This window comes from Mercurialis annua, linkage group LG5 (genome assembly GCF_937616625.2).
Source record: "Mercurialis annua linkage group LG5, ddMerAnnu1.2, whole genome shotgun sequence".
Lineage (NCBI taxonomy): Eukaryota > Viridiplantae > Streptophyta > Magnoliopsida > Malpighiales > Euphorbiaceae > Mercurialis > Mercurialis annua.
The window spans coordinates 50649683-50790919 of NC_065574.1; the positions used below are offsets into that span (position 1 = coordinate 50649683).

The 141237-nt window shown below is 31.6% G+C and overlaps 18 protein-coding genes and 2 long non-coding RNA genes across 23 annotated transcripts; 9 read left to right on the plus strand and 11 right to left on the minus strand.

The window, feature by feature from the left end:
- The first annotated feature begins 99 nt into the window (after positions 1–99).
- Positions 100–3818, plus strand: LOC126681040 (alpha,alpha-trehalose-phosphate synthase [UDP-forming] 6). The gene is made up of 3 exons (XM_050376407.2): positions 100–2630; positions 2716–2989; positions 3306–3818. Exons 1-3 carry the CDS (start codon positions 622–624, stop codon positions 3591–3593), a joined length of 2571 nt encoding a protein of 856 aa, XP_050232364.1. The 5' UTR covers positions 100–621; the 3' UTR covers positions 3594–3818.
- Positions 3819–15913: 12095 nt separating this feature from the next.
- Positions 15914–21882, plus strand: LOC126682927 (MACPF domain-containing protein At1g14780). Its single transcript, XM_050378706.2, has 8 exons — positions 15914–16350; positions 16485–16726; positions 19246–19438; positions 19720–19794; positions 19968–20151; positions 20241–20410; positions 20508–20572; positions 21058–21882. Exons 1-8 carry the CDS (start codon positions 16114–16116, stop codon positions 21680–21682), a joined length of 1791 nt encoding a protein of 596 aa, XP_050234663.1. The 5' UTR covers positions 15914–16113; the 3' UTR covers positions 21683–21882.
- Positions 21883–24210: 2328 nt separating this feature from the next.
- LOC126683308 (uncharacterized) lies at positions 24211–26448 on the plus strand. Its single transcript, XR_007641697.2, has 4 exons — positions 24211–24398; positions 24478–24554; positions 25686–25759; positions 26245–26448. It is a non-coding gene; the product is annotated as an uncharacterized LOC126683308 (long non-coding RNA).
- Positions 26449–26631: 183 nt separating this feature from the next.
- LOC126683309 (uncharacterized) lies at positions 26632–29903 on the plus strand. Its single transcript, XR_007641698.1, has 2 exons — positions 26632–27821; positions 29072–29903. It is a non-coding gene; the product is annotated as an uncharacterized LOC126683309 (long non-coding RNA).
- LOC126683307 (MACPF domain-containing protein At1g14780-like) lies at positions 29162–37628 on the minus strand. Of its 2 annotated transcripts, none has more exons than XM_050379159.2 (8): positions 37139–37628; positions 36833–37071; positions 32549–32735; positions 31830–31907; positions 31074–31257; positions 30693–30862; positions 30410–30474; positions 29162–29988 (listed from the first exon to the last, which is right to left on the minus strand). In XM_050379159.2, the coding sequence occupies exons 1-8, from the start codon at positions 37430–37432 to the stop codon at positions 29364–29366; spliced, it is 1842 nt and encodes a 613-aa protein (XP_050235116.1). In that variant the 5' UTR covers positions 37433–37628; the 3' UTR covers positions 29162–29363. The 2 variants fall into 2 exon arrangements, with proteins under 2 accessions (XP_050235116.1, XP_055962008.1); XM_056106033.1 differs by having other exon boundaries at positions 36833–37076; positions 37139–37226.
- Positions 37629–38197: 569 nt separating this feature from the next.
- LOC126682021 (uncharacterized) lies at positions 38198–38726 on the plus strand. The gene is made up of 2 exons (XM_050377576.2): positions 38198–38273; positions 38387–38726. The coding sequence occupies exons 1-2, from the start codon at positions 38217–38219 to the stop codon at positions 38687–38689; spliced, it is 360 nt and encodes a 119-aa protein (XP_050233533.2). The 5' UTR covers positions 38198–38216; the 3' UTR covers positions 38690–38726.
- A 229-nt stretch (positions 38727–38955) lies between these two features.
- On the minus strand, positions 38956–41053 carry LOC126682022 (uncharacterized). Its single transcript, XM_050377577.1, has 3 exons — positions 39859–41053; positions 39629–39781; positions 38956–39475 (listed from the first exon to the last, which is right to left on the minus strand). The coding sequence occupies exons 1-2, from the start codon at positions 41051–41053 to the stop codon at positions 39717–39719; spliced, it is 1260 nt and encodes a 419-aa protein (XP_050233534.1). The 3' UTR covers positions 38956–39475; positions 39629–39716.
- A 172-nt stretch (positions 41054–41225) lies between these two features.
- On the minus strand, positions 41226–42914 carry LOC126682023 (uncharacterized). The gene is made up of 2 exons (XM_050377578.2): positions 42796–42914; positions 41226–42426 (listed from the first exon to the last, which is right to left on the minus strand). The coding sequence occupies exon 2, from the start codon at positions 42423–42425 to the stop codon at positions 41226–41228; it is 1200 nt and encodes a 399-aa protein (XP_050233535.1). The 5' UTR covers position 42426; positions 42796–42914.
- A 6469-nt stretch (positions 42915–49383) lies between these two features.
- On the minus strand, positions 49384–55192 carry LOC126681056 (RNA-dependent RNA polymerase 1). 2 transcript variants are annotated; one of them, XM_056105740.1, is made up of 5 exons: positions 55170–55192; positions 54255–54780; positions 51553–53399; positions 50980–51130; positions 49384–50440 (listed from the first exon to the last, which is right to left on the minus strand). In XM_056105740.1, exons 2-5 carry the CDS (start codon positions 54768–54770, stop codon positions 49607–49609), a joined length of 3348 nt encoding a protein of 1115 aa, XP_055961715.1. In that variant the 5' UTR covers positions 54771–54780; positions 55170–55192; the 3' UTR covers positions 49384–49606. The 2 variants fall into 2 exon arrangements, with proteins under 2 accessions (XP_055961715.1, XP_050232388.1); XM_050376431.1 differs by lacking the exon at positions 55170–55192 and adding an exon at positions 55037–55162.
- A 3789-nt stretch (positions 55193–58981) lies between these two features.
- Positions 58982–62196, minus strand: LOC126683114 (uncharacterized). The gene is made up of 7 exons (XM_050378946.2): positions 61538–62196; positions 60974–61060; positions 60813–60857; positions 60609–60704; positions 60371–60472; positions 59349–59503; positions 58982–59249 (listed from the first exon to the last, which is right to left on the minus strand). Exons 1-7 carry the CDS (start codon positions 62102–62104, stop codon positions 59168–59170), a joined length of 1134 nt encoding a protein of 377 aa, XP_050234903.1. The 5' UTR covers positions 62105–62196; the 3' UTR covers positions 58982–59167.
- Positions 62197–64260: 2064 nt separating this feature from the next.
- On the minus strand, positions 64261–66899 carry LOC126683228 (sec14 cytosolic factor-like). Its single transcript, XM_050379077.2, has 6 exons — positions 66705–66899; positions 66119–66374; positions 65528–65564; positions 65249–65366; positions 64706–64816; positions 64261–64503 (listed from the first exon to the last, which is right to left on the minus strand). The coding sequence occupies exons 1-6, from the start codon at positions 66774–66776 to the stop codon at positions 64366–64368; spliced, it is 732 nt and encodes a 243-aa protein (XP_050235034.1). The 5' UTR covers positions 66777–66899; the 3' UTR covers positions 64261–64365.
- Positions 66900–68440: 1541 nt separating this feature from the next.
- Positions 68441–69521, plus strand: LOC126682024 (uncharacterized). The gene is made up of 2 exons (XM_050377580.1): positions 68441–69320; positions 69406–69521. The coding sequence occupies exons 1-2, from the start codon at positions 68441–68443 to the stop codon at positions 69519–69521; spliced, it is 996 nt and encodes a 331-aa protein (XP_050233537.1).
- Positions 69522–76251: 6730 nt separating this feature from the next.
- Positions 76252–78637, minus strand: LOC126682026 (uncharacterized). Its single transcript, XM_050377582.1, has 5 exons — positions 78619–78637; positions 78174–78420; positions 76678–76826; positions 76403–76407; positions 76252–76311 (listed from the first exon to the last, which is right to left on the minus strand). The coding sequence occupies exons 1-5, from the start codon at positions 78635–78637 to the stop codon at positions 76252–76254; spliced, it is 480 nt and encodes a 159-aa protein (XP_050233539.1).
- Positions 78638–81121: 2484 nt separating this feature from the next.
- LOC126679939 (CRAL-TRIO domain-containing protein YKL091C-like) lies at positions 81122–84054 on the minus strand. The gene is made up of 6 exons (XM_050374961.2): positions 83676–84054; positions 83223–83478; positions 82668–82704; positions 82463–82580; positions 81938–82048; positions 81122–81393 (listed from the first exon to the last, which is right to left on the minus strand). Exons 1-6 carry the CDS (start codon positions 83748–83750, stop codon positions 81232–81234), a joined length of 759 nt encoding a protein of 252 aa, XP_050230918.1. The 5' UTR covers positions 83751–84054; the 3' UTR covers positions 81122–81231.
- A 3537-nt stretch (positions 84055–87591) lies between these two features.
- LOC126681166 (two-component response regulator ORR21) lies at positions 87592–93020 on the minus strand. 2 transcript variants are annotated; one of them, XM_050376597.2, is made up of 6 exons: positions 92481–93020; positions 91797–91949; positions 91320–91715; positions 91089–91165; positions 89440–90612; positions 87592–87992 (listed from the first exon to the last, which is right to left on the minus strand). In XM_050376597.2, exons 1-5 carry the CDS (start codon positions 92689–92691, stop codon positions 89440–89442), a joined length of 2010 nt encoding a protein of 669 aa, XP_050232554.1. In that variant the 5' UTR covers positions 92692–93020; the 3' UTR covers positions 87592–87992. The 2 variants fall into 2 exon arrangements, with proteins under 2 accessions (XP_050232554.1, XP_050232553.1); XM_050376596.2 differs by having other exon boundaries at positions 87592–87995.
- A 3514-nt stretch (positions 93021–96534) lies between these two features.
- On the plus strand, positions 96535–98755 carry LOC126680237 (uncharacterized). Its single transcript, XM_050375319.2, has 2 exons — positions 96535–96967; positions 98453–98755. Exons 1-2 carry the CDS (start codon positions 96629–96631, stop codon positions 98630–98632), a joined length of 519 nt encoding a protein of 172 aa, XP_050231276.1. The 5' UTR covers positions 96535–96628; the 3' UTR covers positions 98633–98755.
- A 7791-nt stretch (positions 98756–106546) lies between these two features.
- Positions 106547–109209, plus strand: LOC126679980 (adagio protein 3). The gene is made up of 2 exons (XM_050375007.2): positions 106547–106955; positions 107177–109209. The coding sequence occupies exons 1-2, from the start codon at positions 106633–106635 to the stop codon at positions 108771–108773; spliced, it is 1920 nt and encodes a 639-aa protein (XP_050230964.1). The 5' UTR covers positions 106547–106632; the 3' UTR covers positions 108774–109209.
- A 184-nt stretch (positions 109210–109393) lies between these two features.
- Positions 109394–116299, minus strand: LOC126679981 (phragmoplastin DRP1C). The gene is made up of 16 exons (XM_050375008.2): positions 115967–116299; positions 115804–115867; positions 115488–115595; positions 114631–114732; positions 114048–114098; positions 113890–113951; positions 113224–113314; positions 113042–113106; positions 112753–112947; positions 112512–112631; positions 112340–112410; positions 111607–111832; positions 111052–111102; positions 110448–110718; positions 110202–110341; positions 109394–109769 (listed from the first exon to the last, which is right to left on the minus strand). Exons 1-16 carry the CDS (start codon positions 116096–116098, stop codon positions 109644–109646), a joined length of 1875 nt encoding a protein of 624 aa, XP_050230965.1. The 5' UTR covers positions 116099–116299; the 3' UTR covers positions 109394–109643.
- Positions 116300–129352: 13053 nt separating this feature from the next.
- On the plus strand, positions 129353–131322 carry LOC126683035 (40S ribosomal protein S11-like). Its single transcript, XM_050378854.2, has 6 exons — positions 129353–129469; positions 129699–129739; positions 129815–129915; positions 130541–130685; positions 130816–130905; positions 131002–131322. Exons 1-6 carry the CDS (start codon positions 129458–129460, stop codon positions 131090–131092), a joined length of 480 nt encoding a protein of 159 aa, XP_050234811.1. The 5' UTR covers positions 129353–129457; the 3' UTR covers positions 131093–131322.
- A 2199-nt stretch (positions 131323–133521) lies between these two features.
- LOC126680956 (microtubule-associated protein 70-2) lies at positions 133522–138234 on the minus strand. Its single transcript, XM_050376276.2, has 11 exons — positions 137738–138234; positions 137563–137648; positions 136618–136683; positions 136365–136535; positions 136090–136260; positions 135816–135971; positions 135572–135718; positions 135394–135465; positions 134754–135281; positions 134475–134662; positions 133522–134077 (listed from the first exon to the last, which is right to left on the minus strand). Exons 1-11 carry the CDS (start codon positions 138009–138011, stop codon positions 134038–134040), a joined length of 1899 nt encoding a protein of 632 aa, XP_050232233.1. The 5' UTR covers positions 138012–138234; the 3' UTR covers positions 133522–134037.
- Between the last annotated feature and the right edge of the window lie 3003 nt (positions 138235–141237).

Genomic DNA, 141237 nt, shown 5'->3' on the forward strand with positions numbered 1-141237 from the left:
GTAAGGGTGCAAACGAATTGGGGGCAAAAGGTGGGGGATTTTAAGGAGATAAGCCTTTTATTTTTGTCTCTCTCTCACTTAAGCAAATGGCGTGTTTATAATAAGTATAGACACTATACATGAACTGCTAGAAACCTCTACCTAATTTATTTTTTGCTGTCTGATTTTTTTCTGTGGATAATTTAGAAAATTGCTGCCCCCACTTTAAAAAAAAAATGGTAATTTCTCGAACTAAACTTAATTTCCTTTCATATTCTTATTAATTTGGATGGTCTCTGTTTAAATTTAACTCACTTTTTTTTAGTTCAAGAATAGTATGCTTAAGTGTTGTAACAATCTCTAGTGGAATATCTAATTGTTTGCAGCAGTATATTTTCTTTAATCTTGAATCTATTCCACTCTTTTTTTTGTTTTTATATTTTCAAATCTTGATTTTTTTAGCCGTAGACTTTTTTTTGGTTCGATCACATCCTTAATATTAGAAGCTAGCTACTTTTTCTTGATTTTAAAGAGCAAGTTTAGCAAAAATTTTAGTTGGGTTTTAGTTTCTTGATTTGTTTGTTTAACAAGAAAGGGTTTAATGGGTAATGTTTTAGTTTCTTGATTTTACTGTTAAAAAAAATGGTTTCGAGGTCTTATTCAAATCTTTTGGAGCTGGCTTCCGGTGACTCACCATCTTTTGGCCGGATGAGCCGGCGGATTCCGCGGATTATGACGGTGGCCGGAATCATTTCTGACTTAGATGATGACGGGGAGAGTGTATGTTCTGACCCTTCATCTTCTTGTGCTCAGAAAGATAGGATAATTATAGTAGCTAACCAGTTGCCAATTAGAGCTCAAAGAAAAATAGATGGTAGTAATAATAGTAAATCTTGGATTTTTACTTGGGATGAAAATTCACTTTATTTACAGTTAAAAGATGGGTTAGGTGATGATGATATTGAGGTAATTTATGTTGGTTGTTTGAAGGAAGAGATTCATCCTAGTGAACAAGATGAAGTTTCACAGATTTTGTTGGAGAGTTTTAAATGTGTGCCTACTTTTATTCCTCCTGATCTTTATACTAGGTATTATCATGGCTTTTGTAAGCAACAATTGTGGCCTTTGTTTCATTATATGTTGCCTTTGTCGCCGGATCTCGGTGGTAGGTTTAATAGATCACTTTGGCAAGCTTATGTTTCTGCAAATAAGATTTTCGCTGATCGAATTATGGAGGTGATTAACCCGGAAGACGATTTTGTCTGGATTCATGATTATCATCTTATGGTGCTTCCTACTTTTCTCAGGAAGAGGTTTAATAGGGTTAAACTAGGGTTTTTCCTTCATAGTCCGTTCCCTTCGTCGGAGATTTATAAGACATTGCCGATTAGGGATGAGCTTCTTCGTGCGTTGTTGAATTCGGATTTGATCGGGTTTCATACTTTTGATTATGCGAGGCATTTTCTTTCTTGTTGTAGTAGGATGCTTGGTCTTACTTATGAGTCTAAGAGAGGGTACATAGGGCTCGAGTATTGTGGTAGGACTGTAAGCATTAAGATTCTTCCGGTTGGTATACATATGGGTCAGCTTCAGTCGGTGTTGAGGCTTCCGGAGACTGAAGCGAAGGTTAAGGAGCTGATTAAACAGTTCTGTGATAAGGGTAAGAAAATGTTGCTTGGAGTGGACGACATGGATATATTTAAGGGTATAAGTTTGAAGCTGCTGGCTATGGAACAGTTGCTTCTGCAGCATCCGGAGTGGCGAGAAAAAGTTGTGTTGGTACAGATAGCAAATCCTGCGAGGGGTAGAGGAAAAGATGTAAAAGAAGTCCAGACTGAGACTTACTCCACTGTGAAACGGATTAATGAGACATTTGGAGTGCCTGGGTATGATCCTGTAGTCTTGATTGATGCACCGCTGAAGTTTTATGAAAAAGTGGCGTATTATGTTGTTGCCGAGTGCTGTTTGGTGACTGCTGTAAGAGATGGAATGAATCTTATACCTTATGAGTACGTAATTAGTCGTCAAGGAAATGAGCAGTTGGATAAGGTGCTGGGATTAGAACCCTCGGCACTGAAGAAGAGTATGTTGGTTATCTCTGAGTTTATTGGTTGCTCTCCCTCATTGAGTGGAGCAATTCGAGTAAACCCATGGAATATTGACGCTGTAGCTGACGCAATGGATTATGCATTGGAGATGGCTGAGCCGGAGAAACAACTCCGACATGACAAGCATTATAAATATGTCAGTACTCATGATGTTGGATATTGGGCACGTAGTTTTCTACAGGATTTGGAGAGGACATGCCGTGATCATTCGAGGAGAAGATGCTGGGGTATCGGATTTGGTTTAAGCTTCCGAGTAATAGCACTTGATCCAAACTTTAGGAAGCTCTCAATGGACCACATTGTGTCGGCATACAAGAGGACCACAACTAGGGCAATTCTTCTGGACTATGACGGTACTCTAATGCCTCAGGCTTCAATTGATAAGAGCCCGACTCCTAAGTCAGTTGGCATCATAAATAGTTTGTGCAGAGATGAGAACAACATGGTTTTCATTGTTAGTGCCAGAAGCCGCAAGACACTCACGGAATGGTTTTCGCAATGCGAGAAGCTAGGATTAGCTGCAGAGCACGGGTGCTTCATGAGGTAAATTAATTTGAGTTTGAAAGTGTTCATACTTTTTGGATTTGCAAAATGGTTTAACTTGTAACTGTTGATCTTATGGTTTCAGGCTAACACGAGATGAGGAATGGGAAACATGTGTTCCTGCAACAAACACTGCGTGGAAGCAGATAGCAGAGCCGGTGATGCAGCTTTATACTGAAACAACTGATGGGTCGACTATCGAGGATAAAGAAACTTCACTGGTGTGGAGTTACGAGGATGCAGATCCAGACTTTGGTTCATGCCAAGCTAAAGAACTTCTTGACCATCTTGAAAGTGTCTTGGCAAATGAACCTGTTACGGTCAAGAGTGGACAAAACATAGTCGAGGTTAAACCTCAGGTTTGCATCAAAACTTTCTTTGTTATGATGTATTGCTTGTTTCCCTTTTTTGCCTACTCTCCACCATTTATCATTTGGTTGAGAACAATTTATAAATTTAAGTTTACTTCCGTAGAATATATCGATAGGTTGGTAGATAATGTTGATACATTGTATCATTCACCTTTGACGATAAAAAGTTGCATAGTGATCATCCTCATAAATTATTGGAAAAGAGAGTGCACAAAAAGTATTCCACACGCAATTATAACTCATCGAGTATCAAACTTATGTCTGAAACTATCTGATGTGACTTGCGATATATATATTGATGCAGGGGGTAAGCAAGGGACTCGTGGCCAAACGTCTACTTTCGACCATGCAAGAAAGGGGTATGTTACCAGATTTTGTTTTGTGCATTGGAGATGACCGGTCTGACGAAGATATGTTTGAGGTAATTACCAGTTCAGTGGCAAGCTCATCAATTTCTCCCAACGCAGAAGTATTTGCATGTACTGTTGGTAAGAAACCCAGCAAGGCTAAATATTATCTGGATGATACAGCAGAAATAGTTAGGTTGATGCATGGTTTGGCTTCGGTTTCAGATCAAGCCATTACCGCTTAAGTTTATGAGTTAAACACGTACTTGTTTTTTTTTTTGGGCAAATGTAAGCATGTAGGTTGAGAGGTGTAATCCGCATAGCTTCTCTTTATTTTGCTGCTTTTCTTTCATGTGTAAATTAACAATGGTACTTAAGAGAAGCGGCAAAAGTAGAAACTCTTTTGTGTTCGATCTCTTCCTAGTGAAGTTGTAAATAGACGTTTTTGCAATGAATCCGAGCTTGATGAACTGCAGTTTCACTCTTCATTATCATTATTTGAAAAGCTGTCACTGCAGTTTATGTTACACGGAAAAAACTTATAATCTAACTTTATGTTTCAGCTTTCAAAATATTTTTTAAACTCCAAACTTCATATATGTAATATGTTGTAAGAAATTATGTTCTGCCATTTCTCGTTTGAGCATTTTTTCGTCTCCGTGCAACATAAGCTGCAGTCATGTACCGGACTGCGAACAAGTACTTGTTTGATTTTTTTTGTTTGCCAATAGTTGTTTGATTGTTCTCTGGTGAAGTTGATATATGACAGTGTTTTGTATGTTTGTTTGTGATGCTGTTATGTGTTTGGTTTTTCATTTTGGTTTCAGTAGCTTTGTCCAAAACTTATTGGCACTTGTGTGTGTGATCCTTGTTTTGTAATCAATAAGTTTAAGAATGTAATATTGTCTTTTCAATATTTGTCTCCATTATTGAAAGTTGTTGCTGTCTCTGGTCAAAGAACCTTTCGGATTAGCATGGATGAGGCTTATTTATGATTATGATGCATGGATAATGGCAGAATAAAGAATAATAATGCAACTGGAAAGAGCAAGCATATTACACAAATACGAATTACATTCCTCATGATGGATTTGGACTAGCGTTTACAATATTTTTTTAATCATCAAGAGATACCGTGCTAATTCTCAATAGCCGAGGCGATACTCGAGTAACATAGAGCCAACTATGATTAGGAACATCCTCCTTAGTCGTAGCTTCTCGAACAACTTATTGAGTAAGAGCATGGGCCGATTTATTATTGTCTGCACGAGTAAAAACTAAAGCGGAAACATCATAATAATGGATCCTTGATGCGAAATAGTCGATGAACCACTTGGAAGCATCCGAATGATAGACGGGCTGTTACTTTCAACAGTTAGCTTCGGAATGAGCAATCAAAAGCAATGCACATACCGTAATAGATGGATGGCGAGACTTTCTCCAATAGCTACAGACTGGGCGGCCTGAATCTCCTTAGCAGCTGCCACCATAAATTGACCAATTTAGTTTTGAATACTATTTCCAACCCTGTCGTATTACCATCCGCTGGTGTAAAGAGATCGACGTTTAACTTAAAGTTTGTGTGTACCATAAATATGTGGTTTACCATTCATATATAGCATATTTTTTTTTTATAAATTCGTTTTAGAAATATTTTCACTTGTGTGATTCTTGTATTAGAAATGTCTTCAAAAATATTTTTAGAAATTGTTGAAACTGTTTAGCACTGCTTTTAGAAACTGGCAAAATATTTTTTTAAAGAAAATTTTGAAACCGTTTAACAATTATTCTAAAAAGTGTTGGAATACATTTTTAGAAACCTTTTGAAACTGTTTTTATAAAATGCTGGAAAACATTTTTAAAACCCTTAAAATATATTTTCAAAAGCCGTTTGAAGCCGTTTTAAATATTACTTTTCCAAAATAGTTTTAGAAACGGTTGCAAAATATTTTTGATGATATAGGATACTGATTTAAAACTGCGGGAAAATATTTTTAAAACCCGTTTGAAATTATTTTTAGAAAGTGTTGGAAATTGTTTTACGAACATTAAAGTATACTTCAAATTTTGTAAAATATATGTTTTAGAAATTGTTGCAAAATATCTTTTAAACGATTGGAAACTCTTTTAAATATGTTTCTTTAATGCTTAAAAATGTGTTATAAATCACTGTAAATTAATTTTGAAAAACTGTTTAAAACCTTTTAGAAACTGCTTTAGAAACAGTTTCAATCTGTGTTCCTAAAAACCGTTTGGTTTTTAATCTTTTTTATATGTTGTTGAGAAAAATGTGTGCAAACTATGTTTTTTGCAAATCGATTGAAACTGTTTTACAAAATAACACACCGTAGCGAGATTTGAAGTAGGAAACCAAAACGCAAGAGTAGAAGTTTTAATTTTGACGCGTGGTGAGATGATATTTTCAAGTGATAAGATGATGGTTGTTACAATTTTTTTTTTTAGATATTTATTTATTTATTTATTTTTAATGTGTTTTAAATAGAATTATATAAATTTAATTTAGATCCGCTTACCTGGTGATCTGGTTCAAATGGATTGTTTAGTAAATTATCACCATTAAATTTGAACTTAGAGTCTCCATCCAGATGATGAAGGTTAGTCTCGTTAGGCCAAATTACAAGGCTGCCAAGGTTTCATGGGCTTAGTCTAAGTATGGCTATCATTTGGTATGATTACAAATACCTATAAAACATCTATTCTATCTGTTTCAATAGTGTTGTTCACTTTGAGAAATTTTTTTTGTCCCAAAACTCTTATCCACTTTCAAAAAGTAACTAAATTTTACACTCAATTTTTCTATATTACTCCTATTTAAAATTCACTAATGAGTAAATTGAAAGTAAATTACAAGTGGATCCTATATTAAATAAGGGTACGACAAGAAAAATAAGGAAAATTTTACTAAATTCATAAACAATAATTGCTTTTCTTAAACTGTGTGATAAAGGCAAAAGGATAACTTTATTGGGACGGAGTGAGTATTTTTTTTAAATATCTAAATATTTTTAAAAATACTCATTGACTAAAATTATTCCAAAAACCGAACTACCCAAAAATTATTGTAAAAATATGGGTTTTATTTACAAAAATATGGTTTATCAAAATTTAAGTTTACTAACTGTTTACTAATATAAGTTTACTAATGATTTACTATCAGTTTATTTAAAGAATAAATTTACTACTATCTCTTTTTTTAATTATAAAACGTTTAAGTAAATTATTACTTAATTTACTATCGGTTTACAATCGTGTTACTATCGGTTTATTTAAAGATAGTTTATTATTAGTTTACAGTCAGATTACTATCAATATTAAATGTACGATTTATTTGTTTACTCTTAATTTACTAAAAAAACAAACAAGTTTACTATTAGTTTATATCGGTTCATTTAAGAATAAATTTACTAACAGTTTACTTAAATCTATTATTATTAATGATAAATTATTATATATATAATTATAGTATTAATGACTTTAATAGTTAGCTATTTATATCCATATGATATATTTAAGAATATGTTATGAGATTAATTCACAATAAAATATACAAAAGATTAATTTTTAAAATTTATTATAAATATAAATATGTATAATCTGTTTTAGTTTTATAGTTTGTACTCTTTTATTTCAAATGCTAAAAATTTATTTGTAAATGAATATTATGTTTACAAATAATCTAATGTGGAATTGACGAAACTTTTTAATATTTTTTAATTTATTTTACAAATTATAAAAACATTAATTAATCAGATAAACCAAGATAAATAGAAGTGGCAACACCGAGCGCATAAGCACTAATCGCCGCCCCAAACAAACTCACACCAGACCGAGTAAGAGCACCCATCCCAACAATTCCCTCCGCTCCAATCGGCACCCTCGCTATAATCACATTCCCAACATTACCCACCACGGTCTCATTGTGCAACACATATGCCCACTCTTTAAACACTTCCTCCCCAAAAAGCAACTTTCTTGCCCTCTTCTCCGTCTTTAAATAACCTGCTAATCTTTTGCTGACGAGCCATGATGATTCGAATAGCGGAATTAATTTGAGACCTAGTTGGTGGAGACGAGATTCATTTGAATTTTGAGAATTGGAGTGGAGGAGATTATGCAGGAATATTATGGAAGAAACTAAAATCATATTAATGAAAATATTAAGGTAAAAAGAAAAGAAAAGGATGAAATGTAGAAGACGGACAACCGTATATTTGCAAGGAAAGGCCCGGACCATAAAAGCAAGAATATTTTGCACTTTTTGGTGCTAGGCCTAATTTCTTTTATATATTAAGCAAATTATTTTAGTCCTTCTATTAATAACAAAGAACGGTTTTACTCCTTTTAATCAAGAAAAAGTTGACTTTGTCCACATAACATAACTATTAAATCAAATAGCATTTATGTTATATGTAGACATGTTCATGGGCTAGATTGGGGGTCGGACCGAAGCCTTTTGAATTTTACAAATTTTTATGTAAGTTTAAGGCTGACATGAACCCATTTTGGACTCGTATTTTCTACTCAAATCTGGCCCTAATATTTTATATATGTGCACTCGGGCAGGATTTTTTCAAGCTCATATGGAAAAATATATTTAAAATGAAAGTTCAAATTCTCTATAAAATAGCGGATTTTTTTAGCTTTGACCCGGACTTAAAATAAAAACTATTGTCCAAGTTTGGTTTTAAATAGCGGGTCTGGACGAGCCGGAGGAACATATGGGCCCATAACCACGTCTAATTATACTAGAAGCATTCAAGAAAGTAACGACCCACGACCCAGCATCTTGACAATATGATCTTCACACCATTGTCATTTCTTAACAATGCCACATTATGATGAGTGTCCAATCACTTCAATTCGCTAGCCCTTCAAATTATTGACACCGTCCTCATGTATTAATTAAAGTTGGGCTAGATTTATTTTAGACAAAAGGCACATATTGAACTCTACAGTCGGAGTCCGAAAACTCTCGATAGATTGCATCTCATTTAGGTCCTTTATAGTCATAAAATTGTATAATAACCTTATCGTTAATTACATTAAAAGTTTTGTTTCTTTAAAATAAAAAACACATATAAAATTTTATGGTTAAAGATCATAACATTTAACCCCTTATTTAAAACAAATACAACTCATTCATTGGTGGTGGATGTCATTTTTAACCAATAAATGAATACCACGTCAACACCGTGTATGAATTTGAAAAAAATTGATGTATTTTTAGGGTCTCTAGATTTCATCATTTCAGGTCGCACCGTCATCTATGCTGTTTTTTGACCCGTCGTATTGACAGACGACATATACGATTCCCCTGGCTTACGGTCGCAATTCTGCCAGACTACACCATCGCCACCTCAACATGATCAGCCGTTTGCTTCCTCCGATCATTATTACCGTCCCTCGCCACCTCAGCATGATCAGCCGTTCGCTTCCTCCGATCAGTATTAACGTCCCTCGCCACCTAAGCATGATCAACCGTCGACGTCATATTCACGACCCCCTTCTTCCCGCCAGACACAGGATCTGTCACAGCTTTATTTATCGCCAATAGAGTCTTCGTTGTACAATCCAAACCTCAATAGGGAGGCATTTCGCGTGCTTGAGTCACGAGCTACCGATATTACAGCTCCGTCCTTTGTGCACCTCCCGGACACACAGGAGGATCCCGGTACTACTACACCAGGTACAGATGTTGACCAGCCAGCCTAAGATGAGGAGGACGACAGCAAGGGCCCTCTAGATGACAGACAGTATTACACAGTTACTAAGAGAATGCGGCACCGATGACAGGACCTGGGTTATGGTATGAGCCTTCAAATGCGAAGGAACATTCGATATCATGATTAGTTTTAATATTGTTGGTTATTTATTTATACTGTAAAATTTGTTTTCAAATTTCAATATATTTATGATTTTCATATTATTTATAATAATATCCAAAACAGATCAAATATATTTTTAATTTTTAAATATATTAATTGCTTTCATAATTTTTGAATAAACTAGTAAAACCAACAATTATCTTAACATAAAGGCTCACCAGATGCTATTATTTTTATTTCTGTACAATGATTGGATAATTATTACTCAACCAGTGAAATTTTATTTGACTAATGATTGGGGAGACAAAAGTACTCCCCAATTATTGGGGAGCACCAATCCGCAATGCAGTATTGTGTTGATTAAATATTAATCCATATAATTAACTAATCTGCAATGCTACGTACGTTGTGGATCGGTATTGAATCCGCAATGTTGCATTGCAGATTCCATAAACCCAAACACTAAATTTGGAATTAAATTTCCAACAGGCACAAAATAGATTTTCCTAAGCCTAATAGGCAGTTTCACGTCAAAACCCCTTTATTCATTGATGCTCCATCAATTTTGTACTCCTTTTAATAATTAGTGGATGACTCGATTATTTCGCCAATGGATGTACGCTTTAATACTGAACCATGTAAATCTCTTGTTTTATTTATTTTTTTGCTATATTATTGGTTGTTGATCAAATACATAATTAAATAGCTACTGAATGGTTTTAATTCCGCTGCACACACCAATCTGATCTCAAACCGGATACAATAATTGATACCATAAATTTTACATCTGACATCAATGTCACAACGCTTGTGATAAAGAAATCAAACTAATTATTTTTACATTAATAGAGTTTGATTAATTGATATTGTATATGAGATATTATGAATACAGCAGCATTAACAACACGCCAAAAGACTCAAACTCAATGTCAGTTTCACCCCAGCAACACGCTACGCTTTATGTTCTTCATTTTCTATGTTTCACACTTTTAATTTTATTATCTATAACTAAAGGTGTAAACAAGTCTAAAAATGTCTTGGCTAAGTCTTGTCTTTTTTTGTGTGATGCACTCAGCATAAAAGAATTTCGTTTGAATGGAGTCAGAAACTAGAAAGAAAAAAAATAGAATCTGACAAATAGAAAATATTGTTCAAGCAGCTAATTCTATTTTGGAATAATTACACATTACATTACGAAATTTAGAGTGTTTTGTAATTACAATACAATTTTTAAAAAATAATAATATAAGTAATCAATTTTTATTTTTTGGCAAATTGATACCCCGACCAATCATATAATAACACGTGGCTGTATATTATAATGTCCACCTTAGTGATTTTTTTAGCCCGGTACACTATATTTGCCAAAAAATAAAAGTTGATTACTGATGTTGACAAGTTTTAAAGTTCGTATTTTAATTGCAAGTCAGGATAAAGTTTGTAATTTGATTACAATTAACCCTTTTATTTTATATACAACATAATTTTATGGATTTTTTCATATGAAATTTTAATTTTTTTCATTTGTAGTGGTTTAAATACTACGTGTAAAATTTAGTGTAAAGAAGCCCAATCTTTCATTTTTTGACATTTCTTCGTTGTCATTTTTTTTTGAAAATTCTTCGTTGTCATTTGAGTTATTAAAAATCGTAGAAAAATATATTATTTGGTGAAGAAAAAATGGCTCAGTAGTAGAAAATGCCAAAAGGTTGAGCGTTTTCTACTAAATTCTAAAAGCTGTATTTTAATCGCTACAAATGTGAAAAATTGAGATTTTATATATAAATAACTCTAGTGTGTCTTTAAACCGAGTCTTTCGTAGGCTTTTCTTTTCTTCTATAAAAATAACTATTTTAAATTATAGAGGTCACTCAAGTAATTATGTAAGTATGATCTATTATAATTTGAGTTTAGACAATAACAATACAAGACATTTTAGAATTAATTAACTTGTTTATTATTTCTATAGTTATAGTAATCATTTTAATAAATATTTGGCTAATATTTTGACAGTAATAATCTACCCACCGGTGATATACATTTTAATTAAATCATAGAATCATATAATAAAACCATTCAAAGGTCTTATGCTCAACGTGTATATACGACTGACAATTGGAAGCTTACCTCACTGAAAAATAATTAGGACTGTACGTATATGTATATAGGTAATTTTAAAAATTAACTTTTTGCATTTTCGGGTAAAATGCTCTTGCAATTTACGTTAGCCTTCAAATGTAATTAAGAATTTAATTACAATTTATCAGTAAAAATATGATGTTTAATATCTTCATTTGATCTCTATATTGTCGACGTCGTTTTGATTAATTATTGGAAACTCAAAGCACACGGAAAGCTTATAATAATGTTAATTTCATATTCAACACGTTTACCTGATTAAAGAATTATTGAACATTAAAATTATAGGATTTTCCAACTAATAAGTCACAATATATGCTGGAAAAAATCACTTGAGATGTTACAAATTCTATGGGACCAATAATTTGTTAATACAATACAAAAATGACCCAATTATTTGCCATTGCTTATGTCATGTGAGAATTATAGGTATTCATTAATCCAAAGAAGGCATTAGGTATATTTGGATCCCTATACTTATCCATTTTTAACACCCAATAAAGAGTGTAACCGAGTCGAGCTAACTCGCGAGCTACTCGAGATTGACTCGAAAAATACTCGAAATAGACTCGATTCATATCGAGTTCGAGCTCGAGCTACTTGAGTTAATTATCGAGTCGAGTTCGAACTCCAAAATACTTGACTGATGAGCTCGCGAACCTAATCGAGCTTCAGTTTATTTACCTTTTTACCATTTTTATTTATATATATTTATAATAATACCTTTATTTTAATATTTTAATATTATTTTTAAATATTTATATAGATAATCGAGTCGAGTCTCAATTATTCTATCGAATTCGAGCTCCCAAAATGAAACTCGGTCGAGTTTGAGTCGAGTTCCGAACTTCATATTTTAGAGTCGAGTCGAACTCAAGTTTGGCAGTGTTTCGACTCTACTCGACTCGGTTACACCCCTGCGTCCAATCTTTATACTTTTATTTATTAATATAAAGTCCATCCTTATTCTTTTATTTTATAGACATTAGATTCCTCTGTCACGAAGATAGAATGCATATATTTGACGCGCTGTTAGTGTGATCAAGATAAGTTTTTTTATAAGTTTTATATTTTAATTTTATTAAAATTTAAGCCATATATTTTTTGCTGTTGATATTAAATCCATCTAATAAATTTTTTGGTCGAGATTGATACCGCTAAAATTTTGTGCGGCCGAGAATTCCAATATTTATAGAAGTACAATTGTAAGAACTCGATATTGATAAGTGAAAATTACACAATACAATATACATTAGTAAAATATTTTAAATAATATTAAATAAATGAAATATTTACATCAAATACAATATGTGGCTATTTTTTTACGAAAATAACTTTTACCTTTACAAATAACCAGCTATATTTTGAAACATACAGTATCCATATTTATCACATCGTTCTTTTCAAGAGCAAATTACTCTAAGAACCCTCACGTTTGTCATAATTTACACTTTGATACTTCTTATTTAAAAATCAAACGATTTGTTTTTTAAACTATAAAGCCTTTATGTTAGTTCCGTTAATAATTTGATATTTACTTTTAAACAATTTGGTACCTCAATTTCAATTATGTAAACGATTTGATACCTCACTTTCAATTATGTAAACGATTTGCTACCTCATTTTCAAATGATTTGTAAACGATTTGATACCTCACGTTTTATTCCGTTAACGATTTGGTATCTATATTTCCAAAAGGGCCTTATAGTTTACAAAATTAAAACTGAAGTACCAAATTATTTGATTTTCAAATAAGGGATACCAAACTGTAAATTATGACAAACGTGAGGGAACTTAAAGTAATTTGTTTTTTTTCTAATCCATTTCTATTAGTAATCGAATCTGCTCATTTTTTGGGTTCTAAATTTTTTACGATTCACTATTTTAACCATCTTTAATAACCTTCCTTACGTGATTATATTTCATTCATCCGATTTTTTTTATCAAAGTGGATATCTCAAAAACCAACTTTTAAGATATTCACTTTTTTAATGTTACGTTAGGCATATAGAAGGGTTATATAGTATTGTCCGATTAAAATTAAATCTATTGATAAATAGAAATATATGTGAATTCAAAGCCAAAATTTGAATGGATAATGCTATTTAATCCATCTATTTTAACCCATCTTGTTGTACTATCTGACGTGACAATAAACGAGTGGATCAATGTAAAGAGGAAAATTGAAGCATATATTTCTGGATATAAATTAAGTAAATAAAAGCATTATTACATATGGCGGTACAACAAGATGATTTAAAATAGACGGATTAAATAGGGTTTTTCAATTTGAATAAGTATATAAATCAAAAAAGGCAATAAACCTTAAAAGAAATATTAAAAAAGATTTACGTTACACTATATATGTTCAGTTTACATTCATCATTAAATATAATAGAAAATAGATAATTATGGTTATATGAAATTTTTAAAGTTCAATGGTGTCAGTTTTTTTTTCGATATTTAATAAATTTATTTAAAGTTTTTAAATCTATTCTGATAATTTAATTGTAATTTTATTCAATTTTTTAATTAATCTTTCACCTTAACATAATATCTATTTATCTTATTTATTTTTCGGATCATTTTTTATTTCAAACTTGATTTTGTTTCTTCAGCTTTAACGACCGAAAGTTAGAGAATTTTATATTAAATTTTGACATCGTTTCTGGTTATTTTTTAATTAGAAGTTAAATTTCAGAGTCTTAATAATGAGTTTTGCCTAAAAAGTCAGTACATAAATTCAACTAAAATTAGGACAATTAAATTAATTAGAAAAAAATAAATAGAATCACAACAAAATTATCGAATTGGAATAAATTCATAAAATTAAAAGCTTTGAATTATTGAAAACAATATAAGAATTTGACTTTTTTTACATCATTAAACTAAATATAAATTCGAAAGCTATTTTTAATAAAATGAGCTCAATTGTTTGTTTTAATTGATTTATGCATATCATGTGCTTACCCTATTGGCCATAAGAGGTTTTCATACTTCTTGTGTTTGTTAATTATATGATTATTATTTTTGGAAATTTGGATGATTAATTGAGGCTAAATCATCATAAAGTCTCTATATTATCAACGTTTATTTTACTTAATTTTTGAAAATTCTTTATATTTAACTATTTATTTTATATACTTATGGTTTTTTTATAAATGAGAATAAAAAAAATGTCATCGTTATAGTTGCATGAAACGACGTTTTATTCCTAAAAAGATAAAAATAACAACATTTTATTCTTAAAAGGACAAAATATGTAAAACAATAGTTAAAAAATTATTTAAATGTAAGAAATTTATCAAAGAAAATTGTACAATGACATCAGAATGGGTTTAGCCATTAATTAAAGAATACTTTTTATCTTCTGTGTATGAGACGTTTATCCATCATTACGGCCATAAATTTTTTGTTTACGGATGTTGTTATAATTTGCTAGTTGCTTATATAAAATTTGACTAGGTAAAATCTTAATCCTGTCATTAAAGTCAATGGTCATGAACCAAATTCTGTTGTCATTTCTAAGAAATACTTTTGAAAACTTAACAAATATTGACCTAAGTAGCATGCAAATATAAACGAAGCTCTTGATATAGTACGATATATTACAAAAAAAATATATTACTGCTGGTATTTAGGGTATCCAAATTTTAATATACTAACATAGGGTATCTGAATTTTAACTAAATATTCATGTTAAAAACATACTAGCATGATGGTTTAATGTTTGAAATTAATATGAGACTCTTTACATGTGCCATAATTTATATTTTGATCTATCCTATTTAAAAATTAAACGATATAGTTTCTCATTTTTGTTTCTATTATGATTTAGCCATTCCGTCTATTTTTAGTGTTAGACAACTGAGTCAAAAGATCTAATTGAAAAAAATTATTTCAGTTTATTTCTTAAACTTATATTTTTAATATGTCTATATAAAAATTATATCATTATGAGATTTAGTGAGTTAACAACTTTAAACTAAAACCAAAAATAGATCTAAAAAGATAAAAAATTAAAAGTGAGAGAAGTAAAATTGAATAAATTAAATTTGTTAAGACATTAAATTTCATAAGTTTATAAATTTTATTTATATTTGCATTAAAAATAAATTTAAGAACTCAATTGGAGTTTAAGTTCTTTTTATTAAGTCTTTTAACTCAGTTGACTAATATCAAAAATAGACGGATGAATCAAACTGTTGGCAAAAATAAATGTAGAGGACCATATCGTTTGATTTTCAAACAAGATAGATTAAAGTGTGAATTACGACATATGTAGGAGCTACTTCATAATAATTTTCTTTTAATACTATTTGATATATACTTATAATAATATGATTATAATATATTTATAAAATTACAATTTAAAAATTATTATAACAACTTTTAAAGTAAATAAATATATAAAAAAACCAGCAATCTTTTGATTTTTAGTTTTAAAATTTATAAAAATATTTTACAATAAAATATTTAGCTTTAAAAAACTATTAAAATATAACACATATTTTCAAAAAAAATAAAAATATAATAGTACATGATGGTCAAAGTCTGTTTCAGCTCAAAACCAAAAAATAGAAATACTGCAACTTCATACAGAGACTTGAGAAGATCTTTACCATTTCAATTCATACTTAGCATTAAATACTTATTTTCATTTTCAACCAATGAGAACACAATTTTATTCCTTCTCTTAACACTATAAATACATATCCCACTCCAAATATTCACCTCTAGTTCTTCATCATCATCATCACCAACTGATCAGTTCAAAATTATGAACGAAAAAATAGTAAAAAAGGCTCTGAGTAGCCTCGGCAAAGGATTTGATCTAACATCAGATTTTCGGCTTAAGTATTGCAAAGGCGAAAAACGGTTAGTTTTGCTCAATGAAGCTGAAAAAAAAGAGCTTATGATTCCGGGTTTTGGATCTGTTAAAGATGTTTCCGTTGATATTAAGTGCGATAAAGGCGAACTTGTTCGGTATCAATCTGATATTCTTGAATTTCAACAGGTAACATTGATTGATGTTTCGGATTTTTTTTTTTATAATTGAAAGAGCGTTTGTGGAAGGAATAGAACTTACGAATTTGGCAGAATGCTACAGAACGTTTATATTATTTGTGATATGAATTGTGATTAGTGCAGATGTCGGAGTTTTTCAATCAAAATTCATCGGTCCCAGGGAAGATTCCCTCTGGATTTTTTAATACGATGTTTGGATTTGACGGAGGAAGCTGGGCGGCGGATGCGGCGGAGACGAAGTATATGGGTCTTGATGGCTATTTTATTTCGGTTTTTGATGTTCATATTGATCGGTATCCGCTTATTCTTTCCGATGAAGTTCGGAATGCAGTTCCGGCCACTTGGGATCCTTCTGCACTCGCCAGGTACTTGATTTAATTAACTAAGTATTTATTTGGATATTAAATCTTTGAATTTGCTATATTTTTTTGTTTGGGAATTGAATGGACTTCACGTCTATTCTAAGAAATTAGAAATTTTCCACTTGAATTGGTCACCGAGGGAAGACAAATTTGCTTTAAGTTGGTTTGAATTCTATTTTAATTTAGTTGAAATGTGATCAGAATGGAAGCCAAATGAAACACTATCTACTACTGTATAAGTACCACCACCCATGTCATTTTTAATATATCAGTATTTAATATTTATTCAATAAAAAAATACAATGAAACGTATTTGAGTATTAAAAATATATATTAAGTTCTATGATTATTATAAAAAACTGTCTTAATTTGTATGGAAGTAGAGCATATGATGATGGCTACTAAATGTGTAGTGCCAAAGATGTCAAAGTCTAGTTTAGAGAAAAGATAAACTTTTAATTAAAAAAGATTTTATATTTTTCTATATTTACCAAGAAATTAATCAAACTTACTAAAGATGGATGAACTATCCTAAATTAACAATTATACTGTCTATTTGTTTTACATTTGTTTTAATGTTTTAAATATATATCGAACAAGTGTTATATAGTAGCCAATTTCGGGTTATCAATGTACTAAAAGAAATAAAAATAAACCAGATATTTTCTTTCTATATCATAGGACATGAGTATTTGAAAAAAAATAAAAAATAAATAAATTGTTGTTACTGGCGAAATTCAAATTTTTTGTCCAAATTTATTCACCTATAATTTTTCAGTTGTCCATGTTTAACCTCTATTTAGTCCTAAATTTACTCTTATTATTAAATAATTTATTTATATTTTTTAAAAAAATTGGTCCCAAACCTACCCTAGCTTTCAGCCCCACTCTTTTGGAAACCCAAATATATTTCTTCCAAAAGGTTACTGCGTTCATATTGTCACTTAAGTTTGTAGTAAGTTGAATTAATTACCGGAGTCAGACATTTAACTCTCGAGTCTTGATCTAATAGCTGCCTTTCTGAAGCCGCGTCTAAAATATTTTAATTTCCAATTCTTATTCTTGTATTTGACTAAAAATATATTCATATTCTTGTAAAATTAAAATTAAAACTTATCTTATCTAATTAAATTCTAATTAACTTACTAAAACATGATGTAGTAGTGCAGTGATAGATTATCTGCTAAATAAATAAAATATCAGATTCTAGATTCAAAGCAAACCAATTTTTTTTATTTTATTCATTCAATTATTGACAAAACTTGTGTGGAAGAGACATTCAGCTACCAAATAAATATAACATTATTTGATTTGAATGACACAAGAATGTTATATTTTAATTTGTTAAAAAAAATCTTATTTTTTTATTTGTAGAAAGCACTCCACTTATGATCCTGGTGGCAATTTTAAAAATTATTTCACTCCCTTCACAATCTTAGTTGACTTTCACATGATTTAAAATATAAAGACGCAAGAAATGAACATAATTAAAAAATAAATACTGAATAATTCTACTCTTTGTATGAGCTAACATATAATTAAATAACTTTAATTGGACTATGTACTTTTTTTAAGAGATTCTTTAGTGGAAATGAACAAAATAAGCTTTCTAGATTTTGATTTTTTGACTTGAAAAATAAAATGTGGAAAAAAGTGTTAGCTAAGACGTACCACCTGTACAAGACCATGTCAAATAATTATAGTTAATCAAAGTTATAAAAGCAGATTAAGTGTAATTTCGTGGTCAAATTATATTTGTAAAATGTCTGCTATATATTACTAATTAATTTCCATTATTATTGGAGTGTTCATTTTTGAAATTGAAAAAATAATTTGACCATATAGAGGTTCATCAGTATACAGATAGATTGCTTAATCCATGTGCTGGTTTAGCTTGAGGTCAATAATATCAGCTGCATTACCTAGTCTACATTCATGAAATCGAATTCGAGTTTCAATCCGAGATAATTATATATAAAAAAAAATTAAACTTCGAACCTGAGATATGAAATGTAGTTAGATTCCTACTATAATGCATGCGAAGACATAAATAAAAGGAGTAATTGTAAAATAAATCATAAAATTTAGCGCCTTTTCTAAGTTTCAATATGAATTTTAATATTATAATTCAAAATATGAACTAACAACTTTTCCACAATTAGAAACGACGATCGATCTTTCAATTAACAATGACGATGTCCACTGCTTTGGCGTTCATTGTTTCGGAATTCACACCATTAATTTGTTTATTTTTTATTGAAAAATTGATCGATTTTTTGAATTATTAAAAATTATTAATTCGCATTTAATATTATTAGAGTTAAAAGTTTGTGTTAAATTCTATACGCTAAAGTTTATGATATTTTTTTACAAGCTAACAATAATGATAAAAAAATTCAAAATTCTAGTTAGAAACTTGTTTGATTGAAATGTAAAAGGGTAGGTGTAAATTTGGTAAACTGAATTGAAGAAGAAAATTAAAAGCAAAAGTTGAAGTCATTGAATTTGATATTTTGTGACAGATTCATTGAAACATATGGAACTCATATCATTGTGGGGCTAAGTGTTGGAGGTTCAGACATAGTCCTTTTCAGGCAAGATACAACTTCCAATTTAGACCCATCTGATCTCAAGAAACATCTGCAAAATCTTGGAGACCAATTATTCACAGGGACTTGTAATTTTTCCCATAGATCAAGAGATCACAAACACAAGGTTCTTAACTAATTGATCTCTCTTAATAAATTATGCATATTTAACGCGTTTTACGGTTTTAATACAAACTTTCATTTTTGACAATTTAAAATATAAACTATCAATCGCTTTCGAATGACAAAAATTTAGTTGTTTGTGTTTAAAATTGTCAACATGTAAAGTTTGTAATAAAATTGAAAAACACGCTAAAGTTCACAGTTTATTTTACGATTAACCGACTATGTAATATTTATTATGTATATACAAATTGTAGTAAAATCATTTTATGTTATAAATTGCAGGCACCTCAGGCTTTCAATGTCTTTGATCAACAACCTGTTACCATCAATCCCTACTCATCTGTCAGTGCAAAAGATGTAGGTTCCAATTCTCCTGCTCATTATTTTAAATTTTTATAATTGCAACCGTGTCCCAGTTTAATTCGTTGAAGTATATTTTCCGTTTCAGCATTTCCGTTTCCGTGCTATATAATTAATAAATTTCGGAAAATCGCATTTTCTGAAAGAGAGTGACAGTGGTGATTTTGCAGGGAATCACAGTAATATGTAGAAAAAAAGGAGGAGATGCATCAATTAGCAGCCACTGTGAGTGGCTTCCGACAGTTGCATCAAATCCAGATGCAACTCATTATAAATTCATCCCTATCACTTCTCTCCTTAAACATGTTCCTGGAAAAGGTTTCTTGTCCCATGCCATCAATCTTTATCTTCGATGTAAGTTAATAAATCAAAGTAATCACTTTAATACTAAAATTTTCATGGTTAAATATCTTTTCAATCCCTATATTTTTGTGTTATCGCAGACAAGCCGCCTATATCAGATTTACGATACTTTCTTGATTTTCAATCTCACAAGAATTGGGCTCCTGTACATAATGATCTTCCATTAGGTCCTACAACAAATATGACAAACATTTCACCAGCTCTTCATTTTAGTCTCATGGGTCCTAAACTTTATGTAAATACTACTCAGGTATGTGATGGTATCGAAAAATTCTGATATTTGACAATGTTTTGATTATTCCTTGCCAAAGAATCTGACTATAAGCATGTGTATTATGGTTAATCAGGTTATTGTACGAAACCGGCCTGTAACAGGAATGAGATTCTATCTTGAAGGCATGAAGGGTAACAGGTAACGACTAAAAGCCGAATTAGACTAAATCAAATCAAAATATTGATTTCTTTCAAACCCGAGTCAGACAAATAGCCTTGCATATTTCAAATGCAACCAGTTAGTTTCGATTGATTCTTTTCGTTTAGTTTGAATTTACCGTTCGCTGTATATCAAAAAGTGAATTGTACTTTTTTTACTTCTAAAATCGAAACAGAACTGAAAAACCGGAATTTTTATAGTTTCAAACTGAAACCGGCAGAGTTTTTCAGTTTAGTTTGTACATTCTTATACAGGATGTACCATTTTTGTTAAACATCGTCGGGAGTTGAACTTCTGCCTTTGCAAATAACTATTGATTTGCTTAACAATTCACTATTTTGCGGAAATTTGCTAAATTTGGAAAGATTCGGCAGAAAACTACAATATCAGGACTAAATAGTACACAACTTGAATCTTGTATGTTTGATATGTAAAACTAAAATAGAATTGGGTTTGATGTTCAGGTTAGCAATGCATCTCCAACACCTATCAAACACGCCAACAATACTCGAAAACAGGATCGATGAAACATCATTATGGCGAGGATCAGAAGAAAGTAACGACATTGGATTCATCGAGGCAATTTCCCGAAAAAAGTTTTCCCATATCTGTACGGCCCCTGTAAAATACAATCCGAAATGGACAATGGCAAAGGATGGAGCTTACATTGTTACAGGAGCTCAGCTTCACATCAAGAAACACGACTCAAAAAATGTCCTCCATCTTCGATTATTATACTCGAGAGTTTTAAATTCTTTCATCGCTCAGTCTCGGTGGGATCACAGCTCCTCAGGATATTCTCAGAAGTCGTCAGGATTGCTCTCTGCCATAAGCACGTCGATATCAGGAGCAAACCCTGTGAACGATAGACCGCTACAGGCCATTGTAATAGATTCCGGTGTGTTTCCATCAGGACCGCCCGCACAATCGCAGAAGTTTTTGAAGTTTGTCGACATTTCGCAGCTGTGTCGAGGACCGCAGGATAGTCCCGGACATTGGCTAGTGACAGGGGCTAAGTTGGACTTGGAAAGAGGGAAAATATGCCTTCAGGTTAAGTTCTCCTTATTGAATATATGTTCTTCATTATAAGAGTGATTAAGAATTCTTTTATTAGTTGTGAATTTTGTTTTTGGGTCGAAACTTTTATTTAATTTGTTTATGTAGGCAAGACTTTCAATGCCACCTTGTAAAAGTTGTGTACATACATAGGCTTTTTCTTTTTGTTCATACTTTAACGTAAGTTTTTTGGGCAGTAAATTAATAAATATATATTATATGGATTTCATTCATACTTCGTAAATTTCGTAGTATATAAATATAATTATAAATGCGTCTTACTCATTAATGTAGCGGGAACTTATAAATAAATAAAAGGATGAATATATTATCAATTGATTGTCATAATCATTGACATGCAAGTTCATTGATTCAATACCAAAATTGAAAAAACTAAAAGCAAAGTCGAGACTTTTAATTTATTATTTCATCAAAAACTGTCTCGTTTCGGAAAAAAATTGACATTTTACACTAAAATCTTAAATATATTCCAAAGGTCTAAACAATGGAATTCACCAAAAAAAAAAAAGAATAGACATCACTAGCATAGCACGCATGCTCTGTTTCTTGATCTGTTTTTTCATTAAACTCGACTCTTACAATGTCAAATATTTCTCAGCTCGAGATTCACCGTAATCATTAATATGCCGCTACTAGTTTTCGTTTTTTTTTTAGAGAAGCACATGATATACCATTCATATCAATCATGTTCCATACTTTTATAACTAATAGAACTCCACATAAGTAAACTATAAAAATCCAAATTAAAATATAGAACATAGACTCCACCAGGCTGATCGAACTTCTATATATGATATACTAACTAAAAAAAACACAATGTGAGTCTTTTTTTGATAAAATATACGAGTCTTTGTCATCACAATGTGAGTCATCTTGATTAAATGCTAATGGTTTGTTGTCGGGGTCGTACGTGTTTCGTTTTAGAGGGTCATCACAATATGAGGCTTCTGCATTTGAGGAGGTGGAGGTTAGTAGTGCCGTGAATGTTCAGTTTTATAAATTCTAACTCTATATGTTTATAATCTTGAATTTTGTCTTTGAAAAATCAATTGACGGACTCCGTATACTTGCAATTTTATAGCCCGGGTCTTCAAGAACTATGGTTGAACTAATATCAAAGATGCATAAGGTGCAAATTATAATGAGACTTAACTGCTGTCTTGTAATTGCTACTTGGAGTCTAGTTTCTAAAGATATCATTTTCTGTCTATGATCATGGATTATTATCCAATTAGACTTGGTTTCATATGCTCATTTTAGGATATAATCTTTTGATGATAAACTTAGATATGACAATTTCATAAATTCATGCTGCTGTTTTGTAATTACTGCCTGGAGTCTGAACTTGATTTCATATGCTTATTTTAAGATATAACTTTTGATGATTAACTTAGATCTGACAATTTCATAAATCCATGCTACTGTTTTGTAATTGTTGCTTAGAGCTTGGTTTCTAAAGATATCATCTTCTGCTTATGATTAGGGGCAGAACTAGAAATTTTAAGATGGGGTGGTTGATTGGTACCAAAAGAATTTGTGGGGGCGAATTGTACAGAAATTAAAGTATAATAACCATATCTTTTAAAAATATTCAAAATTCGAAGGACTAAATTTTCCTTATAAAAAAATTTGAGGGGGCGGACGCCACCTCAGCCTATAAGGTTAGGTCCACCTCTGTTTATGATTATAGATATATGCTCATTTTAGAATATAATCTTTTGATGATAAACTTAAATATGAAATTTTTTTCATAATTACTATGGCATTGCTCTACTACCTAGTTAATCATCTTTGAAAAATTAATTGATTTTGTGACATGAGTCTTTAAAGCTTAGTTGTTGTTCTGCTTATGATCATCTAATAAGAATCGATTTCAAAGGCTATAATCTGATAAACACGAACATAACAACTTCAATTTCATTACAAAAAAAAAACTTCAATTTCATTACAAAAAAACAAAACAGGACTATAACTCTGCACTAAAACTAAGGCATCCAAATCTTTTACCCTACCAGTTGCTCCACATATTTGTCGATTCCTTCAATATTATTGCAGTGGTATTGGGATTGACTCGGAAGGTGCCAATGTTCTGAGTGGCGGAAGAGATGTCGACGATCATAGTGGAGTAGGTATTGATCAGTGCATTCAACATAGGTTTTGCATCAATCACTGAGTCCAATGTTGGAAAGATTGGAAGTGAATAAATCATTTTACAGATGAAATAATTGCTGAAGAAGCATGACAATGGCATGTTGAACCACATGATCTTTACCATTTTTCTTAATGTGCTCTTGATGTAATACCCCGTAAATTGTCTTAAAATTTCCGATGAGTTTTCGGTAGTAATTTAGAGTCGTTTGCGTTTTCATAGTTTGATTCGCGGTTTGAATAAATAATAATTATTTATTTTAGCCCATGCATTTTATTTGGCCATGCATGGCCCACGTTAAATTTTTGTGCAGCCCAAGTAAATTATCACGTTGATAATTTGCATGGGCCACGCCTCTTTTTTTCTTTTTAATAGGTCTCTTAAGAGACCATCTCTTCTTCTTCTACTGCAGCCTTGGCTGCGTGAGAAAAAGGCTTTCCCTAGCTTATAAATGTGACTCCAATCTTTTTTTTTATGCTTTGATCGTTCTAAAATAAACCCTAGCCGCCCTATCTCAACATACAATCTAAATACCCTAGAATCATACGCTCTCTTCTCCCTTCAGTTGCTTCGAATTCAGTAAGTGTTCTTCGTCACTTTTCTTCTTTGTTTATTCGTATTGACTTGCCGTTCGTAACTTATCGTGTTGTTATTTTAGCATCAATCTGAGATTGGTTTCATCAAAATCCTTGTTCTGATCATCCTCGATAGCCTTAAAGATTAGAATTGAATTCGGTATGTTAATTTATTCTTTATTCATACCGTGGTATTACCGTTTTGATTGTTCTTGATTTCTATTTGTGTGTTGGTTTTTGCCGATGGTTTGGGTTCTTAGACTATCATTTCTGTCGTTTTGTTGTTCGGGATTGTTTGATTATACATATTCTTTAAGATAGGATTTTAGGAGTTTCGTAATGAAAGTGTAAGATTGAAATTGAATTACTTGTTGGCCATAGTGGTTACTGTTAAACATTGAAGGTTATTTCTTTTGGTTTGGCCACTGTGTATGTTCATATTCTTGGGGATGATTATTTGGTTGTTTTGGGCAGCAATTTCTTATCTTAAAATGATTGGGCTTTGAGTGGCTATTATTAGTAATGGGTTTTTCATGATTTTTATTTAAGATTTGTTTTATCAATTACCGATTTCATTATTGTTTTTATTTATCGTTTTGATTTCTATTTTAGTAATTAGTTAACGTTATTTTATAAATAAAAATAATATTATTGATTCGATTATAATTTGATTATTATATTTGAAATGATATTTATTTTAATTTTTTAAAATTGAATAGTTACTTACTTGGGTAATTATCGTTTTCGAGAATTATGGCTTGTTGTGCCAATTTGGTTAAAGTTACGTTTGGACTTTAAACGTTTTCTAAACTTAATTTAATTAAGTTTTGACGGTAACTTGGGTTACTTGATTTTCTAAAGTTATTGAGTCCCGTTTTAAATATTGGTTATAATTTTATCAAAGTTGTTTTTTTTAAATTATATACTATGGTTTATAATTGGATATTATATTTTTATTTAATCAAGGTTATTTTTTTTAAACTATGGTTTATATTTGATAAAATATTTGTGTCAGGCTAGACTTGGATCGTCCGACATGTGAGGTTAGCTTGGTAGTTATCGGTAACTCGGCTAACCCACTATTTGGAATTTAAATTGATTTATTATTTAAATTTTTATTTAAATAATATCTTCTAAATGGAATTTTAAGCGAGAACTCAATAGACTTGTAATAATTGTGCATTGTTACCTTTTGATATTTTTGTGCTGTTCTGGATTATTTAATTCCGACGTGATATCTAGTACTCTCTAGAGTTAGGGTCTGTTTTTAATAATTATTTTATTTGTCTAGACCTGTCTACTGTTCGTGCTTCAGAGGCGAACCAGGATTAGTTGCTTGCCGGTTATCACGTGGATTAGCAAGCAGTGAGTTCGTACTTACTATTTACCGCTTTATTAAGTAAATTGTTATTTTAATATTAAATATATATATTGTACGTATTTTTCGAACCGTTTTTATATTATGGCTTCTAGTTGGAACATGCTACCTAATGGGCATCATTAGGACTGCGTGCGCACCGGTAATGATCTGGGAAAGGTAATTATGGTAATGTGGTAACTCGGTGTGAGCATAGCTCTCGGGACCAAGTAGAGTAACTCGGTGTAGCTCAGCTCTCGGGACTCTGGTATAAGAGTGGTCCGTGGTAACTCGGTGTAGCTCAGCTCTCGGGACCAGACCTGTTGGATTATGTTTGTTATTTAGAATTGTGGATTAGGGTTCCAACTATTATTCGTAATATCGTTATTAAATGTTTTAAACGGTTTTAAAGGTTTTTCACTTAATAAATGTAGATAGTGGTATAAACTCATCTCAGTATATCTGACCCCGTTGTTTTCCCAATTTTTCCCAGGGTTATGATCTGAGAGAGTCTGGTGATCTCCGCATTTACTTTTCCTCGGAGGTTCCATTTATTTTTGATAAGCTGTAAAACTGTTTTATTCTTAGACCGCAGTAGTAAATAGACGTCTTTATTATTATTATATATTTTGTCGGATTGGTTCGAATGGTTTTATTGCTTTGGCATGTTATATCATTTACTTTAGTTTATGATAAATCTATTTTGACTCGGAATTGAATAAGCATGTTATATTAACTGTTGAATATTATAACTGCTAGATTTAGGCTGAAGTCTCGGTTGCCTCCGAGCATTGGTTTTCTGCAGGTTCATGTGTTTATGTGTTAAATGAAAGGCTAGCTACGGGTTTTGGTACTACATTACCCATACCCTAGCGCCGGTCGCGATTCATGAAAATGGGTCGTGATACTTGAGCCAACAAGTACTTATCAAATTCTTTGTGATCATCCCCTAATTCCATCTCCATAAAAAAAAACCTCATTTCACAGTCATATTCCTTAGCAACATCTCATACCAAATGGATAGAGAATCTCCACATCCACACTGACGTCTTCCACCTCCACTTCAACAATTATTGCTTTCGAACTCTCCACCTCCACTGGTTTAAATCAAAGTCTTAAAATCTTCAGGATATGAGTTTATGTGTGCTTGAATTGCTGCCTCGAGTCCCAAAGAATTTGCAAAAGCACTTAGGGAGAATGGAATCAAGCAGTTGCCACTTGCTCCACTGTAAACGAAAATCAGTACAAGCAATTTCCAACGAGAAATTGAGGCAGGCGTCAATTTTCATACACAGTCCATGCTTTAAATGGTTCCCGAAGATACTGAGACAAAAAACGATCGTATTTCAGCAAGGTGATGTCTCCAAACCCCTAAATTTTCCTACAGATAAAAAACAACAATTAATAACCATAACTCCCAATCTAACTTTCATAGTATTTCAAACATTAAAACTTAAACCATCTATGAATCCTGAAGAATAAACTGTAGTATCCCGTGTTTTTTTGTTTGTTATCGGCATTGTTCCGTCACCGTGTTAATCGTTTTCGTGTTCATTTGACTCGTTTAGGTCCATGTTCGGGCTTAGGTCCAGGTTCGTCGTCGCCGTTGGGCCATGTGCAAGCTAGCATGTAGGTTTAGGGCACGACGGAGGGCGCGACGAGGCCATTGCGCCTCGCGTCACGCCCTAGGGTAAGTTGTAGGGCGCAATGGGTCCATCGCGCCTCTCAACGCGTCCACCATCGTGCCTTGCTGTCAGTTTTTATTTCGGGGTCTATAAATAGATCCCTTATCTGATCTAAACCCTCCCCTTTCATTTTCGCTAACCCTAGTTGACCATAATACATAAAATTCTCTAAGTTTGATCAATTGTTCACCAATTCTTGTGATTCTTAGACTCCGGTAAGTGATTCGCTCATCTTATTTCTTATGTATTTGTTTGGTCTTGATTTATTTTGTTTTGTGGCTTATGAATCATTGTTTTCCAGCAACCTTGTGAGGTTTTGGACATACAATTCTGATTGGTTTCGTTCTTGTCATGGTGTGGCGTTTTTATCCGCTTATCTTCATTGGTAAGTATCGAATCATGTGCTATAGCTTTTAACCCATATACTTTGGGTGTTGTGATGTTAGTTACTGTTTTGGCATGTTTAGATCCTTTTTTAGATAATTTATTCTTTTTATTTTCACTAAACTCTAGAATATTCTTAGACTATATATTTTTTGAGAAAATGATGAAAATTTTATATTTTATAAAATATTTGGAATTTTTATCTCAACAAGCAAAAACAAAATGGAGAAAATATCTCACTTTTGGCATTTTTATTGTTTTATTATAAGATATGTTTTTATTGAAATACTACTTACTTTTTATTATTTTTTACTCTAAACATATTTTTATTTTATCATCTGTTTTTTTCTTTCTTTTTTTCCACTCCATTTTTTTTTCTTAGTTTCTTCTTTATCGTCGCTCTGCATCGTTTGGTAATCGCTCAGTTGTTCTTTCATATTTAATTTTAACGATTTAATTTAACTCGTTATGATTATTATAATTTATTTTAACTCGCAGATTTAAAAACAATACTCTTGAAGTTTTTCAGTTTCAGATCTAAAAATTTATATAAAACCGATTTTATGATTAAAAAAAACGATTTTCTGCAGAAAATAACGTCTGGTTATCATATCGGTATTACTGACATTATTATAACACTGCAGAAAAAAACAATTTTCTGTCAGAAAAAAGGGCTTGATTATCATATCGGGTCGGTTTCATAATATTATTATATCAGTATCATAACATTATACGGTTATGATAATAGTATAATAAGATTTATGATAATATTATGATGATTATGATAATATTATATATGATAAGATTATGATAAGATTATTAATAACATTATGATAAGGTTATGATATAATTATAATAAAGTATATCATGATAATGTTATGATAATATTTTGTGGTAATGTTCATTATGATAATGTTATAATAAAGTATATTATGATAATGCTATGATAATTTTATAAAAATATGTTATGATAATAGTATAACAAGGTTATGATAATCGTATAATAAGGTTATGATAAAATACGAAAAATAATTTTTACTGAAAAAGTATGATATCGAGATGATAATGTCATTGATACTTATATTATAACGGTGTAAAATTATAATTATTTTAATACTAAGAATAAAAACATAAATTTGGGAAAAACGTGAGGTAATTTTTATAACTTAAGGTAAAAAGTGCAACTATTTGTATTTTTTAGATAAATACATAGATTTTTTAATCCTATTTTTTTCCTATTTGGTTTTGTAGCGTGAATTGATATCAGAGTGGCGTCCATTCATTTTCTAGAAGGATGAGAGGTATAATTTCACATTTCAAATTTAAAAAATATGAATCAAATACATGTAAGCTATATACATTAACTAAAAACTTAAGTTGAAGTATGAACAAAAAAAAAATCACCACTCTCAAAACCTCCACCAAGCAAAGCCCTATATACACAACTTTTTGAGGGTGGAATTGAAAGTTTCCCCTGCATAAAGAATTTAAATAAAAGTTTCGATCCAAAAACAGAAACTAACAAAAGAATTAATGATCCCTCTTATAATGAAGAACATATATTCAATAAGGAGAACTTAACCTGAAGGCATATTTTCCCTCTTTCCAAGTCCAACTTAGCCCCTGTCACTAGCCAATGTCCGGGACTATCTTGTGGCCCTCGACACAGCTCCGAAATGTCGACAAACTTCAAAAGCTTCTGCGGTTGTGGAGGCGGTCCTGACGGATACAGAGCAGAATTAACTACAACAGCCTTCGGCGGTTTACTTTTCTCAGGGTTCGCTCCTGGTATCGACGTGCTTATGGAAGAAAGCAATCCTGAGAAATTCTGAGAATATCCTAAGGAGCCGTGGTCCCACTGAGACTTTGCGATGAAAAAGTTTGAAACCCTCGAGTATAATAATTGAAGATGAAGGACATTTTTCCAGCCATGTTGCTTGACATGAAGCTGAGCTCCTGTTACAATGTAAGCTCCATCTTTTGCCATTGTCCATTTTGGATTGTATTTTACAGGGGCTGTACATACGTGAGAAAACCGTTTTTGGTAAATTGCTTTAATGAATCCAATGTCATTACTTTCTTCTGATCCTCGCCATAATGATGTTTCGTCGATCCTGCTTTTGAACATTGTTGGCGTGTCTGAGAGGTGTTGGAGATGAATTGCTAACCTGAACATCAATGCGTTTTCTATTTAGTTTTATCTATCAAGCATAAGTGATCAAGTTAGTCCTGATATTGTAGTTTTCTGGCCACTCTTTACAAATTTAGCACAAATTTTCCCCAAAACAGTGAGCTGTTAAGCAAGTCAAAAGGTATATTCAGAGGCAGGAGTTGAAATCTGACATTAATGTTTAACAAAAATGGTATATGTTGTATAAGAATGTACAAAAATAAAACTAAACCGAAGTTAAAAAAAATCATTTTTTTTGTATATACCGAACTGTAAAATCAAACTAAACCAAAATAATCAATCGAACTGACCGGTTCCATTCAAAATATGTAAGGTTCTTGTAAAATTAGTCTGACTTGGGTTTAAAAGAAATCAAATATTTTAGTTCGATTTAGTCTAATTCGGCTTTTTAATATCACCTGTTACCCTTCATGCCTTCGAGATAGAATTTGATTCCAGTTACAGGCCGGTTTCGTACAATAACCTGGATTAACCATAATATGCCATGCTTATAGTTAAATCCTTTGGCAAGAAATATTCGAAATATTAAGGGCTAATCTTGTTTTATTGAATATTCAAAAATTGGCTAATTCTAACGATTTTGAAAGATTTGGCTATAACTGACAAAAACTGCAATGGTTTGGTATTAAAACAAGATTAGCCAAATATTAAATATCATAATTTTTTGATAACATTACATACCCGAGTAGTATTTACTTTAAGTTTAGGACTCATGAGGCTGAAATTGAGAGCTGGTGAAATGTTAGCCATATTCGTCGTAGAACCCAATGGAAGGTCATTATATTTAGGAGCCCAAGTCTTGGGAGATTGAAAATCAAGAAAGAATCGTAGATCAGATATAGGTGGCTTATCTGCAATAGCATTACAAATAAAAGGATTAAAAAAATTACCAAAATAATGCAACGGTTGTGCCATGCACGTTATTCGTGCAACAAATCAATAAAGCGTTTACCATATTAATGATAAAAAAAGTAAGCAATAACAAAGATTTTCTATCGTAAATATCTATTAACGTGGCACATCTGTTGTATGGATAAACGCTCTCTAAAATGGGAAACTTACATCGAACATAAAGATTGACGGCGTGCCCTAAGAAACCACTTCCAGGAATACCATTAAGGAGAGAAGTAATAGGGATGAATTTGAAATGAGTTGCATCTGGATTTGATGCAACTGTTGGAAGCCACTCATAGTGACTGCTGACTGATAAATCTCCTCCTTTTTTTCTACAAATCACTGTGATTCCCTGCAAAATCACTACTGTTTTTCCACAAAATGCTACTTTCCAATTTCTGTAAACTATATACCATGGAAGTAGAAATGCCTTTAATATACTCCTTTTGTTCCATAATTATAAGATTTTCTTAATTTTTTTTAACTTGCAAATAAATTAAGAAATAGCATTGATACTGTACACTTTTATAATAACTTTTCAAAAATAACCTTTAAATTTATAATAATTAATATATTCTCTTTTTTGGTACATGGTTCATTAGGTTTTCTGAATGAATCTTAACTATGAGAAAAATTTAAAAATTAAGTTGAAACGATTTAAAATTTGAGGGTGTAAACAAATTATTAATTTACAATCTTAACCTAGTGTTTGCTATAATGGCATATGTGTGGCACGCCATATCAGCACCATATAATAAAATCGCGAGCTATTTTAGAATTTGACATAATTGAAACGAAATCCTGTGTTTCAGAATAAATTAGATTAAAAGTAAATGATTTAAATTTATGTGAAATTTTTATAAAAAAATTGACCTTTTGTAGTTATTTTGCCTTCACAAAATTAGCAGGAGAAATGGAACCTACATCTTTTGCACTGATAGACGAGTAGGGATTGATGGTTACAAGTTGTTGTTGATCAAAGATATTGAAAGCCTGAGGTGCCTGCAATTTGCATCGTAAAATGATTTTACTATAATATAGATATAAATAATATATTAATGAGTATTAGATAGTAGGTTAATTATAAAATAAAATATAAAAAGTTAATATTATTCCGCCTTTTATCCTTTTTTTTTTTATTTAAGCACAATATGAAAAATGTGACACTCCATATCCTAACTTTTTATTTTATGGCATATAGAGTTTAAGTGTCATACACGACTACTTTCCGGTCATTCAGACGGTCAAAACAACATTAGTTTTATGAAAATTCCGTTGTCGGGTCTTCAAGGCAAAAGCACTCATAGACACATAAAATGCAAATCGGATAATAAAAGGAAAAATAAAAAAAAAATAGGATGCAATGTTGTGCTTGAATCAAAAAAAGGTTTAATATGTAGACATATAGTAACAATAAACTTTAGGGCGTCTTAAAATTTTAAAGATGACTTTTTAAACTTAGATAATTTTAAACACAAATTACTAAATTTTTGCAGTTTGAAATACATAACGTACTTTGTTTTAGCATCCACATCTTCATAACCTTATTCGAAAATTATTTGGAGTTCTGAAGTATAATAGTTCGTGTTTTAAATAGTCGAAGTATAATTTCATATCAGTGATCAATTCGTTAAAAACCTTACTCTGTGAGATCTTGATCTTTGAGAAAAACTACGAGTCCTTATGAATAATTGATCGGCGAGATTTTGCAGATGTTTCTTGAGGTCAGATGGGTCCAAATTGGAAGACTTATCTTGCCTGAAAAGGACTACATCTTCACCTCCAACACTTAGCCCTACAATGATATGAGTTCCATATGTTTCAATGAACCTGTCACAAAATATCAAATTCGATGACTTCAACTCAGTTTCCCAAATTTACACCTACCATTTTACATTTCAATCAAGCAAGTTTCCAGTTTGGACTTTAAAATTTTAAATTATAATTAATAATATTATGTTCTTATTCAAATATTTGCAAACATTTAGCCGCACTTGGTTGGGGGTAACTTCACTAAGGAAATTTAACTTTCCGAAAAATAGCATATTTTTCTTGCTCGATTCATTTTTATCAATCTACTTCCCGGGAAGTTGAAGAGTTGACTTCCCTTTGACTAGGCAAATGACTTCCCTAACAAAACCTAGGTAAGTTCTACTTCCCTAATTAAGTTAAAATACGATTACAACCCTATATTTAATTAGTTAATTTAGTTATTGAGGGTAATATTGTCTTTATATTTTAATTAATTAAAAATAAAATACAATTTCTCGGGAAGTTACTAAGTGACCAAGCAATAAAAATATTAATTTTCTCCACACTAACTTCCTTACTAATTAACTTTCCGGAAAGTATATTTTCCGGAAATTATACTCTTTGAACCAAGTGAGGCCTTAATATTACGAATGTAATTAAATTTTGGAAAACAGAAATATCCAATTAAATGGGAAATTTTTTTGTAAATACATACTTCCAAAAATGTTTTCATGTAGTACTCAAAAGATTTTTAAAAATACGTAAAACATTTCCGTTTTTGTAAGTATCATATCAAAGATGTATAAAAGAAATATCAATAATGAATTTTGGAAGTATTAAATAAGTATTAAAATGTCTTTTTTATACTAAAGAATAAGTACGCAAAATGTGAATTTTTTTTAGGTATGATTTTTTAACTTAAAATGTACTTTTGAAAACTAAGTAATCCTATGGAATAGTTTTGTGAATAGCCCTTAAATTTTAAAATTTTAGATTCATAATTCTTATTTTTTTTATTATCATTATTTTCAATTCACACTGAAATTCGATTTGATGAATATAGATTACATAAACTTTAGACTAATCATTTTGATGCAGTTGGTATTATAAACCCCAACTAAAATGGCACATGGATTAAACAAGGGATAAGATCGTATAAATTCATCAATTATATAAGGTTTTCCGATTTAATTATAATTCATAAAATATCTTAAATATATACACCAATTTTCATTTTATCTTTTTTGACAAAAAACACTTTCATTTTGTTTTAAATTGATATACTGTTTTAAATCTGTTGAAATTTATCAACTTAACAGCCGAAAAATGACTTTCACCTCAACAAATTATAAAAAGTATGATTTTCACTCAGCAACTTAATTATGAAACAGTGAATCCATTTAACACAAAACAAAAGATGGTGTATGTATGTGAAACATTTTATAAAATAAGAGGTCGCTAAGTCGAACAATCACAACGGTCCGTCAAGGACACAATCCTTGGCACCTAAGGTAACCGAGATATACTCAGACGAGATACACACACATTTATCTTACAAGGATCCATAATAACCGAGATACAAATACTGAGTTATGACAACTCGACTTGCTGTCCCGCGTTTCCACCCAGATTCTGAGATACAAATGTCAAGGTACAATCTACCAGTAATTTGTATCTCTACCACGAAAGGACTTATTTAACACATAATCTATTTAACAGGCGAAAGGGACCACCGAATATGGTCTATATAAGTCACCTTATGAGAAAATTTTAATGTACTTATTTTTCTACTCACTTGATATTTTTTATTTCTCTTTATTCTTTTTCCTAGAAGAAAAGTTGATTTGAGTGTCGGAGTGAACTTCCAGACACTCCTGTTCTCTGTCCATGGAATTGGAGAACTCCTTCATCGTGATTTATCAAGAGGTTTTAGCGGTTTTCAAATATCAATATTCAAATGAAACTGTAAAGACGCTGAGCATTTCAAACACCTAATAAATAAATAAAATAAAAAATGGTAGGCTTTGAATTTAGAATCTGACATTCGATTGATAAATTTTAATTTTACAACTACGAATTTAAGTAACGACATGAACGCAATAACCTTTTGAAAGAATTGTATCATTGGTAATGCTGAATACATAGTTTGACCCCTGAACTTGTTCCCTTTTACCCATCTAACCCCTAAACTTAACGTCTCACCTATCGAACCTCTGAACTTATTAAATAAGCCGATTTGACCCCTGAACTTGATAAATACGTAAACATTAAACCCCTCCGTACATAATTTCTTCCAGAATGTTTTAAGTGACAGGTGGACACAGAAGGGTTCAATATTTACGTATTTATCAAGTTCAGGGGTCAAATCGGATTATTTAACAAGTTCAGAGGTTCGATAGGTGAGACGTTAAGTTTAAGGGTTAGATGGGTAAAATGGTACAAGTTCAGGGGTCAAACTATGTAATAAGCCAAGTTTTTTCAATGTTTCTTTTTGGCTTAATACATTTTTTGACCCCTAAACTATACCTTTTTATTCTCTGCGACCTCTAAACTAATTTGGTATTCCATTAAACCTCTTAACTATTTTTTTTATTCTATTTAACCCCTCATTTGAAAAGTGCGCACAACGCGCGCTGACGTGGATAAAATTGCTGACATGGCTTTGCTGACATGGCGTTAATAGAACAAAAAAAATAGTTAAGGGGTTCAATGGAATATGAAATTAGTTTAGAGGTCAAAAGGAATAAAAGAATAAAGTTTAGGGGTCAAAAAATACATTACACATAAATATATTTCTTATATTTAAAATAAAAACTGACATATTTTGTATATTATTTGAAAATCATTTAAGGCTTAATTATTTTAGTCATAATATTTAGTATGTTTGCAATTTTAACTAAAATTTAAAAAAATTGGCCTTGGTTTGAAAAGTTTAAAATTGCAAAAAATTAAAAGTTGGTATCTTAAATTTTTTTAAATTGGAAATTTGTGTTAAATTTGTAAAACACATTAAAAATAGTAATTTTTTAAACAATTGAACCTTCATTTAATATCATCAAAGTATAGTAAATATATGTATTTTATAATATCGTTAAAAATGGAGAAACTCTTTTTATTATTATTGAAATGTAAACAAATGTTTACACGTATAAGATGTTATATCATATAATTATTTGACTATTTTTTATTTAATATCATCAAATATTTTTCATTTTTTTACTTTTTATTTATTTATATTGGCATCAATAATTTATAAAAATATTATTAAAATTTAAAATAAATTTATTATTTTAAAAATTATATGTCATTGAATATAAATTAATTTATATGCATCTAAGCATTCATGCTAGACATAATGTGATTGAAAATTAAATAATTGTATTTTCGAGGAGATTAAATGGGTTAAAATTAAAAGTTTAAATGTGCAATAGAAAAATAAAATAGTTCAGGGGTCAAATAGAACAAAATAATATAGTTCAGGGGTTAAATAGAACAATTAATGCATTTTTATTATCATTCACGCGCTTCAAGCGTTTGAAAACACGCGTTTTTGCCACGTTGGACAAAAAAGGGTCAAATCGACAAAAAAATTGAGGTTGAGGGGTTAAATAGAACAAAAAAAATAGTTAAAAGGTCCAATGGAATATGAAATTAGTTTAGATGTCGCAGAGAATAAAGTGGTATAGTTTAGGGGTTAAAAGATGTATTAAGCCGTTTCTTTTTTAGCTGCTAAGCTTTTATTTATTTTAATCAATATTTCAACTTTTTAAAATTGTATTAAACAAATATTTTTAAGCATTTTACAAACATTGGACTACTAATATTATGGTTTATTATTTGAATTTCACATATACAGCACTCGTTATAGCATTTTTGTTTTGATTATATGATGGAATATTTTAAGCAAAAATGCAATTTATTTTTAACTTGTATTTCATTTTGATCACACTTCATCTAAATTAAAATAGAAGTCAAATAACCTAAAACAATTGTTTGTATTGCATCTATGACCAATTCAAGTTGAGACTTTCTAATTTCTTCGTATAGACGTGAAATACATTCGAATCGCAAAATAAATATTAATGGTTCTATCCAAATAAATTTTTATCTCTTTATCTTTAGCGTTTAATTAAATTCTGATTGGTTTAATTTAATCATAAATGAAAATTAAGTACCTGGCGAGTGCAGAAGGATCCCAAGTGATCGGAACTGCATTCCGAACTTCATCGGAAAGAACAAGCGGATACCGATCAATATGAACATCAAAAACCGAAATAAAACAGCCATCCAGACCCATAAACTTCGTCTTAGCTGCATCAGCCGCCCAGTATCCGTCAAATCCAAACATCGCATTAAATAATCCCGACGGAATCCTCCCCGGTATCGATGAATTCTGATTGAAAAACTCTGACATCTGCACTACTAATTACAATTCAGATTTTATAACCTCGAAAAAACAAGATTAAAATTAGTTAAAGTACCTGTTCAAATCCAAGAATATCAGATTGATGCCGAACAAGTTCACCTTTATCGCACTTAATATCAATGGAAACATCTTTAACAGATCCAAAACCAGGAATCATAAGCTCTCGTTTTTCGGCTTCATTGAACAAAACTAAGCTTTTTTCACCTTTGCAATAATTAAGCTTAAAATCAGATGTTAAATCAAATCCTTTGCCGAGGCTACTCAGAGCCTTTTTTACTATTTCTTCGCTCATAATTCTCAACTGACTCGGCCAGCGCGGTTGTTCCACGGTGGTTATAGCCATAGGCATCCTTGTAGGAGGTTAATTTCCAGTTCGAGTGAGATTCCGGTCGGTTCTTTCGAAATTTAAAAACTCCTAACCGATTAGTTTTTTTCTTCGCTCAGTTTTTTTCTAATGAATGGCTGCTCAGTTTCAGAGGAGAAAATGAGAAGAAATGAAAAGAATTGGGCTATGTACAATTGAACCGCGTTTTTTTTGTCAATAGAAATGTGCCTTTGACTTAGGTATCACTAATATTTTAGAGTGATAAAAGTTTCTTTTTTTTTTTATCAAAAGATGGTATTTTATTAAAGGCCGAAGGTACAAAAAACCCCCTGAACTTTTCAGAAAAGTACAAGACAGCCCTTTTACTTTTTCCTGGCTCAAATCGACCCCTCAACTTTTTTTTTTGAACAAAAAACCCCTTCCGTCCCCTTTTCTCCGTTAGCTTGCTGACCTGGCCGTTAAACCCGTTACCCACTCAGCTCACCATTTATTTTTTGCTGACAAGGCATTAATTACATTGCCCTGTCATCAAAATATTACCGTTTGGTAATAAATGAAGAAAAACCCAATCTTTCTCCTTTCTCACAACAGAAAACCCTAAATTCATCTTTGAATATCCATAATTTCTCTCTTTTTCATCTTCTTCTTTTATTTGGTAGCTCTGATTAGGTTTTTATTGGGTAACTTAGGAATGGCAAGCTTCAATTCCACAGCAACCGTACATAGCAGACACGAAGGAACTTCTGGATTTCGTGAACAGAGACCTCATACTCTCATGTGCAACTGCTGGGAAATAGCCAAAATTTACATGTTATGGAGAGAGACTAGTCCAGGAAGAAGGTTTTATGGTTGCCCTAATTACCATGTAATTTTTTCTTTCTGCTTTTGTAAAATTCAGTCCATTTGTTTGTCTAACTTCATAACCTTTGCCTTAATGTCTGCACCCTATTGATTGTGTTTATTTGGAAATAATTTCAGGCTGGTCGAGGCTGTGGTTTCTTTAGATGGATTGATCAAGAGACAGAGGAAAGAGTTAAGCTCTTATTGAATGAATTGCACAATGAGATAATGAGGCTAAAAAGGGATAATAGAAAGCTTATGGAAATGGAATTTGGATCAAGTGTGAAATGCACTATTGATGACTTAAGGGGAATAATGAAGGAGAAAAAGATGGTAGAAGAAGAACTTGAAATTTGTAATAGAAAGAAACAAATGTACAAGCTTGGTTTTGTGCTATCATGGATTGTAATTTCATTTCTGATTGTAATTGCCTTGGTTTGATGAAATATACCATTTGATATTCCAAATGTTATTGTAATTTGTGTGTTTTTTTCTTTGGTTAGTTAATACATATGTCATTGTGATTGTAATTTTTGATATGCAATGTACTATAAAACAGTTAAGGAACATAAACAAATAAAACATGTAAAACCAAGTAACATTAAGTGATACCCCATATTATAGAATCTGGAAAACCTTAACAAAAGGAGCAGTTTTAGCCCTTTACAAAATAACTAAACCTGATAAGCATATAGCTGTTTTTGTAATCATATCATAATGCTATCTAAAGGAAAAGTTTTTAGCCCTTTACAAAAATACTGCACAAAAATAGTATACCTAGTACTATATGAAGATTGTTTCTTAAGGTTTAGCCCTTTACAAAATGCAGTATCCAAAATATTTCACAAAAAATGGCAGCCCCTATGCAGTGTTTTCTGCTTGAACTTGTTGCTTCCTTCTGGTCATAATAGGTTGGGATTGTGGCAACTGCTTACTGCTTTCTTCATTCCTTGTAGATGTCTTCCTTTTTTTGGCTTGGCTCTGCAATTGGGTTAAGGTTACAGCAGGATTTCCCTTGTATGTCACATCTTTGAAAGGCAAATTCACTGGACCTTGACCATCTGGAGTAAAATTGATTTTCCTCAACCCTTCTGTACTTGTCCTTTTTGTTGGAGCCAATAGTGGGTTCCTCTGCCTTAGTGCATACCTGAAGGACCAAGCATCCGTGTGTTGTTGGGCAGCTGCCACATTTCCAGGATCAACAACTTGGGAGGCAGTGGTTGAGCCCTGCAAAATAAAGGGAAATTATGTTTAAAAAAACCCTGAACTTTATTATTAGGTTTAAAAAAAACCCTGAACTTTATTATTAGGTTTAAAAAAACCCTCATACTTTATTATTAGGTTTAAAAAAACCCTCATAGCTAGTGGAAGAATTCTTACCAAAAAAGAAGTCTTGCCAGTTGGGGGATCATAAGTCACCCCAACACCACTGTTGAGCTGTTCTTTGCCCATATTCTTTGCATAGTCTCTAGCAAGTGCTTTTCTCACTTTCAGTTTTTGCCTTGCATTTCCCTGGAAAGTTCTTGGAAAGCTCTACAAAAGGCAAAAAACATTAGGTTAAATTTGGAACACTTGACCAAAAAAATAGAAAGGCAAATGACATGACATACCGTTGATTCTTGAGTTAATGGTGGTCCTCCAGTACCAACATTGACATGAGTAGGTCGTGCTGGTCCCTCTCTCACAACTGCTGGTCCCTCTCTTACCACTGCTGGTCCCTCTCTTACCACTGTTGGTCCCTCTCTCACAACTGCTGGTTCCTCTCTCACCACTGCTGGTCCCCCCCCTTACTGCTGCTGGTCCCTCATTCTCCATAGTAGAAGGACTATCATTTTTGTTTTTGCAGGTTTTTTTGTTGTGGCCTACCCCTTTACATAGACCACATGTAACACGACCACCTGCTCTCCCCAACTTCTGAGAGGTTGTTGGCCTCTGTGGCTCACTTTTGTCCCTAACCGTATTCTTCTTTGGCTCACTTTTGTCCCTGACCCTATTCTTCTTTGGCCTGCCAGGTGGTTTCTTGAATGGTGGGGGTTCAATTGGCTGGTATTGATCACAGTGCCAAAACTTCACTCCCCTAACAGGTTGTAGTGCAAAGTGATATGCATTCTCAAACATACGCTTGTTGAAGCAATTGCATATGTACTCCAATGGGTTCCCACCAGCATGGTATATGGCTGCAATTGCGTGTGAACATGGAACCCCACTAATATCCCACAACCTGCATGTACAAGCCTTCTGCTTCACAACCACAGTATGTTGGTCATCACCATGACTGACCTCGTAGCTATCATCACCATTGTAGATGACCTCACAGTCTGTGCTCAACAGGAAATTACTCTCAAAGGTAGCCAAGCAATCAGGGGAAAAGTCCCCCTGCCATGTGGAAGTGAACTTCTTGTACTCAGCTATCCTAGTCATCACCTTCTTTCTAATCTCTTCTAGGAGTGTGATAATTGGTCTGTCTCTAAACTCATTCACCCAAGAATTGAATGTCTCTGATACATTGTTGTCTACCATGTCACATTTGCATCTGGCACTGATGTAAGCTTTGCACCACTTATTAGGTAAGTATTTGAGCAAGTCACGAGGTGCTTGATCACCATGGTCAGCTGCCATCTTGTTCAAGTTTTCAATAAATTCTTCCTCATAAGTGCTCCAAGCACAGGACCAAAACTTCACCTTCAATTCACCACCTCTCCAGTCCTTACTCCAATTGGCATATACATGTCTAGCACAAAATCTGTGCTCAGCCTCTGGAAGTGCTTCACTTGCAGCTGGCACCAACCCCTGCAATAAATTCATCAAAATGTGTTTAAAGTTGCTAAAATTGGTAATAGTTGTGTTTCTATTAGGTTTTAAAAAAAACCCTGAACTTTATTAGTTGGTTTAAAAAAAACCCTGAACTTTTTAAGTTGGTTTAAAAAAACCCCTGAACTTTTTAAGTTGGTTTAAAAAAACCCCTGAACTTATGTTATTACACAAAAAACACAAAAATGAAATTAACTTTAAGGGAACCACTGACCTTTTGCATAACTGCATCAGCAAATGTCATGCCAACAGCCAGATCAGAAGTTGATTTCTGACTGTATTTCCTCTTGCCACTTTTTCTTCTTTTTGCAGTCCCTTCATCACTACCACTGCCTCCTACCTCATATGAACCCAAATCAGAATCAGAAAAGTAAGTAGATTGATTTCCATCTGATTTATCCCCCTCAGAACCACTGGACTCTGAACTCTCTACCTTGGACCCAGAAGCAGCATTAGAACCCTCTGCCTTTGAACCACCAGACTCTGACCCCTCTTCAACAGATTCAGAATCTGACCCCTCTTCATCAGATTCAGAATTTGACCCCTCAACATCAATATCTGACCCCTTAACCTGATTATCTGAACCCTCACCTTCTGACCCCTCAACCTCATTATCTGCCCCCTCAGAATCTGAACTCTCAATATCTGACCCCTCTACATTTTCAGACTCACATCCTCCCTCAGCATCATTCCCCACATTAGCCTCAACCTCAATATTCTCAGCCTCAACCTCAATACTGTCAGCCTCAACCTCAACCTCAACCTCAATACTCTCAGAATGGGCCTCACCCTGCAAACCAGGCTCCTCCATTGGCCCATCTTCAGCCTCCATAACTGCCTCATCAACTCTTGGGCTGTTATGTACCTCATCAACTCCTGGGCCTTTATCTACCACATCAACTCCTGGGCCTTCATCTACCACATCAACTCCTGGGCCTTCATCTACCACATCCACTGTTGGCCCTTTATCTCCCTCCAAAACTTCAATATGCTCACTGTCTCCTTGAGAATCATGCCAGGGCAGTGTAGGCACACCTGTAAGAAAAACAGGGCTGTCCACATCATGGTCTGAGTAAACATCAAGCCTAATTCTATCACCCTTCTTGTTCACTATCCTCAGAATGTCTGCATCCGTTTGTGCCAGGAACATGTGGGTTGCCAGGGGCCTTCCATTGATGCAAAAGAAAATCTTGCTCACATTAGGGAATCCAAAATGCTTATGATACCTTTCCCTAATGTGATCAAGAGACAGGTAGTCAGCATCAAAGTTGGGAAAGAATTCCTGTACATCGTCGACGTAGCTTAAAAAAGGAGTGCTACTCCAAGTTCCCCCAAAATGGAAGCAAACATCTATTATTTTCTCCATCCTGAACATAAACCAAGCAATGAAAATAAGACATTTGCAAAACCACAATATCACAAATCACAACAGCCATAAAGCTTCCTAAAAGCCCTAAATCAATTTCATAAATAGTATAACAAACCCTAAATCAAATACACAGACTTGTACAGGCCCTAACTGAATTTCAGAACATTTTTACAAAGCTCTAATTAGAATGACAAGACTCAATAAAAAACCCTAAATCAGCAGTACATAATCCCAAATACCCATGAATTAATTTTTTTTTTTTCAAATTGGTTGTCCATTTTTCGAAATAATGAAGCATTATTTTAAGCATTACCACCAACCCATTACTTTATGCATTAATCAGTAGCAAAGTGACAAAAGTACATACCTTTCATGTAGGGTCACCAAGATTCTTCAACTGTTTCTTCTTACAAAATGATAATGAATGGAATCCACTTTTAGGGTAAAAAGAGAGTAAAATCCTAAACAAATTGACTCAACTACTCACTGCAGATTCTATATTTTTTTTGGAAGAAGAAAATGAGATCAGAGAAGAGGTCTGGCCGTTAGGGATTTGATATGGGTTAGGGGAAAACGGTTTTTCTTCATTTATTACCAAACGGTAATATTTTGATGACAGGGCAATGTAATTAATGCCCTGTCAGCAAAAAATAAATGGTGAGCTGAGTGGGTAACGGGTTTAACGGCCAGGTCAGCAAGCTAACGGAGAAAAGGGGACGGAAGGGGTTTTTTGTTCAAAAAAAAAAAGTTGAGGGGTCGATTTGAGCCAGGAAAAAGTAAAAGGGCTGTCTTGCACTTTTCTGAAAAGTTCAGGGGTTTTTTTGTACCTTCGGTCTTTATTAAATCTGAAAATTTGGGCTAATAATCACCGACGGTCCTCGACTTTTACCCCAAACTTCCCTAAACCCCCTATACTTTCAAAAGCTTCCCTAAACCCCCCAACCTTTATGGCGGCGCTCATTCATGGTCCTTATGGACGAAAATACCCCTCAGCGCCGTCATTTTTTGGCGGCTATCATTTAAAAAAAAAAATTGGCGGCGCCATGTCAGCTGACACGTCACCAAAATACCCTAAAAAATTAAAAAACCCAAAATACCCTCAAAATAATATTTGAAAAAAAATCTCACCAAACCTAAACCATCTATTCGAACCCAAACCACCACCCGACCTAACCCACCCGACCCAACTGACCCGTCCCCTCCGGTCGTCTTCTCAGGTGAGAAGACGACCAGATCTGGTCGTCTTCTCACCTGAGAAGACGACCCAGAAGACGACCCAGCTGGGTCGTCTTCTCAGGTGAGAAGACCAGATCCGGTCGTCTTCTCGGTCGTCTTCTCAAAAAATTCTGTTCTTGAGAACAGATTTGGCAATCTGTTCCAAGAACAGATATGGCCGGAGGACGGCGATGTTGGTGGCGGAGAACGGCATCGGCGGTGGCGGGCGGCGGCAGGCGGTGGTGATAGGTTGACCGGATGGTTGGGTTTGATTTAATGTGGTTGGGTTTGATTTAGTGTGGTTTGATTAAAATATTTGAGGGGTATTTTGGGTGATTTAATTATTTTTGGATATTTAATGACGTGTCAGTTGACACCTGGCGCCGCCAATTTTTTGTTTTTTATACAATTACAGCTGCCAAATTTTTAAGGGGTATTTTCGACCATAAGGGCCGTCAATGGCGCCGCCATAAAGGTTGGGGGGTTTAGGGAAGCTTTTGAAAGTATAGGGGGTTTAGGGAAGTTTGGGGTAAAAGTCGAGGACCGTCGGTTATTATTAGCCGAAAATTTGACTCACCGAGTCTCATATCTAACCGATAAATCATGCTCTGACCTGTCTTTAAAAATCTGAAGAAGGAGAAGAGTAAACAGAGGTCGGAAAGAATGCCGGTGAAGTTTGTCGGCTGTTCGCTCAAACACTCAAGTCAATTTGAGTGAGCGTAAAAAGAGAGAAGAGAGAGAAAATTGTTTAAGTGTAGAATATAATGATACCTTAGGGTTTGCACATAAGGTATGTAAAATTTTAATTGAATCAAATATGCCACGAGGTCAAATTTGGATAATATAAATATTAAAAATAATATTTTAAGAGTCGAATATTAAGAAAAATATTCGTAAAGACCTACTTTATTTATTGAGAAATAAAAGTCAAATTCGGCAATTTTAGATCGTTAAATTAAATTATAGAAAGTGATTTAATGTACCGGAAGTATATAAATTAATTTAAGCGTAAATTTAATTTATAAGTGTCTCGAGAAGTATGTCATAATTATAGGATTTAAAAACATTATGATATATAAAATAAGAAAAAATAAAGAAGAATATTATTCGGCGACGTATATATAAATATATTAGTAATTAACATATCAATATGCATCTCTAATTGGAGAGTTAATGTTTTTGGATAAAACTCCAAAATTAAAATGTCAATTCGGAATTTTTGACGTAAAATTTAAGAATATACGTTAATATATATATATATATATATATATATATATATATATATATATGATCTTTTATTTTCTAGAATTTCCGCATAGCGACTTTATACATCGTTTACAATGTAGTAATCAAACTAGGGGTGAACAACGGTCGGTTCGGTCATCGAACCGCCCAAAAATTTAAAATCGTTATGTTTTTAAAAATTTCGGTCACCGAACCGTATTAACCAAAATTATATCAAAACTGAATTAACCAAACCGAATATTTTTATTCGGTTCGGTTCGGTCGAAAACTGTAATAGTTTTTGTATGATTTTTAGAGAAAAAAAAAACAATTTAAAAAAACTAGAAAGAAAATGAAGAAATTAACCTAAAGAGTACATATGCTTTAAATTAAATATATGTTTATCGTTTTTTTTTATTTTAAAACTATAAAAATAAACAAGTTTAATATATAAATGTGTGTATATAAAAGCTTAAAACGACGTAGTTTTAAGATACGACCGGTTCGGTTATTACAGTTATTTTTTTATAAAAACCATAAACCGAACCGCATAACCAAAATTCTAAAAATTCGGACCGTAACCAAACTGTATTTTATATATTTCGATTTGAATTAATTCGGTTTGGTTCGGTTTTAACCGTTTAATGCTTACCCTTAAATCAAACAATCATTTATTAGTTTTTTTGATATTTTTAATTTAATCATTTTAGTGGTTTTATATTTTTTGTTCAAATATGATAGACTGTATTCTAATTATCTAAAAGATTTAAACTGAAATTATTTTAATTTTTTCGAACCAGTTAAACTGGTAGATCTAACTTGATCTTAAAAATAGTTGTTTAATACCGTAGTCTAGTATTATATTAAATTGGACCGGTCGATTTGATTCATAAAATACATTTAGAAATAATGTTTTAAAAGTTGGACTAAACCAACCAGTTCAATCAAAATAAATTTTAAAAGTTAATAAAATTTTATATTAATATTAATAAAAATTAGAAAAATATAGCTAATGAAATTACTTTTATTTATTTTATTTTAACCCAGTATGGAAATATAAAAAGCATATTTTATTTGGAATTGTGGCTTCAATATACCAACATATTCCGCATATAGTAAATTTTAAGGTTATAATAAGTCACATATCTAGTGAAATGATTTCTGTATAATTTATTTTTTTTAGAAGATTTCTATATTTTGTCTAATGGTTTAATTCTCAGCTATTTAGGCGTCAAAAGTCGTGGGTTCGAACTCCGGCTACGTCTTTTCTTAATATGTAATGGTTGAGATTGGATTGTCAACCATTATAACTTGAAATTATCAAATATGTAGACTTGTGGGTCGTTTATATTTCGAAATTTAATAATAATATTGAATTTCAGCTAAACGAGTTTTCGTCAAAAAAGAAAAAAGAATGTAGTAGTAAAGAAAAATCCGTATTCCAGGGGTCCAGTTGGGACGAGCGTGTGTCCGTCTCTGATGGCAATGTATGTAAATTAAGGAAGAAAGAATAGAATGAGTTTAGAACGTGGCATGCAAGCATTGGATTAAATAATAATAATAATAATAATAATAATAAAGTGGTTAGGCGGTGGAAGATGATCTATATATAGAAAATTATTTCACAAAACCGTTATATCATTTGTGCGACAAACCAATAATGTGTTAGTCATATGAAAAATTAATAATAATAAATTAAAAAATAATTAAAAAAATTCCTTTCACTAATGCTCAATTGCTTATTGTAAATAACTAAATATGATATCGCACAAACAATATATGAAATAAACACTTATACAAATAGCCACCCCTATTTGCTAAAGGAAGCTAAAAATCGTGGCTCTTAAAAATATTGGATAAGGTACGATTAAGTTCCTAACTTTATTTTAATTAATTTTTAATTTTTAAATAATTGAATATTATTAGTTTGTATAAATTAAACTAAAAACTATATATTTAATTTATGACTTTACAAGCGGGTTGGAAAAACCATTAAAATAATTTTCTATTACAATTATATCAATGTTTCGACATGTTATGTCGAAGTCGCGATAATAATTAAATTTTGGTAATCGACAATTTCGACGGAAATGTCGATGATTAGCTGATTTTAACGAAACGTGAGTCAATATTTAAATACGAAAAATAACTATTTAATTAAATATAAGAGTTAAGAAGTAGAGTTTTATAGTTAGTCGTATTCCGACATTAACAGATAATTTAATATTTAGATGCGACTAGTCGGAGGACTTAAAAACACTAGAAATAAAAGGAGTAAGGTATGAGATAGCAAGTGATAAGTACATTTATTTATAAATCCATGTATTATATATACTACTGGCTATACGATTTGCAACGTTATATGTGTTATATTTAGAAAATATACGTATGTATGTCTTATATGAATTTGTTTGTTATTTATTTATAACTGTGTTGTGTTTGTTAATACATAAAATATAATAAATATATTATATATAAGATAAAAGAAACGAAAACATATAATACACAACAATAAAGAATAATAAACCAACAAATATACATAATATATGAAAAGAACCCTCAATAATCAAAGATATGAGATTAACACAATATGTGTTTGTAGGACGGGACACAATGATACTGTATTACCTCATGATTAATCATATTATGTTAGTATGATTAAATTTATGTCGGTGATAGGTTATTACTGAGTGGTCGAATTAGAGCATAGTTTAAGTTAAGACTTACTTTACCGGTGAAGTTAAATACTTATTATTATATTAGGAATGTGAGAGCGCGATTAGTATACTACGTACAAAATACATCGATTGACTTTGCTATCGATGTTAGACGATAGAATATATCGGTTGGCTTCACTATCGATATACATTAGTTGGCTTCGTAATCGATGTCACGTGTATAGAATACATCGGTTGGTCTTGTTATCGATGTTAGGTGAATAAGACACATCCGTTAGCTTTGCATTAAAACAATCATTGTATAAATTCTATGCAATTTGGATTAGGCATTTAATTTTAACTCAAGAGTTTAAAAATAATTAGTATTTTCATATAAAAAAACTTTTACGAAACTAATCCTATATATTGAAGCTTGGTGATATTTATAACAATTATTTTTATTTGTATTATTATATTTTTTAATAAATTTGAAAAAACAATAATTAATACTTTTTTGATATTTCAAAGTGACAAATATTATAAATTAAAAAAATTTCTCAAATACGACAAATATTATGAATCAGAAGGAGAATTAATGTTGGGAAGTGTATATCAAATTATAATCATTATATAAACCAACATAAAATTTTCTCATGCTGCACAATTTCTATCCAAATTAAATTCTAATTCTAAAATTTTCAATATTTTTTTATTCAGAGACATATATCGTTAATTTTTGGCTTAATTATTTAAAAACCACCCACCTTGTAATTTTTTTTCATTTATACCATGACCTAGGAAAATTTTCAATTGTACCCTATTTTTGATTTTTATGTTTCATCTCTACCCTAATGAGTTGAATTGACCTATTTTTTTTTGAATAAAAGTTTAAATTAGTTCTTCATTTTTAACCTACATTCTAATAAAATGTTAATGATAATCATTTATCTATCTTGTTTTTAATATTTTCATCTTTAAATTAATTAAATTATCAAAAAACTTACTCTTGGGGTACAAACGAAACATAAAAATCAAAAATAGGGTACAAATGAAAATTTTCCTAGGTCGTGGTATAAATGAAAAAAAATTACAAGGTGGGTGGTTTTTAAGTAATTAGGCCTTAATTTTTTAAGCTTTCTCAAATACAATGAATTTAATGCATTTCTACTATTCATTTTAATTTTTTTAAAATAATTATAATTACATATTTTGGTGTATCTTTTTTTTGTAATATGATAATTTGATTTTTTTTTTTTTAAAGTAAATGTGTGCCCTACCTCAATCCAATGATATTTTTATAGGTAGATCTATTTTATGTTAGTTGTTAGCAGGGTTAATAGAAATAAATTAGTAAATTGTATTGTTAAGAAACAAAAAAACCTCGGTCTGAAAGACTAATGATAATAAATATACAAAGCCTTCAAATACATAATCTATCTATCAAATTATGATAAATGTACAAAGTAACATTTACTTTGCTAAAAAATAACTATGTAGCACCATATATAAACGGAGGAAAGTTACATGAGATAAGTTGAACTCTGAGGACCAAAGAGGAGTGGGACAATTAAATAAAAAAAAATTAGAGATAAACAAAAGACAAAATAAAATTAAATATTCATAATTTTGATAAAATTGATGAATATATCTTGACTAAAAAATGTTGACAGTTAGTTCGAACAATTTCATATTTTTAATTAACTATATCTAAAAAAATAAAAAAATAAAAGTATCTTAAATTATTTTTAGGTCAAACCACTTTTTAAATCCAAATCAAAACAGAACTTCACACTAAATTAGCAAAACCTCACTAGAGTAAGCAAGTCGGGTACCTGTAATATTTAAAGTCTTGCACACTATTTACTAAAAATCATAATCCTGCCATTTAACTGTTATTTAACCATATATATACAAAATTCCCTCATAAATAGGCAATCTATAAGCCACATGAAAGAACTTGATCCTTGATCAGTTCTTGATTTAATATGGCTTATCAGAAATTTGCAAACAAAACAAAAAAAAACCATTGATGACTCCCTAGCAAACTTAAGTGCACTTTACAAACTTATAAGCATACTGCTATCAATTGTTCAACTGAAGTCCAAACCGAAACTGGCGTTGCAAAGATGACGATCGTTTTCGCATATTTGCTTTGCTCCTTTTGATCTGCATCAGCTTGTCATAAACACACCACGGAAAGCTAAGAAAATGATCGCGCTTCATCCCCTCGTTGTAACTACCCCAGTAATTTGGATGATAAGTAACATAATACCAAGCTGAGGCTTTGGCGTATACATCATCAGCTTCGGTGTCTATCAAGCTTCCCTTTTCATTGAATAAGGACCTAGCTTCTTTTCGCAGGGATCTTATTGCTGTACCAATTGCATCTGCGTCCCTTCTCTTGGTGAAAGCTTTCGACATTTTCATTATATTTCCACTGAGAATTTCTGCTTCAGTTCTGATGCCATAATAGTCCATAAGATTTCCGAGCTTGTAATCATAATTGTTCTTGTAATAGAAGGCATCATCTATGTAATCCTCAAAGCCATCAGCTTCCATCTCGGGATCATAACACTGCCTCGCTACTTCCCTGGTAAATGTCTTGATATGGTTTGTATGAGGAGCAATGTCTCTCACTTCGCGGAATAGCCTTCCAATCACATTCTTAGACTCATAGGTAGGTTTATCAGGCTTTTCCATAAAGTCGGGATATTCCTTAACACGTAAGTTAGAAGGTATTTCAGCTGGTACTCCAGTTTTCGGAAAATCCACTGCAATTGAGAATTTCTTGGCAAGTTCGAGACACGGCTCACTCATTGCTTTCAGAGGCTCCCTATCAGCAATTGCAGTGTGAGCATTAGCAATGATTCCCAAGCTGTCATTTACAATGTAGTTGGTAAAATACTCCTCAACCTCCTGCACAGAGAAAATGAAATCTCTCAATTAAAAAAAATTATTTTATAGTAATCGCAAACGAATTTATAGGTCCGGGCAAAATACTATGGCCAAGAAGGTCTCATGTATTAATTTTCCACTATTCAAATGCAAGATATGAACCAATTCTAAGCTAGCCAGCATATGCGTACAAAATTACAAATATCTCTTTTACTTCAATATTTTTCTTCTTCTTGCCAACAAAAAACGAAAAACAAATTCAAGGGGAACAGTAAGATTATTATTCAACAAAGCCTCGATCCTCAGTAAAGTGGGGGCAGCTTTAACAATTCTCATCCTCCACTACAAATGATCTCGAACTGCATCTTTGTCAAAAAAGAAATGGGAAGTTTGTAGAGTAGGAACATGGGTGTATGTTTATTACTACTTAAATGTTGCGAGACAAGAATGCATTTGAACACAAATTGAAGTGTCAGATAATCTAACGAGCAAAGAAAACAAGACTACCTTAGTTGACGATATAGAAATTCTAAAGCATTTTATATATAGATATGTAATACCTCAATTGTAACATCATGATCCAGCTGCACAGTTGGCTCTGGCGTATAGTCCATAGGCGGGATTTGGCGACATGGAATTAAGTCAGGGTCCCAACAGACAAAGTAGATATCTCCATCCAAATCACTTCCCGAACATTCATTGGGATGAGGTCTGAGATTACAATTCAGATACTGAAGTCAATAAACCTCTTTTACACTATAATTTCTGAAAGAGTGCATTTAACTTCGAAAACAGAATGATCAAAAAAAAAACTTCAAATACAGAAAACTATCGACGTCCATCTAGAGTCCAAATGAACCGTTGATGACAAGAGTTACTCATTTGATAACAAATATGCAACAAATAATTGTTGGAATAATAGGATAGAGAAGAAACTTTCAAGTCCCTTTTTGACAAAAATAAGCTGCTTTGTTGATCTTGGATGACAGACTGCACATTTATACTTCGCTAGAACAGTTAAAGCCCCAACAGCTATACAAACAGAAAATGATGCGGAAAACTCAAACTTAAACTAAAGCTCAAACTCAAACTCTTATGAAAAGACTGATCTAGGCTAGATTAGAAAGTTTTACCTCGGTCCTTTCTGCGGAAAAACAACACAATCTACCATATGGCTCAAAGCCGGTACATTTACAGCCGTCAAAATGCGAACATCCCCCGGGTGCAAGCATGGATTTTTAGCTACAACCACTTTTCCCTTACACATATTTAGCTGATTTGGTCTACTACCAGAATATTGCACAAATACCTGCCCGTAATCCAAGGTCCTGGTCTCATCTAGACATCCCATCATGGATCTTCCATTTGGAAGAAAGATCCTAGTTCTTGTTCGCAAATCAAGCAATTTTGATGCACGGAATGTTTGGAGCATCATTGACAGGAAGGGTTCAGCATCAGGCTGGTAACCACATGAAAGCATTTCCTTAAGAACGTTAGTAGTCTCTCCAGGAAACATCAAATCCAGTGCCTCTTGTGCCCTTAATGGGTCGGTTAACATAGCATCAAGTTGCTCAACAGCTTCTCTTTGTTTCTTCTCAATATTACGATCTGGAACACCAAGCGTAGAGAGAAGTGTGATCAACTGGCGATTCAGAAAACAAGGCTGATACTTGCTATATGCCAAAACATCCAATTTTGTGTTGCCGGACTCATATTTGCACATGCTTTTCCTCAATGATAATTTTTTGGTTGAATTTGGATCAACTGCCACAACACCTTTATACCCAGCATACCGAATTTGGAATGCAGATGGAGAGCCTTTGCAGCTACATTTTAAGGCCACTTTCCTAGCAAATGGGCCAGATATTTTTCCAATTCCATCAGAAAACAAGTATTTGATTCCACCCCTTTCAACTTCTATATCAGCTATGACTTCAAATTCATCCCTACTAACATTCAGCGTTTCAGTGGATGATCCAAAGGACTGACCCAGTCTGGCAGCATATTTAGCCACATTTCGAATCTCACGAAAGTTGCCCATCCATTCTCTTATATCCGCAGCAGTAAGACCATATCGAGAAGCAAACATCCAGCAAGAATTTTCACGCAATTGACTAGATGAAAAGGCAAGGAACTCAAACTTTTTGTTGCCTATATGTATTCCATTTTGAAGAACGGAAAGAACCCTTTTGTAAATAGCAGTTCTCTTATTCTCATTTCCAGAAGAAGTCCGAGGAGCTAAATCTGTTGAATACATCTTATCTAATTCCTCATCAAGAAAAGACACACGCAGAAAATTGTTAACTTCTTCCGGGTAATGGCGTAACACTCGATTGGAGACATTAACCTCTGGACCACAAAAATACACTTTGCATGGTGTTATCTGAACCCTTCGCACATATACTAAACCAGTATCCAAGGATATATAAGGCGATCTTGGAGTACCCTTTTCAGTACGATACTTCAAATATTGCTCTTTCATCCAGCTACAAGGATCATAACAACATTCTTTCATGTAAAAGAGTTTTTCAAGGGCCTGCTCTACAAAAGCAATGTCTATTCTACTTGGGTCAACAAACTTGTAAAAGCTCGCATCAAGTGCCACTCCAACAAGACACCCATTCTGGACCAACAAATTAATTTGAAATAAGATCTCAAAAGGTAAAACAACACCTGAGGGAGGACCAACAATGGGAACCAGATCTTGATTACTGGAAAAAGCATAACCATATTCCAATAAAAAACTTCCTTCAACTTCTTTATAAAACCCAAAATTCTCCTCAAATTTTGGAACTTGAAGATTAAAAGGGAGCTCCAAACATAATGCTGATGAATGCCCAATAAGACATGATGGAGTAAAGTCAGTTGTTCGTACCCATTGATCATCAGGGTCATCCATGAAATAGTTGAAAAGAGGACTATCAAAAACATTGCAAATTGTTCGTACATCCTTCTCAAATATCCGAGGTGCTCCATACAACTGTGAAAAGAAACCACATTAGCAATATACATATGAATAAAAAACCTTGTATTAGTCAAGTAGCAAAAGACAAAATTAAGAAAAAACATTTGACTGTTATATGCATAAATTCAACCCAACTTTGCCTTAATCTCAAACTAATTTTCCGGCTATGTACATTTTCAAACAACGTTTAGCTGCATTTCAGGAAAGATGTAGGGCTACAAGATCATCTTGAAGCACTCTTTTCCATATTGTGTCTAGGTCTACCTCTGCCTTTCTTCATTCATTTAATTAATTGTTATGTGCACCATTTACACAAATCAATATTCCTCTCAGCAGTCATCAACAATAAAAGCATAATAACCGGAAAAAGAGAAGGAGAGGGGAGAAAAGATTTACACTAATCAAGTAAGAAATATGTTTTGAGTGAAGGATTCCAACAATAAAGTAAGCTTATACCTAGAATTATTTCATAACACACTTATATCATCAGACAAACTACTCCAGTTAGACTTAGACTTATTGCCTAATATTTAACATAATCCTTATACTTAATCCAAGGTAAAGCATTTTCAAAGTCCATGAAATAGGAATTCTCCAACTTTCTTAATGACACCGAGTTAAAAAAATTCTTCTTTGATATACCAAACGAGGTTGCTTTCTACACCAAGCAACTCAACAAAAAATTCAATAAATTGTAACTAATGATCATTTTGCGACAAATAATAAGGGACATGGTTTCGCTAAATGTAAGAAATAAATAAACAAAAATCAAGCAACGTATTTTAAAAATTTATACACATTACCAGAATATCACTAACAATAAATAACTCAAATATTCCGAAAATAAGTACTAAGACATAATGAAGCTACCTGAATCACAAGATATTTTACGGATTGAGAAGGTGGGCGATGTAGCTCAATCTGCCAAATGTTTTCATAGGAAAGGTCTAACTTGTAGCTCACTCGCCGATGAGAAAGAAAAAAGTGTATCTTTCTTAATCCAAAAGCGAATTTCACGGAAACATCTTCCTTTTTCCAAAGAGTCGAAAACCTTTCTTTCGAAATCTGACAACCAAAGTTCAAGGTTACATGTTCCATGCTACAAAGGAAGGACCGGGGCTTTGGTACAATATCATTATTCATCGTTCGAGCATTCAGATACGAAGCGCCATACCAAAGGCGGGTTTTGGTCAATGTAAGTATATGTTCAGCATTTTTGACAGTTGAAAACTGAACAATAGCATATTTTCTTGTACCCTCAGTTTTTGTATCTCTAACCTTGATTGCATAAACAGTATCTTTACCAGTATATCCTTCAAGAAATTGCTTGACTGCTTCTGCAGTCACACTCGAAGGGAATCCATATACTTGAATTGTCTTACCCATTTAAGCAATTCTGCATACAAATTAAAAATCATCACTTAAAAATTGCATCATACAACTGAAATTTTTTAAATAAAAATCTAAAACTCACAATAAACAAAAGGACGTTGATAAATTTAGAAATTTTAGTAAAAAAGTGAGATGCTTTTCAAAATTAAACCACATTATGCAAATCATACTTTTATTTCCATGGAAAAAAATTTGAAAACAATCAAAAATAACAATAAACTGTAATTCTGTATTATAAAAGATTTTAAGTAGATTCTTACCAGAAAAAAACTGAATAAAAACCCTTTGATCATGAAAGAAACAGAAAAAATAAAGAAAACATCAGTCTATTTAGGTCACTCAAAAATCTTCCTGTTTGAAGTCAAGAAGTAGAAAAAGAAAGGCCAGAGTTACCTTTTTTTGTACGCTGATGTTTTATAATGAGGTCATCGCTTGGCTTATTTGCGTTTGACACGTCTCGACAATGGGTTCGTTTTAACTTTAAGTTTAAAAATTTGCTAAATTTTTTTAGGATTATGAACAAATTGTTTTCTTTAAAATAAAAGATTATGAACAAATTATTGCGATGTCCTGATATATGTTGTAATTCGTATTTTAATTTTTTATATTTAAAAATCAAATCATATGATTTTTTATTTTTACTTTTGTCAATAATTTAGTTTTTTCATCTATTTTTATATGGGTAAAGGGTCATTTATGCCCCTAAGGTTTGACTTTACGATCAAGTAAGCTCTCAACGTTTAGAAAGGTTCAAATATGCCCCTAACGTCTTAAAAAATGAATATTTTTTTGTAGTTTTGATACACAATTTACTTCGACACTTAAATTGTAATCTCGGTTTAATTCCATAATATCACAATCTGCTGTTAAAAAAATTAGGCTAAAAGATATATAATATTTTTTTTTAAAATAAAATTTATCTTCTCTCTCAAAATGAAAAAAACCAAAACTATAATTTTGAAGGGGTGTTTTTGGCCTTCTGGCCGGAAAACTACCTCCTTTACTCGCTAATCTTTACTTTCTTTGATTAAATATGTCTTATTTAGTTTGTTTGTTTTTTTAATAAAACTTCATTTTGGAACTCCCTCCTACATTAGGTGGTTGGAAGAGTTTGGTTTGGTGGCCGGAAAACAACCTCCTAAGTTTTATTAATAATTTTCTTAAAACTCTAATATTTGAGTGTTTTTTTCTTTTTAAATCGGTCAAAAGAATAATTAGCTCGATCAAAAAAGTTAAGGAGTTTTTTTTATCTGTAAGGTCATTAGCTTAAAAAGTAGAGGTTTCTAAATATTACATGATCGGGTCAGTTTAAATAATGTCTTTAGATGCTTGAGTTTGTGTTCTATTATATCTAACTTTTTGGATTCAATCTAAAATTGGAGCTTGAAAAGCATGAAGTTTAAAAAATCAAGTAGTTTTACGGTCTGATCAGATGAGATTAGCAAAATCAAAACATCATTCTGAACTATATTCATCATTGAGGCCATGTTGGCACCTTTCGCCAAATCCACTCTTGATTATTTTCAATTTGAATTTTTGTTTTTTGTTTTTGCATCTTTGGAAGCTCATATGGGCAGTTTCGAGTTTGAAGTTCGTATAGTTTGTTGGTTTGCTATTTTATAACTTTATATATGAATTTTAATCCCTTCAATTAATCTATCTTTTGGAAAAGAAGATAAGCTAAAAGACTATATTAGTGTTAATTTTTAAAATTTAATAACTGATTAGTTAAATAAATATTAAATATAGGATTAAAAAATTAAAAAGAATATAAAGATGGCTAATATAGTTATATCTCTGTAGGGAATAAATTTTGTCATTCTATTTGGAATCAATTATCCTCAAATCATTGGATCTCTTTTGCAAAACTTGGTCAAGAAGTTGTGATCAAAACTTGGTCAGGAAGTTGTCCAATGCAAAGCCGAAAGGCCACTGAAGAGAGGGAACAAAATTATGATTCCTTTTTTTCTTTAACTTATTTTTTCAAGAAAAGTAAAGTTCTTTTTCTTCATTTCAAAACGAAATAAATATATGGAATAAATAAACTTAAAATTATTCTTTTACATATTCTATAAAGTTTACTACTCCTTCCGGTTCATAATATTTATTGCATTTGAAAAATATTTTTGGTCCATAATATTTGTCATATTATAATACTCCCTCCGTCCCACAAAGATAGACCGTTTGGACAAACACGGAAATTAAGAAAAAAGTATTTAGATTAGTTAAAATTAGTTTATTTATGTACTTTTCCATTTTTAGCCTTTAATATTTTTTTAAATAAATAAATAATGTATTAATGACTAATTTTTATATTGGTGTATTTTGCATTGGTATTAAAAAATGGCATTTATTCCATATTGGAACATGGAGCAATTAATTAAGTTGAAGATAACAATATACATTTATTAGGGGTAAGTAAGACTTTTAGGTTTAAAATTATTAACCAAAAATAGAAGGTGGCCTATAATTTGGAACACCCAAAATAGAAAGGTGGTATCTTTGTGGGACGGAGGGAGCATCAAAAAAGCATTAATTGCTATTTTTCATATTTGCCCCTATTAATTTATTGAAAAAATATAATAAACAAATGAAAATTGGAGATATATTTATTATGTAGCAGAATCAGAGCGTTTAAATTTTAAAAAAGAAAAATAAAAATGTGAATTATAATATATATGGGGGGCTAATAATAATTTGCTCTTAAATAATAACTAAAGGTTTATATCATATTCATGAAGGAGAATTGGAGATATATTTATTATGTATAAAAATTTAGTTGTTTTTATTTTCTAATTATACATCAAAATTACTTTCTTTTTTTTTCATTTTCAAAATTAGCAATATCAAACCAATAAAAGTTTATTTTGTAATTTTGGACAAAAACACCAACATATTTATTAATTTGACTCATTTTATTCCAGAAGGTGATTGAAAATAACTAGAGACTTACCGTGACTCTTCTATTACATTACGGAGAAGTCCATTTTCGTCATGATCGATCCACGTCCTACCCGGGCTTAGAAAGAAAGGACTCACCGAGCCGGGATCGCTAACTAATACTAATCGAATACTAATAGAATAGAAAATACTAATAGAATAGAAAAGAACTGTCTTTTCTGTATACTTTCCCCGGTTTCATTGCTACCGCATGCTTTACGCAATCGATCGGATCATATAGATATCCCTTCAACATAACATAGGTCATCGAAAAGATCTCGGAGACCCACCAAAGCACGAAAGTTAGGATCTTTCAGAAAATGGATTCCTATTCGAAGAGTGCATAACCGCATGGATAAGCTATATAAATTAAAACTAAGTGAGAGAAAACTATTTGACAATTTGGATCTGAAGGATTAAAACGGATCTAAATGCCTATTTCGAGGATGTTCTTATTCAAAACGCCTATCTTAGAAGTGTTTTAATCTAAAGTCATGAGTTTAATTTAGGGTTAGTTTCTAAAAAAATCACGAACTTTACACGAAATTTCATTTTAATCATGATCTTTAAAAGTTGTCATTTAAAGGCACAAACTTTCATTTTATTTCAAATCTATCACCAAAGTAAAATTCGGTGTATTTTATTTGACTAAAAATTCCTAATCCTAAATACTCTAGCCGAAAGATAATAAGATTTGATGTTGATTAATAATTTGGATCTTTCATTAATGATTTAGTGAAAAATTTAGTCAATAAAAATACACTGAAATGATGAATTTGAAACAATATGAAAGTTCGTGCCTTTAAAAGGCAACTTCTAAAGGTCATGATTAAAATGAAACTTCGTGTAAAATTCGTGATTTTTTTAGGAATTAACCCTTTAATCTATTGATCTTTTTGTTCCAAGTTCACAATTCAAGAGGCAAAATGAACTTTGTTAAATGACAAACACAACCAAAAATAATTATTTATCAATAAACTCAAGGTTTTTTTTATTTATATATTTAACAATCAAATGGAAAAATAGTAACTATTTTCTTATTTATTCTTTTAATAAATTGATTTTCATTGAAATTAATGAAATCTATTAAACAAAAAAAAATTGTTAAGCTTTTGATGAAACCATTTTCACTGTTCTGCTCTCTTTAGGTTTTCACTCTGTTTAGCTCTCTTTTTATCTACTCTGTTGGTACCAGAATTAATGCTTTTGTCTTCCTGGTATACATGAAAAGAAAAGAAAAAAATACTAGAAAAATGGAAAATTAATGCAGCAAAAAAAGAGACTAATACTACATAGATTTTGAATTAGCTCAACCTCAAAAAAACAATGTATGTCTGCTTCTGAAAACTAGAAAAACAGATGACTCAAAAATTAATTGGTGTCGGCCGCCATTCTGATCAAGCATTCATCATACATATGAAAAAAATACTAGCCTAGAGCCGTAAGCCGGACTATAGCAGCAACTCAGCAATCTGAACGGCATTAAGTGCAGCCCCCTTGCGTATTTGATCCCCACAAACAAATATATCCAACCTGCTTGCAATTCCAGAGTTAATGAGATAAAAAGATTTCGTTTTTGGAAGGAAGTATGAGATCATTTAGTATAAAAACATGGACGGAAATTAGGTTTACCCGTGATTCCCTTCTTGTGACAGATCTTGGCGGATTCGACCAACGGCAACGTCGTCTTTGTTTGATACCTCCAATGGTGTAGGGAAGTGATTGGACGCCCGGTCATCGATAACCACCAATCCAGGGGCATTCTTCAGAATTTCCCTTGCTGTGTCCTGGATGAACAACAAATTCAAAAATTATGAGTCTGCTAAACATTTCAGACAGCATACACAAGAAACTGCATATTAATCATAATTGCTCTTTTCAAGGGATTACTGGGTCTACATTATCGCTGTATCTACTTGAGGGGGAAATGATAGGAGGTAATTGTTACAGCTAGAAAATTTTGTGCAAACGAAAAATGTATTAAGCTTTTCGCTTAAAAGATATGGTCAGAAAATATATCAGTTAAGTCCAAGTTATTGACATCAGTCAAATGCAGAAAACAGAATTTAAGACCTACGGAGAGGAAAACAAGATATGTTACACTGCATGATCTTAAGCCAACGTTTTTGTAGCAAAAAAAATGGAAGAAATCTCTTAATTTAACACAAAGCAGAAGAGAAAAACTGCAAATTCCATAGCTTCTGCATCAGGAATTTAAATTTTCCAGTCAAGTAGTTCGTGAACATACTGACTGGCGATAACTTTTTGCTAACTCAACAATATAGAGATTAAGGACATAAATAAAATTAAGATTAATGATAAGCTTCAATTACAATTGGCAATTAGCAGTTGCAAGTTAGCTCTGTTGATTATAAAAAGGCAGCATTTGCACAGTATTTTGCACACATCAAATTAAGAAAGATAAAAATAAATTAGCTAGAAACCTATGTAAGATATGTCTCAGAATAATTGCATTCAAACATTCATACCGAAAAAAACAATTTGTTTTAGAACACGAAAACTGAACAAACTTTTGGCACATCTAAGTTCTGAACATGTATCACTACAATGATAAGCAGCATTCCGATAGAGCAAAAGTAAAAAGAACCAAAAGTACATGGTATATATAATCTTCAAAAGTATCACTAAAATACCTCATCAAGGGGCTTCTCAAACTGAAGATTGACACTTTCGGCATGTGCACGCATGACAGGAACTCTTATACATGTGGCAGTGACCTTAACATCCATGTTATTCTGAAACGTGAACAAAAAAAGGAAAAGTTTTATAAAAGCGCAATAAATCAGAAACACAAATTTTCAGTAGAAACTTCCAAACCAACCACAATATATCTAATGATTAAATTAAAGAATTGGTAGGTTTAACACATACCCAAATTTTTCGTGTTTCTTTTACTAATTTCATTTCCTCTTCATTGTATCCGTTTGATTGAACAGGTGCATTGTGTGAAAATAAATTGAAAGCGTACTGCAAATGAAATGAATTAGGAGAACACTTTAGATACTTGGTAATAAGAAAATTAAAAAATTACTAAAAGTGCATAGGTTAGGGATAACTTATAACAAATAGACGAACCTGTTGACTAAAGATCTTACATGTGGGAGGCTTTCCTTCCAAGACCTGTAATAAGCGACAAAGGAGTAAATTTCCACTAATATTAACATGAAATCAATAGTTACAGATAAAGAGAAACCAATACAGATATAGTATAAAGAGAGTGGACAGGAAGAAGAAACCTCACGAGTCTGCAGCTCCAGCTCTTCCATTGCAGCAGCACCAGCACCACTGGCTGCTTGGTAGGTACTGACAACCATGCGTTTCACCTACAACACCTCATTAATCACTTGCCATTATACAACAAAAATTCATAATAACCCTTGTGAGACAGTTCTAGACCGGTTCAGAAACTTGATAAGTATTTTAGACAATGAAACTCTTTTCACAAAGCATACACACATCCCTCCCTGGAAAAACTATCATAAGGATTGCAGCTATTTTTAACCTTAAAGAATAAGTTAGTTGTAGTCAATTCAGTAGCTATTAATCATCAAACACTATGAAACTTCATTCGGAAAGTCTAAAACGCAAATTAAAAATTCAAATCTATTGATTCAATTCTCTTGTTTGAAAACCTCAACCTCACCAGAATTCAATTTTTCAACTAATTTTTCTCACATTCATTTTAAAATAAACAAACCATGCCTAAAGTGACATAATTCCGCAATAATTAGGCCCCAAGGCAATCTACCATAAAGGTCTAATCAATAAACAAAGCTCACCAAAATCAAATGTGATTATACCTTGGCATGTCTATGCAAAGGAGTAGCAGCCATCAAACAAATAATAGTCGAACAATTCGGGTTAGCAATCAAACCGCCTTTTCCCCCAAGTTTAATCCCACTCATAGCATCACCATTAACTTCAGGAATAACCAAAGGAACCCCATCAACCATTCTAAAAGCCGAGCTATTATCAACAACAACACACCCTTTTTCAACAGCAATCGGCCCAAACTCCTTACTAATCGACCCGCCCGCGCTAAAAAGCGCGATATCAACCCCATCAAAGCTCTCAGCAGTAAGCTCTTCAATGGTATAATTCTTGCCTTCAAAAGTCTGCTGCTTTCCAGCTGAGCGTTTGGATGCCAGCATTTTGATTGACCTGTAAGGGAAGTTGCGGTCTGTGAGCACGGAGAGAAATTCTTGGCCGACAGCGCCGGTGACGCCGACGATGGCGACGGAAGGGGCGGTTTCTTGGAGGGACATTTTGATTCTTGATGGGGAGAAATGGGCGGGTTTTGGTTTGGGTTTGAGAGAGAGATTTGTGAAGAGATGGGATTGGTGATGTGGGCGGGTTAGAGTTGCCATTGTTGTCTGTGTTTTCTTGAGGAAATGGAATTGGCGGCTGGTAGAGAAGATGATGATGGTGGGTGGGTTTTTGTTTAGTTCAGAGAGGTTTTAAGGTATCTACTTGCTAAGCAGTAAATTCAAAAAAAAAAAATAGTAGGCAAAAGGTAAAAACAAACTCTTGTAGTTATCATAAAAATACACACTAGCTCTTAAATTATTTTTGGAAACGAATAAGCCCTTTTTGTTATCAAGACAGAACAAATGAACCCTCTCGTCCACCATCATTAGTAACACAGGTAAACTGCTGACATGTCTCTTATAACTATAGGTAAAGGTTTTTTTTTTTTATCAAAGGTGGAAATCGACTCTTTAGAGTCTCATGTTAGTTGTTAGTTACCGAGGCGTGGTTCGAACTCACAACCTCTCGAAGCACTTAGAGACGCCTTAACCATTCAAGCTAGGCCCACATTGGCACTATAGGTAAAGGTTCAAAAATAATATTAATGCTTAAAATATTTATAAAAAACTTGAGGGGTTAAGTGTTTAAAAAGTAAATTAAAAGGGTTTAAATGCTCTTTTAAAAAATCAGTTGTTTTTTTGCATAATTTGAATTTATAAGATTTTTTTATGCTTTTTGTCTAGAATTTAATATTCTGTTTTTTTTATTATCATGGAACTCCAATTAAATTAAAATAATTCACCAAATATTGCAAATTTGCAAAAATATTCTTTTAAAAACCGAACTGGTAGTAGAATGTAAACCACTAAATCAAAGAATAGTACTATTTGATTCTTAAAAATGAGAAATGTGGTACGGCTCTTTAAAAATGAAAAAAAATAATACATAACCGGTGAACCATAAATGTAAAAACTAGTTGATTTCATAAATTTAATTATAATTGGTTTTTTTTTTTTTGAGAATATTATAATTGGTTTCTTAAAAACTATAGAATTTCAAATATAAGGTCTAATTATATTATTTTTTTATTCTAAGATAATCTTATATATAATTGTATAAAATTATAAATATTTTTATTTTTATTCAAGCAATTCAATCAAAAATTAAACCCTACGGAATCCCGACAATCACATCGGTTTAGCCACCGGTTCCATTTGGAAAACACCGGTATGCATTTGTGGGTTATTATTATTTTTTCAAAAATTAAAGGGTTTAGAGGTGAGTGGCTAGCTCATACCAAACCAGCTGATGTTCATTCTCATTCAGAAAATTCGGATATCAATCGGTTTAAACAATATTCAACAGTTTCAACTAATAAGATCTTACTCTTATTAAAGGGATATAAATATAATTCAGTTCTAACCAGTCGAAATCACAATTAATAATATAGTTTAAAATATAATATAAATAGCGGAACACGCGTTCAATTTTTATTAGCCGAATGTAGAATAAATATCAATACTCAAACATCGATTCGGGTGGTGTATATATAAACCCTTCCCTAACTAGTCATTAACATATATGTACTTTTTTTTTTTTTTCCCAAGGTAGAGTTAATTATGAAGATTCAACTTACAAGGGATGAAAGTCATATAACAAGGACTTATATATGATCTTTCAAAAAAATTAAACTACAAAATAATAGACAACAATAAGATACAAGCAAAAGAAATCGAAAAACAAAGAAAATTCTAGACATAAATCCCCAAAACTTAACACAACGAAATCGTTGGAAGGGTGTTTCGAAATTTTCTTGCACCGATTTGTCAATCAAACCGCTTGAACCGTTGAAGCCTACTATTTCCGATCGTCGATCTTCATCTTCATTATAACTCTATAGAGATAGATCCATATCCTTTTCATTTCTTAGATCTACAATACTTTGGAGTTAAACTCAAAACAAACACTTAAATTTCTTGTGGATCTAAGAAATATAAACAAAGGAGGGAAAAGATTTAAACTTTATTGCTAACAAGCAAGAAACAAAACCCAAATCAAGCAAAAACTAGACTTTTATTTTTAGATTTATTGAACTAAACAAGTAGATCTAGAAAAACTAGTAGTATGGGCGGGGAGAAGATGATCTTTCCGGCTAGCCGGAAAATCATCCTCTCCCACCCTCAAAAAGATGAAGAGAAATGAAGTTTTTTAAGAGAGAAGTGAGAGCACCAAAATTTTAGAGAGAGAGATTAGTTTAGTGATAATGTACTTCAACATATATGTACTTGATTTAAGCTAATACTCAACAACAAACAACTAATAATTTAAAATATTTGCATCTCTATTAGCAGCCAGACACCTTGTTCACCTTATGTTCAGATTAACCATCCAATTGAGGCATTATAGCATCTTGAGCAGCAACAAGCTTTGCTTGACCACCATACTCTTCTGGCAACACTTCTTCGCCAATTTCCTTTATAAAATTTGTTCTTTCTTCTTCGTTGCTCACTATAACGACCTGCATTCCTCGCCACAAACGCAACTTCCGGTTTCAAAGACAAATAAAGACAGTTTAAAGCAGAACATTTCCGAAACTAGGTACTAAACGCGACCAAGTCCGGTGATATGATTAAAGGTTGAGAAGAGTTGAGCATAACTCTTTCCTCTTACACGGTTCGATTGCATATTTACAAACTGGATTTCGAAACAATACTAAATACCTTTTCAAGTGTCGCCTTCTCAAGGAAGCGAGAAATCATCCTCCAAATAGCTACAAAGAATCGCGGCATATGTAACATATAGACCTTTGCTAAACGCTCAGGATAGTAAGCCTGCATCAACGAAATTTCATGGATATGTCAATATTTATTCAAAATCATCGAAAGACCCGAGAAACTAGCAATCTATTCATTTCTATATGTAGCTGTTCATGGAGCGGATGTCTTTCTAACACGGGCTCTTTTTTTCACTTTGTCGGCAACGTTGTTAAAAAGGATATAGTTACGAGAAAAACACTGAAGTAGACGAATAAGTTAGTCCCATGAACTTTATCCACTTATCTTAAGTGATTTCTGAATAAACCACAATTATTTACCTTTCGTTTTAGGGCCTAATAAGAAATGAAAAGACTACGAAAAATAGCATTTCGCAAGATTGACAAGTCGAATATTATAAGTAAATTTGACTAGTACTAATTTAAATAATTTTTCTATCCCCTTTTCACAGAGCACCCATTGTTTATGTTTAACTACAAAGAGAATTACCTGCAAAAATTGGAACGCAATGATTAAGCCACGAGGATCAACGTTCCTATATGTCACTTGCTGCAGATCGAAAATGGCAATCAACTTCTCATTTCCTATTTCTCTTCCTTTGAATCCACTGTATGTGTAAGGTATGAACATTTACAGAAAGTGTTAATAAAGAAACTCACAATTGCTTTAGCTGCTGAAGCTGCCGCATACTTCATACAAGTAATGCCTTCGGACTATCATAATTCTACATCACTTAAAAGTTCCAAATCACATTAATTCAAAATGTACCTTGCAATTGTTTTGTCTAGCAAATGAACCACGAACTCTGCAACAACATGTGAAACAAAATGATAGTATGAACTACTTGCATGGTTTTCCTTGAACAAATTCAAAATATTGTCTTCTGACCCTTTAGTGATAAGTCTAGGCTTACTGATTACTAAAACATATAGAATATGAAGCCAAAATCTGAGTATCAATGTTCTCACTGGGGTCTCATTCCAATTCATCAACCCTCATAACCCCAAATCTGTCTACATTTTCCGAGACAAGAAAGCAAAAAGCATACGTTCTTAATGTAATATTGAGAGGGTGTCGCCAAATATTTGCAAGAATGGCTTCAAAGGATCTCCAAATAAGAACACAATATAATTATCAGGTTCAACAATGTGATCATCACGTCTCAATGCTGAGCGTGCAACTAATAGTCTAATTACGTTTTAGAATTGCATAATCAAATGAATCTCTCAACTCAAACAAAACAAACAGACTATCAAACTGATTCTAGAGGCAAACAAGCGCAAAGAACATCTACAAATTAACACAAATAAGCATGAAATCGTATCAAAAACAGCGCGATTTTAGAGTTAAGCGCATTACTCTTGAATTGGAGTTGATCCTTAGATGGACAATGCTTGTTTGCTTTGACAAGCACTACTGGATATCCATCTTTTGTTAAACCCTGCAGATATGCCTTCCTTGCTTCTAATTCATCTTCCACTTCAGACTCCGGAATAGACCCGTCCGGAACAAATGCAGCCCTCCATTTCTGCCACTGCACAAACATCTTTGCTGCCTTTTCTGGGTCCATTGACCTTGCAATCAAGAATCTCATTATAGTTGTATCACCATAATTCTGCAAATTCAAAATTTCAAACTCATAAATAATCAGTACTCCCTCCGTTCCAAATTGATACGCAATATTTTGCGTTTCTTGTACCAAACTTTAGGAATTTATTAATGATTTTTTCTAGCTTCTGGAAGGAATAGAAGCCACGATCCTGGCACAATGTGATGCAGCGTTTATACCATTTAAGCTATAACTCGCCAGTACTTTAGTTAGATAAACTAAATTTCTTAGTATTAGTTTTTGTCCAAATTAATACTAAAGTAAGCTCAGCCACAGATCCATGCATACATACATAAAAAAAAACTTTTAAACTGGGACATTATGTAAAAGGGCTACCTGAGTTGAAGAACCAAGCTTTTCAGCTGATCTTCTCATCTGAGTAACTGCAATTTCTTGGGTTTTCTCCATTTCAGATTGGAAGCTTAATTTAGAGAGAGAAGAGCATTAATGAGAGAGTTGACGTTGGCAAAAAGTAAAGAAGTGGTAGAGGAAATGGTTGGATAATAAAGGTGGACAACAACACAAATTTAATTAGTTACGTGCATAGTATTATTATGGTTCTTCGGTCTACAAAAACTAAGGGAAAAAGAACAAAAACATCTTAAGAAGGATCTTATTTTTTATTCTTTTATTCTTTTATTTTTATCTTTAGATTATTTTTTTAGAATTTATAGGGGACTATTATTTACCGCCCCTAAATAATTAGAGCCCTTTTTTTTTACTTAAGTAGCCTTTTATCTTTGGGCTTTTTACACAAACAACCTACTTTGCCCATTTCTTATCTTTTATACGGGTCCAAGTTTGCCTTTTCTAAACTACCATGTGCGCCTTATTTTATTACTTTCATACGGATTCTATATATTAAACCCTAATAGCATAAAAATCATAACTTCATTTATTTTCTCTCTCCTCATCATTAAATTCTCTCTTCCTCTCAGCTCATCCTCTCTCTCTTCCTCTCAGCTCATCTTTCTCTCTCTTCCTCTCAGCTCATTGTTTCCCCTCAGCTCAGATTTAAACAAATTAATCTGTCAACATACATTGTTATTCTACCTCAGTTTCTGATCGCGAACTGATTTTGATAAACTTCATCAGCTATCTCCATCAATTCGACATCTTCATCTTCAAATTACGAAAAAGCAACACCTAGATCTTAATTTCAAGCGAAACAGTTAAGATAATTTAAATTCAGATTTAATTTCTTGCTGTTGACTTTAATTTTCTTAAATTTACAGTTTAATTAGATTAATCAACAGAATATCATTAATAAGTAAAGAATTAAATATAAAAATAAAATATATTGCAGTTTTCATGTTGATTTTGTTTTCATGTTAATTTTGTTTTCATGTTGATTTTATTTTCATGTTGATTTTGTCTCAGGGATGGATAGTATTGCAGTTTTTGTTCAGTACAATGGTTTTTGGAATGATAAGCTGAAATACACAGATTTTGCTGTTAAAGGACTTCTAATTCCAACAGATTGTAGCATGCAACATCTTGAAGAATTACTAGCCAAACAGCTACAAATAGATTTAGAAGACACAAATATGCAAATCAAGTATCAGGTATTTTAATACTTATAAATTTACAAATACTTGTTAAAATTTATATTGACAGAATATAATTAGTATAAAATTGATATATTTTGGATGACATGTTGTTGACTTTATGTTGATAAGTTGTTGATATCTTGTTGTTTTAATAGTACAACGATTATAATAATTTTTTTATGTTGACATCTTGTTGATGTGATGTTGATATGTTGTTGATTTTTGCATAAACAGTTCTTTTTTTAAACTCTTATCTAGGTCAAAGAAGACTATCCACCAATAATAATACAAGATGATGATGCTTTAAATTTCTACTTTAAGATGAAAGGAAAATCAACAGATCCAACACACTTTCCACTCTGCATTGAAATTGAACAAAAAATAAGAGATCTATCATTGTATGTATCATCGTCAAGATCAACACACCAGAATGTCAACAGAAATTCAACAGTCTGTGAACTCCAAGAGAATTCAACAAATGTTGATAATTCTAATTCAGTTTCAAATATATTTCAGTATGCAATGGACATGGGAAATCTGTTAGATGAGGATCAAGAAGTGCAGAGTCCTTACATAGAAAGTACGATCATTAATGAAATAAAGGCGACAGAAATTGAAGAAGGTCAAAAATACAAAGACAAGAACACACTAAAGACTATACTAAGCATTTACGCGATCAACAATCATTTTCAGTTCAGATCTTACAAGTCGTGCAAAATTGAGTACATAGCAATATGCAATGAGCCTGGCTGTGAATGGAAATTGAGAGCGTCGAGAAATAAAAAATCAAGTGTATTCATTGTGCGAAAATTTAACAATGTACACACTTGCAAAGTTGGGGAAAGGATGGCCGATAAAAGGCAGGCAACATATGATTTGGTTGGAAACTTCATAAAGGATAAGTACTCAAACTTCAAGACTGTTTACACGCCTGCCGATATTATTAGAGATATGAAGAAGGAATATGGAGTCGAACTAAGCTACCAAACAGCATGGAGATCAAAAGAGAGGGGATTAGAGCTCACGAGAGGACATCCAGCTGATTCATACAAATTGCTGCCTTCTTATCTACACGCGCTGAAAACAACAAATCCCGGGACTGTTGCTGAATTGGAAACAAGAGAAGACAGATTTCTTTACGTTTTCATATCCTTGAATGCATCAATTAAAGGATGGGGTTTTTGCAAGCCGATAATTGTAGTCGATGGTACGTTCCTCAAAGCAGCTTATGGAGGAACTCTTCTAACGGCAGCTACTCAAGATGCAGCAAATAAGATTTTTCCTCTTGCATTTTGTGTGGTAGATTCTGAAAACGATGCTTCGTGGGAGTGGTTTTTTAACAAACTTAGAGAAACATTCGGCGTGAGGGAAGGAATGTGCATTATCTCGGATCGACATGACAGTATTAAAAAAGCAATTGAAAACGTATTCCCGGAAGCACATCATGGGATTTGTACATACCATCTTTTCAACAATGTCAAAGCAAGATATAGAAGAGCGAAAGGTGAAATCAGAGAACAATTTTTTGGGGCAGCCAAAGCTTACACGATTGAGCAATTTGAAAAACACATGGCGGAACTTGACAAATTTGACCCCAAAATAAGGGAGTACCTCACTGAAGTGGGTTTTAAAAAATGGACGACAGTCCATTCCACCAGCAATAGGTATTCAACAATGACTTCAAACATTGCAGAATCTTTAAATGCAACAAACATAGCTGCAAGAGAACTGCCCATAACGACGATGCTCGAATTTCTACGTTCGCTTGTGCAAAAGTGGACTCATGCAAATAGAAACTGTGCAAGATCATTAAAAACAGATATGACAAAAGTGGCTGAGGATATATTGAATGAAAGCTATATTCGATCTCTGAATCTGACGGTAAACCCATTTTCAAAACTATCGTGTTGTTGACATGTTGTTGATTTCGTGTTGCTTTCCTGTTGATGTGGATGACCAAAATTGGTTTTCTAATTCAATTCTTTTTTCGTGTTGTTGACATGTTGTTGATATCCTGTTGCTTTCCTGTTGATGTGGATGACCAAAAATTGGTTTTCTAACTCAATTCTTTTTTCTCAGGTAAGCCCTGCAAATGACAATATATATACTGTCACTAAAACAAAAACTCCCTTCTCGGTCAATTTGGACACACAGACATGCTGCTGCCGAAGATTTCAAACAGACAAAATACCATGTGCGCACGCAGTTGCTGTAATAAGGAAATACAACAAAGATCCTTTGTTCTATTGTTCAAAGTACTACATGAAGGAGACATATGTCAACACGTACATTCACACTGTGTATCCAATGACGAATAAGTCAACATGGAATACACCTCAAGAAGTAAAAGATATAATCGTGCTGCCTCCAGAATCAAGAACAAAATCGGGGAGACCGAAGAAGAAACGCATAGTGGCAGGACATGAAAAAAGGTCAAAGAATACATGCACGGTTTGCAAGAAAAAGGGTCACAATAAAAAAACATGCAAACGATCACTATAATTACAGGCAGATTTATTTCTTTCAAATTAAATTGTTGTGTTTGAATTTCATATTATTTTTTTAATTACGTTTGACTGAAATTTTCAATTTTATGTTGATATCATGTTGATATATTGTTGATATGGTGTTGATTGAAAATTGATTTTTAAACTTTTTAAGAAAACGTAAAATTAGTGTTAAAATGCTGTGTTGATATCATGATGACATTCTGTTGATTTGACTTCTATAAACTAATATTTCATTTTACGAATTTTATGGATAAGTGAGCATTCATTGTTGATATCATGTTGCCAACATGTTGATATGGTGTTGATGAAAAGTTGATATTGAAGCTTTTTTAGAAAAAAAATTAGTGTTAAAATGCTGTGTTGATAGCCTGATGACATTCTGTTGATATGACTTTTATAAACTAATATTTACTTTAACGTTGATGTCATGTTGCCAAAATGTTGACTTCATGTTGATATCATGTTGATATGATTGTGTTACTTATTCTAAAAAACACTAAAATTACAACAAAATTAAAGTAACTTAATCAAATAAAATAAATTATCAGTAAACTGTTCAAACAATATGAAAAAACAACAAGAATAATTCACATACCAAACATATTTAAAAACAAACAAAATAACTGAAAATAAACCAAAAGACAATCATTCCCAAAATATTAACACCTAATAAGAGACATTATTCCTCCTCAGTTCTCTTCGAAGCTGGACGGTTCCTTCAACGTCACTTTTATAATCAGTTTCTAGCTTCCACTTCGCATAAGAAATCAAGCCTTGACAAAGTCGATTCCGGTACCTTTCCATATCATCTACCGAAAATGACGAAGTAATCGGCTTGCCATGAATTAGATACTCCGCGAACAAACAAGTAAAAGCACCACAATCACTGCAATATTTAAAAAGCAAACTTAACAAAACAGAAAAAGGTATTAAAAACAAATGAAAATATAAAGGAAAACATAATAGAAACAGTTACCTCTTAACTTGAACTGGCACTTCAGCAACATTTTCATAAGAGAAAGGAGAATATCTGCTGTCGAAACTAGAAGATAAAGCAAATGATACAGAATCATTCCTAGACGAATAGAAGTTCATTTGTTTCAAAAAAGCAGGAAGATATTGCGTAAAAGCTCCTATCATTTTTTCAATATTTTCTTCAATCTTTTCAGTCTTGTAGGAATTGTATACATACACCTTGCATTCTTCAAAATTAACCCGCACGAGAAACCAATGATTCGGGTCTAAGATGATTACGGGACAAAGAAGCTCATTCACCTCCAACCAACTCTTATTATATCGACAGCCTCCTCCCTTATAGTATTCAAGAATGGAGTTTCCAGACGTAACTTTGAATTCAGCACAACCAGACGCAACGTACGAAAAATATTCTGCTACTAATATCTGACTGAAAATGGAATCTGTAGTACAAAACTTCATCTTGTTGTCAAACAGTAATTTAATCTTCTTCCTCAAGTAGTAAAAAATAACATCGATATGCTGTAACGTACAGAAATAAGTATAAGAAAATAGTAAACAATAACAAATGTCAACATAAAATTAAAACAATTAAAAAACACTTACAGAAGCCGATAGTTCTCCACCACAGAAATTCAAAGTGTGAAAAAAAATCTTCTTCGCGATTAAATCACCACCAATATCGAAAGGAGGAGTAATTACAGCATATTTTCCAGTTAGCGAACTACAAAACATACAAAAATAAACAGTCAACAAATGTTGATGCAAATCTATAAAATAAAAAACAACAATAATATAGTTCTATTACCAAGTTTTCTTATTCCATCCTTGCTCAATCCAGTTAAAAGTTTCGATGTCTCTAAATGCATCATCTTCAGTGTACTCAAGATCAAGCAAGGGACAAGGAGCTTCATTATAAGGCAATGCAATCTGGCCTACAATAAATAAGGAAACAAAATTAAAAAAAATAAAAACATATTCTAAATAGAAACATACTAATGATCAATTTCATAAATAATAAATGTATGCTAATGTTGACAAGATGTTGATATCCTGTTGACATTAATGATTACAACTGTTTCACAAAAAGTTGATTTATTATGCATCATGTTGACATACTGTTGACATCTTGTTGACATCAAAGATGCAAGATGATATCAACATCAACAAATTAATAAAAGGACAATTTAACAATCACCTAAAGTATATCAATTCATCAAAAACACAAATTACATAAATATTTACCAGTATGACCAGATGCTTGACTTCCAGAAGCAAGATCACGACTCCTACAATGAGACGCAACTTGTTCGTCCAACTGAGTTAATTGGGAATCCGTTAAAAAAACATCTTCTCCCTTCAAAATTTTTAACAAGTATAAACAGTTAAGAACAATAATATAGTACACATTAAATACAATGAAAAACCACAAATACCTCATTCATGTTCAAATTTGTATCAACATCAACCCCGGAAACATCGTCCGTAGCTTCTTCAATCTTCCTTTCACCACCTTGCACAGATTTATCTTCTTCTTCCTGATCATTATCCAAAGCAGAAAGATCTTCAGCCTTATTAAGATCATTATCTTTATTCTGATTATCGTCATCACTTTCCGACGAAGAATCACTTTTACGACCACGATCATCCTTATCGTCAACACGCTAAAAACACAAAACATATATCAACACAACAATTTCAAAAATAAAAGAATGTATATAAACAAAATAAAGAAAGTTAAAAATTGTACCTTAATAATTTCTGACTTTTCAATATAACGGTCCATTTTGGTGACCAAATCTTTCAAAACAGCTTGTATTTCAATCATACCATTATCAATATCATCATGATAGGATTTCAGATCCTTCTTGATCTCAGACTGCTGAAGAATAACACTTTTCAGCTGCTTTTCAATATTCCCAACCCTCTTTGACAGACTGTTGATATGCTGTTGATTTTGTGTTGATGCAGAAGACAAAGAATGGTCATTCGCATCATTAACAGCAGCAAGATCATCATCGTCAGCGGTATGAGCTTTCTGGATACTGCCCTTCTTCTTTTCAGAGGCAAAAAAGCCATTCAGCATTAAAACTCTTTTCTCATCCGCAGAAGGTACAATTCTTTCAAACTTAAGCTACATTTAATAACATAAAAGAAAATCAATAAATATGAAAGAAAAAAAAAACAAAAAACAATCAAAATACAAAATAATAAAAACAAAAATACCTTTGATCCATGATTATAAAAATCAGTTTCCAAATCGATCACGGCAGGAGTTTCGCTTGAAGTCCAATTCAAGCATCTTGGCACTTTGTTACCCACAAGCATACATATCTTACCGTCAACAGAAGGGAAACACTCGTAAAATAAATACTGCAAAATAATAGGAAACCCAAGCAATCTGCAATACCCTTCTTTTTTGGTCTTCTTTAAAAGGTCCTTGGTCTTCAAACTGTTCAGGGTATAAGAAAAGATTTCTTTACCCCATGGGTAACAGTTATAGTCCTCAAAAGTTATTACATCCAAATGATGACCATTGACAAGATTAGAATCAAGCGCAGACAGAAAATAAATCTCCAGCACATACAAAAAAGCAATTCTGACAGCATCTTCATCAGACTGCCATCGCTTCGACAGTAAACACTCAATGACAGACTGCCTATTAACCTTCGTCTTCCCGAAAAAGTACTTATCAACAAACGAATTGCCTGAATCTTCAAAGCCTACCTTCTGAATTTCACCAGTACAATTCAGTCCCGTTAAAACTGCAAACTCTTCAATGCTGAATCTGACTTTATGCTCACCAACACCAAACCACATCTCATTCTGTTTTGGATGAATAAGCTGCCTCGCTAACAAAGAATGTATAACCTGCCCTTGAAACAAACATGGGGGCATTTCCAAAACAAAGCCGAAACATGTTTGCTTGAACAATTCCAGCTGTCCTTCCGACAAATTGCTTCTCAACTGATCAACAACATTATACTTCAGACAATGATCAACCCTTGTGGTAGGAATGTCTCCAAGTTTCCAACGAGGAGACCAAATCTATTGGAAAAAAATAAAAATTAAATTAGACAAAATTTGTGAAAACATAAATTCAATCAGTAAACATAATAGTAACAGTCTAAAAATTTAAATATATACTACATTAACATAAATGTCAACAGCATATAAACATGGAATCAACACCATGTCAACACAAGGTCAGCAAAAAACAGTAATGACATAAACTTAATAAGTACAAGTGAGCATAATATAAAGAGCTAGTCTAAACATATACTTAAAATAAAATTTTCAATTATAACTTAGAGATATGGAGTTGAAATAAAATTTCAAAAAACACAAAAATACAATACCTTGATGGAACCATCATCCAACACTTTTTCAGATTCACTGCTTTCAGTATAAGATTTTTTCTTTAAAGAACCAGGGGTTGACCTAGTCTTAGGTGCCTGTTCAAGTCAACACAAGTCAACAGAATATCAACAACACATCAACAACAAATCAACATATCAACAAGAAATAAAATTTCAAAAAACACAAAAATGAAATACCTTGATGGAAACATCATCAACCACCTTTTCAGTTTCAGAGGTTTCAGTAGAAACTTGTTTCTTTCCAGAACTAGAAGTTGCCCTAGTCTTATAAGCCTGTATATATCAACAATATGTCAACATTATATCAACAACATGTCAACAACAAAAATGAAAATATTAAAAAAAAAACAAATGAACAGAAAACATAACTATAAGTTTTTTTAAAAAAACTATATAAAATAAAATTAAATGAACAATACCTTCATGGATTTTTCCTCCTGAACTTCTTCATGTTCAGAAGTTTCAATAGAAGCTTTTCTTTTCGTACTAGCGGCACTCTTAATAACTTTCTTTTTTATCGGTGATTTCTGCAAAAGACAGTTCATACACAATTATAAAAACACAATAAGGAAAAATTATATTCAACCAAAAACAAAAAACAACAATAAAAAAAATAAACATAGATTAATACCTCCACAGTTTTATCAGCCACATTGTCGTCATTAATCGATTCAAATGACACTTTTCTTTTTGCACCACTCGTAGACTTCTTTATTACATTTTTCTCCGGAACAACAGATTCTGCAACACGGCTATCTTCTTTGCTTTTTTCAAATGAAACACGCTTCGCTGGTTTCTTAACATTGTACGATGCCTTCAATTTCGCGAGTTCAGCAGCAATAGAAGAATCTTCAGAAATCTTTGTACGCTTTGACGATCGAAGAGCCGGCTTCAATACAGTTTCATCTTTATCTTGTAAATCAGTTGCACCGGCTTTCGGATCTTCACTATTTTTAGCAGCAGCAGCAAGTTTAAGCCTACTTTCGATTATCATTGACTTCGTCAACGTAGGTTTCGGAGATCTTGAAAGCATGCTCAAAGCTTCCTTTGCGATCTCCAACACGTTAGGCTGCTCTACAGTGTCCTTTTCTTCAACAACAGGAATTCCAATCGATGAAACCTCTTCCCTAATTTCAGCAGATTCTGTCACTTTCGACGACTCCACTGGTTGAGCCGTTTCAACAGAAGCAACTTCCTCGCCATGCCTAGATTCTGCTACTTCAACATCAATATCATGATTCGAAGTTTCAGAATCAGTTTCAACCGACGAATGGCTTGATTCCGGTCTATGGCGAACAGATTTAAGCCCCATATCAACAAATAATCAACAAAAACCTGAATTTACAAATCCAAACACAATGAATCATTACAAAACTAAACAAAATATTTCAATAAAAACAACAATCACATAAACATTAACATACCAAAAAAGAACTAAATCAATTTACAAAGAAAATCACAATAAAAATTACAAAACTGAAACATAAATTAAACTAAAATTTCCAACACAAATAAACATGTACAAAGCCTAAATCGAATCAAAAACAAAAAAAAATCAACACACGGTCATATGTTTACCTAACAATTTCAAAATTAAATTGAAAACCTAAAACATGTACAAAACCTAAATCAAATTAAACACAAATAAATCAACACAAAATCAAAAGCAAAATCAAATTTCAAATTTAAAATATCAAATAAATGTAACAAGAAGAACAGTAACAGAAATCGTGAAAACAAAAACAAACAATTATAACAGGTTAACATAAACAAGGTTAAAAACAACAAAAAATAACACAAAATCATAAGATAAATGAACTTTACAATGTTAAATCACAAATGCATGTAAAGAATAACAACTGTAATTAATTTTTTTTTAAAACAGATAACTTACCGTTATATAGGCAAGAGCGGTTAAGATAATAATGAAATACAGATGAAAATGTGAGAAGTAAGAGGATTCGTGCAGTAATGGAGATAAGGAAGAGCAAGATCGTGGAGATGAGGAGCGAAAATGGCGGAGAAGAATGAAGAAACCGCCAACTGAGAAGGAAAGTGAAAAAACGGTAAAAAAGAAAGAATTTCAAAATAAAAGGTTAGGTTTAATAAGAATGATGGTATGAAAAGTAAAGATATAGATTGGGCCGTATAAAAGTAAACTCTAGCCCAAATCCTGTATTTTATATAAAAAGCCCTTTATCTTTTCCTAATTTTAAAATTCATATTCAAACCCTCTTACTTCACATTCATACATGAAGAACGGATACTAAAAATTTCGGATAAAAATGTCATAATTTAACCGAGGAAGAAACGAAATTTCCGATAAATTTTTTGTCTATTTTTTTAATTTTTTTCATATTTTTTTGTGACGTCCCCATATTCATGTGGTGGGACGTTTTCTAATTGCGTCCCACCAAGCAATCTAGGGACGTTCCAAAAAAAAAAAAATTACCTCGGCAAATTTTTCGGTATCTTAATATTTGTTTTTTGACAAATTAGAACCGTAATTAGACATTACTATTTCGGGATTGGAATAAGGTTGAGAGAAAAAAAATTATTATGTTTTGATTAAAGGATACGGAAGTAATTTAGAGGGGCGGTACCTAATAAATAGAGACGGTATATAGTAATATCCAATTTATATTTATTTTTATTTTAGCGAACAAATAAATATATACTTTGACCTGTAAATTATATTTTATATATCTATACATATTTCGACATAATATAATTATATTTCGACATAATAATTATAAGCTTTGTTTTTTATTTTAATTATCCCCTTTATAAATACTTAATATAATAAAAATTTAAATGTATTATCATAATTTTTCCAAATATGCATTATTAAAACTCCAGAATACTAATTTATATTTATTTAACAAAGGGTTAATGTCAAAAAAAATCACGAACTTTACACGTTTTCTCATTTTAATCACGCAGTTTAAATTTTCTCATTTTCACGCACGAACTATCATTTTTTCTCAAATTTATGCACGGTGTTGAGGTGGCACTCGTTTATAAGTAAATAGGATTTACATTCAATAAATCCTTTTACTTATAAATTTTTATTTATATGGTTCTTCTCCAAAATTGATATTGTGGCCATTTTCACCAAAACAGGTCGAGTTAGGTAGACATTTAAATTTTCATTTGCGTGTTGTATGTATTTTTTTAAATCTAAAAATAGACTTAAAAATTCAAAATAAAGTAAATATCTTTTTTCTGAAAATAGAATATAAGGGTAATTTATCAATAGATTTTACTCATGTCAAGTTTAGTTTAAAACTATTGATAAATTATTTTAAAAATAATTTATCAATAATTTATCAATAGTTTAAAAAATAGACTTAAAAATTCAAAATAAAGTAAATATCTTTTTTCTGAAACCGTATGAAGTGGTCCGGAAAATTCATCTTGTGCATCACTGCCTCAATAAACGACCACTCCACCCTGTCATATGCTTTACTCATGTCAAGTTTAATAGCCACCGTACCTCTACTCCTTCTTGATCTAGAAATCATAGAATGGAACATTTCAAAAGCCACCAGAGCGTTGTCTGTAATAAGGCGACCAGGAACAAAAGCACTCTGAGTCTCGTGAATAACAGTATCAAGAACACGCTTCAGTCGGTTGGCTAGAGTTTTGGCAATTAGTTTGTAAATAACATTACACAAACTAATAAATTACTATGTTGAGATAATTGTATGAGTACTAATTAAAATATCCAAATCAAAGAAATTAGACTTATTAGTACTTGATTTTTTTTAATTAAGCTCAGCAACAGCTATAGCTACAAAATAGTACTAGTATTAAGATTTTTTATTTAATCTACCAAAAACATCTAATTCCATAATATCACTTAGGCATCGTTTGGATTAGGGATTATGAAGAAATAAAATCCATGATTTTTTTCACAATCCATGTATTTCATCGAAATTTTAGTTTAAAAACATATCATGAGAATCCATGAATTGTGACAATCCCCCGTCCTACAAAATTCATCATTTAATATCCCACCTCTTAGGTAGAAAAGTTAGAATCTATTAATTTTAATGAATCTTGGAATGTATAACAATTTAAACATATCTTTAAAATTCTCAAATCCAAATAATAAAATTTATAAATCTATTGATTCTTCATTCTATGGATTTAAGATACATGGATATAGTAAAATCTATGTATATAAAATCCCCTCAAAGTACCTTATAAAAAAGTTGAAATACAAATTCTTTTTGTTTTTTAGTAGTAATTTCTTTTGTTGCTATTCCTTGAAAATAGATTTGCACAATCTTTCAATCTCTATTAACAGGGAAAATTCCTTGAATACAACATTTCATTGTCAATTTTTATGTGGAAATTCCTTAACTTTGCGTTTAATTTCGATAATAAAAAAAGGAGGGACGTGATTGTCGTTTTCTTTGATATTAGAAAGTTCAAATTTACACGAAAGATTAAGAGATGTTTCTAAGGCTAAAATCAAAGTAATAGCAAATGCGTGAGCTCTTGTTTGGGATACCAAATTTCTAAATTATACTTTTCTACTATATGGTAAGGATTTGAAGCTATGATGCACAACAATTTTGAAGAAGGTGCATTTTTCCATTTCGGAAACGAAATTTTATTAAGGAAAAATTGCACCTTTTCATTTTGGAAACATTTTTGTTTTCAAAATTGTTTGGAAACTCATCTAAATTCGAATTAAGAATTAAACTTAAGAATGGAAGTGAAATGAGACAATTAAAAATTAACCGGAATATGAATAAATTCAAAGCAATAAGCACATTGGATATGAATATAATAACATATATCAACGGATATTAATTCCTAAATATTCATCTAAGTCTGAATTTCTATAGACTTTTTTCTAATTTCATATACAAAATTTAAATCATATATAGAGACACACATACATATAAGTTATATATTTTTTAATTAAATTACAATTTTAAATAATTAAATACAAATCTATAACTGAATTAAACATATAATTTCCAGATGTTCATATAATTAATTATTAAAAGAAAATTTAATTGATTCACTGATTTATGGTTGATTTTTAATGTTTCTAGTGCTGATTTTTTGAAATTGAAATTTCCTCAATTTCGTTTCAACTTAAGAGGTCAAGTTCAATAAATCTACATCATTCATTATAAAATTAACGAAGGATAAATTTGATATTTTAAATTTATTCAAATTAAAATAGCAAGTTTACTTATATTTTTGGACATTTAAAATACTAATAAAAAGTGACAATTTTGTTGGAATTCAGACATTTTTAATTTTTTAAAAACTTATACAAAAAATTTAAAATTTACAAAATCTATCCTATTTTTAATAATTTTGTTAGAATTTTGACCAATATTTTTAATTAATTTAATTGTGTCATTCTTGGCATGACCTATCATAAAGTCCATATATTTTATAATTTTTTTTCTTTAATATGTGTACTTTACCCTTTTCTCTAATTCATCCTTAAGATGTTTTTTTTTACGTAATCCATGTGCATTATCATTTTTATTCTTTACTTAATACTTGAACATATGGAAGTTAGAAGGTGTTGTGCACCTTTTATTAGTTAATGGTGAATGGGTTAAAATACTTTTTAACTAAAATACTATATGTCACGTTTATAAAGAAGAGAAAAGAAGAGAAAAGAGAGAGAAAGATAAAAAAATATTACATGGTCTAATTTAATTCGTTTACTATTAACTAAGGAAAAATGCAGAACACCTTCTACCTTCCGTATGTTTAAGTACTAAGTAGAAAAATGGTAAAATATATTGATTAAATAAAGAAATAAATATTTAAGGACGAAGTAAAAAAGTTGTAAAATATAAGGATTAAATAAAGAAAGAAAAAATTTAGGAATAAAAAAAATGATAAAGTATATGGACTTTAAAATAGTTTATGCTGTCAATCTTTCAACTTAGTACAAAATTCATAAATTTGAAATTGAATTCTAATAACTTATTTTTGACTTTTTTTTTATGTGAATGAAGAGTTAAATTTTGAAATTTTAATTAAATAAATTTTATTCATTAAAGAGTTAGATAAAAATCCACCTAAAAATTGGGATAATTAATTCAATTAAAAATATTAAAGATCATTCAAATAAAATTATCAAATTAATATAGATTGCAAACTTTAATAAATTTGGATAGATTTACAGAATATCAAAATTGTTCGACTTTTTAGCACTCTTAAACCTATAATATAATTATTAGAATATTTTAATAATTTTAAATTTAATTGATATTAAATATGAGAACTTTTTTTATCTTTACATAATACTAAAAATTACAACTTTTTTTAAATTTTATAGGACGAATGGAATATTAAAGTTGGAAGTAGATCAATATATTACTATTCATAAGAAGCTATAAATAAATGTTGCTCCCATGGGATTATTATGTTATGTAATATTAGCCCTAAGAAGTTGAAATCTCTAGCACCCACCTTTTGAACAAATCATGGGTTCATTCTGAGGAACTATAACATCTTGAAAAACTACCAGTTTTCCTCGACCACCGTACTCCTCCGGTAAGATCTCTTCGCCAATCTCTTTTGTTAGATTTTTTCTATCTTCTTCGTTATGGACGATCATAATCTACATTCATTAATCAACACAGAAAAGGCGAGAATTAGAAAACATTTCTCCTCCGTTTGTTTATTATCCATCTAGCCAAGAATTATACATATTAAAAAAGTGTTTTTTTGTCTTAAATTATAAATATAAAGATTAATATAATTGTATAAATTAAATCATTAGTTGATAAATGTTTTATAATTTAAATTGTGAAATCATTTATTAAAAAGGATAAATTTGAAAAATACTAGTTAAAGTCATCTAAATATTATAAAAAGAAATAAGTATTTGTAGACAAATTTAGTTGTTCCAATGGGAAATTAAAAGAAATGAGAGTGCACATTATCGTGATCTTTTGCCAATTCATCAATGAGATTGAAATAAACATGAAGTTTACTTTTGTATTTTAGAACCCATATTATTATAAAAATGTCGAAAAATAATTTTTTTAAAAATATAAAATGCCGATTTGAAATAAGTAAAAATTCAGATATTAAAATACTAGATTTAAAAAATTTCAGACATCGGTATTATAAATTTTCTTTTAATAATTAATTATATGTACCTTTTCTAGTGTCGCCTTCTCAAGGAAACGAGAAATCATTTTCCATACACCGACGAAGAATCGAGGCATGTGTAAGAAATAAAGCTTTGCCAAACGTTCCGGATAATAAGCCTGCGCAAATCATAATCAATTTGATGTAAAATGCCTATGAGACAAATTAAATAATTCCAATTCACTCTGCAACCATGTGTAACTAATAGATTATGAACAATATTGTACGAAAATGAAGCGGACAATGTTGAAGGCTGAAATGAGAAATAGAAAAGCAAACGATATGTTTTATAAAAATATGTTATAAATATATAAAGTTTTGCAGTTTTAGAAGAAGAAAAAAAGGCGAAAATAGAAATGAAATGTTGATATATAAAACTCGATAAATATTTATGTAACATAGGTTTTAAATATAAAATTTTAGAGCTTCAAAAGTATTTCTAAAAGTGAAAACGAAATGCGAAAATGTATTACTCAATAAATTTCCGTACAACATGGATCGGGTTCTATGTGCTGCAAATATGAAAGAATTACCTGTAAACATTGAAATCCAGCAATAAAGCCACGAGTGTCAATGTTCTTATATGAAATATGCTGCAAATCAACAATGGCAATCAGCTTCTCATTTCCTATTTCTCTTCCTTTGAATGAGCTGAAACAGTTTCAAAAAAATCCCTCAGAAATGAAAAAATAATTTGTTTGAGAATTTTGCTATCTACAATTCACAATTAATTATTACCTTGCAATTATTTTGTCTAGCAGATGAACCACGTACTCTGCACCGACAGCAAAAATACACAATGAATACAAATTTCACTTGGATTACTATATTCATCGTCGATGTTATTTTAAAATTTTCTATGTAAAAATTGAAGTTTCGTGTTTGTAGCTACTCATGTGTTAGCTAGAACGTCAAATTTTATTTCCGGTATTGATTATTAGGGTTATGTTATTCCCAATTCAACTATGAAGTCGTTGTACTCTGTTTCTCTTAGTCAATAGAAAGACTTTTCCTATTAAAAAACTCAAATGTACTTATAACTAAATTTGTTTTTTAAAATATGTTTAAAAATCAAAAATTAAATAAAATTTAATATGTTTCGATTAAACAAAAATTATAAACTCAATATATTTCTGTTTTCCTTTAAATTTTATTTTTTTATTCAAAATCCAGTCAAACCAAAATCATAATGAATTTTTAAATGGAATCGAATCAAAACAAATGATAACCAGTTTTTTGTTTAGCAATTTAAGTGAAATTAACAGGAAGAAAATATGAAATTAAAATACTTACTCTTGAATTGAAGATGATCTTTGGAAGGAATATGCAACTTCAACTTAATAATAAAAACTGGAAACCCCTCAACAGAAAAACCTTGCAAAAAAGCCTTTCTGGATCCAAGTTCATCTTCAATTTCAGACTCTGAAATAAACCCATTTGGAACAAATGACACCCTCCATTTTTGCCAGTGAACAAACATTTTTGCAGCTTTTTCTGGGTCCATTGATCTTGCAATCAAGAATCTCATCAAAGTTTCATCCCCATATTTCTGCACAATAATCAAATCTTTTTCAAAATCAAACAATTTCAAACACTAAATTTAAACAGGTACCAATGAGTTATAACTCAAATAATATTAACGCTAAGCAGCAAACTGCTAGGTTCTAGATTCAATTCCGCCCACAAAAACTCAACCTCTCCAATTATTAAAAAGAATAAATTAAAACAGCTCTGAAATTAAATTACCTCAGTGGAAGAAGAACTGAGTGTTTCAATTGATTTTCTCAACTGGGTTACTGCAATTTCTTGAGATTTCTCCATTGGGTGATGGAAGGTTATTTTTGAAATGAACTTTTAAAATAAGGGTCAGTTTTTATGAGTTCAAAACTTTGAATTTTTGATATATAGTGAGAGATTGTCTTATGTGTGCATTGACAAATTGGAGCAATGCGAAAGGAATATGATATGGGCAAAGCTTCGGTGGCGAATAGTTATTAACGGCGGTAAGTTTGGTCTAAGATTTGTTGCTGAAGGAGATCAGTTTTGGTGACGCTTTGTCGCTACTTATTTAATTCATCGCCATGTTCTTGTATGTCAAAGCATGAAACTTCCGTTTTATTATGGATTTGCTGTGATCTTTTTTTTTAGGCTTAATTACTTAAAAACCACCCACCTTGAACTTTTTTTTCGTTTATACCCTGACCTAGGAAAAAATTCATTTATACCCTGACGTATGTGTTTATGTTTCACCTCTACCCCAAGGCATTAAATTAACCTCTTTTCATTTAAAAAAAAGTTTAAAATAGTCCTTCATTTAGAGAAAAATTCATTTCTAATTAAACTCTAATTAGCTTAGGTTAAAAATGAAGAACTATTTTAATTTTTTTTTTAATAAAAAGAGGTTAATTTAGTGCCTCGGGGTAGAGGTGAAACATAAATGCATACGTCAGGGTATAAATGAATTTTTTCCTAGGTCATGGTATAAACGAAAAAAAAGTTCAAGGTGAGTGGTTTTTAAGTAATTAAGCCTTTTTTTTAGTAGATTATTCTTAGTGTTGACTTCAATTAATTTTTTTCTTTTATGTAGTAGCATGTATTCAAATCAACTAAATAATAGGAGAATTAAAAATCAAAATATTAATTAATTTAGTAATGCTTCTATTCTATCCAGATTGATCAACTGATTTCACCAACGAGTTATAACCTAAATGTTATAAGAGCTAGATAAAATATGTTAAGCGCTCCTCCTTTCAAATTATCAAAAATAAATTATGAATTTAATATTTTAAAACAAAGTTGATTAACCAGATTAATATGTGAAAAATATTTTGAGTACAATTAGTTGCCCAATTATGAAATGAAAATGAAAATATAATCTTATTCCTAAGAATCAATTAGGATGCTTAAGTTCTGATTTTGTATACTTATGATAATGTAATGATTTTTTTTAAATATAATTTGTTATCTTTTATTAATATGAAAATGGAATTAGATTCCTAAAAGAGTTATCAGTTTTGACTTGAGTTCCGACCATGGATTTGTACTTCGATTTGAGTCATAGAAATATGGTCTGATATGAGTCCTGGTCGGTCTGAAAAACCATATCTAAACCAAATCCAAGCCGACCCGGATCAGAATCCAAACTAAACTTGAGCCTAGATTGCACCCAGACCAGAATTCGAGTGCCGATCCAAACTTGAATTTAAACTAGACTGAATCACAATTTCGAACCAGAATACAAACTCGAATCAAACTAAACCAAAGTTCCGAAGCGAACCATAACTTGGCCAGGCTCAAACAAAAATTTGAGTCTCGATTCCACACAAATCAAAATTTGAACCGAATTCGAATCTCGACCCAAACAGAGTCCCAAATTGAATTCGAGTTCCGACCCTAATCGGATCCGAACCCAAGTCGAGTTCGAGGTCCGATCTCAAATCGAGTCTTGATTTGTTAACTAATGTTAGTTTAATTTAACTTCTTTAAAATTTTAAAATACTTTATTAGTTTAGTCTTAGTAAAGGACAATAAAAATGAAATTATAACATCCATTTTTTTGGAATTGATATTTCATCTATTTTTAAGAAAATGATCCCTAATGAAATTCTATTTTAATAATTAATTTTTTAATTTAAATATCAAATTAAATAATTGAAATGGAAATAGAATTTTTATTATAAATTGAGATACTAACCTGCCCTCAATTGAATGACTCCCTCCGTTCCATTTATGAAGTCACATTGTTCATTTTTTTTTGTCCCACTTAAGAAGTCTCATTGTACCTTTTTAACTTAAATTTCTTTCTTTACCCCTTATTTTATCTTAATAATCAAATACACTTGTAAGATAATTAATGACATGTACAATTCCAAAACACAATTAATAAAAGGGAAAAACAAGAAAAGAATATATTCCCTCCATTTTAAAATAGTTGTCGTTTAGAAAAATATTTTTGTTTCATAATACTTGTCACTTTACAATACCAAAAAGTATTTATTGCTATTTTTCCACATATATCCTTTATTAATTCATTGAAAGTATACAAAAATACAAATAAATAGTCATAATAATTAATATTAACAAGTTTTAAAAAGGATTCATTTAATAAAAATATTTATAAATTTAGACATATTTATTATTTTTTTAATTTATGTGAAAATAGCTAAAGTGATAATTATTTCAAAACAGAGAGAGTATGTATTTTTATTTTTTTGATATGTGTGAAAAATAATAATGAGATTTTTTAAATGGGACGGAGGGAATGGTAAGAATGCATTAAAAACATGCACTCTATTAGTAGTAAATTGACAAGTCAATTACAAACATGGAGATGCTATTACCATGGATCTGGTTCCATTACTGGTCATGTTTCTTGGTAAAGACAATTTAATAAATTTATTACTCGACGTCCACTAGAAATAAGTATCGTCAATTTTGGTGGGCTCATTAAATTAAACTATTAATCGAAGCATAGGTTGTTGGAGGTTGACTTTAAATGGAAGGGAAAAAAATCCAACATAATTGAATCTACGTTACGTAATTGCATGATATGGTTGCATAGTTCTAGACTCATTATTATTTTTAAAAAATAATTAGACTCCTTATCAATTATTTCCAAAATTAACTTTATTCTAATTCTATCCTTTTATTTGAATTTATCATTTACACCAGATTTTTTAATTAATTCAAATTTTTAATTTTATTAAAAAATAAGCGTAGGATACTAATTGATTAAAACAAATGACTAACTAACTAAAATTAACAAAATCAAAAATTTATTTTATAATAAAGTTAATTTAAAATTAGTCATGAGAAACTGAAATCAAAATTTGTATAAATTTCAGTAGCAGTCCTTTAACTTCTGTCCATCTTCCATCCTATAGTCTTTAAATTTACTAACTATATCCATCAAAATATAAGAATATGGGGGCAAGATGGAGTCGTATTTAAGTATGAACTGATAGTCATACACAATTATATATCATTAAAAATAATATAAATATAACTTTGGGTAGCTTCTACTCATTAAAATTTGACAAAAATAAAACTACAAGGACATCATGGACTATACATTTAAAAATAAAGAAAATATAATCACAAATGAAATTTAAGGACTATAATGAAAGAAAGATGAAAGTTTAGAGACTATCAATGAAAATTACTTTATAAAATTCCAACGTTCAAATGCTCTACTATTCAACCATATGGAAAAAAAAAAACAAAGTCAAAATTGCTTTTCATGCGGTTTCTTTCTAAGAATTTAGCATGTAAGCAACACTTTCATGACGAGAAATAAAACAAGTCCATAGCGACGGGGCCAATATAATAAAAGAACTAACAAAGGGTCAACGAGCAACTTGTAACACAGGGCCATTTAACTAATTTTTAATTTTTTTGAGCAACCAACTTTGAAACTCTTCATTTTTATATTAAATTACCCCATAATTTATATTTTTTTATCAAAAAATAGATTTAAGATAATTTATCACAACAATTAGAAACTTTTTAATTTTTTTCCGCATCATTCACCTCCGATTTACATTTCACGCATTTATAAAATACAATTGTGGGATAATATGACCAAAAAATGAAGAGTTTTAAGGTTAATTGCTCAAAAAAAGTAAAAACGGGATTAGGGGAACCTTTCATAAAAGAACATAACTTTTTCTAAATCAATTGCATACTAAATTACTAATATAAACAAATTAGCATTTCATCATCGTTATTACCCAAATTACTACACAACTACGACATCATCTCATCACTTGAGACTTCATGTCTACCTACTGAAACTCTAATAAAGTTTTATTTTACCTACAGACTAACTAAAGAACAGGAACTATTACTTGGATGCATGTAGAGCTTCGCTCCAGCACTTCAATGGAAGTTACCCAGAATGGGTATCTATTTTTAAGCGACTAATAGTGACGCTCCATTATGTGGTCGAGAAGACCAGCACTGAGGTTTGAGTCCATAATCAAGCTTCAGAACATTTGATGATATAAAGCTATTTGTACTTACCGTGGCAATTATGCTGACTTAAGCTTCCCCACAAATACAAGCCTGCTGTGAATAGAAAACACGATCAGATAATGTTTGTAGAATCAGAGTACGCAATGGAATCACAGAGCGTACAAGAAAACACAAAGAAAAAAAAGGTATATGAACAGTAAGCCATATCCAACTATCCAGCTAAAAAACATTTTGTGTACTTGTTGATTGGCATGTTAAATTCCTATTCAGAAAAACGGAAGGAAAAAAAATGAGGTCCGTCCTGATCACAAACGATGTGAAAAGGCATCTTATATACAGGCAAGTGAACCATACTATATATACTACATGCTCTGGCCAAGCAGCAATCTATTTGCATTGCAAAATACAAGTTTCTAGTCACAAAAGATGGCATGACACAGCTATTTCCTTCTGAAATGAAACAATTCCTAGTATTGCAGACATCATATATGAAAAGAACTGATAGGCATTAGTTATTGTATGAAGAGACATGCATGCACTGTGGTAACAGGAATATAAGTGATTAAATGGTAGCAAATGGCAATTGCCGAGTCTAGAAATAATGACAGTGTCATCTCATTTACCACATAAATCACAAACCTTGACAATCAGTGATATCACTAGCTAGTAGGGTTGTTCAACTCTGGCTTACGTGGTTTATAAATTTTTAAGGGCCCATTATTTAGTGGGCCAACATCAAATAAAAAATTTAAATTGTCAATATCGCACTTAGACTGATCTTATCAAAAAGTTCATAACCCACAAAAACTATATTTGAACACCCCTACTAGCTAGTGTTACAGATAATACATCCAGATATAAGAGATCCCACAATTCAGGATACTAAGATTAGCTAAAAATACTGTTGAAAGATCATAGAACCTCCCATGGTCCACGATCAATCCCACTAAATCAGATCTTGCAACTATTGAAATTACTCCCTCTAAATATTTAAATCTTCGTCTTATCTTTACTCAAACGCCTTCTACACATACCCTTCAAGCAAAAACACTACTTCTTAATCAATATATTAAGTTGCCACTTTTATTAAAACATTATTAAATGCATACCTACATTGACTGATGTTTGTATATTTTTGACGGGAAGACAAAAAAAATAGAAAAACATAGAGAATATGGTCTAACAATTTACGAGCCATAAATATGCGTTTTTTTTTTTTGAGACATAAATATGTTATCTTAAATGATACATACTGAATAATAAATGAAAAGACAACTAGGAAATTTCATCCAACTATAGCATAAGATTTACAAGTCGTGCCACCCACTATCGCAAATTAAATAAAGAGAAACCATAATAGGACACTAAACATGAGAAAACCTATCAATAAGTTGTTCAAATGTCAAAGTAGAGTAGAATAACCAGGAAAACCCACCAAATAAAAGATTTGACTCGTCGTGCAACCTATAGGTTTGGACCTCCCTAAACATGTATGCAAAGAAAGTACAAATTTATGTGAAATCAGGTTTACATTTACCTATTCAGAGAAAACACCCATGATGTCATTTGGAGAATAGTGCTGCGATACTGGAATTCCCACTCTTGCACTAACTGTGAATTCAATATGTGGCTCCTGTTTCACTTTATTGCTATTGTTCTCCATATAAAGCTTGCCATGGCTTGAGTTGCTAACTGGTGTCTCAAATTCATCCAGTGCAATCCTACTTGGGACACAGGTCCCTTTACCAACAAATCCAAGATTCCTCAGTGGTCCTTGATTAAGATCGCCTGGCTTAGCACCGTACGAACCCCGGACGTCATAAATATTAGGAGAAAGCCCTGGTGATTGTCTGACAGCTCCAAAGACTACAGTCGGATTCTGAACTTGCTGAGTGGCTCCACTATCAACATTGACAGAGCATGATGATGCAGATGGAGATAATGAACCAGTGGTTATGTAACCATTAACAACAGCAGTAGGTTTTAGATCCCCATCTTGTATGCGCCCAATGTTTAATGAAGAACTGTTTGCATGAGAGGACAGAAGATTGTAATCAATAACTGCATTCCTATTAAAGCTGCTCTGATTAACTGAAGCAGGACTATTTCCTGCCTGAAAACTGGCTGATGATTGAGTAGGGAGAACAAGGCAAGATGGCTGCACATTAATTGAACGGCTGGGGTCTGGTAGTGACTGCTGCTGTGGTTGTTGCTGCTGTTTCTGCTGATGATGTAATATATCCATCAGCACGTTGCCATTTTGAGTAGTCATAGCGCTGAAATTGCTATTAGACCCTGCAGTACCAACGCTATTAGAAGGCCATGATCCATATCCTGAAGCAATTTCTTCAATAGATACCATATTTTGAGGATAATGTTTTGAAATATTAGATGGACATTTTACTATTGGCTGGCCAAATGCGACACCATGTTCAACAGGAAAGCATTTGGGACCCTGTATAGATGATGCTTGTAAAAAAGTTGGTTGATCTAATGCTGTGACTAGGCTTCCTGTTGGTCGACCAAGAAACTCTGCATGAAGTGCTGCTAATGTTTGCGGAGGAATCTGTCCCGAGGCAGCCAATGCTTGAATGTCAAATCTTCCAAGAGAATTAAGTTTTACATTCGAGTCCAAGGAACCACAAAATGCACCAGAAAGGCCACCTTGTTGAGCAACCCCACTTAATCTCTTCAAATATAACCTAAACTTCTGTAAATTAAAGTCACAATACTCAAATTAAGGAATGTAAAAAAAAAAGCAAGAGAATGTTACATTGGAGCTACCCTCAGTATACCAGAATAAAATTGATATTCTAATAGTTAGATATAATTATTATTGGAATTAACTTAGAAGAGGACTTAAATAAAATAGCTCTGGGAAACCCTAATCATCAACAAAGAAATCAATGGAGTAATTTGTAGCACAAGTCTAATATAATATAATATATATATATACATACATATATATATATACATACATATATATATATATATATACATACATATATATATATATATATATATGTATGTATATATATATATATATATATGTATGTATATATATAAAGAGAGATGTATAGATATATATGGTGGCTTCCAATCGCTTTATTATCAAGTACATAAAAGAAATAATCGGAAAAAAATAAAGGTAAGAGAGAAAAAGATTACAAGGGTTTAAAAACGAACCTGCAAATGACTAGCAACATTTTCTCTAGTTAAACCGGGTACATTCATCAATTCTAGAATTCTCTTAGGTACAGCCTCTGAAATGGTAGTCAAAAAATTTAAATCAGTCAAAAAAACAAAGACCAGTCCATATTCTTCTTCTGAACATGATATTGCAGGCCTCACCTCTAATACATAGGGTATTCTTATTAAAAATCTATTTAAATAAAAGCAAAGCATTCAAGATCGTACTATCAATTCCAAGCTGGTTTACAGCACTGACAAACTGTTGATGGAGCTCCACTGACCATACAACACGTGGTTTCTTTGATGAGGATGGATCATCATTTTCTGGTTCACCATCATCTTCATCTTTATAATTGTTCTTTCTCTTCTGACCTTTCAAAACTCCTGTATCTTCATTAACAGAAGAAGCATATTCGCTATCTTCATTTCCTCGTTTATGCCGATCATTATCTTCCATGCTCCCAGACTGTTCCGTTTCTCTATTATCATGACACTTTTTCCTAACAATGTGTTGCCATATGTTCTTGAGCTCTTCCTCGCGTATAGGTTTAATCAAATAATCACAGGCTCCATGTCTAATTCCTCTCATTACAGCACTTGTCCTTCCATCAGCAGACATCACTGCAATACAAATAATCATATTAACGGATATCTACAAATCAGGAAGCACACCCGGAAAGAAAAGAAAAAAAAAACACTCACTAATAACTGGAAGATCCATTTCTAACCCAACAAGCTCAAGAAGCTTAAATCCATCCATGTCGGGCATATGAACATCACTTAGCACCACATCAAAACAACCTTTCCGTTCCCTTAGTAGATTCAAAGCTACTTTCGCCTGGGAACAAGTGGTGACTGCAAACATCAAAAACAAAATGTAAACTACTCAAGTCAAACAGTAAATTCACCCGTCCGAATAAGAAAATAAAGACGCCGTCTCTAAGCTTTCGGAATCTCTACTCAATGTGGACAACTATCAAACATTAACTTAGCTGTCATAATTCATAAGCTAGGTAGCACGAACACTTCATTCACTCAACTTATCCCATTTTGGAAACGTGTCGAACACAAATTTTCATTTTTTACATAAGAAACCTTAAAATAACGTTGTTTCGCCGTGTCCGTGTCCAAGTGTCAAGTGTCCCCGTGCTACCTAGCTCATAAGTAACACTCAGGTTCATAAACTACGTGAACTAGCACATAATATTGAAGCATTCAGTTCATTAACTTATCCAACTAAATCTAACTAGCACTTCATTGAGTAAATTCACGATCTTTTTTGCATAATTTCTTAAAATTTACATCACAATAACACTTCAAAAGTTACCATTATACCCCAAATTGCACGAATTCTACAAAACAGAAAAATTCAAGATTCAAACTGACCGTGATAACGGCAACGGCGAAGCATTTGCTCGAGAATTCTCAAGCAAGTAGTATCATCATCAACTACCAACACCCGTAAACCAACAGGAAACTGATTAGTAACAGCCACGTCAGCATTACTAGAACTGACAGCACCAGTATTACAACCAGAAGAGCAGTAATTACTAACGGTCGGACTAATAGACGACGCCACTCGCTGCAAAGCAGCCATTTCAGTACTGAGCTGAATAACTCAAAGTCCAAATAAAGATAAACCCTAATCAAAGTTAAAAACAGTGAATTTAAGGGTAAATGAACTGAAATTGAGCATTATTTTAGGTAGATCTGGGAAGAGAGTAAAAACCCTAAAAGTTAGGGATTGAGGAACAAAGATTTGGGGTTTTGATTTAGAAATTGAAAAATTGGAGAGAAATTGGGAATGTTGAGAGTAATTTGGATGAATTGGGGGATTGGGTTGAATTTGATTGAGAAAATGAGTTGAATTTCAGTGTTTTTATTTTTGGTTTACAGCTAAAGAAATGGATAAAAGAATTACAATGATTATGTAACTGGTACAACTATTTATTTATTTTATTCGACAGAGAGATATTAATAATTTAATAGATTAGATTATTATTATTTGGGTGAATTATTACCTATGAACATTGAATAAATTGGTAGTTTAATACTTTATATTAAAAAAAATTATTTTTTGTTCTCATTGATTTCCAACGATAATTATTTTATCTACTTTACTCTACTACTACTACTAATAGTAATAGTACTAGTACTAAATTATCATTTTTTTTCTTTATCATACTAATATATGAATTAAAATATATTTTTAAAATAAATATGAATTAAATAGTAAATTATCAAAATTTGGGTAATTGAGATTTTAAAATAATATTTTTATTAATTAAAGAGATTCTTTTACAAATACCGGAAAAAATAAAAATATTTACAAAAATACAACCTCAAAGTTTTGTTTACAAACAATGCAATCTTTTTAAAAATATTTACCAAAATACAGTTTTTCTGTATACAAAAATATGATTTTGTATACAAAAAAATGAATTTGTATACATTCGCACAAAATTCGTATATAAAATCAGATAATATACATATACATTTTTATTGTATATAGTTCGTATATAATCCGTATATAATCCGAATTATATACATTTTTATAAAAAAAAAAATCAGATCTGAGAATGAGAATATCAAATCTGAAAAACGGAGAAGATGAAGATGAAGCCAAATTTTGTATATAATTCGTATATAATACAAATTACATACAATTCAAAAAGAAATTCAGATCTGATAGATCTGAAATCTCAAGAACAGCGATAGATGAGAATGACAGAGGCGGCGGTGCAATCAGATCTAGGAGAGTTGTTGCCGTTGTTTTTGCGGCGGCGAATTTGCGATGGCTACATGCTTGCAAAAACGGCGGCACTTCTTGTGACGGTGGCGGCTTCTCGCGACGGCTATGGGTTGCAAAAACGATGGCGGCTACTCGCGATGGATTAATGGAGGAAGTGAGAAAATAAAAGTAGGGTTTAGGTGAGGAAAATGAAGAAAAAGAGGGAAATGATATTTTTGTTAATAAAAGAGATAAGGTGGTATTTTTAGAAATATGGAAAATATTTTTATAAAGAGAAAGATAAGATTGTATATTTGTAAATATTTTACCTTATTTTGACATAGAGTGTAAATATTTCTTAATTTAATTATAAGCTAAACAAATTATTAATTATAGAATCTAGTATAACAAATAAAATTATTAACAGATCATAGTGAATGGTTGCTAAAATTATTAAAAGGCAACTTCAACAATTCAAACTTTTCTAAAATATTTTGAATTTGAATATATATAAATCATTCGTATAATTACAAAATATATTAAAGTTTATTTTTTTTTTCTTTTAAATCTAAAAACTAAGGCCTATTAACATTCATAGTTTTTGATTTATCGGTTTTTAATCATTAAAGTCTATAAAATTCAATTTCGATCAATAAACCTTAGTTTTAATTGAAATATCAACAAAAGTCTTTGCTGATTTTTTTAAGACTGTTAAAATCGTCGGCGTGGCTACTACAAATAATTATATAAATACATATCGAGTACTCTTTCTCGTTTTGGCTTGAGAGAATAGCCAGTATTCCATTGCTATGGACATTTCAGATATGTATCAGTCTTTATCCTTATCAGACGATGAAGACATTATTGTTTGTGATCTCGGTAAGAAATCTAGGTACATTGGAGAATAGAAGGTTGCTTTATCTTTAATTGGAAAAGATAAAGTTTAAATAAATTTGAATGTTTATCTAATACTTTTATTAAAATCTCTACAAAGTTTTTGTAAAGTTTCCAATAATAAAAATTCTTAGCTATATTGCAAAATTCTAATAAAAAAAATATGTTACTTAAAAAATTTGGAATAATGTTGGTTTTTTAAAAAGTTTTTTCGTGCTTTATGTTCAATTAGCAATAGTAATTAGTTTTCATAAACAATATGGAGAAGAAAAAGTATTTTTCTGAAAAATGAAAGTTTATTGCACCTAATGGTTTAAATTACACTTTTTCTTATGAAAGTGTTGCACCATTTTTGAACAAATGATCAATTCACCCCCTCAATTTGGCACGAAATATCAAAAAAGCCATTTTCGCCACTTTTGATACAAATCAACCCAAAAGTTGCGTTTTTAACTCAATTCAACCCCTTTGACACAAAAATACCCTAAAAAGAGAGTGAGATTACTAATTATATTAGTTAATCTTGATTAACCACAATTAAAAATTTTAAACACAATTAAAATCTTAACTAAATCTAATTAGCATAATTATTTTAATTAAACACTCAAATCTAACCCGCCGGAAATCGCCCCCGGAACCCGCCGCCCCAATCCCATTCCACCGCAAACCGCTCCTCAGGCGAGGAGCCGCTGCTCCTTCATATTGGAGGAGCACTCGCCTGAGGAGGAAGAAGCTGGGGGGGGAGTTGGCGGCGGCAGATGGTGGTCGGAAAAATGGAAGAAAGAGGAGGAGAGAAGAAGGAAGAAAAGAGAGGAAGAAGAAGAAGAGAAAAAAAAAGGGAAAAAATGTTTTTTTTATATAAAAAATTAATTATTAAATTTTCAATATTAAAAGATATAATTGAAAATTAAAAATTATTAAGAATTAATTTAAAAGATGAGTAAAATGTTAAGGGTGTTTTTATATTTTTTACAGAGAGTGCATCTCACTTGCTTGGTGAGAGTGGGGGAGGGGTTTTTTGAGATAAAAACGTAACTTTTGGGTCTGTTTGTACCAAAATCGGCGAGAATGACTTATTTGATATTTCGTGCCAAGTTGAGGGGGTGAATTGATCCTTTGTTCCACCATTTTTTATTAAAATGTTGAAGGAGGATGTTTTAATTTTAATCTTCTTCAAAATCAAATATAATTCATAATAATAGTTAAATTAACATAAATGTTAAATTAACATAAATGTAAAAGAATATTTTTATCGATTTGATCTATTAATTTTGTGTGACACAACAATTATATCCAATTTGTAAATAAAAAAATAAAATTTATAATTGATAAAAATAAAATATATTTTGGTCTTTTAATTTATTATGAGAATTAATCTATAATTAAATAAAAAAGTATAAATTTATCTAATTTCATGAAAATTTACAAGTTCTTATTAGATTTATATTTATTGTTATAGACAATTTCATAAAATATTTTTCAAATATGAATCAATTTATCGTAAAAACTAAAATATAATACTAAACTGTATTTTATTTTTAAACTCTTCCCCTTTTTTATTTTTACTTATATAATTATCTTGTCTCGCAAAATTATCGAAATAGACAATAAATTATTTTTATTAGATATTTATGTTACAGTTATAGTTATAGATTAATAACATTATTTAACTCCTAATTTTAGATAAGAAGTGAGAATTTTTGCTATTTTACTTATTTTGTAATTACTTTTTATCCTTTCAAGAAAATGTCAAAATGAAATAACAAAACTTCACACAAATGGATTAGGCACAACTCCAATCCATCCATATGACCTTATCTTATAAAATACATTCTATTTTTCCTCAAACAAAAAATTTATATTCCATATCCAAAGAAACACAAAGACCATTGTGTCCATTCCATCATCAATGTTGAACCAAACAAGAACATGGATAACATTCTCCCAAACCATCTCATCTTCTCTTCCAAACCTAAACAGTCCTATCTTCAACAATCTAATCACTTCAATCCCCACAATTAAACCTCTAAAACTCATAAGCACCATCACACTCCAAGAGCAAGCTTCATGCCTGCAATATTGCAATGCAAGGAGGAGAGGGGGACATGAAGAAGAAGAAGAAGATTGTGAGTATGGAGTTAATGAGGAGATTGCAATGTTGGAAATTTATAGTGAATCTGCTAGAGGAGAAGCCCTTCTTGTTCATGCTATTGTGGATGATGAGCAAGTAGAAGTTCTTGTTTTCAAGGTCAGTTTAATTATATGTCATGGAAATTTTTATAGATTGTTAATTTGCACTACTTTTTCAAGATTTAGTATGGTTATTTTTTTTTAGTTTTTGCATGTACATTAGAGTAATTAACGGCTAGACTAGTTTGATAAAAATAAGAGTTGATTACTTTCAAGCCTACGAGGGAGTATAGTATAGCTTTAAAATACATTCTATTTTGCCTTAACCGGAAATTTTAGGTTCGAATTCTGAGTATAGTATAGCTTTAAAAGCTTTATGGGAGAGTTCTGTCGCCCTACCGAATCATGTCCGGCTCAATTTGAATTAGTTGAGACAATGACTTTAGAATAACTTAAAAAAATTAGACTAGTGTTATGTTGGTAGGGAACCAACTCGAGTTATTATTAGTATAATCAAGTTGATCAAACTCGTGCTCAAAAGCGACTCAAATAAATTAGAAATCAATTTGATGTATCGAATCGAGTTTGAATTTGAACGGGCAGATTAAGTGTTGACCCGAGTTCAAACATCAAGAAACCGACTCTAAGACTTGCTAGTCTAATTAACTTTTTATCTTTTATAACTATATTTATTTATAGTTATGCCTTTATTTTAATATAAAAATTAATCTTTATTTTTTTTATAAAAATTATTGAGTTGAGTCGAGTTTGATTACTAATTGTTATATATTTAGATTGAATTCTTAAAATAAAATTTTATTGAATTTTGAATCAAATCTTGGATTTTAAAATTTTAAATGGAGTTAAATTCGAGTTTGATGTTGTTTTTGAGTCAGACTCCACTCAGTTCGATTACCTCTGAATTTCATTGTTTAATTTAATGTGAGGCCCATGTTAATTTATTCAATTTCAAGTGGAATGATAGTTTAAGATTTATGATGGTTAACTTTTGTTAATAGTAGTATTACTTTTCAAAGATCAATTGTCAACAACCTTGTTAGTTGCATAGGAATCTTAATAAACATTGTGTCAAATATTCGTTTAAATTAAGTGAAATATGTGCTTTTATTAAACAAAAATATGCCTTGTGTTCTTATATTTAGCAAAACAATGATTCTCTTTGAAATCCATGTATCATAATATTTTTTTGAATTGGGTCCCTCTATTTTTATTTGTTGAGATTGAGTTACATTATTTTTATAAATATTAGATTCTTCTATCACGGAAATGAAATATGTGTACTTCACGCACAGTCAATGTGAGAGATAAAAAATACATTTTTTCACATTATTTTTTTAAATCACACCCTTGCACTTTAATTTTGGTTAAAACTAAGTATATCAATCAGTTTTTTCAGTCTGAGTTGACACCGTTTACACTTTATATAACGGAGAAACTTGATGCTTAAAAAATTAAATTAAAAGTTTAAGAACTTAATGTGTAAAAGTTATAGTAGAAGGACCCAATTCAAAAAAGCTTGATAATACAAGAATCCAATCATATATTTTGCCATTGTCTTATTGTTACAAATGTCAACTTGCAGGGATTCTCTTCATGTTTGAGTTACAAGACATCACCGGATCCATCAAAGAGTGTACTTCCGGCAAGAGCAATTATCGAGTCCATAGACAGGATAAAGGGTCCTTTTGATCCCTCAAATATTGAGTATTTAGAGAAAGGTCTGTCATGGCCAGCTTTCAAATCCCGTTTTGCGCAAACATGACTTTCTAAACCTAAAAATTTGAGCCTTGCAATTAATCATTTTTTAAACTTTTAAATTTCATGTTTATTTTTATTAAGCAATAAATTAACAATTGATTTATATTAAGAAAACATTTCTTATCTACTACGCTTTCATTTCATGCATAATTTGTAACATGAATAAGTGATAGAACACTAATTGCATGTCATTTTTCATGTTTTTTGCATTAATATGGTGTATATTTTCTAATAAATTTATATTGTGATATAGAACACATTTTTCCTTTTGTTACTGAGGTATTGGAGAAAATTAAATAGAGTTTAGGATTTAGATATAAAAAAATTAGATACAAATGTTCGAGCATGAAAATTTTGGAAAAGTTTAGAAACACGAGTAGCTAAATTTGTAGAGACATTTTATCTAACTCTTCATTAACAAAAAAAACATTTAAAAATTGTTAACTTTTTCAGAATAATGGCTTAGTATTCGATTTGAGACATTAATTTCCGGATCATGAAAGTATACTTTGCATGGTGTTATCTGAACCCTCCGCACATAGAAAAAGAGTCAGCGCGAGCCTGTGCCCACCCCTAGCGAGGTCCCAAGGACCGGCGAGCAAGCTGGCTTCATTTATTGTTCCTGTCCTTTTTTTATTTGTTGGTGTTAGTTGGTATAGGGTTTATCATAGGAAGGGGACAAGCTTTAAGAGTTTTAATTTTAATTTTGATGGGATTTAGTCTATAAGAATATAAAAAATTATTTTACTTGGCTTTATTGTTGTAATGAGTAAAAACATGAGTCGTTTTTTTATATAATATTCAATAAATATAAACTTTCATTTTTGTTTGGTGAATTTTTAAAAATGAAATAAAAGAATAAATCAATTTTCAATTTCAAATTGAAAGACGATTGTTGTAATTGAAAACATAAATTGATGTTGCGATTGAAACTGCGATTAAAATTGAAGTTGAAAAACAATGATTGAACTAAAAAACACAAATTATAGTAAGTATGAGTTCTAAAAACTATAAAGTTGACATTATTTTTCTCTCTCAAAGTTCTCAAATTGTTAATTGATTTATTCAATATTCTTTACAATCATCATTTTTTCCTTTTAAACTGTCTTTCTAGAAAGATTAATGGTCTGAAAAAACCTCCAACTTTTAGCCCTTTTTCGTTTGTATCCTAATATTGTAAAATCGCCGATTTCATAAAAATCTACACCTTTCGTTTTCAATTTCACCCTAACCTAAAAAAGCTGACATTGTAGCAACCATGTTAGCTAATTCTGCTTACTGACCAGCTAACATAGCTACCACGGCGTCAAAAATGCAATTAAATTTTCAAACACTAAAAATCATTAACCTAAAATAAAATTCTAAAAATCTAAAGACTCTTTTGCTTTTTTTATATTTTTAATCTTCTTCATCTATTCTTCTTTCACCATCTTTGTCTTTCCATTAAAGCTAATAAACCCACACCCCCTGCATTTCGCCATAAAATGGAATCAAACTTAAAAACAAGAAATCATATGTTTCCCTCGTCCTAAATTGATAGACAATTTAGGATAAACACAAATATCAAGAAATCTATATAAAATGAGTAATTCTATAAAAACATATCACACTTGCCCTTATTTAATACATTGTTGATTTTATTTCTTAGTGGATTTTACTCTCTTTTTAATGTAATATATTGTAATTAATGAGAATATATATATAATTTAAGCATTCAAATAATAAATTACTGCCTATAATTTGAGATAAAAAAATTCAAAATATTGACTATCAATTTGAGACGGAGGAGTATTAAAAAAGCCACCAACTTTTCAATCCTCCGCAATAAAAAAGAACCTAGACAAAAAAATACATAGATATACAGGACTTACTCAGTCAAAAATGGCGATGGAGCCTCCATTTTTCTCTCTCTGCTTGGACCTAGAACTTGGATCCGAACCTGAATTCATACCCAAAAACCCACCTCTCACTCAGCTGCAACAAGTCCGGCAACACTCCTCCACCAATGTAGGTTCCTCCTCGGATCCCCTCTTAAACGACAGTAATGATGATTTTAGGCTGTAATTTATGAATTCGGATTCCGACATCGGACCCAGTTCCCCTAGCGTATTCAAGCGTCTCAGAAAAGGACCTGGATTCGCAATTAATGAATTCGGTGTGAAGAAAAGAGGAATAATTATATAGCACAACCGTTGTGGCATGTCATTCGTGCAACAAACCAATTGCGCGTTAGCCACGTGGAAAATTGAACGATAAAATAAATAAATAATAATTCTAAGATTCCATATCACAAATGTTTATTGGCTTGATGTAAAAATGAGGTGGCGTAATGGTTGTATGGGTAAACACTTAGAAAAGAGATAAAGAAAATGAACTGTTTCCTCTCAAAAATAGTGATGATGATACTGAACAGTTTTCCTCACAAGAAAATTTTATTATTAAAAATAATTAATTCACTTTGTATTAGCAATTTCTCGAATGGATTATGTTCCTAAGCTTATTCGTTTTTTTGTTGCTATTTAGTTTTATATATGAATAGGGTTTATCTGTTGAACTAATAATTATAGCTTAGAATTTTTTAACAATATAACTCATTCATTATATGAACAAATGATTATTTTAGAAATTGGATTGGTACAGATAATGCAAATGAGGAAGAAGGAGTGAATAAAAATAGAGAAAGACATTAAAATGGAAAAAAGAGTAAAAGAAGTCCTTAACTTTTTAGAATTTTAGTTTTTAGATTATGATTTTTAGGGTTTGAAGATTTAAGGACATTTTTGATCCGTGGCAGCCAGGCAGCCGATGAATAGCAGAATTGACTGACATGGCAGTTATAGTGTCAATTTTTTTAGGTTATGGTGAAATCGGCGATTTTACAACGTTAGGGTGCAAACGAAAAGGGATTAAAAGGTGGAGGTTTTTTCATACCATTAGCCCTCCTAGAAAAATGTCATCTGCCCACTTCTCTTCAACTTTCCAAATTTTCCAAATTTTACATTTTTCATTTTCAAAAACTGTTGATTTAGTAAACAAAAACCGTTATTTTGATAAAAAAAATTACAACTTGTTAAATTAACATTGGCTTCATTTTTGGGGTTTTAAGTTTTAAAAAGTTTGGGGTTTTTTTAGATTTTGACTTTTAAACTTCTAAAGTTTTTAATTTGAAAAAATCATAAAAATATTACTATTTAAATGGCAAATTACAAAAATACACAACAATCATGTATTCTACATTCATAACAAAAACCGGTAGAAATTTACAATTTATAATCAAACCACTTAATAGAAGACATGTTTCGGTTCTCTAACAAACACAACAAATTGCGTCCCTCTCTGCAACTAATCACCACGAGCCAACCGCGTCCCTCCATGTCAGCACGCCAAATCACTAAATCAGCTAAAGAAAAAGAGAGATTAAGGCAATTTTTTTGATTTTTTCTTCTTCATTGTTATCTGTTTCCATATAAACTACATATATACACAAATAAATTCTTTAATCAATACCACAGAAGAATATTATTTTAAAAGAATGTATATACACAAAATAAATTTTTTATCATTATTATACTTCATAATTCTCTTAATTTTAATATATTTTTCTTATATTAAGTTACTGATGCGATTGTATTAAAAATGAATACTGTTTCTTTAAAGGAATGTCAAGTTGCTTTTTTACTTAAACTGTTTTAATCCAAGATAAATCGTTTTTTGAATTTGAGCTTCATCCAAAAAAAATACACATTTGATTTGATGATATTAAGCGATCAATTGGAGATATACGTACATGATGTTAGGCAAAGTGACGATCGTATTGGATTTGTGGGAATCAGACAACTTGCAAAGCAGCTGATAGAAATAGAATACATTGTTGATCCCCTTATTTATCGAATGATTAAATGAGCATTATTTTTGTTAGTCGCAATTGTTTCAGTTGAAAGAGTATTTTCAGCGGTGAATATTATTAAGACCGATATGCGTAATAAAATGGGAGATGAGTTTTTTAACGACTGTTTATCATATTATATTGAGAAACAACTTTTTGTGAATACTGACGACGAGCTTATTCTACAACGCTTTCAAATTATGCAGATGCGAAGAATACAATTGTCTCACCATGATCGAAATTAATATAAAAATTTATTATTTAATAGTTATTGTTTGTTTTTTTATTAATATAAATTTTATATAAATGAATTTATTATTATTAATTATATATTGTCTAGTCCGGATTGGAAAATTTTTTTAGTTCCGCCACTGCATGTCATTCTGAGAAAAAAAGGTGAATTGATCGAGCAACCTAAATCTGTCCAAGAAACTTGGAACTTGGTAAGAGGGATACTAAACACTTCGTGGCATCTGAATTCAAGTCCAAGTTGGATACTCAAATATGTGATCTATATTTATAATTTTATATTTTCTGTATTCACACCTTAATGTTTGTTGTTTACAGAGTTAATTTGTTTAGAAAGTCTTTTTGAATTAGGCTTAACTTAAAAAACTCTGATCTTTCATCCCCTTTTCAATCCTACTTTGACGTTGTAAATCTGTCAATTTTATCCTATTTTTTATTTTTTTTATTTCAATTGTACCCTAAAATATAAAATTGACCTTTTTTTATTTGGAAAAATTCTCTAAATTGACCCTTTTTGCATTAGATTAAACTTTTAATATTAAATTGACCATTTTAAAAAAAAATTATTGAACTTTTGTCAAATTAAAAAAGATTAATTTTATGCTTTAGGGTACAATTGAAATGAAAAAATGCAAACTGGGGTAAAATTGACATTTTTTAACGTCAAAATAGGATTGAAAAGGGGATGAAAAGTCGGAGTTTTTTAAGGCGTTAAGCCTTTGAATTATTAGCAAGTAGCTTCTGCTTTTCATTTTGCATCTGTTAGTTTATATTATCATTTGGAAAAATTACTCTTATGGTTTGGCATAAGAAATGGTGTCTTTAATTATTAATACAATTAAAATTTTAATTAATTTGTTTGTTTGTTTGTTATTGGTGCTTTGGTCAATCATGTTTGCTTAATATATTAAATAATATAATTAAATAGCTGTATATTTACCAATAAGCTATACCTTAAATAGTATAAGCGCTAAACAGCAAACTGCTAGGTCGTGGGTTCGATTTCTCCCACAAGCGCTCTCCCTCCTCAAATTATCAAAAAAAAATTGTATTTTTATTTATCAATTTTAACTAAATATTTCTTAATTCCGAAGCAACGCGAGATTACTGTGCTAGTAATAATAAAATCTAAACTATTTTATTCCTAGTGTCTCCTCCTTCCTAAAAGAACTCTACTTATAGGTGTTTACATTGGAGGCGAATTAACTGAACTAGACTAAGCTGGATATTAGATCCAAAAGTTTTTTTTATCAGTTTCTATTTTTTTTATTAGGATTTGATTGTAATTTATTCTAATAAGACAGTATGAGAACACTCTTAAAATTTCATGTTGTCACTAACGAGTTGCAAGTCAAATGGTATAAATGTTGAAAAATAAATTGTTAAAATGGTGGGTTCAATTCTTTCCATAAGCGTTCACCCTCCCCACTTATTGAAAAAAAAGTTCATGTTGTCTATAAATTTAAATTTTAATTATTGTAGATAATACATTAAATTTATCCAGCAAAACTTTAAAATTCAAGCTTTTTTGTCCTTTAATTCTTGAAATAAATTTAATTTTAGAAATATTTCAGATTAAGGTCAAATCCGGTTAACACGTACATAACTACTTAATGAATACTTTAAAAATTTATGTGTCAATTTATTTCTAATCAAACAATAGGCAGACAACGTAATTGATCACTAAATGTATACAAATCTTTATAAATTGGTGATTTTAATTCAATCTAGCCATGGTAATGTATTATAAAGATGGTTCATATACTAATATATAATTGCAAATTATTTTATTTGATAAAATGAAAGAAAAATACTTGTTGTAGAATTTAAATGCACGATCTAACAATTTGTTGTCCTGCACTTTTATTATTTGAGATATAATTTATTGGTCAATATTAGTTATAATTTATTAAATGATGATAAAATATAGGTATACCTTAATCTAATCATAGACTATCAATTTTATTAGGAATTGTTGTCAAAAAGAAAAATATAAAAATTATTAGTTTAGTACTGACTCATTAGAGTTGCCGCCCATGGAATATTAGTAGCTAATTAAATGATTAATGTAGGATTAGATGCTTATAGAAAAAGCAAGATATTGGACACAAATATCTTTGACGAGGGTAAAAGGGTAAAAAGGACCACGGAATTATTCTTGAGTTAGCCCACTGATTCCCGCCACATGCTGACACATATAAATATCTTTTCCCTAATATGTATGACGTGGACTCTTTATGGTCGGTACATTAGGTCTAGATATTTTATTTTCCCAGATATTTTATTGACAAGTGTTTGGCACTCCTTCCTACGTGGCTTTTTGTTCTTACTTTTATGTCCCCCACTCAGCTATGAAACTACTACATTGCCATTATTGTATTATTTCTTGTTTAAGAAATTTAACTTAATTTGTAGAATTTTAAAATGGTTATAATTATCAAAATAGATGCAGCTTAAGTTTAATTACAATTAAAATGTTTAGATATTTCCAAAAAATAATATATTTTCATATATAGTATGAAGACTCGTTTAATCGTGAATAAAATCAACATGTACAATAATAATGGTAGAAATTATAATGTTGAGCTAACAGTTTCATTTTTTCGCTTATGAACGATGAAATTACTGATCTTTTGCCCGTAAATTAATGATTTATGTGTGACTTTTTTGGGTGTTTGGTGATGTTTCTTATTTTAATTTATTTATTTTTTATTAGACTAAACTTTTATTTTTATTCAAACTTTAAACTCAAACTTTTTTATGAATAAAGTTGTTGGTTTAATAAAACTCGTGCGAAACAAAATATGCAGATGATAAAAAAGTTTTGAAGTTGAAAACAAAAACAATGTTTGGAAATTCTTACCACTTAAAATTTCATCTTAAAATTTTATTCATTATTTCGTTTTTTTAAATAGATCAATTTCGATTTAGTTTATTTTTCAAATTTTTTATATCAACCCATATTTATATTTACCACGTAAAGTTTAGACTTGAAGAAAAATTAATGCTCAAAATTAAGTTTAATGCAAGTATGTATAAGATAATTCATCAAAAAAAAGTATGTATAAGATACTTTTGCTTCCCTTTTTTTTATATAAAATTTAGGCCTAATCACTCAAAAACCCATCACCTTTATTTTTTTTTCAATTCCACCCCGACGTTGAAAATTTATCAATTTTACCCACTTTTGAATTTTCCGTTTTCAATTGTACCCTAATATTTTAATTTTTGTTAATTTTTTTACTTAAATGATGAAATCATTCAATTAATTAAGTTTAAACATGAAATTAAATTCTTTTTTATTCAAAAAAGTACAAATAAGTCCTTTATTTTTAAAAACTAACTAAAACCATAATAAAATTAACACTAATTTAAATTCTTAATTAATTTAACTAAATTTAAATAAATTTTAAAAATATACAATCAATATATGCGAGACATGAAGAATGTTTTAAACAAATTTTCAAACGCAAAAGACGTTAATTTAATTTTTCAGGGTACAATTGAAACACAAAAATGCAAAATACGGTAAAATTGATAAATTTTTAACGTCAGAATATGATTGAAAAGGGGCTAAAAGGTCGGGGGTTTTTTAAGACATTAGGCCAAAAATCTAATATACCTTCGAATGATATTTGCATAAGCCACTAGCTACAAGCCTACAAATATCTTTCAAATTAAAGCCATGGCATTGTTGTAAATAAAGTGAAATAAGATACCATTTTGGAAACACAAATTCAACACAAAAATCATAGTATTTCAAGAGCAGCATTATGCCACCACCTTAGTGCATCGATTTAGAGAGAGAAAAATAGTCAGTTGTAGAGAGAGAATCACAAACACAATTTTAAAAATTAAATAATTAAATTATGTCAAACCGCAACCATAAAGAAGAAGAAGAAGACGAGGAGCAGCAGCAGCTTCAAAGCTCCGCCAGTAAACGGCTAAAATGCGCCAAACATCAACAACAACAGCAAAACGACGACGTAGACGACGAAGATTATGATGAAGAGGAAGAAATGGAGAATTTTCCATTAGAAGAGACAGTCCCGGGGCTTTTATTCTGTCCAAATACGCCAACTTCTATTGTCGTTTCGGACGCTCTTGATCCTGATTTTCCTATCATTTACGTCAATAAAGTCTTTGAAATCTTCACCGGTTATCGCGCCGATGAAGTTCTCGGTCGGAACTGGTAATATTATTATTATTATTATTATTATTATTATTAGTATAATTTAGTTTCTTTGATTTTAAATTTTTAAAATATAATTGGAGACGGAGCGCGCAAATGTTGTCTAGCGCTTATACGAAAATATATCATTATGGTTTTTAATTCGAAATTATTAGTAGTTCGAGAGGACGACATGTCGTTGCTGGATTAGTCTGACTGTTGTGTTTATTTTGGTTTTGCAGTCGATTCTTACAATACCGGGATCGTCGTGCTCAGAGACGGCATCCTTTGGTGGATCCGTTTGTCGTCTCGGAACTTAGAAGATGTCTAGAGGAAGGTGTTGAGTTTCAAGGGGAGCTTCTGAATTTCCGAAAGGATGGTACTCCGTTGATTAACAGCCTGAGACTTGCACCGATTCGTGATGATGATGGTACTGTCATTCATATAATAGGTATTCAAGTGTTTTCGGAAGCGAAAACAGATTTAGATCGTATTTCTTATCCGGTGTTTAAAGAGAATTGTAACATGACAAGTGATGGAGGGGATAAATATTTTCATATGAGTGATCCTTCACCATTTGCGCAACATCAGGAGATGTGTGGGATACTTCAATTGTCTGATGAAGTATTGGCGTACAACATTTTGTCGCGCTTGACTCCGAGGGATGTTGCATCCATTGGATCTGTTTGTACTAGGATCCGCCAGTTAACGAAGAATGAGCATGTGAGGAAAATAGTGTGCCAAAATGCTTGGGGAAGAGAGGTTACTGGTGCTTTAGAGGTGATGACAAAGAAGTTAGGTTGGGGGCGTCTGGCTAGAGAATTGACGACTCTTGAGGCTGTGTGTTGGAGGAAACTGACGGTGGGAGGAGGAATTGAGCCTTCACGGTGCAATTTCAGTGCGTGTGCAGCTGGGAATAGACTTGTTTTGTTTGGAGGGGAAGGAGTTGATATGCAGCCTATGGATGATACTTTTGTTCTTAATCTTGACGATGCAAATCCAGAGTGGCGGAGGGTGAGCGTAAAATCATCGCCGCCTGGTCGTTGGGGCCACACTCTTACTTGCCTCAATAGTTCTTGGTTAGTTGTATTTGGAGGATGTGGAAGGCAGGGGTTGCTCAATGATGTATTTGTTATCGACTTGGATGCCAAGCAACCAACATGGACGGAAGTTTCCGGTGGAGCTCCACCCCTTCCTCGATCTTGGCATAGTTCCTGCACAATAGAAGGCTCTAAACTGGTGGTCTCAGGTGGATGCACAGATGCTGGAGTACTTCTGAGCGACATGTACCTACTGGATCTCACTATAGACAAGCCAATGTGGAGAGAGATACCAACTTCGTGGACTCCTCCATCTCGATTAGGGCATTCACTCTCTGTCTACAGTCGAACAAAAATTCTCATGTTTGGTGGCCTTGCCAAGAGTGGACACCTACGATTGAGATCCGGCGAGGCTTACACAATTGATTTGGAGGACGAAGAGCCACAATGGAGGCAACTAGATTGTACTGCATTCACGGGTGTGGGCAGCCAGAGTATAATGGTTCCTCCACCGAGACTTGATCATGTTGCTGTGACTATGCCTTGTGGGAGGATTATAATCTTTGGTGGTTCCATAGCTGGACTGCATTCTCCTTCTCAGCTTTTCTTGTTAGATCCTTCCGAGGAGAAACCGACATGGAGGACTCTCAATGTTCCAGGTCAGCCACCTAAGTTTGCATGGGGCCACAGCACTTGTGTGGTTGGAGGTACTAGAGTATTGGTATTAGGCGGTCACACAGGAGAGGAATGGATACTAAATGAGTTACATGAATTGTGCCTAGCCAGCAGGCAAGACTGAAGATGAAGATGCGCAACCAGTCACTCAACAAGCATGCACATTTTTCCAGAAAATCTTGCTCTACAAACCGACCAACTGTTCGACAGTGTTTGAGGTTCGACTCTTTTCAGTATGGATGCATGGTTCTGTTGTGCATTGCGTATTAACTTATTACTGGGACAGCAGCATCCTATAGCATATTCGAGTGTTTGAATGCACGTGGTTTGTTTTTATATTCCTTCGTGACAGTCTACGCTCAGTCGAAAGCTATGAAACGAGTCTGCGGTAGTTCAAAACTGGAATATTTTTGTAGTCATTGCATACCAGGACAATTATATGTATTTTTGTTTTGTTTTGAAGTTTCAAAAGTACCTTATCTATGCTTTATTTTAAAATATAAGAAACTGTAGGTTGGTGAATATGAAATTTTAGAGTCTAAATAGATTTGAATTTCTTAGCTCTTCAGATGCATCTACTTTGAATGGTTCTATTCAACTCTTATATAGATTACTGTTGAATTCTGTTTCAGCAAATCTTTTATTTATTTATTTACCATATAAACGTGTTCTTGTAGGAAAGAAACCCAAATATAATATTACGATCGTGATTATGATCATCACGGCATCCCATCTGTCCAGCAATAATACAATAAGAAATTGACATACAATGGAGCTTGATTACTGTTAGATAGATACAGCCATAGCCAAAAATCTTAAAGATTGTGTATGTAAAACAGAATAGTTCCACCATATCCCACTATCAATGTACGGCCACATGCCGGAGTATAAGAATAAATCTTCTAATGATGATCAAGCGCGAAAAAGAATATGAACTCAAATTTTCCATGTAATATCTAACCTGCAATATGAGGAAAAAATAAATGTATATGTATCACTTCCATGCAACTGAATCAATCTCGTCCCTAGCAGATTTGTATAGTTCAAGCCTCTTTGCTATGGTTGTTCTCCTTTCCATGAGTTGAGGATCCTCATCCAACATTGCGCCGAGCCGCTCCTTCTGCAGGAACATCAATAAAAATGGTCGTATAATTATCTTTTTATTTTTTTCAAAAAGCTTTGACAATGTACACGAAAAGGGACTTTGGCTGAAACACAGGCCAACAGAATGTGAAGGAAATAAATAAGAACTGACCATTCAAGCTTTTTAACATCTTTGTCTAATAATTTGTAAAAGAGGTTTCTAGGGGTACGCAAAAAACGAACCAAACTGACACTTCAGTTCAGTTTGTTTTGATATAATAACAAAAAATATCATTTAAGTTTTGTACAAACTGAAACAAAGTAACTAGTTTGGTTAAGTTTGAATTTATTTAAGACAATTTTAAAAAAGAAAAAATTGTTTACGAGGAATTGATTATGATGTTTAAAAATTTCTAGCTTGTGGGACTCCATGTGCAAATTTGAGGAATACTAAAATTCTGAAAATTACCTCTCTCCGCCCAATTTGTGCATAGAAGAGGTTGAGAAGAGATCTCTTAGCCTCTCTAACCTGACAATAAACTACAGCTTTCGGAATAGAATTCCTTAGTGTGTCGCAAACCATATTAATATAAGCATTGACGTTTGCACCTGAAACAAATTATACGACAAGTGTCAGTACTTATTGGTCAGAGTATATTCACAACAAAAGAACTTTAAAGACTGTTATGCATCTTATGAATTGAAGACTGCATACCAATCTTCCTGAAGTTATAATCAGCATAACGATCAGCATTAGGGCCTGGTGCATTTGGATTTGAGTTTGAATTGGGATTTGAGCTTGAGTTTGGATTCATATTTTTATCCCCTTCAAGGTGAATCTTCCGGAAAAATTCCACTGTCAGGTAGCTAGACTCCATATCAACCAGCCTTAAAACTGTTTTCCTGCTATCATCGCGGAATTTTTCTAGAGATTCAGTTGCAGCAGCAGCAATGTCAGATTGAAGTGTAGGAAATCGCTTCAATTCCTGGAATAATCATAAAGTACAATTGGCAAAAATTGACATAAATTCCTCTTCAGGTTGACAAAGTGGAAAATATAGTAAAAAATGCATGGTATATTTCACTTCAATAAAAGTCAATAGAATGACTGTTGTTTAAATCTATGGTTTTCTCTGGAATCAAAGTCTGTCAAAACAGTCTACAAGTGTTCTAAACTCAGTTTCACTAGGAACCTTTTAAAAAAACATATGGTTTTCTCATCAAGCAAAACTGAGTGTGCAGGTGAACCAATCATTATTTCCAAAGCATGAACCAATGTAGTACTGGAAAAGGTTTTCCTTTATGTAGTGATTGCTTACCTCTGTTTCAGCTATTGATTTCCTCACAAGTTCCTTCAAAATGAAGTGGACCTAAGCAAGACAATATAGCATAAAACATTCATTAGTCAGGAGTATATAACAGCTTTAATATGAATGCATGCGGAAGGTAACCCTAGGCTAACTCTATATATCCAAATATTTGCTTGTAAAGCCTTTTAGATTCAAAACAACAATTTTGTAAATTTAAGGGCACAGAAGACAGTTTACTTCACCATACTTCCCACTCCAATGCAATATGAAGACAAAGAAAACGCAAACCTATTCAAAGTTTACAATTTACTTTACAAGGCACCAAAAAAATTGATTAAGTTTTTTTCTCAATCAGTGCTACCAGAACTTGCTGCACTCTTAAAATCATTGCAGCATCTAAAAGAAACCAATGGTGCATGCACCTCAAACATAAGCCTTAATATGTCAGTGAAGTGAAAAGTAATTTGACAAATTTAAATTTAGAAGGAAAAAAAAGTAAGCAGGACAAATTTACAGCAAACCATCAAATTTGATGTCAAATAATAGCTCGAATAAGAAATTTACAGCATCCACAGAGGCTTCAGCAGGTCCTTTAAAGTAGCTGATAGATCCATCAATCAGCCTCCTATATCCTTGCTCTGGGGCAATTAGATGTGGCTGATAACCATCAGCTTCTGAAACAACTTTTTGCACATTTTTCAAAGAGAGATGTCGGTCAAATGGCAGCTTTTTTAAAGCAGCTGGAAGTTGATGATCAAAAACTCCATAAATTCGATCTCCACCGGGGCGGCTGCAATGGAGAGCTATCAGTTAACTGTACATATCAAGGTTTGGGAGAACAGCTTTTGTATGTAACTAATGTGATGTTCTGACAGCACATGTAAGAGAGTAAAATAAAGAAGGCTAAACCCATCTAGAGGCCCTTGTACTATATCATTTTTATTCAAAAAGCCCTTATACTATTTTTTTGTTCTTCAGGTCCCTGTACTTGGCAAAATTCCGATTTTTAGGCCCTTTTGAGGGACTGGAGGAACAAAAAAATTGTAAGTAAAGGGACTGGAAAAAACCAAAAAAGGACCTAAAAATTAAAAATTATGTAAGCAGAGGGACTTGAATAACAAAAAAATAGTACAAGGGCTTTTTGAACAAAAATGCTATAGTACAAGGGCCTCTAGATGGGTTTAGCCAATAAAGAATTAGGATGATACTTAGGGAGATAATGGGAAAAGGAGTGGATAGGTATTTTTAATGCAACATATTGTCATTGGAATGCTGGGAAGAAACTAGTATAACTCACCCTCCATCCAGATGTTCCTTAAATACACGGTCGAAAGCACGACACATTTCAAGAATCGTATAAAGCTGAGCCTGTAAGAAAAGGTAGCATACATCTAAAAAGTAAGATAGGCCATTAAACATTTATGCTCATAACTCCAAAATCAAGTACCTCAAGAATTCTCATTTCTTACCCCTGAGTCTACTGCAATAGGCCTGCCAATGCGGTCCAACTCTGCATTAAGCTCGTCAATGGTCTTATTAATTAACGCGATGATACTTGGTATGCGCTGTCTGATAACTGTCTCTAAATGCTGATTGGGTGGCAAAATTTGGAGGTATAAAACATCAGCATATGACCAATTATAGAATTAAGCAAAATAGAGTGTAACATGACATAATAGAGAGCAACTTAATACAAGTGGATGAGAAGACCTTAGACAAAAGTTTTGCCAGATACTCAGCACCCATTTTACTAGCCAAATGTCCATATTCAGGGCTTGTTTCAAAATATTCACACTCCTTTCTACGAGCAGCGATCATGTCCACATTCTTGTTAATGTCAGCTTGTGAACGATTAACAACTCCAACCCAGGGATGTTGCAGTCTGTATGACCTTCCTTCAAGAACCTAAATTATATACAGAGAGAGTACTACAATTATACATAATGATTATTATCAGTATAATTTTAGCATTAAATAAAATATAAGAATAAGTGCATACATCGAGAGCATTAGTTCCTTTATCCATCAGATCAAGCTTTGTCAGCACACCGAATGTCCTTTCACCTAACATACATCAAATTCAAAAGAAAATTTTGTTATCTTTGTTTGCAATGACCTACCAAATCCATTAATTCAGAGGGGAAACTTTGCCTCAAACAGTCAAAATCTTATTTATCAGACCTGAAGGATCAACTTCTCTGGCAAGTTTTATTGCATCAGAAGTGGCAATATCTTGATTAGCTGGAGATATAGCCAATATAATGGAGTTGGGCTGCAAAAATAAAATGAAAAAGACGGGCGTGTGAGAAATGTCGAAAACAGGCAATGAACTATTACAATTTTGCGAGCAGTTTTCAAAAAGCATGCTCTAGAACCAATACATAGGATGAATACAGTATACAAAGAAAAATATGCTGCATCCTTTTGTGCTAACTGAGGCCATTAAATAAATTCTCTATTTACCACCACTACGAACTAGGCCTTATAATGAGATTAAAGAAAGAGTAGATTATGACAAAAATAGCAGTTACCCCAGTTACTCAAAGTAAATAATCATATCAGAGACTTAAGAGTTTGAAACTCGCCAACTATTAATAGATTGGGCATAAACTTTAATAAGGTGAGCAAAAAGTTGCTAACTAACTACAAAACCAAATGTCCTTACAAGTATTACTTTAAAGAGTAGGATGCCCTCATCCTTAAAACCACTGCTTTATTTTCATTTTTCTATTAGATGGTGATTATCCGTGATAGATACTCTCAATATGCTTTTTCATTTCAGGCTATTTAAGCATGTATTTCCTTCTTCAAAAAGGTTTCATTCAGGATAAAATACCATATTCTTACCTTCTCAACATAAGATCGAACCATATTTTCTATATCTTCGACTATACTTTCTGGCTGGCCCTCTGCAAAACCCAAATTTACATCACTGCATACATGCTAATTCTTGTAAATAGTATCTACATGTTGCAATCAAAGGTAAGAGTTGTAATACTAATTACCTACAGCAACCTTCGTCAATCCAGGTAAATCTATGAGTGTCAAGTTTACAACTGAAAAACAAAATCATGAAATTGAATCCAAATGAATAAGGAGTAAAAAAAATCAGCAATAGGAAATTACAGCAATGAGAGGTGAAGATTCAGAAAATAATAATCAAGAGCGTTAAGCTAGGCAGAAAATGACACTTTAAAGTGGAAACTAATGCTTGCGTTTCTCCGCACATAACATGCAAATATTGGCCCACCCCAAAAAATACCCAGACAAGCATATTAGCTAAAGAAATAACAAGACTCCACAAAAAACAAAGTGACAGCGCGGCATTAGTACCAGCTGTACTTGACTGCAGTTTTTGCACATTACAACTAGATTCACATCAATGATCCAAATCATTTTTTCAAATACACAAATAGCTAAATATAAATCTTTAGTGTAAAAAAAAGGTATCGAATGAAGGAGCAAAACTAGAGCATGCATCAGATGAAATTTCTAAACTTAAGGAAAAAAACTCTTTAATTTCTTTTTAGCTACTCAGTTAAATAACTTCATTTAGCATCTACTTTGAAAGGAAGCGCGAATCTATACCATTTGGGGAATATATACTGAGGTGAATTGGGATGTTAGATATTTGTTTCGACTTCCCAGTAATTCGGTCAGTTTCATCTGCAATCTCCTTACGCACAGCAGCTACATGAAAGAAAAAGAACCCTCAATATATATCATACAGTTGAAAAACATTGCAAGAGAAAATTGAGTTTAAGTACACGATTAAAAAAATACGGTACATATCTCCTTCTCTGAGACTAATCAAGTAAGAGAAAAGACAAGGAAGGCATTAAGGCAATATGCCATACAATGCAAAGTTACATAAGTGATCTTGAAAAGATAGAAGTTCCAGGAAAGCAAACAAGAAGTTGAAAGCCCATCTTGTTCTATGATCAGTGCATATGGCTCAATCAACATAATAAATTGCATTAGAAGTACTTTCAGAGAATCAGAAGTAAATGTTCTGTCCATTTCTTTCAGGCAGCAACTAAAGCAAAAGAAAGTTCTGCTCAAACAGAGCGCTTGCTAGACCTAATAGCAATGGCAAGTAATAGTCCTACTTCTCCAGATTCGCTATACTAAAGTTAGATATGCAGGAAGGTGCAGGAGTAACAAAAAGAAATATATATATATATGGCCCTTAACGCAGTCAATGTAACAGAATTTCGATAAATCACAGATCAAAAAATATGCCACTTGTGTACTGCTTTCTGACAAACAAAAAAACTGAATGACCAAAGTGATCACAGTTCTATTGAGAAAAAAGAACACATCAACATCCAAGTTAAAGTATGAAGATCTATTTTTTCATTGCCTCACCTGAGAGCAAGCAAATTTTGTCCACATATAGCACAAATCATAGACTGAGGAAAAATCGCAGTTTTCCAGATACCTACCGAAATCATTAAACCTCCTCTTTGGCGCATGAAGAAACTCTGCGTATTCAGCCTTCCCATCCTCTATCTTATGAAGCTGCAACACCAACGGCCTCCGCGTAACAATTCCTACAAATAAGAACATTAAAATTACTTGCTTGAGTAACCTTAGCTCATTTTAACAGCTTACGAAAACATTCCGTAAGCAATTAAATGTTACGAAAACATAACTCTATTACTTCGTATTCATTAATTTCTCATCCATCCCAAACAAACACACATCAAAATGTAGAATTAAATTAAATTCAAATTCACTACTTAAAAAATCAAGAATTACCGGATCCACGAGGCAAGAAATCTCTCCCAACAACACTTTCCAACACTGAAGATTTTCCAGAACTCTAAATTATTCATAAAAAATATCAAATAATAATCAATATTAAATCTATATCATAAAAAACATTAAAACCTAACCTAGATTAAAGATTTAAAAAATTAACCTGGCCTCCGAGAACAGCAACAGACGGGAGAGCTTCCCATAAAGACATGCCTTCGCCGCCATAATCACCTAAAACAGTACAAGCTCGTTGGATTCTGTTAACTAATCCAATCAAACTCTCCATTGTCGCCATTTTATAGAATCTCTATCGAATGCAAATCAAGAAAAATTAAAATTAAAATTAGATTTGAGTTTAAATTTGTGATCAGATGATTTGGATCCAAGAATTAGGATGTACAGATCAAAGGAAATGAAATGTAAAATGGGGATTTTATAAGCGTGGAATCTGAAATCAGTGAAGAAAATTTGAATGGGAATTTGGTTAGATTTGAATGTTTTGTTTTGTTTAGCTTTTAAGTTTCGGTGATAAATAAATGTAAACGGGAAAGTAAATAATGAGGACAAAACTGAAAAGGTGAAAACTTTAAGGATGTATTTTGAGTTTGTTTTTTTGAGTTTTGATCACTTCAGGACAAATTTTAGAATCCATTATATGACTAGGCCCCTTTGGAATGAATGAATTCCTTAAAATTATGTGGAATTCATTTGTAATTCTAATTTTTTGTATTTGGAATAAATGAACCTATTAATACAATTCTTGGAATTGAAATTATGAAATTGGTTTTAGTTATAATTTGAAGAATTGTAAATCCAACTAAAATAGGTGGAATTTGTAAATGAATTCCAAAAATTTAAAAGAACAATTTTATTTGACTAATTTATTCTTACTTTATAAAGCTATTTTTTTATTACTTTCACTTTTTATTTTTATTACTATTTTTTTCTTTCTATCTTTTATTTCTAATTTTCATCTACATCTTTTTTTTAATGTTGTACATTTTTATTTTCAATTTTCAAAAGTCATTATTAATTATTTTATACATCTTAATCATAATACTAGTGACTTTAATATTATTAATTTTAAATATTTATATATATAATATTTAATAAGCTAATGTTATAAAACAAATTAATAATTATTCTATTTTTAAGATATTTTGAATAAAATGTCTATAAGGTTAATATGGGAACAAAGTTACAAAGAATTCAATTCTAGAATTCATTCCAAACATAAATATATGGAATTCATTTCAATTCTAAATTTTATATTCTTTCATTTCAAACGGTGTAATTCATTTGTAAATGATTTTCATATAGAATTCATTTATAAATGAATTCCAATTCACAATTGGAATTATTCCAAAGGGGGCTTTGTAAATTTGTCATGACAAATGAATGTTTTTTTTTTAAAATAGAGAGTACTACTAATGAATGTTTTTTTTTTTAAATAGAGAGTATTACTACAAACAAAGTTACAAATAAACTCTATATAAATATGTGCAAATTTAAACGTCAAACACGTCATTCACACCGTTTACATTGAATGCATCGCCTTTACGAGTTCGCTAACATATAAAAAACGATGATGTAGCCGCTGCTTCTGACACTTCTGACGCTGGTCTACCCAATACTAGATGCCGAAGCGTATAATAGATCGATATAAATATCATGAGTTGCCCCGTAATAAAACTTGTTGTTGCTGGTACTTTCTTCTCCGTGAGCCTTCTCCAAATGTCTTCAAAAACCTTTAAAAAAATTTCTCCCTCTTATCCACGTGAGGGATGGAACCCAAGACCCTTAGATGTTATGTCTCATTCCTTAGCCAATTGAGCTAGAAGGTCATTGGCAAATAAGAATGTTTTGGCGTTCTAGTATTTTATTTCTTTCTTTTTATTTCATTTCTAAAATGAAAAATAAAATTGTGAAATCACTTTAATGATTAAATTGAAATAAAAATGATGGTAAAGTAGAGAAAATAAGATAAAATGTTTATTAATTTTTATTGTGTTTGTAAAAAATAAAATAAATATACACTAGTAATGATTTTTAATTTAAGATAAGTAATTTTTACTTTTAAAATCAATTGATTCATTCTAAAAATTAATGCTAGATTAAAATCTTTTAAGATTAAAAATTATATTTAAAAAAATCACTATGTTGGTTGTCCTTCTTTATGAAAATTTTGCATGTCATTTTGTATGAAGAAATCGGTTGCCCCGCTTTTACGAAGAGTCGGTGAGTTAGGGATGTAATCTAGTTGAGTTTAAACATTGCTAAGTTTGAGCTCAATTCGAATTAGATTGATTTTTATTTTATAAGCGCGAATTCAAATTTGGTAGAATATTTAAACGATTTGAAAGAAAAAATCAAAAAAAATCAAAAACACATAGCCTGAGTCCGGTCGTTCGGAATTTACCCGAAAGAATGCCCAACAAGCATCGGCCAATATCAGAGGACTTAACGATTACTATATATGAGCCATCCAAAAACACATTCGTTTAACAAATTTGAACATAATAAAAAGAACAATTTTGTTATACGAACGATAGCAAACATAATTATCTCAAATTAAAATTAGAGAAGTATAATATTTTGAACATCACCTGATTATTTTGCTTGTTAAACCACAAGCTTTGATACCTGTGAGGCCTCTCTTGAAAATATATATCCAGAAAAAAACAAAAAACAAAAAGGGTTAAATGCAAATTCATACACCAACTTTGACCTAATTTGCAATTACAACATAAACTTTTAAACTTGGCAATGTCGGTAACCAACTTTCATTTCTTGGCAAATTGGTACACCGACCAATCATAAAACGACAAATGGCGGTTTATTACAATGTCCACGTTAGTGTTTTTTGAGTTTGGTGTATCGATTTGCCAAAAGTGTAAAGTTGGTTACTGACATTGCCAAGTTTCAAAGTTTATGTTGTAATTGCAAATTAGGTCAAAGTTGGTGTATGAATTTGCATTTAACCCAAACAAAAACAAAAAAAACTTCAGAAAATAACAATTTACAAATGAATAAAATTTAAGACATTTGCATCGAGATACACCTATAAAAGGGGAGTTGAGAATGAAAGAACTATAGATAGAGGTGTACATAATTTGGTTTGATTGGTTTATCATTGATATTTTAGTCCAAACCAATTATACTGATTTGGCAAATTTCCACACCAAAATCAAACCACACAGATTATAAACCAGCAAAATTGGTTTGGTTTGGTTTGATAATTTTTTCTTTGAAACCAGTTTAAACCATCATCAAAAAATTATTTATTTATCATATAAGATAAAAAAAATCTAAAAATCTAAAAATATTTATTTATCATAAATAAATGTTATATTTATATAAAAAACTATAATAATGACTAATAAATAAAAAAAAAATTATATTATAAAGTTTTGCATTTTATTAATATAATATCTTAATATTATAGAAGTATAACATTTATTGATCGATAATAAATATATTTAAATTTATTATTTTGTCAAGTACAGTTTTAAAAAATAGTGATAGAAATTTTATTTTTAAGTTATAATATTTCTAATTTTAATAAAAATATGTATGTATGTGTATATATTGCTTTGGTTTGATTTATGTTGATTTATAATTTTTGAAACCGCAACCAAACCAATAATTACTTTTTTTCTATTTTTCAAATCAAAATCAAACCAGCAATCTTTTAAACCGTAATATTTGGTTTGGTTTGGTTGAATTGGTTGGAATTTGGTTGGTTGGAATTTTTTCTGTACAGCCCTGATTATAGAGCATATTTTAATGCGTATTTTTATAAGTCTGAACTATACATAAAAATTGAAAACTTCGTAAGAAAATTAATTTTTTGAAAATTAATTAATTTAGAGATGAAGAGATGATACAACAACACTAAAAATATTTGTTACTAAATCATCAAAAGAACAAATTATAAAAAATTTATTATTAAAAAAAATGGTTAAATTTTATAATTTATGATAGGATTGTATAAAAATTTGTACATAGTTATGAACAAACATAAAATCCAGATACACAATTCAATTTCGAACTCAAAAGTGCAAAAAACCACAACAGAGAATAAATCAAAAAATGAGGTTGTTAAAACTTGTCAAAGAATAAAAGGAACTGTTAAAAGTTCAAAATTAATAATTTATATTTCTACTTTGCATGCACAGTAAAAATCGGAGACTTTGAAGAAAATCAAAATATGTTTAAAATTTACAGAGAAAAAACGGTTTTTGAAATTGAAAATGTAGAAATGAAAAAAAAAGTTTAATAATAATTAATATGAGAAGGACTAACGAATTCAAAAGTTGTACTGTGAAGATTGAAAAATGTCTATGAAAAAATTATACATAGTGATTGGTAAAATGCTAATCACCGTCTCTAAATGAATATATGAAAAGAAAAGGTAAAAAATCATGATAATGAAGTTTCAAAAAGATATACTCTTTAGGAAACAAATTAATCAAACAAGAGTTTCAATTCAAATATCCTAATCAAAATATAGAAACTTATTCAAAACATCATAAGTCTCTGGTAAACAACCATAACATACGAATGTTGATCATGAAAAGCAACTAAATTGAATTAATGAAAAGTATTTAAAGAAACGAATTAAAATAATGAAAATCAAGTAAACAGAAAAAAAAACGCAGATAATAAAGGGATTATGGAGAAAAAACGATTACCTCATTTTTTTGCCGAATATTTATTATCATATCAATACCATTGAAGAGATAATAAAGATAAAATCTTACTTGGTGACTTAAGACTGGGAAGAAAGAGCAATGACACCGATGAGGTATGAATTCTAGCGTCGACTTTCAATTGGAAGCAACTGGCACTTCATATTGTGTGATTCTGAGCAAATAGGAAGTGGCGGCGGTTCGGCGCAGAGAAGTGGTTGTTTCATACATATCTCTGCCATAAATTGCATTTGCACCGCCATTGGCGGTTTCCTCCATTTGCGCCACCATAAACGGTTTCCTCCATTTACGTCTTACTTAACTACTTCATTTGTTGCAGTTATACTTGAAACTATTGGGTCCGCCGTTTTTGAAGGAAACGCCTGGCCCGTTAATGGCTATGCCGTGAAGTGACTCCGACCACCACTCATAGGGATATTCCTCCTCGCTTTCGCTTATGCAGATGAAATTATCAAAATATAACAAACTGATAATTGTGTAATCAATACTTAGAAAAGGTAAACTTGCTGAGATTTTTTTTAGAAAGAATTAAGGTTATTTGGTAGATGAAAGTGGAAATAAAACAAATTCTAAAAACATAGAATGCAACTGGTGAAGAAACTGTAAAATCAACTCTATATTTTTCTAACTTATCATATTATGGAGAATTGATTAATCTCTAAATTTTTATGTCAAGAAATCCAAACTTGTTTGGAATTAGAAGAACAACAAGAAAAAAAGTTGATGATTTGAACACTTTTTTTTAGTGATGATGGTTTTTTCTGTATCGTTTCAATTTTATCGGATGTCTCCGAAGGGACAGTGATGATGATGATGATCATATCTAGAAATGTTATTTGAGAAAGAAATCCTTTATTCTAATAAACTCAAAATAAAAAAATCAATATTTGAATAATTATGAAACTGGATCAAGTTTTTTAGACCGGAAGGCGGAAGCTATCACCTGGATTCTCAAAGTTGATGTTTTTAGGCCTCACTTGGTTCAAAAGAATATAATTCCCGAAAAGTATACTTTCTGGGAAGTTAATTAGTAAGGAAGTTAGTGTGGAGGAAATCAATATTTTCATTGCTTGGTTCACTTAGTAACTTCCCGGGAAGTTGCATTTTATTTTTAATTAATTAAAATGTAAAGACAATATTACCCTCAATAACTAAATTAACTAATTAAATACATGGTTATAATCGTATTTTAATTAACTTAACTAGGTAAGTAGAACTCACCTAGATTTTGCTAGGGAAGTCATTTCTCTAGTTAAAGGGAAGTCAACCTTTCAATTTCTCGGGAAGTAGATTGACAAAAATGAATCAAGTAAGAAAAATATGCTATTTCCGAGAAGTTAAACTTTCTTAGTGAATTTACCCCCAACCAAATTAAACTTCTAATATTGAGATACAATAGGTGAAAAATTAACAAATTTATTGATTTTTTAAATTCACACATAGCAAAGACACATCTAACTATTTTTTTTAATCGATGTCAAATTTGTTCAAGTCTTATTATGGAATAAGAAAATGTAGATATAAAGGAAATGAACAATATATGTGCGGAATAAGAGAACAAGTGAAATTAGTAAAAATGAAAAAAAAAATCAATTAATAATTAATTAATAGATAAATTTGAAGAGTTTATTAAGAATAATTTGAATTTATACTCGTTATTATTAAAGATGCTCTCTAGAGGTGGCCATGGGTCGGGTCAGCCCGTGAACCGGCCCGAAACCGGCCCGGTCAAACCCGGTCCGGAACCGGTCAAACCCGTAACCAGACTAAAACCGGTCCGGAACCGTACAAAGGGCGGTTTCGGGGCGGTTCCAGATTTGTTGAACCGTGAACCGGCGGTTCAAGGGTCAAACCTGTTGATAAAAAATATATATTATTAAAAAAAAGGCGTAATACAGGGAAGTTCACGTGTGAATAAAATTGAAGAGAAGTATCTTTCCTTTTACAGTATATCATGTAATTTCTTCAAGAAGTAAAACATTGGTAAAATTGACGATTTTGGATCCTAATAAAAACAATTAAAATATTAACAATCATAAACTTACAAAAAGAAAGATATACGCTGATTTTGAATCATCAAATCAGAGAATGGTGATAGACCCAACCAACACGAAAGCCCATTTATATAATTTTCTTTTTTCTAAAATCTGTGGTTAGCCCATTTACAGTCCACAAACAAAACCAATCTTTCTTAGCTGTGATGACCGATGAGATTGTTCATTCGGAGTAAAATTGAGATTGTTGATTCAGAGTAAAATTGACATTCAAATTGCAATAACAAAAACCACGGGTCGATGTGAATTTTGCAAAGAAAAGCTCAGAAGCAACATGAAAGCTGAGCACAAGGCATCATGCAAGGTTAGGGTTCCTAACTGGATTTTTTTATTTGAAATTTAGATATACAAATTAAAAGCTCAAAAATTAGCAGTTACAGATTATAAGCTCTGTTAGAAGATCTTGAAATGTTAGATCTGAGTTACAGATTAGCAGCTCTTGGATCTCAGTTACAGATTATAAGCTCTTGAAATGTTAGATCTGAGTTACAGATTAGAAACTCTTCAAATGTTATATATCAGTTACAGATTAGATGCTCATGAAATGTTAGATCTCAATTACAGATTAGCAGCTCTTGAAATGTTAGATCTGAGTTACAGATTAGAAGCTCCTGAAATGTTAAATTTACAGATTAAAAATGGTTAATAAAGAAGAATGCATATATAAGTAAAAAAGGGGGTTTCATTCAATAGATCTACTGGGTTTTCCAAATTACATATAACATTTATTGTAATATTGAGATACAATAGGTGAAAAATTAAAAGATTTATTGATTTTTTAAATTCACACATAGCAAAGACACATCTAACTATTTTTTTTAATCGGTGTCAAATTTGTTCAAGTCTTATTATGGAATAAGAAAATGTAGATGTAAAGGAAATGAACAATATATGTGCGGAATAAAAGAACAAGTGAAATTAGTAAAAATGAAAAAAAATCAATTAATAATTAACTAATAGATAAATTTGAAGAGTTTATTAAGAATAATTTGAATCTATACTCGTTATTATTAAAGATGCTCTCTAGAGGTGGCCATGGGCCGGGTCAGCCCGTGAACCGGCCCGGTCAAACCCGGTCCGGAACCGGTCAAACCCGTAACCGGACTAAAACCGGCCCGGAACCGTACAAAGGGCGGTTTCGGACCGGTTCCAGATTTGTTGAACCGTGAACTGGCGGTTCCGGGTCGGAACCGGCGGTTCAAGGGTCGGAACCGGCGGTTCAAGGGTCGAACCCGTTGATAAAAAATATATATTATTAAAAAAAAGACGTAATACAGGAAAGTTCACGTGTGAATAAAATTGAAGAGTTTATCTTTCCTTTTACAGTATATCATGTAATTTCTTCAAGAATTAAAACATTAGTAAAATTGACGATTTTGGATCCTAATAAAAACAATTAAAATATTAACAATCATAAACTTACAAAAAGAAAAATATATGCTGATTTTGAATCATCAAATCAGAGAATGGTGATAGACCCAACCAACACGAAAGCCCATTTATATAATTTTCTTTTTTCTAAAATCTGTGGTTAGCCCATTTACAGTCCACAAACAAAACCAATCTTTCTTAGCTGTGATGACTGATGAGATTGTTCATTCGGAGTAAAATTGAGATTGTTGATTCAGAGTAAAATTGACATTCAAATTGCAATAACAAAAACCACGGGTCGATGTGGATTTTGCAAAGAAAAGCTCAGAAGCAACATGAAAGCTGAGCACAAGGCATCATACAAGGTTATGGTTCCTAACTAGATTTTTTTATTTGAAATTTAGATATACAAATTAAAAGCTCAAAAATTAGCAGTTACAGATTATAAGCTCTGTTAGAAGATCTTGAAATGTTAGATCTGAGTTACAGATTAGCAGCTCTTGGATCTCAGTTACAGATTATAAGCTCTTGAAATGTTAGATCTGAGTTACAGATTAGAAACTCTTCAAATGTTATATATCAGTTACAGATTAGATGCTCATGAAATGTTAGATCTCAATTACAGATTAGCAGCTCTTGAAATGTTAGATCTGAGTTACAGATTAGAAGCTCCTGAAATGTTAAATTTACAGATTAAAAATGGTTAATAAAGAAGAATGCATATATAAGTAAAAAAGGGGGTTTCATTCAATAGATCTACTGGGTTTTCCAAATTACATATAACATTTATTGTAATATTGAGATACAATAGGTGAAAAATTAACAGATTTATTGATTTTTTAAATTCACACATAGCAAAGACACATCTAACTATTTTTTTTAAAATTCGGTGTCAAATTTGTTCAAGTCTTATTATGAAATAAGAAAATGTAGATGTAAAGGAAATGAACAATATATGTGCGGAATAAGAGAACAAGTGATATTAGTAAAAATTGAAAAAAAAAGCAATTAATAATTAATTAATAGATAAATTTGAAGAATTTATTAAGAATAATTTAAATTTATACTCGTTATTGTTAAAGATGCTCTTTAAAATAGAGAGTATTGTTGGAGATGCTCTAACGTAGGCAAATCTTAGAAGTTTAAATTAATATTAGTATTTAGGAATTTAATTATAAATAAATGAAGGAAATAATTTATATTTAATTATTCTTTAAGCCAATATTAATAATAATTAATAACTATAATTTTTGATTATTTATAAGAGAAATTTAGAGAAAACACGGGCTTTACCCATTTTATTCCCAAAAATACGGGCCTGCTTTTCTCTTTGCAATAATATCATTTTGGGTTTTTAATTTGTCATTATGACTTTTATTATTTGAGAATTAAACTTTCATAACTTGAAAAATACGATTAGAGAGAAATCATTGATTTGTTTGTCTTTAATTGAGTTTGATTTTTAAAAGGAAACCCATATTCTCGCCATTATCTTCTCCACTCTCTTAAACTTTAAACCCTTAGTCAAACTTCCTGATTAATTATTTTTTGAAAAACATGATTTTGTAATGGTCAAAATTAGGTCAGTCTCAAAGAAATTTCCAACAAAGAAATTTCTGATTCCTAAATCGAAAGCACAAACTAGCAAAAGGAAGGTTGATTATGTTGAAGTTCGGTCATCTATTAAGAATTGTAGAGTTCGTAACCGTGAGGAAGAAGATAATGATTTTGAAGATTTTGAAATCATTAATAGAAGCAAGACAACGATGTTCATACTAATGACTCGGTGAAGGTATTTTTTTTATTTTCCATAATTTTTAGTATATTTTAGGGTGTTTTTGTTTGATTTTGTGTTTGTTTGATTTCAAATGTGTGTGTTTAAATATATTTGCTTTTAGGTTGATTCGTTCTGTTGTTTTATTTTTTGGGTAGGTGCTTTGAGTATTACCAGCAAAGTCATTATTGAATCAAGATGAAGAAATGCTTATGAGAATAGAACGTTAACGTGTGTAATGTTTTAGGTGTTGGTTAGCAAATGGTTAACATTAGATAAACTATTGGTTAACTTGTAATAAATTTTTTGGTGTTGCCGTCATTTTTTATTTTTCTTTTGTGAACAGCGGTGGTGATGTGGCGGTGTTGCAGTCATTTTTTGTATTCCACAGTTCACTAATAAGGTTTGTTCATCGGCGCAAAAATCTAGGAGCAGCGGCGGCGTGGATTATCGAGGAGCAGCGGCGGCATGGATCATCATCGCCATCGGCCAAAATCAATTGTTGCTCTCTTCTATTGTCCAATCAGTCGCTATTCTGCAATGGAGGTGAAGTTGGCGCGTTGTTGCTACGGAGGCGGAGACGGCGCTATGTTATTGAACGTAGTGAGTTCGACGGAGGAAAAAGGCGGAAGAGGAAGAGCTTCTGGTGTGGTGGCGGTGGCTTTATTTACGTTGCAGCTGTTAATGAGCCACAAATTCAAATAGTTTGGTGATGAAGGAAGTTTTTGATTTATACTTGTTATGATCAAGTTTTATGTTGGTTAATCAATGGTTAACTAATGGTTAACCAGTAACAAGATGAAGAAATACTTATGAGAATAGAACGTTAATGTGTGCTTGTGATAATAGAAATGCTTATGATAATGTTTGTTTTACCGGGAATAATGAGTTTTGAACTCTAACTCTAACTTTGTCTTTGTATGCAATAGTATGTCCTGGTTTCAAGGTTAAATTTAGTGTTAATTTAATGTATAATTATTTTTTGGGCAGGTGCTTTGTGTATTACCAGCAAAGTCATTACTGAATCAAGATGAAGAAATGCTTATGAGAATAGAACGTTAATGTGTGTAATGTTTTATGTGTTGGTTAACCAGTGGTTAACATTAGTTTAACTGTTAGTTAACTTGTAATAAATATCTTGGTGTTGTGGTCATTTTTTATTTTTCTTTTGTGAACGACGGTGGTGATGTGGTGGTGGTTTGATTTTTTGGTGTTGCATAGCCTGTACTTTTGGTGTTTGAAGAAATGCTTATGACAATATCTATTGATGTCTGTAATATATTGGGTATTGGTTAATAAATGGTTAATATTAGGTAAACCGTTGGTTAACTTGTAATAAATTTTATTTTGAATATATCATTAATAAAATGGTTAGTAAACTGTTGTTGAATTTTTTTTTGTTACTAGTTAACCATTATACTATAAATTGCAATACAGTGTGTGGTTTCATATTGCAATATATTTTGATTTTGTTAGCTATATGTTTGTAGCATAAAATGAGAACTTTAATTAGTTAAATTGTGTGTTAATTAATTCACAATATTTTTAGTACATGGTTGGTTATTGTTTGGTATAATGAAGTGTTTGAATTTTATCTTATTAATAGAGTATATACATAGTTTAAAATTAGAAACACCCATCTCATACTAATTCTCTTCAATAACAAACACACTTAATTTAGTGCTAAATTTATTTATTTTTTATCTTTAATTGTCAAAAAGAAGAAGCAAAATAACAACTGTAAACATTTTTGAACATGCTATTAATGGTCTACCAAGTGATGATCAATAGTATACTACAAAACAAGCTGGAACAATGATTTATAACAGATCTATTAACGATATATTTAAAATAAAATTTATTATATGTTAACCAATGGTTTATCCAAGATTAGCCATTGGTTAACTAACATTCGAAACAATACAGATATTTATAAGCATTTCTTCAAACACCAAGTGTGGAACATCAAAATTAGACCAACACTAACAACCACTATCATCCACAACTATCAAATTAGACAACCTTTTCATATCACAAAGAAATTAAATGAAAAAACATACTACTCAGACCAAAAAATTTGAATTATATAAGATCTATTACTATTTTGGTAGACCGCGACGAGTCTTTTTATTATGTCCCCGCTGTCCACATTGGTTGCATTGTACGCTTTCATTATCCTCGACATCCAACGGCTGCTGATTAGGTCTCAATTGATATCTAATTTCTAATTTGGTATTTCAACTAGTATCTTTCAGTATACTAAACATCATCCTGCTTAATTGTTCAAAAATTTGTATCTTCTTTGACAAGCATTACATTGATTTTGTAATTTGAGCAGTTGAATCACATACTCCCTTGTAGTAAGTATTTTCAATGTTGTCATTCCTACAATTAAAATTAGTAAATAAGATTAAACGGACCTGTTTGAATAAAAATTTATATTAAACAATACAATTTCTTAAAACTGAAAATAAATTAGGCTATTTAACAGTGTTCATCATTTAAATAGTGTTCATCATTCCAAAAACATAATCCAATTGCAATGATAAATATTAAAGATCAAATCTAATTTTCCAAATTGAATTTGAAAACAAAATTAAGGGCAAAAATATTACCCGATTTTGATTTGATTATCTTTGGGAGATTTGCGTGACTTTGATTCACCGATTTTTCTAGATTTTTTTGTTTTTGAGATCACCTAATAGCAATTGAATTCATCCGAACTTGGGAGGAATCTTTTGCGCTACGATGATCGTCTTCTTTCTTCGATAACTAGAATTCTCTGTATTTTCTTGCGGTGGAAATTCAATTTGAGAGGAATTTAACTGAATTTGGAAAGATATTAATTGATATGCTTTAAATGTGAATTGGAGAGAATTTTGGAAAGAATCTTCAATTAGTTGTTACCTTTTGATAATCATTGTATTATTTTAATTATGAAAGGTTAGTTTTGCTATAATAAAAGTGGAGACCGTAATTTTCAATTTTAAAACTTAGCCTCGTCTTATTGAGATTAAAGTTGCTATTGTGGGGTAGTTATCAATTTTTCTCTATTTATAACAGTAAAAGAGATGAGCTTAGTCCACCAGGGCCCAATAGTTTTTCGTTTAGCCCATTTAATTAGTATGCAACGTAGGCTTAGTCTGTATATAACCTAGGGGAAACTACAAAATAAACCCCAATCTATTAGGTATTGGACAACTTAAACCCTGTCTTATGTTTTGGTACAAGTTAGACCCAAATTAAACCCTCCGTCACTTTGGAAAAATTCTTAGGTAGACTCAGTCCACCACGTCATCCGTGAACTAAACCTATCACATAATAACACGTCAATAAAATGATGCCAATTTTATAATATTATTATTCAAATGTGTAAACAAGTAATAGACGAATTTACAAAATTATCATCATTTTAATGGCGTGTCATTATGGTATAGGCTTAGTACACGAATGACGTGATGGACTAAGTCTACCTAAAAATTTCTCGTCACTTTGTCCCGTCTAGAGTTAACGGAATTGATGATGTGGCTCAGGTGGGAAGATATATCGCTGATATGGCATTTAAGTCAGTGGGTCCCATGTCTCTGACTGTACAAAACACTTACCATTTATTTACCCCTAAAATAAACCAACGAATTTTCACCTAAAATTAAAATCCCTAAAACTTTCACTTCTCAGCCATCTAGGGTTTGGGTTTCCTGCGACAGCTTCTCTTGCTCTCTCATTTTCATTGCAGCATCGCCATGGCGGAACAGGTTTACCTCTATCTTCTATATGTTTCCTGTTTATTTCTCTTTGCTGTTTCTTCTGAGCCGGAAAATCTCTGTGTTTTTAAATTTTTTAACAATTTTTTGGTTCATTAGATGAACTCAGGTAGTACAAATGTGATTTTATTCAGTCTCGAATATGTTTTGTTTTAGCTTGCTGTGCGTTTGTTTGATCTAACACTGATTTTTGTATGTTTATAATCACTTTTTGATGCAGACGGAGAAGGCTTTTCTCAAGCAACCCAAGGTTTTCCTAAGGTATATTCCGTTTTCTATCTCCATTTTGAACAAAATTATGTCTATTTGAGCCATTCAGTATCTGTATTGATACAGCTCTAACAAAACTGGAAAGGGAAAGAGACCTGGCAAAGGTGGAAACCGTTTTTGGAAGAGCATTGGGTTGAGTTTCAAGACCCCCAGAGAGGCAATTGAAGGTTCATTATCTCCTATGCTCTGAATTTATTGTATCTATGTTTATATACTTGTTGTATATTGATGTTAGGTACATCTCTTATTTGAGAATCTCTGCCGGGTTCATCATGTCTTGAACTCTTGTACAAGTTAACTAGCCGCTGTGTAGAAATAGAATCTTTATCAAGATGGAAGTAATTTATTAGCTTGGCGTTTCTCCTTGTCATATTGCCATTAATATAGTCACAGTTTTGTGTCTGCATGACAGTCATATTAGGGATAATTTTATTGTATGAATTAGTTGAATGTCAATTATGAGATTTTTGTGTGTCCGTAACACGTCATGTACATGTTTGGAAGATGTGATGTTCTGCAACTGGCTGCTCTGCTTGTGCATTTTCCTAGATAAGTTGGTTGGGAAACGAAAATAACTAGGAAGGAATAAAATGGATCTCTACTTGTTTTATGCCAGTGTTTGTTTTCAAGTTTTATTTTGCCAAGCCTGGCCCTTTTTGCAATCAGAATTTATAGTTTTATTTAACTGCTTCATCTGACAGTGTTTATGTTTCTTGAGTGATTATGTTCGATCTCATTATTTATGGATGAATTAATGTGGTCACTAATGTGTTATTTTTATATTTCTTGCAGCGACGTACATTGACAAGAAATGCCCATTTACTGGCACTGTTTCTATTAGAGGCCGCATTCTGGCTGGTACTTGCCATAGTGCTAAAATGAATAGGACTATTATTGTTCGGAGGAATTACCTTCACTTTATCAAGAAATATCAAAGGTAAGAATCATTAATTTCCTCAACACCATTTGTTGCTGATTTATCTGTTTAATTTTATTGGTGAAGTATCTGCCTAAGGTTTTTGTTTCTCGGACTCTACTTGGCACTTATTGTCACGCACTTCATGCAGGTACGAGAAGAGGCACTCTAATATCCCAGCTCACATATCACCTTGCTTCCGTGTTAAAGAGGGAGACCATGTTATCATTGGCCAATGCAGGTCTGTATTGAACTTTGCATGAAGTTCCTTTTGAAGTTTTATTGATAGATGTTGTTGCATTTGAAGGTCTGATCAATTATAATCTGAATTTTGCAGGCCATTGTCAAAGACAGTGAGGTTCAATGTGTTGAAGGTTGTTCCAGCAGGTTCCTCTGGTGGTGTAAAGAAGGCTTTCACAGCCATGTGAGAAGCTTTAAGTAATTTATATTACCAGAGAAAGGCTCATGTGAGATGATTGTGTTTTGTGGTCATCTAGATAATTTCATGTTAAGTCTTTATGACTCTAGTTTGATTTTAGTTCCTTATACTGTTGATGGAGGTTCGATCTGCAAAATGTTATGATGAATCTCACATTTTTGAAGATTTTTATCTTATTACTTAGGTTTTGATGAATTAAATATCCTTTTTGTTCTGTTATTTGATGGATATGACGGTTTGTTGAGGTTAAAGAATCAATTACTCGCAAAATTGTTGAACGAAGACTGCGACGCTGTTCTATTTCCGGTCCACTGTGCTCGTTGCGGATGGGAAGAGTCTGAGGTACAAATTCTTCTTAAGATTCTTGAATAGGTTGCAGCAGGAGGAGTGGATATAAAATTTGAAGAAGATGAAATTGATGAAGGGGAGGAAGAATAAGATGAGAATTCAAGAGGCGGCTATAAGATTACATTGTTATGTTAATTTTTCATTGAGATTCCATTTGTGTTTGATGTCCATGTGGTAATTGAGCTCTTTTTCATTGATTTGAATATAAATCTTATTGAGTTCAACGTGTTTGTTTAAATGTCGCACTCAACTAACTGATATATTAGTCGACAAACTGTCAAATTTTATAAAATGCAGCTCTGAACCCAAAATCAAATAGCCATCTCTGTGAACTCATCTTTGCCCCAGTGGGTAGTTATCCCACTTATACCACCCTTGTGGATGTATCAGCTTGCCTAAATAGCTATTCATTAACATAGTTCTCGAGTAGTTTCTCCATGGCCGTCGCTAAAAATAAATTCAATTATCATTATAGAAAAAATAATTCTAGTAATATTAGTTCATTAAATATAAGTTCACTAATAATTTACTATCGGTTTACTTAAAAATCAATTTACTATTATTTATTTTTTAAAATTATAAAATATTTACTTAATGACTTACTATCGGTTTACCTAATATAAATTTATTAACGATTTACTATCGGTTTACATAAAAACCAATTTACTATTGTTTATATTTTAAAAAATTATAAAATATTAAACTTATGGTTTATATCGGTTTACTAGATATAAGTTTACCAACGGTTTACTATCAGTTTATTAAAAAACAATTTATTATTGTTTATTCTTTTAAAATTATAAAATATTAAACTTATGGTTTATATCGATTTACTAAATATAAATTTACCAACGGTTTACTATCAGTTTACTTAAAAAAATAATTTACTATTATTTATTTTTTTAATTATAAAATATTAAATTTATGGTTTATATCAGTTTATTAAATATAAATTTACCAACGATTTACTATTAGTTTACTTAAAAAATAGTCTCGTCTTTCTAAGATAGAGCTTATCTTTCCATATTGGAGATTATGTCCAAATGGGAAGATACTTCGAGATATTATAGTAGATCATAGCGATCTATCCGAATCTCGGATTAACGCGCTTTGGGCGGATCCTAAGGGATTCGGTCTTCATTGGTATATCGGCGGATCTCAAGGGATTCAGCCGCCTTCCTCATATATTCAGGTCTTCCATCGGGAGTCCGGTATCACCCGAGAGTAGATATCCTGTGACTCGGCTCCATTGTAACTATCGTAGGATTCGGTATCCATCAAGAATCATCAAAAATCGAACCGGAATAGCCAAAACAAACGCACCGAGAGTCGCGTGCCACAGAGGCACTGGCGCCATCGTCACGGCACCAGTGTCACTGGCGGCGGCGCCAGCTTATCTTGGCGGCACCGCCAGTACATAGTGGCGGCGGCGCCAGCATCTTGGCGGCACCGCCAGTACATAGTGGCGACGGCGCCACTATAACCTCAAGACGGTGAGGTTGAATAAAAATGAATGTGAAATTTACTAATTTTTAAAATAACTTTTAGGGAAAATTTTATTATTGAAATTTTAACATTAATAACTATTTAGAATTTGAGTTATAAAATATTGATTTAAACTTTTTTCAAGTAAAAAGAGGTTAATTTAATATTTTGAGGGTGCAATTGAAAGACAAAAAAGTGAAAATTTGAACAAAATTAGAGATTTTAGAGTGTAAATAAATTGAGGCTAAAAGGTGGGTTTTTTCCCCTTCAAATGATAAGCTTTATAAAAATACAACTTTCTAAGTGAGAAAGTGGGAGTAGTTTGGTATTTCTTTCCTAAGCTTAAAGTCGAAAGCAACATGAGTTCGCTAAGCTATGAAGCAACCGTGTCTTTCACGGACAAATGAAATTTGAAGGTTTTCACCGGGAGATAAAATCATACTCCAAATTCGACTACCATCCAAAATAAAATCCCAGCATAGATTTATAGAAGAAAAAAAAAATTAAACTTAACCCAAAAATAGGAAAACACGACTTAGCTTCAATTTGCATTTTGACCTAACAAAATTGTGCAGAACATTTAAATTAATCACTTGGCCATAAATTTATAACCAACAATAATCTATAGAAGAATAACACAACCACAAAGATCTGTATTTGATCTGATTACAAAGATATATTAACAAACACAATCACACTAGCTGCAAAATACAAATTTAAACCGCAAAATGGTAACACGTACGAACACAAAACCCGAAAGCTACCTATACAACCACACAACCAACTGCCCATTCAAAAGGTTAGCCCGTAGTCAATTTCTTCCTTTTCCTATCGTTTATGTTCTTTCTGCTGAACACTAAGCAGAGGAACGGCAATCTATGTCAGAAGCATGCCAATTTCGGATCCGAATTTCCTTTCGTCTGATACTATTTCCTGAGTTTACTTTCCTTAGCCACTTACAATGTAAAATAGATTATCTGCATGCATGTTACGTCTTTAAATCAATCACAGGTGAAAGGTGAAAAATAAAAAATATCAAATGAACTAAAGAGCCAGGTCTATGCAGCTTGGTGCCTCGCTGATTTGTCGTGGAAATTACTGTCATTGGGTGCTGCGTGTTAACCCGCCACGTGAAATAGTTCTGCACAGTTAGAAGAGTTTGTATGAATTTGAAGGACTTGTAATTCAACAGTAACTTAGTTATGAATCTTATGATAATAATCCAACTTCATAGGAGAAGATAAAGCCTTGGTGGATGTTCCGGCAAGGTAATAATCTAAGTTATTCAACATGATAGGAGTACATGCAAATAGTTTCTCCTCCATAAATAATTTCAGCTTAGAGTAAAAGCTTGATGCAAATTGTAGGATATGATGGAAAATTCTGACGCCTCTAGATAGATACAAATTTGCAATTTATTAGAAAATGGGTCTTTTGAGAAAATTTCCTTTTCTGATAATTACAAGGCATTCATATCATGTAATGAGTATGGCGCACGAGTTTAAAAGAAATGCAAGACAGGTTTGAAATGGACGTACCTTCCAGGAAGCAACTGAGCAGCGCTAAGAGGCCCTTTCGAACTACCAAACCGCTTTGCCCTATTCTCATGTTCTTTGTCTACTCGCATGGCAGAAACTTCCTTCTCCATAGCAGCCACTTCTCTTCTCATCTTCTTTGCCTCAACTTCCATTGCTTTAGTTAATGTTTCTACCTTCTTTGCTAACATCTGAAATACATTTTGGTCAAAACAAATCAATCAACCAAGCATGCAGATAATATAAATAATGAACAAATCCAAATAGAGGAAGAATATCAACCTCGATTGCATCATCCTTGTCTTTGAGGCCTTGATCCTTTTCATGACCAGCCTTCCTCAAAGCAATAACCTCTTTCTGTAGCAAATCATACAGTACCCCTGGAACAGTATCCTCTGTTTCTGTTGTTGGGAACTCAATGGGCTTCTCGTCAGAATTTCCTTTCCACGTATTAGTTGCCTCCGCATCCTTAGTCACATCACAAGGTTGGTTGAATGAACAGTTAGGACTAGAGCCATTTAAGAGCACTCTGCTACCCCTGTCCAATGATCTTGTGCCTCCGTCAAATGATTTAGATGTTCCTTTAGCATTCTTCAGCACTGAATGTGAGGAAGATCTCATCTGCGATGTTGGTGTTCTCTTGGACAAAAAGCCATTGGATGTCAATTTTGAAAAGTTGTCAGCCCCACCTAGGGATTGACGACGTGAAGTCCCATTGCTTACACTCCTTCCCTCTGGTGTACTACGGTTAGTACTTGAAGACCCTCTCAAGCTTTCTTCAAGCACTTTGAGTCTCAAATGATATTTCTCCTGAAAATGAGAAACCATGGGACATTCATGGCGAGGATAACAGCTCAGAAAATGACAAATGCACAGCTCAAGGAGTATGATGAACACACAGCTTAAGAATTAAAATAATTACTTTCAACTGTGCTTCAGACTTTGCAGCTCTGTCGGTTATGGCAAGCTTGTCGCGTAATTGTTGCATTTCTCCCTGCAAAATAGTAGCATGAGGAATTGAACAACCACCACCAATAGCCAGTAATTTTAGATAAAGAAAAGAGCTGTCGAGAAGAGCTCAGGTAAAAGCATATAATTGCCTGCAAAAATCTCCTCTCTTCGAGCCATTGTTTTACGGGCATGACTTTGTCATTTGCATCTTTCCATTCATTTGCTACCACTGTAGCCACTCTGTTTGCTGTTACCTTTGCACGAGCCAGCTCACGGTCAAGAGTCTTTCTTTCCTCCTGCAAATGAAATAGTCCCAACATGTTTTAGAACGGGTATTGAGAGTGGGTCAACTAAAATAGATCCAGAAAGATTTCGAATGTTTATTGCAAATACATTCATCTCTTGAACTTTCCGCTGATAATCTCTGACAGCATTAGCCGCTGCACCACCAGCAAGAACAGCCTCTTCAAGTTCTCTAACAGTCTGAGTAAGCTTTTCAACCTCCGCAACCTTTTGTCTGTGCATTTTGTCTAAAATTTTATTTTCTTCCTGAAACATACAAGCAGAAAATTTACTTACTCTTCCCAATTTTATACACTAGAAAGATGAAGCATTATAGCATATGTTAAGCAAAGGAATAACCTACGAACAAATAATATCATTATACCTGACAAATTTCTATCTGCTTCATTAGCTCTTGGTTCTTATTTTGAAGATCATCTACCATAGAGGCCTTAGCCAGAGCAATTTGGACAGTCCTCTCAGCTTCAAGTAAAGCAGCTTCTTTTGATTTAGTCAGACGATCCAATGCTTTGTTATCATCCTGAAGCTTTGCAATCTGTAAACAAGCAACAGAATTAAATGATGAACAAAATCAGTAATCACCCAATACCCTATTTTTAATGTAAAACCATAACTATAAGCATAGCAGACATAACAAACCTCTAGGCGAGCAAGCTTGAGCTCAGCCTCCAAAGGTGCAAGAATGGCTTCTATTGGAGGCATGTCATCATCCTTTTGAGCAGCATGAACCCTTCGAAGAGTTGCTTCAGCTGCAAACTGAGCCGCCATGGAAGCCTTCTTCTCATCATTGATTTTCTTGATCTCAAGATTCTGAAACATAATGTTAATTAGATAGTGGAGCATTATAACAGCAATAGTTATAATAAAAAATCAAAGTTGGTCTGGGCAATACTTTGCTTTCTAGAAGAGATTCTGTTAACTTGAGCTTTTCATCCACTTTCGAGAGTTCCTCAGTGAGCTACATCAGTAGAGACGTAGAAAAAGAAAAATCAGGATAACTGAAACCACGTCAAAATGAATGAAACAAAAACAAATTTAAATCTGTTCCCTAGTGCAGTACATAGGGTAAAATCCATTATAGACATAAATAACAAAATATAGAAACACTAACGCCACATCAAAATTATAAATTATGAGAACCGATGTCATGAGCAGACAGACGGTAGATTCACATGTCTTGACAAGCCATCTAATAACAGCTTTAACTGTAATAGAAAAATAACAGTAGACGTGTATGCCCATGTAGCACAGCTAAACAACAGCCAGAAGAGGATGAAGAAACTCCCGAATCTCCAACAGATTTCACATTCACATTCCCCGCTTCCAAAAACTGAGATGTCAATAACCTTTTCTACTGAAAGAGAGAACAAAATTTATTTCTCCAGCTCTGGTACCAAAATTCCATAGAGGACATCAACACACCAGCCATTCCATGGAGAGTTAAAAAGGAAATAATCGTATATTGTTGTATGAAACAATTATGCTGCTAGTTATGATGGCTCGTCATCCGAAATTGCAAGATTACCAAGCAATAATGATAAGTAAAAACTAACCAAAAAAGAAACAGTTTCATAGTGAGAAATGACAACTCAACTGTAACACTTAAATAACAAAAAGAAAACCCTACTAAATTAGCTTCACCAATTTAGAAGAAACTTTAATTAATCACCAATACTAATTAAATAACAAATGCATTATAAATATCTAACAGGATCTAAAAACATTGTAGAACTAGATCCTAAATTATAGAACTAAATTATAAGTCAATGCTTAAATTTTCATTTCATTAAATAATAAGTAATATATCAAAATTAAAATTAAAATAATAAAAAAAAACCTCTTCAACGGCTTTTTCTCTTTGGCGGTCGGATAATCTCAAGGCTCTAATCTCAGTTTGAGCTTCTCCTAACTCCCTATCCTTATCTGCATTCACAACAAACATTTTAAAAAAATTACAAAAAACAAAACCACAAAATCGAACCGAAAAAGAGTAGATCGAACCGCATTCGAACCTCTAACTTCATTTTCAAGGCGATTAAGTTCAACTTTAACCGGATCGGAGCCGTGAAGCATCGTCATGAAGTCATTATCAGCAGCGTCAAAGCTAGGTCTAACTGAAGTCCTCCTCCGAGACGAGCTTTTAGGTCCTTCTTTAAACGATCCCGACACCGTCAGTACTTGCTGAGAAGAAGACGACGGCGTATTTCCATTACCGCCGTTCATTTCAGCTGAAGTGTTAAACAAAGCTCCTCCTCCTCCTACTCCGTCGCCGGAAACCTCCGCCATATTGTCCGATCTGAGTCGCTCACTTCACATCCAAATGCGGGAGATTGTGAGATTTGGTTTGAGATTTTTGAAAAGGGAAAAAAAGTGTGAGATTGTGAGGTGATAATGTTTATATAAAGAAACTAAATCTGGTAATTATTAGTATTAGAATAGTGTTGATAGATTATTAAGAGAGAGTGTAGTGTAGACTTTGAAGCTAAAGTGTGTGCTTTTTTTTTGTTTTGTTTTGTTTTGTTTTGTTTTGTGTGATTTAAATCTGTAGCAGTGTGTGAGGGGGATTAATTATTTTATTTGGATTTATTATGTGATTTCAAATTAATTAGTACTAGCTGTTATTAGTATTAAAGTGTTTTAACTAAACTAAGCTAGCTTGTGGAGGTTGTTTTTTGGTGTAAGTTTTGAGATTTTTTAAATGTTTTTTATTTTTTTAAATTTGTAGTTATTTATTACTCCATTTCTAACTATAATTTGAAAATTTATATTTTTAAATATTTATTGAAACATTAATGTCAATTTGTTGACTCTTTTTCAAGATGGATGAATTGTAAATAACTACTACTAATATACAGTACTCCCTCCGTTCCAATAAAATTGACAACTTTGCTTTTATCATATAGTTTAAAGAAAATAATTATTATTATATATTTTGTAAATTTTTACTTACTTTTCTTTTATATACAAATTTACTCATTAGTGGACTTCAAATAGGGGTAATATAGAAAATTTGAATACAAAAATTGTTTACTTTTTGAAAGTGAACAAGATTTTGGAGAAAAAAATTTCTTAGAATGGACAACTCTATTGGAACGAAGAGAGTATATTTATTGAGGTGTTATTATGTTTTAATGATATACTAATACTAACGATATTTTTGGTCTTTAATTTTAGTTATAATTAAATGTTTAATTATTAAAAGATTATATTACAGTAAACCATCTACTAAAAGTTTATATTTAATAAATTAATAATTCTAATAATTAATAGAAAACTGAGGGTACTAATTTCGTTCCATGTTGAATAATTAATAATTTTATTATTTAATAATTAATAAAATATATAATATATTTTCTATGAAGATTAATTATTAGAGAGATTTTTTTAAAAAAATATATAACAATTGATGATTAATTTAAAGCATACAAACCGATACATAAGGTGAAAGCTGAAATACCATTTAATTATAATTTATTTAAAGAAAATTATTAGATGAGCAAGTAAAACCAAGTAAAACAAGTAATGTTATTTTATAAATACAATTTCTTAATAATTATGTTTTAGTTTAATATCAAATTAATATTTTTTGAATCAAATAAAAAATTATTTCTCTGGATTGAGTGATAATAAAGTTATTTAGTTAGTTTTTTATAATATAATATTGATATTAGGTTTACGAATGTATATAATTTAAAATATTCTTTTTATTTTTTATAATTTTTTCTATACAAATTCAATAAATTAATAATTTTAATAATTAATAAATTTTTAATTCATCATATATATTAATTATTAGAGGGTCAATTGTATATGATAAATTATTCACTTTCTCATTATCACACAGTTTAAATAAATATAATTAATATTATAAAAATTTTATTTTTTCTACAATTTTTTTTTCGATACAGTCAATAATTTTTAATTTAAAAATTTAATTAAAAGATTGTTATTTACTGAAGATGAAAAAATAGGATAAAAAATGAATAGTTGTATTAGAATAGATGAAATGATTATTTACAATCAAATAGTAAAAACTAGAAACAAGTATAGTAATTTTGCAACAAAAAGAACAGCAAAAATATTAAATTTCTGGTTACATATCATAATTATTATAGTTAATAGCCGCTATATAAAATTTACAATATACATATTATGAACCATTTAACTATGATTTTTTTGATACTTTAATACTAAAAGTAATCCAACAATTTAAAATTATATACTTGAATTAAATTACTGAAATAATTAATCTGAAATTTAATTTAATACTATTTGAATTTGGTTTAAGTTAATAAATTTTGATGATTTTTTTCTATTCTTATGCTGGTGTATGAACATTGATTTCCTTTTTTTAGCTTTTATTGCTAATAGGGATGAGTTTATGATAAGCAGGATTTGCATTGGGCACATTTAATTTTTTTAGCCAGAAAAAGGATTGTGTGTTAGGAGGGTGCGTAATGTGCACGGCAGCGCTTTTTAGTAGTGTTGCTTTGCTTTTTGGTAGCTTTCGTGTTCAATGGAGAAATGGTAGCTTCTTGTAGAATTAAGAAAGTATTGTTACCATCTTCAAAAAAGGACGTATATGGTTACTATTTAATTAGGAGGTAATTATTTGGCTAAATCTCATATCTAATATCCTAATTTTGATGATAACAAAAGTACAATAATAAGTTCATTTAAGTGCATGTAAGTTATTTGGTTATACAGTCAATCCTTTAAAAATTAACATATAACAAATTTAAAATTTATTAATTGTTAAAATTATTAATTTAGTCCGCAACTTTACGAACATCTTGAACACTTAACCATATTTCATCAGACAAAGTCATACTGTTAGTATATGAATCGGCCTCGGCTAGAAGTTGACAGAATTAGCCTAACGGTCTAACCAGTTCATCAGTATTCAAGTCTCAAACTTGTCATCTTACACACCTAGGCTTATATATAAAGATGGCAAAGTTACTGAGCCATAATTATGGAAGATTTTTGGATATCTATATACAATGCCTCTATTTATTTCGTAATGTGTGAAACAATATTGCATTATCACACCATTAAAGATAGAACTTCATTTGGTTATTATTCACCCATGAACTATTGAGAGGTACTGTCTTAGTGATCTAATGAGTGTATTATTCACCCATGAACTATTGACAAAGGAGAAAGAACCGGTTAATAAGAAATATGATCTAGATTTAAAAATTATCTATAGAGTAAAAGATCCATATAGCTCATATTAAGGAATTGCTAAAATGACTCGCAAATTTTAGGAAATGTTTAGAAAATAAGACAAAAAATATAAAAATGACACGAAGAAAACAGTTGATTTCAAATCTGAAGTTAGAAAAGAAATTCCAAAAAAATAAATGCTTATTTATTTTCAAACCAAGAGTCACAAGCTTATTATATTTCAAGCTGAGAGTTATAAACTTACTTATTTTGGTTACTGATGGAGTCTGCCTTTTGAACCGGTGAATGAGACCTGCAAAACAAGGTAGAAGCTAACCGGACG

What these genes read in the sequence shown, in the direction of transcription:
- LOC126683228 (XM_050379077.2), bottom strand. Translation starts at nt 66,776, where the DNA reads ATGGAGAAAACCCAAGAAATTGCAGTTACTCAGATGAGAAGATCAGCT. An exon ending in TTGCGTTCCAATTTTTGCAG is followed by an intron (nt 64,817 to 65,248) that starts GTAATTCTCTTT and finishes TCGTTGATGCAG; the next exon opens with GCTTACTATCCTGAGCGTTT. An exon ending in AGAAGGCGACACTTGAAAAG is followed by an intron (nt 64,504 to 64,705) that starts GTATTTAGTATT and finishes CGAGGAATGCAG; the next exon opens with GTCGTTATAGTGAGCAACGA.
- LOC126683035 (XM_050378854.2), top strand. An exon ending in CAACCCAAGGTTTTCCTAAG is followed by an intron (nt 129,740 to 129,814) that starts GTATATTCCGTT and finishes GTATTGATACAG; the next exon opens with CTCTAACAAAACTGGAAAGG. An exon ending in TTTATCAAGAAATATCAAAG is followed by an intron (nt 130,686 to 130,815) that starts GTAAGAATCATT and finishes CACTTCATGCAG; the next exon opens with GTACGAGAAGAGGCACTCTA.
- LOC126679981 (XM_050375008.2), bottom strand. Translation starts at nt 116,098, where the DNA reads ATGGCGACAATGGAGAGTTTGATTGGATTAGTTAACAGAATCCAACGA. An exon ending in CAGTATATATTCCCCAAATG is followed by an intron (nt 114,099 to 114,630) that starts GTATAGATTCGC and finishes TTTGTTTTTCAG; the next exon opens with TTGTAAACTTGACACTCATA. An exon ending in CTATTGCAGTAGACTCAGGG is followed by an intron (nt 112,411 to 112,511) that starts GTAAGAAATGAG and finishes CTTTTCTTACAG; the next exon opens with GCTCAGCTTTATACGATTCT.
- LOC126681040 (XM_050376407.2), top strand. Translation starts at nt 622, where the DNA reads ATGGTTTCGAGGTCTTATTCAAATCTTTTGGAGCTGGCTTCCGGTGAC. An exon ending in GAGCACGGGTGCTTCATGAG is followed by an intron (nt 2,631 to 2,715) that starts GTAAATTAATTT and finishes TTATGGTTTCAG; the next exon opens with GCTAACACGAGATGAGGAAT. An exon ending in TAGTCGAGGTTAAACCTCAG is followed by an intron (nt 2,990 to 3,305) that starts GTTTGCATCAAA and finishes ATATTGATGCAG; the next exon opens with GGGGTAAGCAAGGGACTCGT.
- LOC126681166 (XM_050376597.2), bottom strand. Translation starts at nt 92,691, where the DNA reads ATGGCTGCTTTGCAGCGAGTGGCGTCGTCTATTAGTCCGACCGTTAGT. An exon ending in TCGCCGTTGCCGTTATCACG is followed by an intron (nt 91,950 to 92,480) that starts GTCAGTTTGAAT and finishes TGATGTTTGCAG; the next exon opens with TCACCACTTGTTCCCAGGCG. An exon ending in AATGGATCTTCCAGTTATTA is followed by an intron (nt 91,716 to 91,796) that starts GTGAGTGTTTTT and finishes TTTGTATTGCAG; the next exon opens with TGATGTCTGCTGATGGAAGG.
- LOC126680956 (XM_050376276.2), bottom strand. Translation starts at nt 138,011, where the DNA reads ATGGCGGAGGTTTCCGGCGACGGAGTAGGAGGAGGAGGAGCTTTGTTT. An exon ending in AAGAGAGGAGATTTTTGCAG is followed by an intron (nt 135,466 to 135,571) that starts GCAATTATATGC and finishes ACTATTTTGCAG; the next exon opens with GGAGAAATGCAACAATTACG. An exon ending in AGTCTGAAGCACAGTTGAAA is followed by an intron (nt 135,282 to 135,393) that starts GTAATTATTTTA and finishes TCTCATTTTCAG; the next exon opens with GAGAAATATCATTTGAGACT.
- LOC126681056 (XM_056105740.1), bottom strand. Translation starts at nt 54,770, where the DNA reads ATGGGTAAGACAATTCAAGTATATGGATTCCCTTCGAGTGTGACTGCA. An exon ending in TAAAATATCTTGTGATTCAG is followed by an intron (nt 53,400 to 54,254) that starts GTAGCTTCATTA and finishes TTCTTTTCACAG; the next exon opens with TTGTATGGAGCACCTCGGAT. An exon ending in ATCATGATGTTACAATTGAG is followed by an intron (nt 50,441 to 50,979) that starts GTATTACATATC and finishes TTCTCTGTGCAG; the next exon opens with GAGGTTGAGGAGTATTTTAC.
- LOC126679980 (XM_050375007.2), top strand. Translation starts at nt 106,633, where the DNA reads ATGTCAAACCGCAACCATAAAGAAGAAGAAGAAGACGAGGAGCAGCAG. An exon ending in GAAGTTCTCGGTCGGAACTG is followed by an intron (nt 106,956 to 107,176) that starts GTAATATTATTA and finishes TTGGTTTTGCAG; the next exon opens with TCGATTCTTACAATACCGGG.
- LOC126683114 (XM_050378946.2), bottom strand. Translation starts at nt 62,104, where the DNA reads ATGGCAACTCTAACCCGCCCACATCACCAATCCCATCTCTTCACAAAT. An exon ending in GTAAGATCTTTAGTCAACAG is followed by an intron (nt 60,705 to 60,812) that starts GTTCGTCTATTT and finishes TTTCATTTGCAG; the next exon opens with TACGCTTTCAATTTATTTTC. An exon ending in TTGAGAAGCCCCTTGATGAG is followed by an intron (nt 59,504 to 60,370) that starts GTATTTTAGTGA and finishes TTGTTCATCCAG; the next exon opens with GACACAGCAAGGGAAATTCT.
- LOC126682927 (XM_050378706.2), top strand. Translation starts at nt 16,114, where the DNA reads ATGAACGAAAAAATAGTAAAAAAGGCTCTGAGTAGCCTCGGCAAAGGA. An exon ending in GATCCTTCTGCACTCGCCAG is followed by an intron (nt 16,727 to 19,245) that starts GTACTTGATTTA and finishes ATTTTGTGACAG; the next exon opens with ATTCATTGAAACATATGGAA. An exon ending in CATCAATCTTTATCTTCGAT is followed by an intron (nt 20,152 to 20,240) that starts GTAAGTTAATAA and finishes GTGTTATCGCAG; the next exon opens with ACAAGCCGCCTATATCAGAT.
- LOC126679939 (XM_050374961.2), bottom strand. Translation starts at nt 83,750, where the DNA reads ATGGAGAAATCTCAAGAAATTGCAGTAACCCAGTTGAGAAAATCAATT. An exon ending in CTAGACAAAATAATTGCAAG is followed by an intron (nt 82,581 to 82,667) that starts GTAATAATTAAT and finishes AAACTGTTTCAG; the next exon opens with CTCATTCAAAGGAAGAGAAA. An exon ending in AGAAGGCGACACTAGAAAAG is followed by an intron (nt 81,394 to 81,937) that starts GTACATATAATT and finishes TAATGAATGTAG; the next exon opens with ATTATGATCGTCCATAACGA.
- LOC126682021 (XM_050377576.2), top strand. Translation starts at nt 38,217, where the DNA reads ATGTTATGGAGAGAGACTAGTCCAGGAAGAAGGTTTTATGGTTGCCCT. An exon ending in ATGGTTGCCCTAATTACCAT is followed by an intron (nt 38,274 to 38,386) that starts GTAATTTTTTCT and finishes AAATAATTTCAG; the next exon opens with GCTGGTCGAGGCTGTGGTTT.
- LOC126683307 (XM_050379159.2), bottom strand. Translation starts at nt 37,432, where the DNA reads ATGCCTATGGCTATAACCACCGTGGAACAACCGCGCTGGCCGAGTCAG. An exon ending in CGTCAATCTTTATGTTCGAT is followed by an intron (nt 30,863 to 31,073) that starts GTAAGTTTCCCA and finishes ATGCTATTGCAG; the next exon opens with ATAAGCCACCTATATCTGAT. An exon ending in TTAAAGTAAATACTACTCGG is followed by an intron (nt 30,475 to 30,692) that starts GTATGTAATGTT and finishes TGGTTAATCCAG; the next exon opens with GTTATTGTACGAAACCGGCC.
- LOC126682026 (XM_050377582.1), bottom strand. An exon ending in TTTCCGGACCACTTCATACG is followed by an intron (nt 76,827 to 78,173) that starts GTTTCAGAAAAA and finishes TTTCCTTCTCAG; the next exon opens with TTGGCGGTTTCTTCATTCTT.
- LOC126680237 (XM_050375319.2), top strand. Translation starts at nt 96,629, where the DNA reads ATGTTGAACCAAACAAGAACATGGATAACATTCTCCCAAACCATCTCA. An exon ending in TAGAAGTTCTTGTTTTCAAG is followed by an intron (nt 96,968 to 98,452) that starts GTCAGTTTAATT and finishes GTCAACTTGCAG; the next exon opens with GGATTCTCTTCATGTTTGAG.
- LOC126682024 (XM_050377580.1), top strand. Translation starts at nt 68,441, where the DNA reads ATGGACATGGGAAATCTGTTAGATGAGGATCAAGAAGTGCAGAGTCCT. An exon ending in TATCTCGGATCGACATGACA is followed by an intron (nt 69,321 to 69,405) that starts GTATTAAAAAAG and finishes TGTCAAAGCAAG; the next exon opens with ATATAGAAGAGCGAAAGGTG.
- LOC126682022 (XM_050377577.1), bottom strand. Translation starts at nt 41,053, where the DNA reads ATGAATTTATTGCAGGGGTTGGTGCCAGCTGCAAGTGAAGCACTTCCA. An exon ending in CATTAACTCAAGAATCAACG is followed by an intron (nt 39,782 to 39,858) that starts GTATGTCATGTC and finishes TGCCTTTTGTAG; the next exon opens with AGCTTTCCAAGAACTTTCCA.
- LOC126682023 (XM_050377578.2), bottom strand. Translation starts at nt 42,425, where the DNA reads ATGGAGAAAATAATAGATGTTTGCTTCCATTTTGGGGGAACTTGGAGT.